The sequence below is a fragment of the Antennarius striatus genome, chromosome 12 (genome assembly GCF_040054535.1).
Source record: "Antennarius striatus isolate MH-2024 chromosome 12, ASM4005453v1, whole genome shotgun sequence".
Taxonomy (NCBI): Eukaryota; Metazoa; Chordata; class Actinopteri; order Lophiiformes; family Antennariidae; genus Antennarius; species Antennarius striatus.
This window is the reverse complement of record NC_090787.1, coordinates 983,846-1,127,621: the sequence shown is the minus strand read 5'-3', so window position 1 is coordinate 1,127,621 and position 143,776 is coordinate 983,846. Positions and strand designations below refer to the sequence as shown.

The 143,776-nt window shown below is 42.0% G+C and overlaps 7 protein-coding genes and 1 pseudogene across 12 annotated transcripts; 5 read left to right on the top strand and 3 right to left on the bottom strand.

Moving 5' to 3' along the window:
• Positions 1-11,907: 11,907 nt before the first annotated feature.
• On the bottom strand, positions 11,908-14,459 carry LOC137605466 (serine/threonine-protein kinase pim-1-like). Its single transcript, XM_068330170.1, has 6 exons — positions 14,231-14,459; positions 13,909-14,003; positions 12,896-13,108; positions 12,610-12,793; positions 12,344-12,496; positions 11,908-12,005 (listed from the first exon to the last, which is right to left on the bottom strand). Exons 1-6 carry the CDS (start codon positions 14,457-14,459, stop codon positions 11,908-11,910), a joined length of 972 nt encoding a protein of 323 aa, XP_068186271.1.
• A 9,543-nt stretch (positions 14,460-24,002) lies between these two features.
• Positions 24,003-54,432, top strand: tfpia (tissue factor pathway inhibitor a). Of its 2 annotated transcripts, none has more exons than XM_068329890.1 (6): positions 24,003-24,188; positions 45,437-45,637; positions 51,167-51,424; positions 51,887-51,952; positions 53,500-53,688; positions 53,792-54,432. In XM_068329890.1, exons 1-6 carry the CDS (start codon positions 24,101-24,103, stop codon positions 53,857-53,859), a joined length of 870 nt encoding a protein of 289 aa, XP_068185991.1. In that variant the 5' UTR covers positions 24,003-24,100; the 3' UTR covers positions 53,860-54,432. The 2 variants fall into 2 exon arrangements, with proteins under 2 accessions (XP_068185991.1, XP_068185990.1); XM_068329889.1 differs by having other exon boundaries at positions 24,004-24,188; positions 45,434-45,637.
• A 1,406-nt stretch (positions 54,433-55,838) lies between these two features.
• LOC137605163 (calcitonin gene-related peptide type 1 receptor) lies at positions 55,839-78,489 on the top strand. 5 transcript variants are annotated; one of them, XR_011037694.1, is made up of 13 exons: positions 69,889-70,549; positions 70,743-70,851; positions 72,022-72,175; positions 72,338-72,448; positions 72,850-72,962; positions 73,433-73,524; positions 73,601-73,974; positions 74,101-74,161; positions 74,468-74,534; positions 75,052-75,270; positions 75,692-75,733; positions 76,152-76,462; positions 76,561-78,489. XR_011037694.1 is itself a non-coding variant. In XM_068329625.1 (13 exons), exons 1-13 carry the CDS (start codon positions 70,410-70,412, stop codon positions 76,371-76,373), a joined length of 1,611 nt encoding a protein of 536 aa, XP_068185726.1. In that variant the 5' UTR covers positions 69,896-70,409; the 3' UTR covers positions 76,374-78,489. The 5 variants fall into 5 exon arrangements, 4 of the variants coding, with proteins under 4 accessions (XP_068185728.1, XP_068185727.1, XP_068185725.1 ...); XM_068329625.1 differs by having other exon boundaries at positions 69,896-70,549; positions 73,601-73,727; positions 73,821-73,974; positions 76,152-78,489; XM_068329627.1 differs by lacking the exon at positions 69,889-70,549 and adding an exon at positions 55,839-56,121 and having other exon boundaries at positions 76,152-78,489.
• Positions 78,490-105,354: 26,865 nt separating this feature from the next.
• LOC137605296 (trace amine-associated receptor 13c-like) lies at positions 105,355-106,753 on the top strand. The gene is made up of 2 exons (XM_068329859.1): positions 105,355-105,527; positions 105,937-106,753. The coding sequence occupies exons 1-2, from the start codon at positions 105,355-105,357 to the stop codon at positions 106,751-106,753; spliced, it is 990 nt and encodes a 329-aa protein (XP_068185960.1).
• Positions 106,754-109,607: 2,854 nt separating this feature from the next.
• On the top strand, positions 109,608-111,003 carry LOC137605465 (trace amine-associated receptor 13c-like). The gene is made up of 2 exons (XM_068330169.1): positions 109,608-109,780; positions 110,187-111,003. Exons 1-2 carry the CDS (start codon positions 109,608-109,610, stop codon positions 111,001-111,003), a joined length of 990 nt encoding a protein of 329 aa, XP_068186270.1.
• A 3,712-nt stretch (positions 111,004-114,715) lies between these two features.
• On the top strand, positions 114,716-116,618 carry LOC137605463 (trace amine-associated receptor 13c-like). The gene is made up of 3 exons (XM_068330167.1): positions 114,716-114,746; positions 115,396-115,618; positions 115,802-116,618. Exons 1-3 carry the CDS (start codon positions 114,716-114,718, stop codon positions 116,616-116,618), a joined length of 1,071 nt encoding a protein of 356 aa, XP_068186268.1.
• An 8,746-nt stretch (positions 116,619-125,364) lies between these two features.
• Positions 125,365-127,521, bottom strand: LOC137605350 (germinal-center associated nuclear protein-like). The gene is made up of 3 exons (XM_068329977.1): positions 126,931-127,521; positions 126,692-126,842; positions 125,365-126,581 (listed from the first exon to the last, which is right to left on the bottom strand). The coding sequence occupies exons 1-3, from the start codon at positions 127,050-127,052 to the stop codon at positions 126,414-126,416; spliced, it is 441 nt and encodes a 146-aa protein (XP_068186078.1). The 5' UTR covers positions 127,053-127,521; the 3' UTR covers positions 125,365-126,413.
• Positions 127,522-128,579: 1,058 nt separating this feature from the next.
• Positions 128,580-136,950, bottom strand: LOC137605159 (protein FAM171B-like; annotated as a pseudogene).
• Positions 136,951-143,776: the final 6,826 nt, after the last annotated feature.

Here is a 143,776-nt window from a genome sequence, read left to right as displayed (position 1 = left end):
ATGCCCTGATATCCTCCATTACCCCCCTGCAGCCCACACGCAGAGCCTACTGTCACCAGCAGTGCCAGGGCATCTGGTGAGATTCAATGCCAGCTCTTGTTTTTTTTTTAGCCCCTCTGCCCTTGCGTATCTCCCCTCGGGCAGCAGGTATGTTGGAGAACAGCTCTAAACACAGTGACTGCATGTGGTGACATCCTCCGGTGCTCCTCTGTGACAGGAGTTGTCCTCAGCTGACGTTGTTGTTGCCCCACCTGGGGCACAGCCTGGTTTCTGCTGATTCCACTGACGGTCTTCTTTTTGTGGAACAGCAAAGACACTTTTTTTTTTTTTACCTCACTCATGATTAGAAAGTCAAAAAAGTTAATTAAGTGAATATGGTTATGTGAAGAAATTATTTGACTGTGTGGCTTCAGAGAACAGAGGTGTGATGACATCATTCATGGACAAATGCGTGAAATTGGTGCATTTTGAAAAGATAAATTTGATTTTTATAATAATCTATTGTGCTGCTACTTAGATATTTAGGGGAGAAGCCGGTGTCAGAATAAGGATTTAGCCTGTGTTGTTGGCATCACGAGAGTCTGGATAGTCTATGTACACACACACACACACACACACACACACACACACACACACACACACACACACACACACACACACACACACACACTGGTGACAAAAACATCAAAGTGAAAACACAGGGAAACAAACACCTACTGGCTGACAGAGATAGCCTCGCTGTGTGTTGGGTCACTAAATAACTGATGAACTGTAAATCTGCCAGGATGGAACTCTTTTGACCAAAATAGACAAAGGGATGTTGGAACAGTTCTGGTAAACGCTTAAGTCTAAACTCAATATTGTGTCGGTTAAATGTGAAGAGGGAAAGTCATTTAAATACGTATTTTAAAGTTTAAAACTTTATTTTAGTGGTTAAAAACAAATACATAACTAGAACCAAGGCAGTTACAGACTGCAACATCCCTCGACACCCCTGGATTAAAAATTTTACCCTGACCTACCTGCACAGGTCAAAGATCAAAGCTAGTGCTCCAATCTACTTTCATAGATCAAAGCAGTAGCTTTGATCCTGAGTGTAAAAAAGTTTAAATTTGACCTCGACCTAGTTTTCTCAAGGTCAAGGTCTCATTTTCATCCCCTTTGCCCCCTGAGTAATGGGCTTTTTGCAAAGATGTTTGGCAGACGTACTAACGGAAGAACGGACACACCAACACTTTGGTGCGGGATGTAAAAACAACTCCTGGCATAAAGGGAATTAAAACTATTTAACTGCATAAAACCGTGAGCTGATGGGTTCAGCTGTTTTCACGCAGTGAACGGAAATCTAAAAGAAAGACTCAGGAGATACAGTCATCTTTCTCCCAGCATCTTCAGCATGGGACATGGTTAAGTTTTAAGACAGTAGCACTACAGCGATGAAACCCTGACATCTTAATGTAAATGACCGTGTGTGTCTGGATGGCTATAATTCAATTCCAAGCCTTGCTAGCTGTTCCCCCCTTATTCTAATCTTTATGTTAAGTGAGGCTGATTGCCTGCCAGTTACCTCTTCATCATTTTCATTTGGTCGATTAGGACGTACGAGTATCACGAGACAGAGGACATGAAGTAATTCGACAGGCCAAATGTTTTTCTCTGAACACAACGGTTGCTGATGAACTTTTCTCTTGTTGACTCTTTCATTAGTTTAAATGTTTAGTCTTCACTTTGATGTCATCACATGTCTGTTCAAGCCAATCAGGTCTGCCTTGGACAGACATGGAGGACCTCCTCTCTGCCAAAGCAGCTGAACGTGACAGGGGTGTACAGGTGCAACCATGACCTTAATATCTGAAAAGGAAGTGGTAGCAGTTAGCAAGAAAAATAAAAGAAAATATCTTAAAATATGGAAAGAGAATCTCCACTGTGGCACCAGAGCTTGATCTGTGTCAATGTGATATTTAAGACCCAGTATTGCCATGTTGTCAACATCACCGATACGTCAGTCTGACGCCTCTAACGTTGTTATTCTTTTCTGGCAACGTGCGTGAGGCTGACCTTTCTCGTGAGAAGTGTGATTGAGCATGCAGACATTTATTTTGACCTTCATCTGCGATCACGTTTATTTCTTCTGAAGGTCATGTTTGGGAGGGAAGGAAGGAGGGAGAGACGGGAGAGAGAGGGAGAGAGAACCAGCTTCACCAATTAAGCTTTAAATCATGCAGCAGGCCTTTGGAATTATAATGAATGAGACTCCATCAAGGAAATAAATGAATAAGATTAATAATCAGCTGCTCTGAACCTTTCAAACACCCTCGTCTGATTGGTCCAGCGTATCAAGCTCAGTTCCAAGGTGAGACACAGACCTGTGTTTCATTTACATGTAGCATCGATTATATTTGAGTTTGCTCTGTACCGCTGCAATGGATCTTTACATTAAGGTGATGGATGATGTGCTTAAGACGTCTTTGCTTCACCGTAGCAACCTCTTCTCTATGTTTATTCTATAGTTCTAGAACATCTGTTCAGATGCTAGTGACCATGTATCATAAAAGGATGACACTGGTGATAATTAGTCATTTTCATCAATAAACACATTTGAGTGGTGAACCAATAATTATTTCCTCAATAAATTCTCTGCTAACAGTAAAAAAAACAACAACAAATTTACTGATTTTCATTCAACTTGATAAAAAAAGATACAAGAGATCAGATCAAGACCATGAAATGTGTTCAAGTTTTTATAGATAAATTATGACACAACTAGAAAACATTCGTGTTAAACTGAAGCTTTTTTTTCTGTGATTGAACACAGGACACCTGAGGACGCACAAAAAGTTAAATCCTAATTTTGTTCGACTTAATTCAAAAAAGCTCTCATAAATCAGTAGACCGTGGAGGCGAACGCCTCTTAACTCTCTTGCTGATTATTTGCGTTATTTTCTCTGCATCCTTTCGTCACCAGTGGAGACAAATCTTCTGTGTGGATTCAAGGTCAGAGTGCTTGACTGCATGCAGTCACTCTGTCAAGTCCTGAGGCGCCTGAGGGAAGCAATTTAGCCTTATAGGGACAGCTTCCAGTTCTCTGCTACGCTCTAAATTAGCTTTGCACTCGAAGGAAGATGAAGGATGACGGAAACGGACACGCAGGTTGGTGCAGAGGAGGGCGAAGCATCTGGAACATGAGCAGGTGTGGGGGGCGGTTCCTGTCCCGTGAGATGGGGTTAAAACCGGCGTGATGTGAGGACTTACCCGGGGTTAAACGCTCAGCAGAGCTTTTAAAGCTCACTGTAGCATGATGGCATGAGGAGCATGGACTTATGAAAAGCACCAACATACTGCAGTAGTCCAACCATCCATCCATCCATCCATCCACCCATCCATCCATCTTCCACCTCATATCCGTAGTCGGGTCACGGGGGCAGCGGCTTCAACAAGTAGCCCCAAACTTCCCTTTCCCCCCACATCCACCGGCTCTGACTGGGGGATCCCAAGGCGTTCCCAGACCTGGTCCTGGGTCTGCCCCGAGGTCTCCTCCCAGCTGGACGTGCCAGAAACACCCCCCTAGAGAGGCGTCCCGGAGGCATCCGCACCATAGTTGTCCAACCGCCAGGCCAAAACATGACAGTGTGCTATGGGATGTCTGCCTGCATTACCAGCTTTCTCTGCCTTCTAGAAGGTGTGTTGGGAATGTAGAAGACTAACAACCGCCTCACATGTGATTTGAAGTGCACCCATCGTTTCCCTTGAAGCTGAATCCTCAGGCTGCCACATAATTCAGACTAATGGACAGGAATAACTGATTGCCACAGTCACGCTTCGGCCCGGAGACGTGATGATGTTCCAGATGATGTCATCGATCGTTGTTTATACCTGAGACTTTTCACTTTGACGGTAATGAGTTCACGAGGTACGATGAAAGTGGGTTTTAAACCAACCATTTCTCCATCCATCCATCCATCCATCCATCCATCCATCCATCCATCCATCCATCCATCCATCCATCCATCCATCCATCCATCCATCCATCCATCCATCCATCCATCCATCCATCCATCCATCCATCCATCCTGGACATCCCATTCCCAAACTACACATGTAATCCCTTCTGGGAGTTGTGGATCTTCTCCAATGGCCTCCTCTGGATGACCTTGAACAACCTAGAGACATCCTAACAGGATGCTGGACCCATCTCAACCACAGCTGTTTCTTCGTCTTCATCTCCTTTGGGCTTTTCCCTTCAGGGTCTCCACAGCCAATCAGAGTCCTCCATCTAACCCTGTCTTCTCATCCTCTTCTCTCACACCAACTACCTTCATGTCCTCTTTCACTACATCCATAAACCTCCTCTTTGGTCTTCCTCTAGGCCTCCTGCCTGGCAGTTCAGAACTCAGCATCCTTCTACCAATATATTCACTATCTCTCCTCTGGACATGTCCAAACCATCTCAGTCTGGCCTCTGACTTCATCTCAACCACAGCTGTTTGGAGGTTTGAATTTTTTTTGGCGCACAGTCGTGAAATATTTTAATGACATCAACTGTCCAGACTCTTCTGGTCTCAGCTCATTAACCTTCAGGTAAAGTAAATAAGAGGTTTTTGCTCTTTGAATGGAATAATTTCTTTCTATTTCCCATATTTACACTTGTATAAATCAGCTTTATAACAGTTTAATATGAAGACTCACAAATTGATGGGCTCACAGCCTGATGGATCGACTATGTTTTTACTCTTCCGGCAGCATACTGACATTTGAACGTGAACTTGCTCAGTCGTTCGAGTGCATATTTTGGCACTGTCAGCGGCAATAATGCTGATGTCACTGTTAGAGTGCTGAGGGGAATTGAGCTCTCAAGCGTTCATAAAATTCCATGGGATGTCAGAGAGATGAAATATTGATATTTTATTGTCAGAGTTGTGAAGCAATCCTTCAGGTCTTACCCCAAAATATGGAAGTCGAAGAGAGATAAGTAAGGATGCTCATGCACAAAATTCACAAGTGCTGATTTTCAGTCATTCAAAGGGACAAGAGTTTATGTTGTGCCCAGATATGATAAGATGAGATAGCAAAGTTCTGCCCTTCAAGACAAGCCCTGGTTTTATTTGAGGATTTAGCTTCATGGAGAACTATTTCAAGAATAAAGATTATTTATTATTATCCCATGCAAAACAGAGATACATGTGCTGTATGGGCATCCTGGTGGCCTGCAGGTGGAACTTATCACATCATCCCTTATCAGTTCCATCTTGTAGGTACGGCCAGTCCATCTGTTATACAGTATACTGAGTTGTGATTTTTTTATTTGTGTGAAATGTATGAGCTACATATTCACACTGCTGTTCTGTTTTAACATTTTAATCTTTGCTGCAGATCTGACTTTGTTTGTACAACTTTATGTTTTTGGCAATCAATGCTTCTGTTGCTGTTTCTGTTCCTTTAATGTATAACCCTGTTCAGAAGTGGTGACCTGTAATCAGAGGAAACACACCAATGATTAACAATGGTGCTTTAGGTGAGCCTGTGAGCGGTGACAGCGAGCCAGCTCCGCAGGACGCCAGACGTCAGATTACTTCATTTGGATTATTGTCAGTTGAAGTTAAAGTCAAATTATCCACTAAACTACCAAGGCGGTAACCTCAAAACAGCTCTACTTTTACAACTATTGCTTCAAGCTGTCATTTATCTCTCCACAGGTGAAAGACTGTCGTTCTGGATAAGAAACAAAACTGACAAGAGGCTGGTGTCATTGCCGGAAGCCGGAATGAGAATGAGGCAGAGCTATGGTGACAGCAGTCAACAAGTGAGATGGTCATACGACCAAACTCACGGCTCTGCCCGCTAGTCACAACACAAACACAAACACCCCAAGTAAGTAAGATCACAGCACTACAACAATAATGATGTAAATATGGCAAATAAATCTGCAAAAGGCACAAATCCCTTTTTTTTATAGTGAAAGTATCTTAAAATGATAAAATGCAATGACTATAGTTCAAAATGTCCCCGTGAAAACGTCTGACTGTACCTGCCACGGTGGTGGCATTCATATGAAAGAGTCTATCCATGCATACGTAACATGTTCCATCCACAGGGGACAGAATGAGTGGAGGGCAGCAGTGTTCATATTGGAAATCGATATGAACGTGCTGATGCATCAGGCTGTAGAAAGCTGCACACATAATGATTCCAACTATGAAGACATACAGTACGTTCTTTTTATTATGGAAGAATATTTCAAACAAAGGCCAGCTGTTGTGTTCGTTTTATAAAGAAATCAGTATTTTATAGATTTTTTTTCTTTTATTTTTGTGTTATATTTACAGTACTTACCTCGCATTTGAAAAAGGTTGACCACTTGGTGGTCATTATTTGCATAGTGACCAGATGCAACCTTTCCTCCATGATGGTTTTGAGCAACTCAGATGTGAGTGCAGCTCTGCCTCGGTTTGAAAGGCCAGCATGAATAGGCTGTAACCCAGGAGATTTGCATAATGGAAAAAAAACCTGCAACAATCACATGTATCACAGGATGCCAGAGCGTATTTGTTATTCAAAGGAAGTGCACTATTGGACACAGATGTTAAAGAGCTTCACATCTGACTGCCAAGCCGACAGTCAGCATGAGAGTAAAAACAAGGAAGGGATCGTATTTTATGTACACAACATATCTGTGTTTTAGAGAAGGACATGATTTTTCTTTCTTAATAATTCAAGGATACAACACGGAACAATGCAGAATCCATTCATGACAAAAGCAAACCCTCCTTTGTAATTCAAATCTCTTTGAATATAAAGATATTTCTGTAAGTACATTTAAATAAATTTTCACTTTGTGGCAAAATAATAAAATGTGCTCCTTTAAATTTTCTAGTGCGTGTTTGACATTCAAAATATATGTATAAATTTTAATTTTTTAAAAACTCTAATTTACATTTCATCTGCATATGAAAAAGTGAGGAAATGAAAGATGCTGTGTTACTTCAATTTAAGAAATCCTTTTAATCAAACGTCAGCACTGCAAGTGCATGAATATATAGACAAGAAAGGACTTCAGCAATTATAATCCATTAATATAGGGCAACTGCCAAGTTTCAGCAAAATTAAACAGAGGACCCAAAAGTAGACTAAAGCCATTTAATCACAGAAAAATACAGCAGCAGCAGCAGGGTCTAAAGGATCAGTGAATCTTGAAAGCACAGGAGCAAAGTCAAAAGTCTATGCAGCTGGGAATAACAATAGCAATGATCAATCCTACAATCCAATTATAAAGGAACAAATACATATCAAAAAGGAAAGACAAATTGAGGAAAAGCAACTGAACAAATAAGCAAAATTTGCCTTGTGTTTCCCAGACAGAGGGTAACACAGAGCAAAATAAATAAGAACTGCATAATGGGGAAAAAATAGCATGGGAATAAAAAAATAAAAATAAAAGGAACAGTGACACAGAATGAAGACATACTGATTATGAAATTAGAGCACCGATCCAAATAGGACCAGGACACGTCAGTGAAGGATTACACATTTTTGAGCATGAAGTGGAATAAATACTCTGGAAGTGAAGATATTTTAATCCACAGCTGGTAGTGCTATTCTTTTAAAGCATTGCAGTGGAGGAGGTGCCTCAAGACAACATCGCTCAAAGATTAAAAGTCAGTTCTTAATCCAATGCTGACCAAAATATGAAATTTTGATTGTGGTATAGAGTCTGTGTCTTCTCATCCATTAATTTGAACAAGTTTGCAGCTTTCAGGTGTGTCCAAACAACAAAATGAAAATTGACAGAAAAGCTGACATTGCACTTTATGGTGGAGGGAGCAGAAATGATGGGATCACACAGATTGTGAACTGTACGTATGGTCGACACATCAGGGTAATAACAGTGGAAAAGTGGAAAACGTGGAAATTAAAGTTGCTATCTGTAAGCTGATGTCCCCACATTTGGTTGCTACTGGCAACAACAAATTTAGGTAATAAAAAGGGTCACAGATTTCTGGCACCAAAAAAATGGATGAATACAAATGCATTGCTCTCTGTGGTTGGGTGTCATGAACATCCATGTAGATGTGCAACTTTTAAGTGATGCTTTGGGCAAGGTCAAATAAATCAGCACAATGACAGGAACTAAACACACACTGGAGACATGCAGGTGTGTGTCGCCAGGAGCTCTTCATGTAATGTGGAGCTGTTACTTCTTGTTCCATTTACACCGCCAGATATTTCTTATTGATTCAACAATGAGGCTTGAGAGGTTTACTACGCTCACACACATTACGTTTCTTGTTACTTCACAATGAAGTCTGCTTGTAGTATTAACAGTTACATGTAAAGCTACTGCAGCAACAGATGTCAACTATATTAGTTCAGGGTTTGGGTTTGGTACATGAAGGGGACATGTGGAGCAAAACCCCTGGCATTACATGAAGTTGGGTTTCTCTCACCTCTTACCCAAGAGAATTCTTCAGTTCTGACCTCAACAACTTTCACTGAGTTAAGTATCTGGAACCCCCCCCCCCCCCCTCACACACACACACACACCAGCTGTTCAGAACTGAAGAAGCTTCTTGGATGTGAGGCAAGATGTTTTCACGCTCTTCCAAGTCCAGTTGACTGTTTTCAATACAGACACTTTATTCTTTTTTCCATCCCCACGCATGTATTTAAGTATGGCAGTACTGTTTATAGCCACTGGACGGAGCTCTCGTCATAGATCTTTTTCTCTGACCTTTGACACTTTGCTTTGTCAAGGTGACGCCCCATTTGATTGGTTTGGTTTAAGGGATAAGTAATCCATCTTGAGCTGAGATTTTCACAAAACATAAATATGTAAGAAATAAAGCAATTATTCTATTCAACAAGTTTTTTTATTTTTTATTAGCCTTTACTGGTTGCCATGGTGAAGAAGGCAGACAGCGATAGGAATTGGATGTGTAATGAACCTCGTTGAGAATAAAATACAGTTTCATAATGATCAGTGGTCTGAAGTTTGTTTTCATAAAATAAAACCTTCAACTTCTTTTCATGAGGAAAAGTAGAACAAGAAGCTCACTGATCACATCTATCTGTCTGTCTGTCTGTCTGTCTGTCTGTCTGTCTGTCTGTCTGTCTGTCTGTCTGTCTGTCTGTCTGTCTGTCTGTCTGTCTGTCTGTCTGTCTGTCTGTCTGTCTGTCTGTCTGTCTGTCTGTCTAACTATCTATCTGGCTGTCTTAACATATGTGAGCCATCTTGGAAATCCTAGCCTTACTGTGACCAGAGTTTTATCGTGTCATTATCCAAATTTTGTTCATATGTTAATCAAATGCATAGTCTCTCGCCACTGATCGTACTGTAATGAAACTCATTACACATCATTATACGTAGATACGTCGGTCATTTTCTCATTGGTCATTTGTATTCAGTCAGATATATCTGGAAAAAACCAGAAAAGGCGTTTGACTCATTTCCTCAGCAATTTCAATAGTTTCATTTCATTCTAATTCATCCCGCGGTCATCTTTTTTATTGCATACTATATCTCCTATGTTAAGTAAGGAAAACATTGTTCTGTGAATTGTATAATATTTTATTACATCTTGTACTGTCTGATACTATAATAAAGTACTAAAACTTCCTGATCCTCACAGAAAACACAGATTTTCTTTATGTTCTTTGTGAAAATTGGAGTATAGATTTGATAATTAGGACTTAAAAGCACAAAATACCTTTTAATATGTGTTTGCTTTGACAAACAAAACTTATGGATTTAAGTTTATGCAATGCACTTGAATGTGCTATGAAAATAATTTCCCTATGTCAATTTATGAAACTCCAGCAAAGACAATAAGGATTACTGAACCTGCATAACTTCCAGTATGCTCAGGTAAAAACACCTCAACAGATAGCATTCCACATGTACATTACAATTTAACTCATTATTATTAAATTATTAAAGTGGATTGATGGTGCGTCTCGCTGTTGGATGGGTGGTAAAATTCTTGCTAAAATGAAACCTTTCTGGACATAAATTTGAGCAAGAAATGCACAAACCAAAGATATAAGACTGGAAAAGTAATTTACGGAAAATTGAGAAACCAACTAGTTCGATGTTGATCCTTGACACTGTGGTGACACAGAAACCACAATGTGCATGTACTGCACAGACACTATTTCAATGACCTTATTTAGTGGCTATCAACCACATTAATTAAACCACTGCCCGCAGACTATCCCAGCCCCTCTAGCATCTTGGCACCGCCACATCAGCACATGCAAAACAACAGCTGAGGGTCAGAGGATGTTAACACAGAGGCACCGGCCCTGGATTAATAATTTGAAAGTCAGGCAAGAGGCCAACCAGAGCAATTTATCTTGCCTAGAATTCAGGTAATCACATGAAATCCCATGGAGAAATTCAGCAAATGCATGAATATTTTAATTAAATCATAGTAAGACATCGTTGGTCCAGCTGATGCCAGCTACTAATCTGCAAGAGTCTTTAATAATGTGATAAATTAAGGAGGCTGTCAATCTCACCTTGCCAAATTGGCATGATTAGCAAAGGTCCAAAGGTTTGGAGGACAACAATTTGTGGGATTTATGGTATATTTAGGGACAGATGTTTATGTAATTTTCCTTATTATGCCCTCAGCTGTGTGAAATCACCTGAAGGAACAATTGTGTTTGCACTGCTTTAGAATGAGTGCTTTGCATCCTCAGAAAGAACGAGTCAGCTTTCACAGAACTCCTGTTGCATTGCCATGTTTCTACAGAAGCCCAGAATGGACAAACCAAACAATAACCCTACAGAGCAGTGGTGTCCAAAATATGACACGTGGCCCAACAAATAACAAAAAGGCACTCAAAGACCACAAAGTCCCGCAAATTTGACCATAGATCAAAGCTGGTGCATAAGTAGATCAAAGCAGTAGCTTTCTATGCTGGCCTAAAATGCTGGCCTACACTGGTGATTGGTTGACAGCTCTGCACCTGTGGAGCCCTGGAGCAGAACCTGACTCTAGGTGATGTCAGTCTGCGTTGACTGGGTGGAAGAGAGAGGTAGGAGCAGATGTACCAGAACGACTGTAATATCAATATTGAAGAACTTTTTATGTACAATACACCAAGTACATTAACTAGTCCATATAAGTTAACAATCATATCAAGGATAGCAACGTGGTACATTACATTACATTACAGTCAACCCTTAACAATGCGGTATGTCTAACTATGATCCATGTAAAGAGAAAGTACAAAGAATAGTAATGTAGAAATCCCGCGACCCACAACGGCGGAAGAAGTTGGTACTGAAGATTAATGAATGAATGATTTTATGGTTTTGTTCTTCAATTGCTGTTTGTTAACATAAATGATTTGTGGATCACCTACGTGTAGTTTTTGTTGTATGCACTGCACCGCATTTTATCCCCCGTCACTAGAGACTGTTGATAGGAATGAGCACACTGTGTGCACATCGATCACTCTTGACCAGAAAGATTGACATTTCAAAGTGATTACTTTGGCTTTTAATTGGAAGTCAATAACAAAAGGAATTCATGAGCACAATGGATGTATAATTAATGCATGATATGGATTATGTTGAATACAACCCCTTCAGTGATACAAGCTCATCAGGTTATATTTATGATTTACAAAAACAATTCTGAAGAAAAAACAGGATGCAACATTTTACAGAAATATATCAGCCATCCATCCATCCATTCTTCCATGCATCCATCTATCATCCATCATGGAATTGATTGACGTTGCATTTTTTGGTACACACAGTATAACAAAATATGTTTGTTGATGTCATAGCATTAATTAATTAATGGTGGGCTTTTGAATGATTTGGAATGATTATTTTTCGACAGCTGATATAGATTGTGGTCAACATGGACATCTTCTGATGCAGCAGGGAAGTCCTGATCTTCATTTCCCACAGATCCAGGGATGCTGCTGCAGGTCTTGTAGGGCGGCACGACTCTCATAACTTGGATTTACGCACTTATTCATGAAATCCTGGCACTCTAAGGTTGAAAAAACAGAAAACATATATGCGGTTAATAGCTGTAGACTTGTAGAATATATTCCCATTGTGACGATAGGAAGCTGAACTGTTGATTCTTTGGTTTGATGAGAGAAGAGCATCCCAAGTCATTATTTCTCTACATCTTGATTGACCAGGCACAGAAGATATAATGAATATTATGAATTTGGAAAAATAAGAGACATTTTTTTTCAAAAGAAAGTAATTGTTTATTAAACTGAAGATTGAAACTTTTGGAGGAAAAAAAAGGTCGGTCTACTTATTTAAATTTCTACCGGGAACATGAGACCATAACACTCAAATTTCATATCGTCTTACCCTGTGTCACATTGTTCAGTTTATTCCTCCTCTTGTGGGGCAGTAAGGAAAAGCTATAGGAGAGTGGCTGTGGTGTCAGGATATCATGAAGGACATTGCCTAACTGAAAGACTGTTTCGAGTTCACCCATCTCGATGTTCATGTGGTGGTAATCTGTAGGAAAACACACAGGGTTTTACAAGCTGCAGAGATGGACAGGTGGACATTGATAGGCAACATTTTTATGAAAGATGTGTGAACAGCAAGTGGTAAAGCTGTTTATTTACCAGTCCTCGCATCGCTAGTAAAATGTGTCTCTTTCAAAAAGCAGCTGCAGCCAAAGTCGATGAGCCTCACATGAGGAACATTGGAACGAAGCTCCACAAGGATGTTCTCAACTTTGATGTCGTTGTGGCAAACTAACATAGATATCATTTCAATGGATGCTGTCACCAACTGCCTCATGATGTTCTGAGAAGATGGATAAAGATAATATTAGAATGGGGAAAGAAAGAAAGAAGTGACAAAAGTGAGGAAGAATGGACATGGAGGATAGTTTCAGTTGAGACTTACTTTAGCTTGATGCTCCGATAGTGGTTTCTTTGCATAGGCCATCAAGGTCTGACAGGGCTCTGGTCTCTCAATGACCAGGATTAGCTGGTCTTCCAGTGTGCACCAGTCAATCAGGGTCACAGCTGTTGATTTACCAATGGATTCTGGTCTGCCTGCCAGTTGCTGCATGATAGCTACCTCCAATGGGATCCTATATTTCTCATTATGTATTATCTAGAGAAGGAAATATACCAGTCTTGTATGAATGTGTGAAGTTCTGGGTAGTCTCAATGAGCTGAACAGTGAAACATTACTAATGCACGCCATCAGATTTCACACATATCGAACTAGCATAAGTTAGCATGCGAAAAACCACGTCACTTAGGAATTTCAGAATGACACAGTGACTAACTGTGGTAAAATGTTCAGGTAATGCCATCCATAGAATGAAGAAAGCCCCGTTATCTCCAACTTAACCAACTGGCATTACATGAAGTTTTTACTGCATGTCAAAGTCAAAGGCAACTGTATTGTCATATACCATATATGCATGACATACAGCAAAGATTACATTATAGTCTTCTCAGACCCACATGTGCTGCTGTTAGCTGTAGCTGCTGCTACACGGGACGCTGAAGACATCTGAAGTTTATAGTACAGACAGAAGTTTTAAATTCAAAGTAAATCAGCAGCAGCAGCTAGCGTTGACATAATTCAGTGAGTTGACCCTTAATAGTATAACAAAAAGTGATTCAAATTACTCACAACATTGTGAAACTCCACATCATAAGCAGGGATGTATTTGATTGCCACCTAAGCAATAAAATGAAGATTGTTAGATGGTAAAAGAGGGATTGGAGTGTGTGTGTGCGTGCGTGTGTGTGTGTGTGTGTGTGTGTGTGTGTGTGTGTGTGTGTGTGTGTGTGTGTGTGTGTGTGTGTGTGTGTGTGTGTGTGTGTGTGTGTGTGTGTGTGTGTGTGTGTGTGTGTGTGTGCGTGCGTGTGGACAAAGTAGGATACAGCACTCATACTCACTGGTAAGTTATCAGATGTGCGATAACCGGCAAAGACAGAGCCAAATGCTCCACTCCCAAGTTCCTGCTGTTGGACATATTTAGTCTCAAAGTCCTCTAAACACAGACAGAGAATTGTACTTAATTAAGGAGAACTTATTAAAGTCGCTCCATGACTGACACGCTGGTTGTTAAATTAAATTCTAACAAAAAGAGAATTTTCACTTTGGAAGCAAAGAAACGGCATTTGACATGACGTGGTTGAGAAAATGTTGTAAATGTGGTTATCTGTGGTGCAAAGCGAGTGCATGGGTTCGAATCCAAAACAAGCACTATCAGCTCACCTATGCTGGATACACATGCTGAGGGATTGATCCAAAAATATCCTGTTTTCCTGTCTGGCTGGTATTCAGGAGGGTTCTTCAAAGCTGGCCTGACTGCATCCCCAGAAACATTTGAAGCTTCACCAGTTGTACCGTTGCTGGGCCTCTGTCTTTTACATGGTGGCTGGATGTCAGCCTCTGTGGGTACCTTTAGATGGTTGGTGATCTTTCTTTTGGACACGGTCACCATCAAAAACTTGGTGGGGGTCTCTACAAATTATACAAATTTACTGACCTTGTTAAACTTGATGTTTAAACATTATTATAATGATTTATTATTTCGTCATTTCACTAGTATGTTTAAATTATAAGAAGGAGTGCTATTTCAAACTCACCTGAATCAAACTCTGAGCAATGTTAATATTTTTTACCCGGTGTTGAAATCGTTCTTTGGATATGGGTCTCAAATTAATGTCGAGACCAGTTGACCAGTTGCAATGAGATTAAAGTACTCATGTCCCTGGATTGTCTTTAAAGTTTCAGACTATCAACAAACAGTAAACTGTGCTTTGAAAATCAAAGCCAAATTTTGCTTTATAACACTCACATTATCAGTGACCGCTTGACAAGACGTAAAATTTTCACGAGATTCATAACTACAATTTAAACAAAAAAAAAAGTGATTTAATTTGAATCTTAATAAAGCTGTTGGCTTCAGTGTCGTTTCTATGGAAAACCTCACAGACTGTATGTACATATATGGATCAAACGAGAGTAGATCAACGGTCAGTATGGGTCCCTATTATTAATATTACATGTCCAAATTATAATTTGGGTCATGCAAACAAACGGAGGGACTAACTGATTATCGTTATTCTGGCTTTGATCTACTCATGTAATTCACATGGGTCCCCACAAGTACACTGGGAGTGACAGACATAACAAAAACTGTTGATCAAAGCACAAGGGGAGTGAAAAAAGGAGTGTAAACTGTATATATATATATATACATACATATTTAGAACCATTTACATTGTTTGTCCTGGTTTTGGATTCACAAAGACAAAGGAGGACAACAAGATGAAAACACATTTAGGGGGTTGGTTCTGCAATGCATGATTTTATTGCATCACTTTAAAAAGCCAATATTATTTGTGCAGTGGAGCAGAATAACATGTAACAGGAAAGCATTGCTGTTTTTGGATGATCAGTAACTTCATTCTGTGATGTGATCATTCCTTTGTGACCTTCTCAGGCACAAGCCTTCTGACTGAAATTCAGGTTGCTTAATGTTCCTTTTCAGGCACCATTCATCAAGTTTGGTATCTTTTAGATACAAGTTTGGAGATTGTATCTGAAGGATTTTGCACTGACAAAGGTGCGAAAAGGGATAAAGTTTTTTTTCAAGCATTTTGTTTCACCGTATATTAAAATTTGACAGAAAATAATATATCTATTCTCAACTGAATGCATTTTCACATCCATCTTTTTATGAGCTCCGTATTAAATATCCAATAAAACTCCAGTATAACGGCGGCATGCATTCAACAGCTGTTGCTGATGACTCTTCAGACAATATAAACGGATCATCTGCAAACATAAAATATGAGAGTTATGTGGTCACTAAAAGCAAAAGCTGTTTTTTTCAGTTATTTAACTGGCAGAATGAGTTACCCAACATAAATATCATTACTGACATGAAAAGAGTCATGTGGCTCCACTGACGTATTAACACATTGTCGTCCTTTCTAACAGAGCATGACTAGCTGGCAATGGGAGGATGGCTCAATGTCCAATGCACAGATTAACAGTGAGGTAGATGCTCAGTAAATACCAGCGGTTCATTCTGTGGAATTCATATGCAACTATATATGTTTTAATGTCCTCCTTATGCATTCACAGCTAGGATTTACCTGAAAAATAAAATAAAAATAACACCTTGGATTAGAAATAGAGTTGGGTGCATGGTCACAGGTGTATCAAATCATAAACTATTAGAAAGATACCAAAAGTAACGGGGTCTTCAGTTTGCAGGGTAGGATGTTGTTCTCCTCGGGGAGCAGCAATGCAGTACTATGAAGAATACAATCATATCACAGGCCCTGTAAGGAATCACCCTGAAATGATGTAGAAACAGGTTTTCAGCAGGCCTATGGTCATCTCCAAGAAGTTCTGTTGGGGGCCTGGGTCAGGGTAAGGGGTCAGCAGCCTTGTTTGGCATGGGCAATTGCTATCCCCCAGAAAAAAACACACCAAACTCTCCTGCAATATATAGTGGATAAATTAGTGTGTAGTAAAGGTCGGAGACAAGTGAATTATATTGTCAAATCTTTATAATACTCACCATATTGCAGTCTGATGCTCAGGTAATACTCACGATATGTCACATATGATCTGGACGGTGCAGAGAATGTTAGTTTATCTACGATGAAGTCTTACATTTTGAAACAGTATAGTCATTCTACATATACCTGTACATTTACGCTGTGAATGTACTTCTTAGTCTCACCATTATGAGAGGGAGCGTTGATGGTAATGTGGGTGTCATCCAACAGCCAATTACATTTGGAAATCCTACAAGAAACTGAAATTAATCTAACTAATCCAAGTCTGAGGTCACAGCACAATGTCATTAAGGGAACATCATTTCAAATTAATTTAACAGGTCTCGACATCATTCGTCTGCAATCCTGTGGAACTTCTGTTTGATGGCCCAAGCTTATAACTAGCTCAGCTTTCGAATAATTTTTTTAAAAGTTATAGTGCTGTGTCATCTGAAAGCTGACTTCATGATCACCTCTATATACCTGATCAGATATTTATGACTTGGGACAGAACAAGGAGTTTAATTGCAGAGCCAAGCCTTGTATTTTGATTTTTGAAGTCTTTTTTTCCCCAGCTTTTTTAGCCCCTTCAGCTCTTTTTTGTGACATTATCCTGCTACGTGGATCCATGTTAATAGCAGTTGATTCATTTTCCTTTTATATTCAACCTGACCTATTCCTGCCGAGGGATTTGTTTTAATGACTGTGATGAATTTCCACTCTGAGTAATGTCTATGTACAACAATGGATGTGTTTGGAATACATGCGTATGAACAAGGATTAATGAGCTTCTTCTGAATTCGACACTCAATACAATTCCCCCAACAGCTGGACTCCAAACTCCTTATGAATGTTTGGTTTAAGGTTGGGATGACCCTCAAGTCGAATACCTCTTTGCAAACTACTTTTCAGTTACACTAACGACATAACAGCTGCATTCATAAGACTCTAATGGCACCGTCCAGATTGATTTTCGATGTCTTTAATTGCATAACTTTGATGCCAAGGGGAAAGAAACTATAATTCAGCTTCGCTTATCCATCAGTGCAATTTAATTTACTATTGCAAATCAATAGCTTTTCCTCTCTGTGTATGTGAATATATATAAAAAATTATCTGCCTCCGAGTGCAAATGATGCATGAGAATGTTGGGATTCAAATAAAACCTTAATTAGCAAGGGCTTGAGATTGCAGTGTGTGCACATATACATGGAGATAACACAAAGTCATGATCTCTGCATCCCTCAGTGTTACACACTTAATTTTGGAGAAGTCTTTTTCAAATAGGCTCTTAAGTCCAAACTTTGTTGACATGCTTTTTTTGCTGTGCCACAATCGAAACAGCTTCTGTGACTTTACTTGCTTGTATTTTATTGTTAGATGTTCATGATTTCAAGATGAATGTACCTACCATGCAGTATGGTGATGGTGAATATTTCACTATTGTACCATAAATCAGACACATTATGGCTATTCCTTATAAATTCACATGGATCTGATGGAGTCAGGGACCAGCTGTTCCAGGCTAGAAGCAGTCATGCAGGACATGATTTAGTTTTAATATCCCAGCAACAGCAACTCACCTGGGGCCTGTTCCAACTTCAGGTGAAATAGGTTTTGTGTTTTGTGTCTCTGTTGACCACCAGTGCCATGTTTCACCACAAATGTACAGTACAAAAAACCAGTCAGCAGTCAAGGCTGCCTTCAGTCACAGAATCAGCTGTTGAGATGTTTGTAAAGCTGTGGAAGGTGATGTGAAATGTTTGGAGCACAACCCTGCAACACTTTGTACAAACAGAGCCGCCAGCTCACTGGCCCCAGAGCACCCACATGATCCTGAGACTAATAATGACGTGCACCAGGTGCTTGTAGAGGCCGGCAGGTGATGTAACTGTGACTCATGCTCTTGCACCTTGATTTATAAGTAACTACTTCTGACGACTCATTGAAACGATCTGGAGGTATATCATAGGGTCAATTTGTCATTGAATCTAAGACATACAAATCCAGAAATATTCATCTTTAAATTTAAATAAAACATAATTATTGACTTTTGTCTTAATTCCTCAACTGTGTCTCCTTTTCTTTTTGATATTAGATGTTTTAGTTGCTTCGCTTCCTTTCATAAAACTGCTTTTGTTTGTACATGTACAAATTAGTACATAAAACTTCAGGATATCTATATTTCAATTGCAGTTATCCCTCACATTGTGTCCAACAGACCTCCAGACTTCATGCCATCATCAGACTAGCTCAAGGACAGTGTGTACAGACTTTTACAGAGTGAGTTTCCATGGCCAAGCAGCAGCATCCACGCACAATGCAAAGCATTGGACACAGTGTTATAAAGCGTGGCACACGGGACAGTGGAGACGTGTTTTCTGGAGCGACAAATCACGCTTCTCTGTCTGACGATCTGATGAACGAGTTTGGGTTTGGACTCTTGCTAAAACAATGTGGACTGTCAGCCCTAAGAATCAGATATGAAAGGGAATTTGATTGGAATCCAATTTGCCTGCAGTCTGAACGCAGCCCTACTGGACTGAGCTACTGCCGTGTAATTTACACCGGTCCCGCTAGTCTAAATAATTGATATATGATCCTGTTATGGTTTCAGATACATTTGTACATTTGTATACTGTACTTCCTCACTAGTTGCTCATATCTATTATTTGAGAGCAGTGACACGAAGCCATCTTTCCATCTCATAGAGTTTAATTATTATTTGCCAGTGGTTGATACTCTCCACAATCCATAAGAGCAATGAGAAAACAGAATTATGTCTAGTAAAAATGATTTTGTCCTTTTTAGGACTTCATCATCCTAAAACCAAACAGAATCCAGACTGGGAATGCCCACCATGAAGGTTGTAGCATCTGCAGTCAATTCAAGCCTCTTCTTTTCACAGCTGCTTTATCCTGCGAGTGCTCGAGATTTTACAATTAACCACCTGTTGGATGGAGCAAAGATTTACAATTTAAATTTTTGTATTAAGAAGCGAGCAAGCATAGAATAGATGGGAAAAACATCACATCTATACTTTTTCAAAAAATATATTTGGGGGCCTAAAAATTCCCAACACATAACTACTTTTCCTGAGAAATAAAGAGCCTACATTTTTCCTTGAAGTGACAGATGGGGCGGTCCTTGAGAACAGACAATGACATAATGGTGTCAGCCATTGTTTCAAGTGAGAAATATTAAGGTCAATATATCGTGGGAGAATTAACACACAGGAAATTCCATCGGTGCCTAGATTCAGATTTATACGTGACTTTTGGTTCTTTCCATGCAGAAGGTGGGGGAACAAAGGCAGTTTCCCTGAATGAAGTGAGTAATAGTGCTGCACTGATTAGTCTCCCAGACAGGCACATTCTTGTCCACTGACATCCCACACGTGCACAAATGTACAGGGAAGTGCACACATGCTGACAGAGTACTATAACTGTGGACTAATTCAGTGTCATTCTCTGCCCCATTTTTTTCAACACAAGAACAAATGCACCACTGTCTCCTGATAAAGTTCAAGTCATTTCTTTCAGGAGCCTTGGATGTGAGTGTTGTTATGGTGCAGAAAGACAATTAACTTGCCTTTTACATCTATTTAATGAATATTTATTGCACTTATTGTCGATCGTTTTAGTTTTTCTCCACCTCATTAACTCTGTCATAACACCTTCTAATACATGCCATATGTCTTTCGTCTAAATAAATAGGTCTGTGATAGCACAGTTTTAATCAAGATATAAAGGTAATCCAAACAAATTCATGAGTCAAGTTCACTTTTTAATGAAATAGCACCAAAAAGAATGGAAATATAATTCTAGGGATTTCTTTCAGGGGAAAGTGCAGGATTTCTCGGTCATTGAAACACATCAGACAGATCCTCTGAGGACCATCAGAGACTTGTTGCTATATTTTAAGCACAGTGATGTCACACATTAATTACATGCACTGGACACTTTCTACCATATCGGTAGAAGATAACAGATTTATTCCACATTCTTAAGCCCTCACCATTATTTGTTTTGTGCACTGGTTGAATGGTCTGCCCCCGTCCACTGGTTCACTTAACCACTCACATATTCTTCTTTATAAGGCTGTTCTTGTCTGCTTCCACCTCACCTCCTTAGTTCCAACACTTGACAACGCATGTTGTGTTTCCTGCCAGGACTTTTTACTTTCGGTCTGCTAGCTCTGCTGTCTGGATTCAGTTGCAAAGTTTCCTGACTCTCAAAGTGCTGGCATCAATAGATGTATTTACAGCTCCATGAAATGATTTGTATGCTGATATGGATGACTTAAACAATATTTATACATATTTTTACTTATTGCTTTTGTCATTTATTCCATTGTAAACTGTTATCTCTGTAGCAATAAAGTCTTTATTACCACAGTGGCCTTTCTTTAAGCTTCTAACTTGGAATAAAGCTGCAAGGAAAAACAATGTCCTGTCCCTTGGACTGGTCAAAAGGTCTTAAACTGTTGAGCAGGTACACTTCAGAAACCCCAATCCCTAACAGTGATGGAGATGTAGTGACTGCTGGTTTTGACAGTGAGGGTTTGGGCCTGCAGAGCCTCCAGGGTCCAGTGATCACTCTTTGCTTGCCTGTTTAGCATACTGTATAATGATAGCTCCAGCATCATTTTCTTTCACTCTTTTTCCTGATAATTGAGCCCTGGATGCAGACGCAGTTGTCCCAAAGGTTGTCAGTCATCTGTAACACAACAGGCTTGAATGTGAGACCGTTCATAAACAGTAAGATTCTATGCAGATCCCCCTTGAATTCATGAAGAAGAACCTTTTAAATCTGATATCCAGTTTTTGGAGTTGAACCAGATTCATAGAAACCACCACCCCAGAAAAAGTTTAACCACCCCTGTCTTGCAATATTAAAGGAAGTGAAAATTAAATCATAGATCTTCCAGTTTATCTGGAATCCAAAAATTTCTGATGAGTAACAAAGAAATCTTTTCATTGACCAATGCTGATGAATCAGCCAATCAATACACCAGTGGACACTGTTGACCATTCGTCATCATTACCTCCTTGGCCAAGGGACTGACGACTAAAGGAAACACCCGTCTGACGTTTACTCAGGGAGGGTCGATGTGATTCAGCTGATTCATACAGTCAATAATGACCACAGACGTTTGTCAATTGTCTTTATGACAGCTGGAGGAATAAAGCTGTAATTTAAAGAAGGCAGCATGTTTCCTCTTTTGCTCCTCACCATCAAACTCCTAAGGTTCCAACAGTGTCTACTGGGAGCTGACCAGTATGACCGTTGTTTTCCACCTCTGGCTGCTCATAAGCTCCATGTGGAGGTTTAGGAGGCTGTCAAGATGGAGCCTCCGTGTCCCTTCAGGGAGAAGAGAGAACAAATGCAAGCTTTCACAGAGCGAACTCTGCCAGCTGTTCTGGGGAATTGGACCGGGACCTCTTGTACTGAAACAGAACTTATCTTGGCAACTGAGGCAGCATCTGGGGACAGAAGAAACGGATGAAGCATGGCCTGAGAATTTGTGCTGTGTTCTGTAATGTTTTCACTTCCATTGAGTAAAAGCCAAAATTTCTTAATCATACCTATAAATACTCATAGTTACCAAATAAAGTGACAGCCTTCATTCCCTGACCAGAACAATGGCTTTGTGCTTTGGAGCTTTCACTGCATCAGTAATCCACTGTGTTGATGAGCAACAATCCTTGACTTGTTGGAAACACAAATTGTGAAAAAGAAACACTATTCGAGGAATAGTGTCATGTTTAGAGAGAAGCCCTTTTTCTCCTGGAGTTAGGGGCACTGTGAATATGAAGCTATTGATAACAACATAACAGCCTACAATAAAGACATTAACCAGGCTCTGTAACAAATCTATAACTAATGTCAACCTGTTTGCATGACGTACGGACGACAACCTTTGGAGCACGAGGTCACATGGAGTCTCCAAGAAGCAAAGCGTATTTGCTTCAAAGTCTTATTTCCATCTCAAGACTGTCCAGTGGAAAATTCATGATCCCCAAATCTTTTGTCTCAGTGGGTTTTACAATCAAGGCAGGTCACACCCATATTTAGACAGTCACAGCCAGAATCGTTGCCTGAAATCTCCAGCCTGTAATCTCCAGACTTGGCTGAAGCAGCCATCTGCATTTATAATGGAATATTACTGTGCATAAATCCAGTGGAGTCAGAAATTCTTTCAAGTTATGAAATGATGGGGTTGGAAAACTTTCATTTTAGTGTATCAGTGCCAGCATGAAGCTCCATTACAGTTTGTGCCACAAACAGAAGGAGCCTGGAGGAGCTGGAAAGGGTTTTAAACCCTCCAAAGAACATAAGTCAGATTTATGAATGTAACCGACAGCTGAGTGGCTTCAGATGAAAATTTATAATCCCTGTTAGATGAACTGCTGCAAATTAAAGACTAGTTGGGGGTTAAAAAGATTTAACGATGGCAATACTTGCTGATAAATTCCTTGGAGAAAGACACAGATGAGAAAAAAATATAACTTCAGCAGAATTATTAAAAATGTGGGGAAAAGAAAAATAATAAAGGTTTCTAACACAAGTCATGTAGAAAATAATTTTCTGTATTTATTTTGAACTAACTTAACATTCTGATGAAAAGATCCAGAAATGTGCATGAATATTACTATTGTGCACATCGACAAAGTCAGTATATATATATATATATATATATATATATATATATATATATATATATGCACACTAGTACATGTATGCAGTACAGCTATATACTTCATTATACAAAAACGTTAACAATGCCGATCAGCTCAGAAAAGAATGTGTGGGAAAAAAGAGGTTTTGTTCCTTCCTGTTTTACTGTTTTTTAATTATTACTGAGAAGAAGGTTGAAAAGGCAGACCTTTAACTAAAACTTGTTTAATTATCTTTATGTTTTGTCATTTTTTTGGCAGTCCTAAGTTTTGATGCAGCAAGCAGAGTACAGTACTGTTCCTCAGATGGGACTGTTCCTTATTTTGTTTTTTGGTTTTCCTTTGCTTTTTTTTAATCTGAAATGAAGTAAAACTCATTTCCAGGTCCTATTTGTCTTTGATACCCAAACTCTTGTCTGCTGACTCTATCCATTCCTGCATATGCTGAATCATCATCATCTTGGAGATGGTATCCTTGATTGTTTTGTAAATTAGATCATGGAGAACATCATCTATAAATTTTCTATAAATGCTGTCTGAGTAGAAAAAAAAAACAAGACATGCTGATGCTGAACCCAGGGACATAAATAACTGACGCATCATATTGTGCCAGGACGTCTCTTTCCATTACTTAAACCCCAGTTCTAATTTTAATCAAAGGAAGTGTCCAATTTTCATTGATAATGCTGATATTCTAAGTTTTCTTCCGCTTGTTCTGACGTGTCCAAGCAGGAAATTACTGGGAATCTCTATTTTTTTCCAATACAGTACAGCCCACAGACTGGCATGGTGTTATCAAACGGAAGTACGCTCCCACACACCCACAGCCCTACAACTTGATGAAGTTTCCCTCCAAACTGAACGCTGTGTGTGGATCAGGTCAGCAGTATGGCTCCAGTCAACAAGTGGTGGATTTTGTGCGTCGTTTCTGTGTCCTGTGTCGTCCGTCTGGGGTCTGGTAGAACAGTCAGGGAAGGTAAGAGAAGGGAAACAACATCTACACGTGTGAAGAGTTCTCCGACAGCGTGTTCCTCCGTCTGGTTCCTGCGCGCTGAACGTGGGGACGTTTCTTCTAACCCCAGACTTGTGCGTAAATTGGAGAGGAGTTCTTTGTCACTCTGAGTCCTTGGTATTGGTGTCATTCTGGGTCTGTGTGAGCCTTACTTGTAGCCTTACGCCGTTAAAGGGTGTTCTTCTGGCCGTATAATCATTGTTTGGTTCTAGTGCGTCTTTCTCGTTTAAAAGGAAATCAACGCAGCGCGTCTGAGCGCCGCCGCAAGTTTTAACGCTCATAAAAGAACACATTGTCAGCCCAAATTCACTGTTTTTGCTCAGTAGTCATGAAAATGTCTGTTGTAACGACTGAAACCGTGATCCGTGTGAACGCCAGTGTGAGCACCACTGGAGGTGTTTCTTTGTGCTGGATGGGTTTTTACATCCGCGTTACTGAGGCGTCAGGAGGGACCAAGTCCCCCCGACCCTCACCTGGAGCCACCGACACCTCCCCCTGTCACGTCCTGGGGTAAGAACGGTGTGAGCATTAGAATAAGGAGGGATCTGGTCCTCCATCTCCCGGGGGGGCAAGTGGAAAAGAATAGATGCTGATGAGCATCTACACCATCTTAACTACCAGTGGCACGTTGTTCTCCTGTTCCTCCTGTAAGGAGGGACAGGAGAACAACTAGTGAACAAGAGCTGGTGAGCAAGCATGACGTCAGAATTAAATAAGAAATCGGCACACTGCGAGAGCATTTAAAAAAACTTCTTTTCTCATGTTTCTGAAAGTATTTTACTTATAAGAGAGAGCAGAAAGTGGTGCATTGTTTCATATCATGCATTAAGGTTGATGTTTGCCTCATGCTTGGTTAAACTTTGGTTGACTTTTGCCCCTGGGGCAAAAAATGAAGTGTGGGCCAATTTTGAATTCTGGTTCTTCTCTGCCTCCATACTTTATGGAGTGTGTTTGTGTGTTGTTGTGTTAAGGTACATATTAAACAAAGTAATGTCACAATGTTTTACCTGCAACCACCGTTGGACATGAATTACTATATAGGTATACAGTATATATATATATATACTTTTTCAGTCTGTTGTGTTCTGTTATACTGTTTAGGCTACACAGCATATGAATGCATGCACTACTGTTTTAAACCACATGGTGTCACTGTGGGAAGTCTGCCTGTAGGGGTTCTATGGGATGACGTGAAGAAGAAGAAAGAAAGTGAGAGTTACGGCATGTGATGATGTGAAGCGATGCTAACAAAGAATTGTCAATTGGAATAGAGTTCATGTTTACAGTGTCTTCATTCTAACCGTCCACCTCTACAAATTGGCGACGAGGTAACCCACTTGCTGCTGCTACACTACTGAGGACTATTTTTTGCGAAGATGGCTGTAAATGTGCCTTGTCCTGCTCCGTTTTTGCCGTGCCCTGGTGCGCCTACGATGCCGTTCAAGACATGGTTGCGGGTGTTTGACAACTACCTGCTGGTCATAAATGCAACAGGTAATGCATGGCCTGCTGCCAGAAAGAGAGCTGTACTACTTCACTGCATTGGAACAGAAGGACAGAGGATATTTCACTCACTGCCAGATACAGGTGATACATATGATTCTGCTGTTGCTGCGTTGAAAGCTCACTTCATACCGATGACTAATGTGGTAGTGGAACGCCACACATTCAGAAAAAGAACACAAGGTCCACATGAGACTGTTTCCCAATATGTGGCTGCTCTCAGAGAGCTTGCTTCTTCATGTGACTTTGGGGATAAGGCTGATGAGATGCTGCGTGATCAGCTTATTCAATATGTCACAAATGCCCATATTAGGGAGAAATTACTGCTGGAGCCTAATCTTACTCTAGACAGAGCTATGACAATTGCTACACAGATTGAATCTGCAGCTGAACAGGCTAAATGCATGGCTGGAGATAAACCTAGCCTACAAGTACAAGCAGTGCAAAAGAAATCATTCCGACCACGGCAGCAGAACAAACCATCCACACATGCACCTTCACCTACTGCTGCTACTGGAAAGTCTTCCCGTGCATGTTTCAGATGTGGATCTGAAAATCACCTGGCAAATGCTCCCTCATGTCCTGCTGCTAAAGCTACATGCAAATCATGCCACAAGAAGGGACATTTCGCCCGAGTTTGCCGCTCTACTTCTACCCATCAAGTGAGGGAAGTGGAGGTACCTGAATTGACTGTCTTGCACATTCAAGAGACTGCCTGTACACCGGATAAAATAAAGTGCAATGTCAAGATCCAACCCTCAGACTCACCAGCCCATGCTATGGACCTGATTGTCGACTCTGCGTCCCCAGTGTCCATACTGCCTCGTAGCGTATTTGATGAACATTTTGGTGAGTCCCAGTTGACCCTTCCTTCTATCCGTTTGGCCACATACACCAAGTCACCCATACCTGTGCTGGGCTGCCTTCCAGCACTGGTGACTAGGGATGATGTTACTGCTGCAGCGACCTTCTTCGTGGTGGAGAAGGGCACGCCACTGCTTGGACTTGATCTGATGGTCGCACTGAACATTCACATTGTGGGGGGTATTGTAGTTCCTCCTCCTCCTGCTAATGCTCCAACTGCTCCTGTGATGCACCTATCTACCTCTTCCCCACTAATTGGCTGTGCTAAAAACTTTGTGCACCGGGTCAAAGTCTCTGCCTCTGTTCCCCCAGTCCGACAAAAGCTACGCCGTTTGCCTCTGTCTGTGAGAGATGCGGTCACAGAAGAGATAAACAAACTCCTTGCTGCTGGTGTGATAGAGAGAATTGATGCTTCACCCTGGGTGTCTCCTATCGTGGTCACACGAAAGAAGAAAGGAGGCATTCGGATGTGTGTGGATCTCCGAGAGCCAAACAAGGCTGTCATTACAGATTGCTTCCCAATTCCACACATCGATGAGCTGTTGTCCACTCTGCGTGGAGCCGCAGTGTTTTCAACTATTGATCTGGTGAGTGCCTACCACCAGGTGCCTCTACATGAGGAAAGTAGGGACCTGACTGCTTTCATTACCCATGATGGACTCTTCCGCTACTGCCGGGTGCCCTATGGTCTCTCCTCTGCACCATCAGCATTCCAAAAGATGATGGCTACCATCCTGAAAGGTCTGCCAGGTGTGCAGAATTATCTGGATGACATAATTATTTACGGAGAAAACAGCTCTGTGCACAATGTTCGTCTGAAGCAAGTCCTTCACCGCCTGCAAGAGGCTGGCCTACGGCTGAATGAAGACAAGTGCTGCTTTAATCAGTCAAGTCTACGCTTCCTGGGCCACGTGGTGTCTGCAGAAGGCATCACTCCTGATAAAGAGCACATTGAAGCTGTTCTGAATGCCCCATCTCCGACAGATGCTGCTACCCTTCGCTCTTTTCTAGGCCTGGTGTCATGGTACTCAAAGTTCATTCCTAACTATGCTACAAAATCTGAACCAATGCGGGCCTGTATCAGGAAAGACACTGACTTTCACTGGACGAGTGAGGCACAGAAAAGCTTTGAGGAAATTAAACTGCTGCTGGTGAACAGTACTGCCCTTGCTCTATTCGACCCTTCCCTGCATACAGTTGTGTCTACTGATGCCTCAGATTACGGATTGGGAGCTGTGTTCACCCAGATTCATCCTGATGGCGTGGAACGTACAGTCGCTTTTGCCTCCCGGGCTCTCACCACAGTGGAACGCAAATACTCCACTGTAGAAAAGGAAGCACTGGGATGTGTTTGGGCAGTGGAAAAGTGGCGCACATACTTGTGGGGCCGAAAATTCACCCTGCGTACTGACCACCAAGCCCTCACAACGCTGCTGACGACTAAGGGCATTGGTCGAGCTGGAATGCGTATTGCGCGTTGGTCTGCCAGGCTCTTGACCTATGATTATCATGTGATCTACCGCCCAGGATCGGACAACTACACTGCTGACTGCCTGTCCCGTCTTCCCCTTCCTGGTGCTACTGATCCTTACCTGGATGCTGAGCCAGAAATGGTTGCCTACATCACTGATGCTCTGACTGCTTTGCCTATTACTGACTTCGAGGCTGCTGCTGCCTCTTGCCCGGAGATTTCTGCACTACGCGATCAGATTGCTCGTGGCTGGCCACACAAGACGAACATGGTGAGTCCACAAGTTGCCCCATACTTCCCCATACGTCATGAACTGTCAGTGGAAGACTCACTGGTGCTTCGGGGAACACGTCTGGTCGTGCCACTCACACTGCGTGCTACACTTGTGGCTCTTGCACATGAGACACATCAAGGAGTGGTGCGAACAAAGCAACGGCTGAGAGAATACTACTGGTGGCCAAAAATGGATGACCTTGTTCACTCTACGATCCAGTCATGTCAGCCATGCCAGTCCCATGACAAGACTGCTATGCCACGCCCTGCTCCACTACAACCAGTTGCATTGCCGGATGGACCATGGCAGAAGCTTGGTATGGACATCGTTGGTCCTTTTGAGACTGCTACATGGGACTGTCGATACGCGATCACTCTGATCGACTACTACAGTAAGTGGCCAGAGGTTGCCTTCACTGCCAACGTTGCTACAAAGGATGTTACAACCTTCCTCTCCTCCGTCTTCAGCAGAAACGGCAACCCATTATCGATTGTGACAGACAATGCGAAGCAGTTTACATCAGCTGACTTTGCTTCTTTCCTAGCTGAACGAAACATTGCGCACCACAGAGTGTCTGTCTACTACCCTGCTGCGAATGGCGCTATAGAGCGTTTCAATCGTGTCCTGAAACAGAGTGTGCAGATGGCTATCACACAGTCTGTACCATGGAAACCTGCCATTACTGCCTTCCTGATGGCCTACCGTGCCACACCGCATGCAGCAACAGGTGTGTCTCCATTTCGACTGCTGCATGGCCGGCGGATGCGTACAAAGTTGACTGTCCTGCCGCCCTCTAATGCCGACCCGGCCTCAGATGAACAGGTGCGGAAAAGAGTCACACTCTATCAACATAAGATGAAGTCTGCTACGGATGGACAACGAGGCGCATGCACTCCGTCTTTTCAAGAAGGGGATAGGGTGCGGGTGAAAACACCATTCCATGTGCCCAAAGCTCACCCTAAGTTTGGAGCTCCTCTGAGAGTTACAAAGAAGGTAGCCCAAAGCACATACTTGCTGGAGGATGGCCGAAGATGGAACGCCTCTCACCTAGCTCCTGATCGCTGTGCAAATGCCAAGACTCAGGACGTTCCTGTTTCAACCGCCAGTGCCTCTCCATCCTTCCCAAGGAAACCAAGAGTTAGAAAGAAGCCTAACTGGATGCAAGAATATGTGATTGATTAGCTATTTCTCCGCTTATAGTAGCTGCCAATTCCTTCTTGCCACTGTTTTGCCAGAATGCAGGTTCTGTTCTTCTTTTATGTTGTCCCAGGAGAAGTTATTTTCTACTAAGAGGGGAAATGTTGTGTTCTGTTATACTGTTTAGGCTACACAGCATATGAATGCATGCACTACTGTTTTAAACCACATGGTGTCACTGTGGGAAGTCTGCCTGTAGGGGTTCTATGGGATGACGTGAAGAAGAAGAAAGAAAGTGAGAGTTACGGCATGTGATGATGTGAAGCGATGCTAACAAAGAATTGTCAATTGGAATAGAGTTCATGTTTACAGTGTCTTCATTCTAACCGTCCACCTCTACACAGTCTGACAATCATGTGCAGGCAAAATGATTGGCTGGATGAGGAAGGTTGATGCTGGTACTACGCTGAGCAACAAACATCCCGCTAACTCGATCTTTCAGGTTGTTCTATTTACCTTGCAAAGTCAATTACGTGGTTATTTCGGTTCGTGAGTCGACTCCCTGAAGGTGATACAGTCGTATCCAAATAACAAGCAAAAGTTCTCACATAGACAAAAATCTGAAGTGTAGGAATGTATGCTTTGTGTCTCAAATGCCCCATTCGCCATCAGCTGACATTTATGGATGGTTAACACATGTAAACACATTTTGGGCAAAGCACATAAGAACAAATAAACATGTTTGAATATTCAAAAGCTACAAGTGAGCCTCCAGACAGCAATGCAGCATTACCATTCACCTATTATCCACAGCATCCATCAGAGAAATGAGAACATGGCTCACTGGTAAACACAGAGAGCCTCTCACATTACAGAACTAAGCTTGCCGATGGAGGACATTAGCTTCTGAGAGGTCCAGCAGCGGGGCCCTTTGAAACTGAACCGGTATCACTGACACCACAGTGTGATTAGCTGCATTAATTGTCTCAGAGGCACAAACATCGCGTCTCATTAATTTATGAAGAAATTTAATTAGAGGCTGACTTGCTGTTTGGAGTGGTCTTTTCATAAAGGATGCTTCAGGCCACAGGCAGAGGAAGCTGTGTTGCATGTGCCATTTTAATTAGTACTAAGAAGCAGACTCAACTTAAGTATTCACCCAAAGTGTCACTTAAAATGTCCATTACAGGAATACACCCAACACTGGGTAGTGTGGACACTTCACTGCCTTTAATTGTCATCAAGTGTACTCTGCAGCTACCATTACGTAAGGCTTTGGGTTTGTCATGAGAACATGGGGCTTTTGTCTCCACATCAATCTCACCTCGAAGCCGTTGTGCTGCTGTGAAAGCAGCAGCTGTGGTGCCAGCACTAGCATGAAAATACAGAATGTATTTATCCTCAAATGCTAATAACTATTGTGTGTCTGGACTTATTGCACATAACCATCCATGCACACTTGGACTTGTCTTTTTATAAGGAAAGGAATTGCAAAACACAATACAAGTCTAAAATGCAGTCAGAAATAATTCTATTTCAGATGTGCATCATCGTCATGTCAATTTACTTGGATTTGCCTGCTCCATTAAATATTGCTCCCTAATTGTCTGACCTGCGATTGTAAATTGTTTTTTATCATCAGTAGTTCATGAGTCGTTCAAAAAAATATGATACCCTCTATGGGCAAATTGACATTTATCACTAGTATAGCATTTTTTACCTTTTACTTTACTTACTTCTATTCTACAATTTATTCACACAGTTGTTTGAATGGTTCTGAGCCTGCGGCTATTGATGCAGGGATCAGACCTTTCCCACGACCTGCCCTCCTAAATTTTATAGTTCTGTACCTACTTCCTTAACGGTGGAGGATTGGATAATGCTTAGAGTAGTAAGAGGAGGTAGGGTGCAACATACAGTCCTTTAGAATTTGCTGATGGACGACAGTCTTTGTTGGCTTCGTTTTAAATGTCTGTGGGGTGCTGATCGAAGGTTTATTGTCCGATAAAAGTGCGGGAATTGCTGTGTTTTTTGAGTAAAGGAAGCAGAAGTTGGGAAAAATGTCTGATTTTTGCAATGCTACTACATCAAATCTTTATTAAAGACCAGAGTTTGGAATTGTATTGAAAGGAGCAAGAAATCTGAAATCCACTGTGATTCATCCAATTTACTTCAATAAAAAAAACAATTAAAAAAAAATTCAAAGCAGCTTTTCAGTGTTTTAGGATCCTGATGATTATATTGCTATAAAATCTTAACATGGGATCTTATTTCAACATGTTAAAACACACTCGATTGGTCCCGGTGTTGGACGTGGCCCAACACTGACATTCCCAGCTTGCTCCCAGCACAGCATCAATGTAGGTTACTGTGAGGATAACACTCGAGGTCGAGCCTCTGGCTGTTTCTCTGTTTTTGTGGTTCAGTCTTAATAATTAACAGTGAGTGCAGAGTGTGAGAGCCTGTATGTTTCCATTCAGCTGATAATTTGTGCACAGACACTGTTGGTGGATGCACGACTGCAGAAGGATGACCCACAGCTGACTGGGATTCATGAACCAGTTGTGCACAATCTGGAATCTAATTGTCATGAAAAACATGTCATCTTGTTGGACCTTAAAGTGGTGAGGCTGAACTAGCGAGACGCTTTTGAGCTGTTGTCGATGCCTCTGCTGCAAAATATGAAATTACACCCTTGGACAAAAAGTGATGCCAGCAATGCTAGTTTGGAGTGCTTTATTGAAAGAGCGATTGTGTGTCAAAGAGAGTTGCCGGGTTACACAGGAAATTTATGAACGTTTCAGCATAATCAATAGATAGTAACATGTGATTTATCATACTTAGAACAGATGTGCAACTGAACTTCGCATTGCTGTTATCCTATTTCCAGAATAAAGGCTGACTACGTTGTACTCGGTGAAGATTTATACCTTGTGTAAGAAAGTGCTTTTCAACTGGAGGTTGACCCAGCAGTGGAGATGACAAATGTATTCAGAGGAGCGTGATATATAGGTTAATCTGCGTGTCAGGTGGACGATCGCCTGCAGAACTGGCTGTATATTTAGAGATAATAGAGGCTACTGTCTCCTGTGTCGCTCCCTGGGCTTGCACCAGGAGCTAGTGTGACCAAGCCACTGTGGCTCAGTGTAAGAGAATTGAGCAAGCCACAAAAAGCCACACTACTGCCGCTGGCGAGGGAAAAGTCGTAAATTTTAGCCTTTTTTCCGTAAAAATAAGAACGCCACTGTGGCTACACAGTCTAAAAATCTTGTAGCCAATCTGGTATTTACTTGGCTAGAGCAAGCCCAGGTTCCTACACCAACTTGAGAAAACGATCTGGTGAGTTTTGCACCCTGAGATTTGATTTAAAATGGTAAATTATACATGACTTCCACAAATACTCTTCATTTTTTGACTTTCTATTTTTCGCAGCTTTCCATCTGTACTGTTGTGAATCTTTGTGACTGTTGGTCCAAAGAAGACTACTGTGATTATTGATAGAAATTGGCCTTTCACTTTATAAAGTCTTAACTAATAACAAAATCTAAATATGAACTGACAAATAATGCAGAAGCATTTGTTGTAACCCTACATGTCACATTGTTCATGCTGAGAAGCATCACCTATGGTAACTACCATCGTGCACCAGCTGTGAATACTGTGGGACAATGTGGTTAAAGGTCTTTACACACTGATGAATTTCTCGAAGCTGCTTTTAAAACACTTAATAATGGCTTTTGCTTTGACTTCCCAGCTCAGTCATGTTCAGTTTCTGTGGCCCTAAACACACACTTTCACTTTCAGTCTTTCAATTTGACTCTGGTTCCTTTTGTTTTGTGTTTGAGTTGGACTTTGGTATAGTGTTGAGGTGTGGAGGATAAGTGGAGTTTAACAGTGTTTTCATCTCATTCTCTCCAACGGTGGTTGCTCAAAATGCAAAAGGTCCTTTTTGCCCCAGGTCAGAAGCACCCAGGTCTTCCACTCCCTTTTGGTACACGTCTAACCCACTAGCAGTGGATTCAGATGAAGAAATATGACGACTCTACGGGATGTGAGAGTTATAAGCAGTCCTCACACAATCTGGTCCTTGGACAGCCTATCTTTGATAGCTGGAGCACCATTGCACCTCTCGGCCCAGAGAAGTCTGCTTTCACAAGCGTTTCAGTGTTGTTTATGTACGATGTAAATGCCTCTTCATCTGTCTGTGTGCTCTGTTACTCAGACCATCTTACGGGGATTATCTAATGATGGTTGTTTGTTGTTTTTGTATTATTTGTTCTTATCTTATCTGAAATGTTTGTCAGAACGTGCAAAGTTCAAGTTCTGTAAAAAACTGAAGGTTTAGGTAAATAAGAATTCACCGAATGATTTGTGATAATTAGGAACGTCAGAAAATCTTTGGTGTCAAAGAGTCTTAGATTGAGACGGAAATACACTATTCTTGTGCAGCATCAAATTATATGGAGTGACTCAAAGAGGTTGAGGTTCAGAAATAATGCAGAGCCTGTGGCTGGAGAATGTGTTTGGATCCGTCATTATCTCTCTTCATCAGGAGAGCTGTATGAGGTTCAGTGCAAGTCCATCAGCACAGCAAGATGAGGCGTGACTCGTCTTCACTACACCATGTTTGTTCACTTTTATTGCATCTATGGGGGGGGGGGGGGTTCAGCTGTGCAGGACTCTATAAGAGAAAAACATGACCAAGACTTACAGAAGGAAGAGGGGAGAAAAATACAAGCATTTAAAATAGCAGGTTAACGCTACCTAAAGCTAAAATGCATCTTTCCATGGACTTTTTGTGTCAATTGCCATAATTTGAGTACAGTAATTACCTTTTTAAGGATGAAAGTTTTCACGCTTTAATAGTAAACATTGAGCGTATTTTTTTACATCTAGTAATCCTTTTTCGAACAGTGATTTCATATTGAACTCCTGAATCACTAAGGCTGCCAATAGAAGAAACCTTCCCTTTGTTCTCATTGGTATTGTTTGATTGATAACCTTACTCACAAAAAAAAGGTAGCACCGTATTGATCCTCGCCTCTAATAACAAGCGCAGCTATGGTCCAATCAGCCGAGGATGACATTTGCACAGATGGAGAATGAGCCACTTGCACTCGCTCGTCTGTCCACCTCATTGATTCGGCCTTGTAATGGCATTTACATCGAAGGAGAGGAGGCCGAGGCTCACAGTCATGACTTCAGCCGGCGGATTTCTTGAGGGTTCATCGAGTGGTTTGTCAAATGATTGTTCCATTTTATGCACAGAATTGAACACGCGTTTATAAAACTAGAGCTTTAGTTTCCTTACAGGTGGTATAAGAAAGCCGTGTGTTTTTCATCCTGATGGAATATTGATTTGGTGTCTTCTTCCTATTTTCTGACACAATATTGCACTTGACAAACTACACGCTCTGAAAATATTGCTCATACCTCACAAACATATCATAAGAGTCTGCAGAGAGGGAAGAAGCTTGAATATTATTCATATCTGCTTCATGAACTCACAGGAGTACCACGGAGATTGCAAGATGGATTTTTATCAAAATATTAACACTAATACTGTACATAAAGCTGAGGAACACAATAGATTTTATATGTATTATTTAAAATATTATAATATTGTGACACTAAACCAGAAATCTAATTGTTTGTAACATGATAATCTACCATTTGTGGAACTCTATATTTACTGTATTCATTCATTTTCTACATCTGCTTGTTCCGCCACTGTGGGTCGCGGGTTGCTGGAGCCTATCCCAACTGACTTGGGGCGTGAGGCAGGGTACACTCCTGGCACAACGCCAGTACACCGTGGAGCCACATGCCTCTACATTAATGTCCTAATAGAAAATTAAAGGGGTATTAGTTTAAACGAAGTAGCTATTACCATTTACATTTGCCTGTTAAAGTCAAGCCACATTGACATGAAGGTAATGTGTTGGCCTCAGGGGGTTGTATGGAATGTCTATAAATTATTGGTATCTGTGTACTTTATTAATGTTATGTCTTTACTTTCTCCCTCCTGCCACTGATCCTTCATCAAAAGTTAGAATCAGGGGGAATGACTGATTTTTGATGGCAAGGCAGTCTGGTCCTTCATGGCAGGTTAGAAGTTCAACAGACTACCAGATGTCAGTTTTTATTCCTGTACACTTTACTTGCCGGCAGTTTCTCGCTTTCTGGTTTTGATGATCAAAAACTAAGCTTCTTACATTTACAAGGAGCTTAGTGTCAATGAAGACTTACATCTTCAAAAATCATTACTAAAAAAACCCAAGCAGCAGCCAGAACATACCCAAAATATTCTCAAGCAAAATATTCTCAAGCAAAATATTCTCAAGCAAATATCACCAAGAAGCCTCTTGTGGAAACATTTCAGAAGGGACTTTGCTGCCAATGTGTTTAAAGTTGTTGGAAATTCTGTCTTTTCTAAAGGGATTGACTCCCATTGTAGCTTCTCTCTCTCTTTCATTCTCTGTTTCTCCAAACTCTCTTTTGTGCCTTATAAAATAGTTCTGCTTTTTGTGAACTAGCATTGTCTCATTCTTCTGTTCTGCATTGGCTGAGAAATCAGTGGCTGCTCACAAATTATTTTCCCGTAGCATGTAGAATTGTCAAAATTGAAATCTGTCACCTCAAGCTGGTTTTTCACTTTAATTTATATTATATAAAGCACATTTCACATGAACTGGTGCCCTTTGACAGTGGGTAGAGCTGTTCCCTCACAGAAGGTTCCTGGTTCGACCACCTGGTTCCACCTGTTCTTCCTGTGTCTGCGTTGGTTCTTTCCGGGTTCTCCTCAACTTTCTCCTACCTTTAAAAACATGAAACTTGCATGAACTGGTCACTCCAAACTGTAAGTGAGAGTAGGAGCGTGAATGGTCGTCTGCCTAACTGTGCGATGTGCTGGCGTCCATAATTTTGGATAAGTGGCTGAAGATGAGACAAATACAATCTTCTCATCTTCAGAAAGATGAATAAATGAATGAATGAACAAAAGATTTAATAAATGAATGAATGAAAGAACTCATGAATGGATGGATGGATGAATAAATGGATAGATGGTTGTTGACCCTTGTATTTAAAGCCCTGATTTTCCCACCTTTAGACTTATTCTAGTGCTGCTCTGAAAGCCTCTGTTTTTTGTCATTGGTTATTATTGCAAGTGATGTGATGAATTATTCCTTGACTGTTTTGTAATTGGGACATTCCCAATTTGGCAGATGGTGCCTTTGTACCATCTTCCCTGCAGGCTCGTACAACTTATAGCAAACTTATGCCCATGTCATTGTTTGCCATATGCTCATTTTGGATAAACAAGTTGAAATCGTCTATCAAATTGAAGAGCCAGACACGACTTGATTTCTTAAAAAGGCATGATTGGTTTAAGGTGTCACTATCCACTGGTTCAGCAAATCTCACTCCCATTGCAAGACAAAACCAGGATGTACACTTTTTTCAATTGATCTTACTGGAAGTGACCGAGACAAACTCTAATCAGCATTGAGTGGAATTGTTCGACTTTGACATTGGCGGGCAGATTTGGCAGAGTCGCCGAACCGAGATGATTTCTGGTTCTCACTGTTGTTTTGTTATTCAGACCAAGTGGGAAACAGGTAGAGGCTCAACTTAGATATCACACAGGAAAGGTAAGGCCTTGCAGAGGGTAGGAATTGATTTTCCACTGCTGAGCTGACATTGGAGTTAATAAAAACTACTGTTCATGTATGCGGCTGTTGGCTAAGGCAAAGAGAGTAGAAGCCATGAAAAGACAGAGAGAAAGTTTGATTCTTTTTATCAGTTCAGAGTCTTTTGTTTGAAAGAACATGCCAGAAAAAAAACCCCTGAAAAGTTGCTGGTGGAAACTGCAAGCTGGGATGAATGTAACACTGGCTTGGCACGGACAAATAGCTTGACAAAAGCTATCGAGTTGAGCGGCAATTAACTCGCTCATTGCATCCCTCCTCCCTCACCACCTGCCATACCAACACAAGGCTCTGATTAAAAATGCATGGAACTCCCAAGCCTTTTAGATAATTAATAAGGTTTCCCTGCAGTGCAACTAGTTAGAGCAAAGGAGAAAGCAATATCCCATAAAACACTGACGGTAATGGCTTGCACCGACAACTTTCTTGTGGTAGCAGGAGAGCAAAGTTTCTGCACTTTGGTGACTCCATTAACAATCAAAGCACCAGTTTTGGGCAGAGTTTGTGTCACGCTCTGTGTGCTGAGATATACAGGACCAGGCCTACTGGCTCACCGCCACCCACCCAGTCCTCAGGGAGCCCCCAATCTGTTTCCGGTACAGTGCCAGCTCCCAAACTTTCAACCGTTTCTCAGAGATTCATGTGATCAGCTGCTGATTGTGCTTTTGGAAGGTGCTTGAAGCTCACTTTGATTCCCCAACAAGGAGCGCCAAAGAAATGTCCTCCCTGAATGTGGTCACCCTTTATAATCTACTTAAAGACCAACATCTATTACCTTAATCAGCTGAATAAGAAATGTCTGCTAAATCAGAATCAAACCTCTTTTATTTTTGAGCTGATCCACCCTTCGTGTTGGTAGCATGGGACTTTAGGTTTAAGTTTCTTCATACTTGTCTAGGTATTGTGAAAGGTGCCTTAGTGAAAACAATAGTTCACAAGAGAAATTCAAAACTGGAAATTTCAGCCAAGAAAGGATCAAACTTGTCAGATCCACCCTTTGCCCCTCTGTGAATTTTTGTTAAATGTAGTTCAGAGTTGTTTTTGCACAGTTGGAGAAAATGTTGAAATATGGTAATTTTTGCCATAATCCTTCCTGCAGTTTTTGTGAAATCATTCCAAACGTTGTGCAAAGCTGAACCACTAGACACGTCAGGGGTTTTTTTTCTGCCTCACAACCTCTAAATGTGTTAAAATGGTGCTAATAAATGGTGATAGTACATGTTTTTTAATCATAGTGCCTTATCAGTACAGCTCTAGATGTCTGTGTCCAAAGTCTAAGCAGGGTGTTGTGTCAATTTCTAGTTTCCACAGTTTACAGTACAGCAATTTCAGCAAGAGGACACGAGCCAGTGTCTTATTGTGCCGGTCACAAGCCTGGATAAATACAGAGGGTTGCATCAGGAAGGGCATCCGAGATAAAACTTTTGCCAAATCAAACATGTGAATTAAACCTATGATTTCCATACCGGATCAGTCGAGGCCCGGATTAACAATGACCGCCATCGGCGCTGTTGACCTAGAGGGCGCCGGTGGAAATTGGATTACTGTTGGTTGAAGAAGGAGAGGAGGAAAGTGTGTTTGTACGAAGAGAGAGAAGAGGAACACCAAGAGTATAGGACTGAGAGTAGGGACGTTGAATGTTGGGACTATGACAGGAAAAGGTAGAGAGTTGGTTGACATGATGCAGAGGAGGAAGATAGACATACTGTGTTTCCAGGAGACCAGGTGGAAAGGTAGCAAGGCTAGAAGTTTAGGAGCAGGGTTCAAGTTGTTCTATCATGGTGTAGATGGGAAGAGAAATGGAGTAGGAGTTATCTTGAAGGAGGAGTTTGTTAGGAATGTCCTGGAGGTAAAAAGAGTGTCAGATAGAGTGATGAGTCTGAAGCTAGAACTAGAAGGTGTGATGTTCAGTGTTGTTAGTGGGTATGCTCCACAGGTAGGATGTGAGCTGGAGGAGAAGGAGAAATTCTGGCTGGACTTTGATGAAGTGATGCAGAGCATGCCTAGAAGTGAGAGAGTTGTCATTGGAGCAGACTTCAATGGACATGTTGGTGCAGGAAACAGGGGTGATGAGGAGGTGATGGGCAGGTTTGGTATCCAGGAGAGGAACGCAGAAGGACAGATGGTAGTTGACTTTGCAAAAAGGAGGGAAATGGCTGTAGTGAATACTTTCTTCCAGAAGAGGCAGGAACATAGGGTGACCTATAAGAGTGGAGGTAGGAGCACACAGGTTGACTACATCTGGTGTAGACGGTGTAACCTGAAGGAGATCAGTGACTGTAAAGTAGTGGTAGGAGAGAGTGTAGCCAAACAGCATAGGATGGTGGTGTGTAGGATGACTCTGGTGGTGAGGAAGATGAAGAGGGCAAAGACAGAGCAGAAGACGAAATGGTGGAAGCTGAAAAAGGAAGTGTGTTGCATGACTTTTAGGAAGGAGTTGAGACAGGCTCTGGGTGGTCAGGAGGTGCTTCCAGATGACTGGACAACTACAGCTAATGTGATCAGGGAGACAGGTAGGAGAGTACTTGGTGTGTCATCTGGAAGGAAAGTAGATAAGGAGACTTGGTGGTGGAATGAGGAGGTACAGGAGTGTATACAGAGAAAGAGGTTAGCTAAGAGGAAGTGGGACACTGAGAGGACTGAGGAGAGTAGACAGGAGTACAGGGAGATGCAGCGTATGGTGAAGGTAGAGGTAGCAAAGGCCAAACAAGAAGCTTATGATGACTTGTATGCTAGGTTGGACAGTAAGTAAACTAGAAGGAAGACCAAAGAGGAGGTTTATGGATGTAGTTAAAGAGGACATGAAGGTAGTTAGTATGCAGAAGACAGGGTTAGATGGAGGCAACTGATTCACTGTGGCGACCCCTAGGGGAAAGCCCAAAGGAGAAGAAGAAGACAGCACAGCAATTTCTTGTTAATCACATGATAAATGTGCTAATCAGGACACAGAACACAATGCACTGTAAAGAAAAAATAGGATGCAAAATTGCACAAAAAAAAATCCATGAAACTGCAAAGCTGCGAAAGGTGAACTGCGTTATTGTGAGGGACCACTGTACTTTACTGGAGATAATGGCGTTCTCTAAAGCTCTACTAGATTGCAGTCACTGTATGACACTTAAATAGTAGATGACTAACTTTACATCATGCTCTCGCTCTGGTCCACCCTATGATTTTCTGTTCACTAGGGAGCAATGGTCACAAGTTGACAACACAGCGCCACCGTATATTTATGTTTCTCCTTCGGTAACCAGTTGTGTGGTTGAACACTGGTGAACTGGTGACCCTTTGGAGTCAATGTCAGCTTATAACGGGTGTTTATTTGTATGATCAGTAGAGAGTAAATCCTATGTGGGACAAGCTTCAGACCCTGTGTAAGCAGACTAAAAATAACTTTAACTTGGAATCACGAAAGCATCACTTGGTTCTAAAATGACTTCTGGAAGTAAGGAGAAAGTTAAATTCTGATGTTGCAACATAGGCAAGAGTAGGCCCACTTAAAATAGGTACCAGTAATTTATTTCTGATTAAACTTTAATGATTGATTACAGATTCTACTTTAATTAGGTAATTTTAATCAGGTAATTTGGTGTTGTACAAGTGTCCGGGGAGGAATGGCAGGAAGTTGAATCACTCCATAAGTTAGTTCAATGTTTTTTAGTGTGAGACAGCAGCTATAAAATTTATACCATGCAGTTGCAGGCCATTGCCAATTTTGACCTTGGATAATATTTACATTATCATTAATACTTAATGTTATTCATATTATTGTTGCTGCTAATTTAAGCATATTTCTTGGAAGAGTGTCAGAAGGGTCCATCTGTGGGTCACTTGTTGGATATTAATATTAGCTTTGTTTTACCTCTGCTTTTTTTCCATCTGAATGAAATGTCTGGCTCTGGTTACTAAACATTCCTTTGAGTTGATTAGCTACCATACAGTGTACAGTGTGTTTATAGAGTATTTTGGATTTGTAATAGCTTCCTGCTGTTGCCAAAAATGACAGTGAGAGTGATTATAACCAGACAGCAAGTTAATCCTTCAATGATGCTCGGTAAAGCGCTGGAAGTGTACATCCTGAATTCAGCTCTCTGCTTTGATATTTATATTCTTTTAAACATTATACAGAACTCAAATACACCCTATAGTTCATAGTTAACCTCATTAGTTTAGTTTGTGTATTTTTGTATTAGACAATGAAGATCCCTTCACTGGTCTGTAATAACTGCAGTTTTGCATTGGAGCTTATCTAAGGAATCATACGATTCAGAATGGTGATAACTACAGTGCTTTCACCCCCTCCACCACATATCATGTACAAGTCTGGACAGACATGAATGTCGACTGCAACCTCAGCGGAGCATTTAGGCATCCAGCCACTGACAGTAAATCTAGCTTCAGTCAAATATTCTCCTGTCTCTGAACAAACATAATGTTTTCTCTGTCTGCTGTTTGTCGGAGCTCACCTCCTTTAAACGCATACAGTGACATACATCACCAAGCTGATGGCTGCTGCTGTGAATATGTTGGAAGACACTTTCTACTTTTTACTCAAACATGAACCAACTGGAAACTGAACTTACTGGTTTTTATTTGTAACGGGTGATTGTTGAAGACACACAGCAGTAGCCAGCCTAGTATTTCTAAAGTTAGAGGTAATCTAAAGGAGCTCTCTTCAGAGTCTTCTATTCAGCATAGTAGAGGAATCCATTTGCTGGCTAAAATCAAATGTATTTCTAAAAATCAAACAGCGAAAGAAGCACAGATTAACAGATAAAAGAAACTTGATCTGTTTTCCTGTACACCCTCGCTACAGGCCTCACCCTCAGCCCTTTGTCCACTGGCCTCAGGGTGTGTTTGCCTTCTAATAATCACTTACACCATTCCTTAAGCAGCAGGCCTATCTGCTCTGACATCACCCATCATCCCTATTTCTTCCTTGTCCCCTCTGACTAATCCTTCCAATCTAAAACACCTTTGTTTCATGGAGCTTATAATCTTTTCAATGACTTCATCGTACAAATTAGTCATTTCTGATTTGCTGGTGACAAACATGTGATTCCAGATGGCAGCAGTAGGTTTACAGCGTCAATTAATTTTGGTCATCTTGCTAAATTTGGCAGAAGAAAAATCAGAATCAGAGAATCAGAGTCTTTATTTGTCATGCTGACACACGTTTTCACATGGGACAGTACAAAATACCTGGAATTGATGCCGTTAAGTACTGATGAAGTACAGTTCGGCTGGGCTGTACTTCACATTTGTTGCCAAGCTGCTGTTCACATTTTTCCTTAAAGCGCTAAAAATGGGCATTACAGTGAAGCCGCTGCAACCCTGTGCGCCGCCATCGTGGAAAATTAAAAAAAAAAAAGAGTAAATCAATGTTCACATGGTAGCATCATGGTAGTGTGTGCAGTAATACAACTATTGATCTTCTTGCCGATGGAAAATGAAATGTACGTATTGCGCACACTCTCAAGCACTCTTCTTTCTCCTTTCAGAAGCCTGAGAGCTGAGATAAGTTTAGAAATGGGCTCTCATGTGAGAAATGTCTTTTGGTCAATGTATTAATGGTGTGGTGGAGGTATTCGCTCCCTGTCAGAGATCTGTTTTATTAATGCTCAAAACATACCAATTTGTACAATAAATCTGTCCAATTTCAGGTTACGTAAATTTTCTCCAAATTCAAGATATAAGAAAAATTTACCTCAGACGACTGCACAAACACAATAACTACCTTTTTTTTTTTTTTACAAGCTTCAACGGGAGGGTCTAATGAGGCCTGCGATTGCAGAAATTATTGACTCCTGAACCAAAACCTAATTTAGAACACATTGAGAATTGATCGGCTGTTGGGAATTTTGTTTAATGACTTCATTAACTCAGAGATTTGTCCAGCCTGGTGGCTTTTTGTTTGAAACCATATTTTTTACTTGTGTCTCATCTTGTTATTGTCCCTTACACTACGCCCTGACCAGACACGTTTAACACGAGATCATAAGAATGATTTCTGCCAAATAGATGAAGACAGTTTATTGGAATTGCATGTCTCTTCATTTGGCACTAAAAACTTTCTGAACATCCATCTTACTCAATAAATGCACTTTTTTTTCAGTGACTGTTTTCTTTCCAACTTTCCTTCTGCACAAGGCAGCAAGGGAAAGGAATTGAGATGGATACGCTTAAGAAAGCGCTGAACTACTTTGTGAAGTCATAAGGACTACTTAGGGCTACTTGGAGCTGTCAAGACGAATGTTAATGTGCTGCTGTTTTTCCTTGCTGCTTTTTTCATCTGTTTCACTTTCTCCTGCGTCATCCTGATGGCGTGTGCTTTGGTGTTTGTCATCAATAATGAGCTGTTGTTTTATTGTTTGCTGCAGCTACAGTTAGTGTTTAAGCCCCTTTGCTAAAACACCTAGAAATGGAGATGCAGAATAATCTCCCAAAATCGCCCAAAACAAGCTGGGACTGGGCCTGACACTGAACCTGCCTCCATCGGGAATTACAGATGTGCTTGGCACGATCCTTTTGTTGAGCAACTCAGATCCTTAACCAATAAGTGAGTGTGTATTTAAATATTGGCTGAACTCAGCCTGTCAACAATGCACGGAAGACTTGCTGCCAATAGAAATAAGATGCATCTAAAACCCGTGTTCCTATTCAGCCCGGTCTCTATTTCAATGAGCTGGAGGTTTTCTTGAGTGGCTGCCAAGATTTGTCCTGATGCATTGTGGGAACATAACTCTATTTATTTATCCTCAGTTCAGCATGGAGGATGCCTGATGACAGATCTTTAGCTTTAGGTAGATTTGTGCATTCCAGGGAAATGTTTGGGGGTTTTTTCTTCTTTTTTAGCTTTCATTGCTTTAATTGCTATTGCATGGAGTTAAGTACGTTTTAAGCCTGATTTGGTAAAGTTTGGTCTTCATGGGTTCCCTCCAGGTTCTCCGGCTTCCTCCCATCTCCACAAACCTGCAGTTTAGGTGAATTGGTCACACCAGATTATCTGTACCAAACTGGGATTGGATCCAGCAGATGTATGACCTGCAAGGCAGATAAGAGGCTGTAGAGGAGGGGATTGTGATCATCTCATCTACGAAAAAATGGACGGACGATCCATTCTGTGCTAATTCTAAAACTGATTTTTATTGATCAGGCTGTAATTACTGTGAAGCTATTAAGTGCTTGTGATTTAATGAAAATGAAACTTTATTATGCCACTTGCTTCAGAAATATAGAGAAGACAAGTAAAGGTTGGCAAACATTTCAATGTAATCACCCTAGGAATAAAGTATTATGAGTTTGTATATTCAGCATCAGCCCTTAGTTTCATATTCTATTTTTAAAATTGGGATTTATTGTGCCTGTGTGTTCTCCGGGGATCTTCAGCAGTTTCCTTCAGTTGTGTCTCTAAATGCCTCTGCCCAGATATTAGATATGACTGAGTGATTGAAAAACACACAGCTTATTGTCTCTGGTCTGTGCCAGAGCCCAAATCAATAAAACATGTTTTCTTTTTGCTTGTTCTTGGGTGGCCAAAGTCTGGCTTAATTACACAGTATATGAAAGAACAACCCGGACCACATCTGTAGTCATCCTCCCCCAAGGAACGATTGATTGTGTTGTAGTTATGGAAGCTGCAGAGCAAACACTCTCGACTTGTCATTATTCCTCTGCACAGTTTGTCGAGTGAGATCCAGCTGTGACGCTGTTTGCATAGCCCAAATGTGGTGGGCTGGGTGTTGCTGTGTGATTCCTCTCATGCTTGGCAACTCCTTCTTTTGTTGATCATTGAGCACAACAAGAGGAATGAAAGTAAAAACCCAACGCAAATACTTGTGACCCTCAGCCCTCCTTCTTTTATGTAAAAACAATAACGCAGGTCCGATGAGGGGGAATCAGATTGGGCGTTTTTGATTGGTGTCCCAATCTGGGTTATAAGGTGGAATTGGAGGGGCCACGGTGGAGGGCAGGTTGCCGTGGTGAGCTGTTGCCCTCGTTACCTCGGCTGGCAGGTGGAGTGTTTGTCAGCTGCTGTGGCCACAGGACGGGACAGGATGCTTCCGATTTTAGATTGTTCTTCGATAGAACCTCAAGGGGAATAGGAATTTAATGTTTCTGAATCTTCCAAAAATATACAAGAATAAATGATAATGTGATTTCAGTCACCATGTATTTGTAGGTAGTAACAAACATTTTCCTCAGTTGAATCATAGGCCCAAATGACGACTTTTTATTCTTGCCTCCCCAGCAGACGGAGCGCAGCCAGAACTCTTCATCTTCAATGAGTTGTGCGCGCTGAAGGACGAGCCAGGGCCTTGCAAAGCCATTAAGGATCGATACTTCTTCAGCGTTGACACTGGACGCTGTGAGCTCTTTGAATATGGAGGCTGTGGCGGGAACGCCAACAATTTTGAGACGTTGGAAGCCTGTGAGGAAATGTGCGTCGTTTCAGGTGAGACAGACACGCAAGAAATTCAGAAAAATAACAGCAACACAGACCCGACATCACTGACACAACAATATTATTTTTCATAACAGCACAAAGGCTAAGGATGCATTATAGCCTTGCATTGTTATGTTGTTGTTGGTGAATGATGCATTTTGTTCCAGGGAGCCCTGTTCCTCATTAGACTCTATTGGCACCTTGGGCATAAAATCCTATTAAAAAGTCATTTTGTTGGTAGGCAGTTAAAATGGGACGTTGCCAACACATTAATTCTCAGCAGATCTCCTGGAGGCATCCAGTAAATGGAAGTTATGGGCACTTCTAAGAAACATGGCCTGCATTGTATTATTATAATAATTAATTTTATTATTATCACAATGACACTGTAAATTGATTAATGGTTTATTACTAGATTTCCATCTTCTCATATCTGTTTCAAAATGAATGGTTTTTTTTTATTTGTTTTTTTTACAATTTCTAGCCATGATGAAGGTTAATGAGAGTAAACCTCCCACCAGATACTGGATGTGAGAGAAAACCTCATTTTGATGATCATCCACGATGAGAGAGGGCAGGATGTTTGGTCAGCTTGAGGAGGTGGATCCGTTGGCTGAACGTGGACAAACACCGACGTTATGTGTCCACAGCTGTGGATCCCGTCCAATGTCAATAATCAATTTCTAAGCACCGCCTTTTTTACTTACTATTGTTTCCTGTATTGAGTTCCAGTGTGAAATGTCATTTATATAATTTATAAAACCATTTAGTTCATGTGACGGTCGACGGTGGTTTGTTGTGTAACTCTGGTCTTTGACTTCAATGAGGAGACGTCCCAGTTTGAGACACTCATTGTAAGGTTACTAGAATGAGAGGCAGGAAGAACAATCAAAGTAGTCATGTGGTAAGAATAGCATCACTTTTGTTCAACTATGGAATTCTCACATTATCAGATGAGTTGTGTGACCAGAGACTCTTGAAAATACGGTGACGTTTACCTGCCGATCAGTGATGACTGATGGTGTTTCAGGAAAATGTGTTGAATGAGCTGAAAGTCAGAGCTGTGGTGTGGTTTCATAACGGACACCATCAGTAGTCTCCTGTCGGTCCTGTCCAGACGGTCGAACCTCATCCTGAAGCAGACTGTCACACTTTTTAGTTTAAACATCTTTTAATGCTGCAGCAGGGTTCCGTTGAAGGCCTGATGCGTCTCATACATAACAACACCTTGTTTACCTGCTTCAGATACAAGAATATGCATTTAGGTTTCTGGGAATAAAAGGAATCTTGGACTCACAACGTGTGCTGTCTTTCCGTGTATTTGCCAGGATTTACTTGCGTCTATAAGACTGTTTTTTATCGCTTCTATGTAGGACGGTCATTCAACGAAGCTTTCATTCAGAGCGACATAAAAACTGTCCCCGGTGGATCCTGAATGAATTTGGAGTAGAGCTCTGGTGATGTTCCCAGGGAAGAGATGAAACTGATGCTAATGAAAAGATCCTCATATTTATAACAAGGAGTTTATTTTCTCCCACAGTATCCTGAGACATTGTGGGTGATGTGCGTGCCAAGATGCCTCCATCTGCTTCTCTTGTGTTCTGGGGTGTGATGTGTTGTACTTGGAGCTTTGGCTTCAACTGTCGTTTATAAATCGTGCATTTTTGAAGCCAATCGGTAAATTGTGAAAAGGGACAGATTGATAAACATGCGGTTATGAGCTGCTTATGAAATATAAAGCATCATGTGAGCTCCGTTGTTCATGAAAATACAGACACACAAGGTCACAATGCTTAGCGATGGAATTTGGACACACAGGAAAAAGACAGAAGGTCAAAGGTCGCTGTGGATGTGTGAGAAGACAGCAGGGAGATGAAAAGAAAAACTAAGTAAATGTTGAAGATGTTCCATGATCTTTGTGCCATTTTTTATTGAATAATCTGTAATCCATAGATGATGTCTGATATTCACCATTCACCTTGATGCACATCTGTTCTTAATGGGGTGCTGGGATACAGGATGCCTGCAGCTTCTGACAAGCAATGAAAGGTGCACTAAGCAAACCTTTGACTCCTGGGAGAGAGAATCTGTTCGGAGGGTGTTGGCTTTGCCTCGTGATCAGAGTGGAGTATGACATATGTGGGGGAAAAACCCCACTCCATGACCACAAAAGGAAACAGGAGAAGTGTACACACAAACCCTGAGTAGAAATAACAAACCTATAAAAGTATTCAGGTGGTATTTTATTCCGCAGTGTGACGAAGTGCTTCCTCCCACTGGCCCAGAATGACCTTCAGCTTCATGCAGACGCAGACAGAAAGGACATGAATTGGTCCTCACATGAACAGATCAGTGCCGCTGATGAACATAACTGAAGCAGTTAACAGTGTGATGAGGACACGGCACTTGTCTACATGTGTGTGGAGAACGCATGTCAACGTGGTGCAGTTCTTCTATCCCCGTCCTTTGTGTGGGAAGTGACTGGAGTGTTGGCCAGAGGAAGTCTGACACATGGACGTTGTCTCTGCTGGCTCGCCTGGAGAAGTAGTCAGACTTCTCTCAATCCACAATCTGAGAAGTGTGAGGAAGTCTCATCGCACCCAGGGAGCAACTTTCATAAAAAATACATCGAACGCCATCTTTAAAGGCGGCGTCCGCTTCTCAGTCCATCCAAGGATGAAAGATGTGGAGAAATAAGTAAAAACAAGTCTTGCTATTTTTTTCTTGTGCTTTCTTTGGGTGACTCCAAGTATAAAGCATTGCTAATATATCATAAAGACTAGTGTGAGGCGCGGCGTACATAAGTCCGTGTGGAGCTGTAAATCACTAACAAAACATACCAAAGCAATCACTGCAAACAAATAAAACCATCATGACCAAACAAAAGATACAACTGGTGATACATGGACGTATCCTTGGTTCCAGGAAGTCCATGCCGTGACTCCTGCCCTCCGTTATCTGGTGTCAAACAAACGAGGAGGTGAAACCAGACGCCTCTGAGGAGGAGTTCATTTAACAGCTGCACACATTTGAAAATGTCAGCTCATTTGTAACTTACATAAAGCACATGTGAAGGGCCAACATCTCCTGTGGCATTCATCACCACATCACCGACATTTTCATTCCCGCATTACAAAAGCTACTGTAATGGTTGACCCACTGAATTATCTCTCTGATCAGTTACCTTCTGTCATCCCTGTGTTCCTTACAAGTGACGACAGCCAGAGAGAATGTTCAGTAAAGGTCACCGACAGCGTGAGGTATGCTCTCCCTCGACGTCTGGGACGGTTTGTTGTCTCATCGCTACACCAGCTGACTTCTGCCTTCATCTGGGGCAGGACTGATTTTCCAGAACTGATGTTTTACTGGAGCTCAGTTCTAACTTCCTCTGGTCCCACGTCCCCCCTTTGGGTTCTCAGAGACACGAACGCTTGTTTCTCTGTGACAGTTGAACTTTCTTTTTTCTCTCTAGCTGTCAGAGAGCATAGATGTTATGAAGTCAGAGTGAGAAAAGCAATAAGTCTCCAAAAAAAAAAAAACCACACAACAACAAATATTCGGATGTGTCTGGAGGGGAATCAGAACCGGACAAATTGTTTGGAAATCTCAGCTAAAACCTTAAATGACAGAATAAGCAAAAGAGGTTAATCGAGTAATAGATTACAGTAATAACCTCTCGCATTCGCGCATCTACACGAGTAAATTCACCTCATTTTTAAGTTAGTCACGTGATATCGTACACGCATTCTATTGGCTGACGGCATCCAGAAGTGCACGACTTCCTGTGAGTCTCGGAACAAAAGTGCTTTAAACAGTCGATAAGAGTGTAGAAAAATTTAATACAGATAGAAGTTTTATAGCATTAAAGGGAGGGTTCATAAATGTTTAAATTACCGTAAATAATAATAAGATAAGATAAATTTGCTATATTGCAGAATTTGTTATGTGCATGTGGTTCCTGGAACGCATTGACCACTAGAAACGAGGGATCACATCTTTTTGTTTGTGTTTGAATTAAGTTCCAACGTGTCCCAATGTTTCCTGATGTTAGATATGTTACACATCACCACATGGGTCGTTTTTTTATTCAGAAATGACAAATATGTTAACATGGTAAGAATAAAAATGAATCAGCATGGATACGACTCATTTGAGCTGGTCTGAAATGTGGATCTTTCCTTTGTAGATGAGTCACAACTCTCTGGAAAGAAAGATTTACTCCCAATTTCCCTGAAAATCACTGATTCATATCATCCATTGAGCGCAGACAGGCGAAGAGTGCTGTAAAGATTATGTGGATATGATTATGTTTGTCTCCATCTATCGGCCGCTGTAATGTCTCCAGTTCTTCTGTCCTCTAATAAAAGAGTCTTGGCTCAGACATCTCACCGGGTCCGACACTCTGAAGTAAGATCAGCATGAAACAAGACTGAAACGTCAAAAAACATGTTTATTATTGTGTTTGTATTTTGCTGAAATGTCAAGCTTTTCTTTGGAGAACAGCCTAAACTTTCTCCAGGAATCACTTTCCAGTTTGGCCACAAATGGGATGATTCTCTCTCCTGAAAAAAGTAGTAAAGAGCCGACCTGTGACTCTCCTCAGAACACAAACCAGCTCCTCCACCTCCACAGCTTCAATGGGCAATTACCTTTCTGAATTATTCATGAGTAGAGCGAGGGCTCGACTGACCTTTGACACGTGCTCCCAAGCGAAAAGCATCCTATAAAATGTATTTAGATGTTACAGATACGACCTCTGAATCACTCTTTTTTTTCTTCTCACCTGTTTGCACACATTGAGTTCAAAAGGCAAAGAAGTGAGACGTCGTCTGATTTTGTATTTTTCAGGTTGCAAATGAGCGTTTTATGTATTAATGGACATAAAGGTTGTACAAATCATTTGTTCTACACTCTGTGGGTTCAGGAAATGAAAACATTTCTTTTACTCTTCGTCATTTGTGACATTTCTTGTTCCTTAAATGTTGGAACATGAGCCCGGTGTTTAGAAGTGGAACGTGGGAGATGCAGGATGGGAAAAAAAAAACAGAGATATGGAAGAGAAGGGAGAAATGGATTCATCCAGGATGGGGGGGGCAGGAGGCAGTTCATTTTTTTCTAGCTCTCCCGCTCTGTCATTACTGTTAGCCTTCTGTTGTTTGACATTTCTTTTTGTTTCGTTCGAGTTTTTTTTACTTTCGATTGTACGAGCTTGACAACATCAACCTTCACCATTTGATTTTCCTTACGTTAGAAAATCAATGTCACTGACACGCACAATTTAAATTCTATCACAGCAAAACCCAAAATCTCAGAGCAGCCAGGGAAATGTTTTCTTCTGCTTTCCTTTTACTCATCGACGTCAGAATCCCCGGAGCGTTAAATCCGGAGCGAATGTGACTGATGACCGAGAAGCAAAGTGAGGATGATGATGGATAATGTGGAGTGTGTTAAAAAGTGTATCGTCTGGATGATGTGGAAACAGATCTTTGTATTCTGTTCTGGATGGTCTTTCATGTCTTCTCCCTCTTTCTTCCCCAGACGAGAAGAATCCGTGTGATTTACCCGAGGCCCCCGGTCCCTGTCGGGGGCTGGTGTCGCGCTATTTCTTTGACAGCAAGAGCCAGCAGTGCAAGTTTTTTTACTATGGCGGCTGCTTCGGCAATGCCAACAATTTCCGAAAGATGGCGGACTGCCAGGCGAGATGTCAGGGCCCAAGAAAACCCGCTCAGACTCCAGATGTCCCCACACAGTCTGCTAGGAAGGCGGTTGCTGTTGCACAGCCCACAGTGGTAACTGGTAAGACCGTCACCACTCTGCTTCACACCTAGTCATCTATTGATCATCACTGTTTTGTTGGAAGACATCAATATAGTCATTACTCACAGCAGCAAGCATTTGTGTTCGAGATCAAGTCCAATAAAATGCAGTTTTGAGGTCTTTTATGCTTCAAGTCCTTCTCCTCCAAAAAAAAATTACTTATTTCTCTTATTATGGAAATAAAATAGGTAAAAACAAAATGTCTGGCATCGACACCTCTCTGTATTCAGTTGAGGAGGCAGTTAGCTTAGCATAAGGACCGACAGGTGAGTGGTGCAGCGGCTCTTTCCTCGACGCTTTCATCACCGTAAGAGGTCAGGAAAGTCGGGGGGAAACACTGAAAACACTGTGAACAGACAGTGTCTCTGAAAAAGAAATCCCACAACGCTGAAAGAACATTTAAAATCACTCATGATGTTATTTTTGTTTTGTGTATTTCAGAGGCAGCTGCTGTAAATGAACGTCAGACACTCACGGCCAGCAGTAACAGTAATGGAGGGAAAAAAGGTAAAAAAAAACAATAGTACAACTTACCGTGAATAGTCCTACGTTTGGACTCAAACAACAGAGCACTGGATGCACGTTACGTTAGGTTAGTTTAAGTTGATGTTGATCAGGCAGAAAAACAAATTGTGACGCATTTATTTTCCTGAAAGTTGGTAAAAAGTTCTCATAAATGTCAGAAACGTTGAAACCAGAAAAGATGTGTTGACGCCGTGGCGTCTGGTATGTGGGGGGGATTAAATATTCTGTGGCGTGATGACATCCATCACTGGGAGTGACGACCCGTCGAGGCTGAACTTTGCTTAAACTCAAGGAAACAAATCCAGTCATTAAACCGATGTGTTCTGCCAATAAGTTTAACAGAAACAAAAGAACGTGTCACCGTGCAGCGAGGCAACAATTTTTGACAGCTTGCAAATTAGATTTTCATTGCAGAAAGCAAAGAGTTGGAACAGTCATCGTCGGCGTCTCCTCTCTGCAGCCCTCCATCAGTTTCCTGTGTTTTAGGAGTGAGGGAGTAAATATCACACTTCTCACGTCTCAGGAGAGGAGAATGCTCTCTCCCAACTCACTTAACCACGTATCATTTTAACAATTCAATTCCGCTCTTGTCAGAAAAGATTGAGGAACTAATCCAGGGCTGACGTCGGGGCTGCTGCCTGCTAATCAATCTTTTTAAAATTTAATTTTTGAGGTTATTTCTCCAGCACAGGGGTAAAATATCTGCCAGTGGGAAACCAAGGGTGGAAGAGAAACTCCTCAGATGAAAGATAAATGATTCAAATCTAATTGAAGACATTGAGGATGATATGTGGTGCTTATTTACGCCAGTGGTAAAAATCAATTGGCAGCATTTGATAAGTTATAGCTTTATTGAACTGGCCCAGTACAGGCCTGGTGGCACAGTGGGTAGCGCTGCTGGGTTTGATTCTGTTCCATGTGGAGTTTGTATGTTCTCCTTGTGTCTGCGTAGGCTCTCTCCGGGTTCTTCGGCATCCTCCCACCTCCAAAAACATGCAAATTATGTGAACTGATCGTTTCTACATTGAGGAAAAGGACGATGAACTGTTGATGCTAGAACTTTTAAAGGAGAGACTGACATCTAGTGGTTCAAAAATGATGCACAGTGGTGACTGGATAGATCTGGGATCAAGGAGCATGAAGTCACAGACAGATCACTTCTACTTCTGGCTGCTAGGAAACACCAAACATTTAATGAACACACCACTATTCATTTATGCTCCGGTTAACGAAGGATTGTTTTCATAAAAAGGACCAAAAACACACCCGTGTGAATCATGTTACTACAGGATTATTCAGTTGTGAAGAGAGCTGGAGAAGCATTATGAGGGTTGTCTTCAGAGTCCAGAGGGAGGAGGACATGACGAGTCTCACTCCTCCATCTCTGGCAGTTTAAACAGGAGAGGTTGCAAAAAGTCAGACAGAAGCATAGCAAGAGAACAGGTGCCGTAGGACCTGGTGTCCTTCACCCCCCATCGTGAAACATCTAGTTGTTGTGACTGCTATTTTTTTTTCCTACTCTTATGCAGAGTTGGAGCGCCCAGACCTGTGCTTCAGCCCTGTGGAGCGGGGGCCGTGTCAGGGCACAAAGAGGAGGTTCGCCTACAACCCAAACACCAAGAGATGCCAGATGTTCCACTACAGCGGCTGCGGAGGAAACGAGAACAACTTCATGTACCGGAAACAATGCGTCAACAAGTGCATCAGAAACAGGCAGGGTACGACTCTTTAAACGTTCCTAAAATTCTTTTTATTTTTTTAATTTGAATTTGGTATTCCTTGATTGCTGAGATGTCATGTGTGTCTCTCTTTCTGCTGCAGCTCATGGGAAGAAGATGATCCGGATAAGGAAGAAAAATATGGAAAACATCCTTGGGCACGCCGCCTGAAGGCGTGGCTCGTGTCAGATGTGTAACCCACCTGTATTTACTGTATGTCCATATGTTATCTGCAGCTTTACTCGTGATGTTGTTCAGACCACTGAAGTTTACCTGATTTAGCTTGTTAGCGACTGACTTCAATTATCTTCATTATTTCAATATATCTCACTGACAACGACCTTTTTGGTTTGTCTTTGTGTAATTGTGTGTTTTCTCTAAACAACACGATCATATCCCTTTATGGGAATCACCAAAACACCAAAACAAATGAATGTTTCTTTATATTTTTGGTATTTTTATTGTATTTACTAGTCTGCTTTCTTTTATTTCTATGATAATTTTGTATTTTTTAAAAAAGTTTTCTCTATACTGTAATGTCCCTATTATACAGATTCAGAAATCACCGTTGCAGTGCTGCAGAGCGTCAAAGGGTGGCAGTGTTGAGTTAGGGAAGTTTTCACACAGGTTGTCGCTGCTCTCTTACTTTTGCACATTATTAGCTTCACTCTAATGTTTTTTTATAACCGTTGTATTATGTTGAGCTGTTAGAGTTTATATAATAAATTTCAACAGTTAACTTTACCTTTCGATTTTTTTTTATTCTATTTTTTGTCTTCCTGTGTATTTATATAAATCTAAAAATTTTGAATCATTTATATGCAAAAGGTTCAAGATTTTTCACAAATCAAACAAAATCAAGAAACATTTGTTGAACGTAAACACATTGAAAACACTCACATGTTAAACCTATCCAAACACAAGGCAATAAAACCCCCCTCATGTACATAGACAATACATTTTATCTAAAGCGTCATCATTTCTAATCCAGTCTATGATGACAGGTTTCTCTGTAACATGAGAAATACTTTGCACACAATAATGTATGAAAAAGAGATGGTAAATAATAATTAGTAATAATAAAAGTAAAAATAATCCTTTAAAGTATATTTAACTTCCTCTGTGGGTTTAGATGGTTTTAGCACATTCTAACCTGTGGCATCAACACATGGTCGATATTTTATTGGATGACTCAGTGTTTTATGAGACTGCTTATTGAAATTTCCATTTCCTTTCTGAAATAAACACATAAATAATTCAGCATTTGTTTTTCAATAAAAAATGGCAAATAATAAAAGCGGAGGAGCACAAAACAGAGCAAAAAGTAGAGACAACGCGCGATTTACACAGAAGGGTTACATAAACCACAAGTCGTGTCTGTTACTGGAGATTCTAGCAGGACTTCCTGTTCATCACCCATTCAGAGTGAATGCTGGTGGTGGTGGTGGTGGTGGTGGTTGTGTTGGTGGTGGTGGTGGTGGTGGTGGTGGTGGTGGTGGTGGTGGTGGTGGTGTTGGTGGTGGTGGTGGTGGTGGTGGTGGTGGTGGTGGTGTTGGTGTTGGTGGTGGTGTTGGTGGTGGTGGTGGTGTTGTTGTTGGTGTTGGTGTTGGTGGTGGTGGTGGTGTTGGTGGTGGTGTTGGTGTTGGTGGTGTTGGTGGTGGTGTTGGTGGTGTTGGTGGTGGTGTTGGTGGTGGTGGTGGTGTTGGTGGTGGTGGTGGTGGTGGTGGTGGTGTTGTTGGTGGTGGTGTTGGTGGTGGTGTTGGTGGTGGTGGTGGTGTTGGTGGTGGTGGTGGTGTTGGTGGTGGTGTTGGTGTTGGTGGTGTTGGTGGTGGTGTTGGTGGTGGTGGTGGTGTTGTTGTTGGTGGTGGTGTTGGTGGTGTTGGTGGTGTTGTTGTTGGTGGTGGTGTTGGTGGTGTTGGTGGTGGTGGTGTTGGTGGTGGTGTTGGTGGTGGTGGTGTTGGTGGTGTTGGTGGTGGTGGTGTTGGTGGTGGTGTTGGTGGTGGTGGTGGTGGTGTTGGTGGTGGTGTTGGTGGTGTTGGTGGTGGTGGTGCTGCGCCGCATTCTTAGGAGCAAGAGCTCCATTTAGAAGTGTGTGTGTTTGTGGTGGGGGGGGGGGGGGGGCGGGGTCAAATCACTATGCACCTCGAATAACCGGCTGCGGCTCCGGATCCTCAGCTGTGTGCCCCGGTGTGATGACGTCACAGGAAGTGGTGGGTTGTCCTCTGGCGTCAGCCGGACCGGCGCTCCGGCTGCGCTCATTGAGAGCCGGTGGTCCGCTGCGTCTGGTCCGCTGCGTCTGGTCCGCTGCGTCTGGTCCGCTGCGCCCGGGACACCAGAGACACTCCGTGCGTCGGGTGGACCGTGTTTCCCGGCTCCTGCCCCCCTCCCTTCCCCTCCTGCGCTGCTGGTGGATTTGACTCTGGTAGGACGGAGGTAGAATTGTTGCCGTGCTCTGTGCTGCTTTTCACGTGTTTCTTTCCTTCTGAGCCGCATGAAGCCGAGTGGAAGGATTCCACGCGTTTCTCTCACTGTCATCGGAGCTGCGTGTGCGTGGATTAGGGAGCGCATTAACGGGGGGGGCTGTGCTCCGTTGTAACACGACCACCGGTGTGAGAGGCACGACGGGCTGCAGATAAGCTGCTTTTTGTGTGTTTTACTCCATCTGGAGCTTGGATGTGATAGAAGATGGTGGTGGTCCCACAGCCCGGGGGTCGTGTCGCGTTTAACTGATGTGTGTGGAAAATATCAGAGGCTAAAGCCCGTGGGCTCACCTGCACCAGCTGTGTAGGACTCATTCTATCCTGTGTAGGACTCATTTTATCCTGTGTAGGACTCGTTTTATCCTGTGTAGGACTCGTTTTATCCTGTGTAGGACTCGTTTTATCCTGTGTAGGACTCATTCTATCCTGTGTAGGACTCGTTTTATCCCGTGTAGGACTCATTTTATCCCGTGTAGGACTCATTTTATCCCGTGTAGGACTCATTTTATCCCGTGTAGGACTCATTTTATCCCGTGTAGGACTCATTTTATCCCGTATAGGACTCATTCTATCCCGTGTAGGACTCATTCTATCCTGTGTAGGACTCATTCTATCCCGTGTAGGACTCATTCTATCCACGCAGCAGCCTCCGTGTCGGTCTGACGGCTCCGCGGACTGGAGGCTGGTGCGTAAAGCGGGTGTAACGTGACATGTTCCCTTCACGCACAACGCGTCACCACTCACACATGAGCGCAGTGGAGGCTCCTAAGGTCTAGGATTCGTGGCTGAACGAGCCGCGGTAGAGGATCGATCGGGTCACGTTAATACTCAGCATTGAACCCCATTAAGGGACGAGCGTCACGCCGCGGCAGCGCGTTCAGCTCTTTGTGAGGAAGGTTTCCATTCATCTGCATGGTTACGTAAGCAACAGATTTGGACATGCTGGAAGTTTGTGGGCTTGGATGGTGAGAAGATGAAGATGGTGATGGTGGTGGTGATGTGTTTGGAGGATACTGTGGTCACCTTTGGCAGCGTAGGTCGCTGAGGAGAGATGAAGTCCTTCACTTCCAAGTGTATGGACTTGATCTGTCCACAACCAAACGCTGTGTTGCACATTTCTGGCGGGTCTAGTAGTGATGTGGTGTTGTCAGAGAGCCTGCCATTAGCCCCACCAATGAGGTTATGCTTTTTGAAGGTTTTCTGGTCTGTTAATTTGCAGAAAAAGGTTATGAACTGACTCAAAGTCATTTTTCAGGAGGTACCGCGTGAGAACAAGGGACAGTCAGGGTTTAAGGGTGATCCGGATCGTCTTCTGGATCCACATCATGTTTCAAAGGTTCCGTGTCACTGTGATGGGGGATAAGTTCAAAGGTCATCCAGAATGTTTGAACTGATCAGACAAATTCACTCCCGTGTGTGGAAAAAAATAATGACAACGTGGATTTAAATTCCATTAGGGATTCAGTTTGGTGTCAGGATTGACAAATCTTTATAAGGTCTGATCTGAATCCTGACAGAAAATCTGTCAGAATTTTTGTTTTTTTCTTGAGTAATCAAACTACCATTGTTACAAATGTCATTCTGGATTACACGGGCAGGTTTTCATTGTCAAGGAGTTACATCATGATGGTCGAACTATCAAGGGAATGTTGCTTTTAGGTGCGATGACATCACTGGAGGGTCGTGGTCTGAGAGTGCTTGGAGTTAACATTACAGTGTATGAACGGTATGTCAATTTAGATTTCGTTGCAGAAAGCAAACTGTCGATCAAGAACCAAACTGTTCTTAACTTTATTAAAAGACGTGATTGAAATTGAAACTAAATGTAGATCACATGTAGATCATTAAAAAATCATGCTCACTGTACATCAAACACATTAATGTAACCAGTCAAAGTTAGGCCTTCAGACACCATCACATCAATAACAAGATAATATAACTTATTAAAGGTATGTTGCAATCAAAAAAAGCTATGAAGGACCATGCTAATTGTGATCATAAGTTCCCACACATGATCACAATTTGCAAGTGTTCATAAATTTCCAGAAAGTGCAGAATCTCTGAGCTCGAGTGAAGCTGTTTTTTATTTCCAGTTTAATTCCCCGTGCATGTCAGCCATCAGGACACTCTGGACCGTAAACCTGTCAAAGCTGCCAGTTGGCGAAGCGGTCAGATGAATCTGGGAAGCCTTTTTTTTTTCTGTTTTCCAATGACCCCGGCTTACGCTTCATGAGCGGATTGTGCAAAGGGAAATGCCACTGCAGCCATCAGATTCGACCCTTAACGACTGAGCTCAGTGTTTACTGCCCAAGTCCAGAAAACAACTATCACATGTGGGTGAGACAAAGACCTCTGCAGCATAACTCCTGGAGCCCTCGCTCTGCCCACGGTATCGTGGATCTGGTCCTAAAGCGGTGGCATTTAGGAGGTTGTGCCAGTGGAATCCCATTAACGCAGCAGCCGATGCGCTCACAGTTCTGTAGCATGTTCAGGCCCGGGTTCAGGATCACGTTGTTTCAGTCAAGCGGGGAAAGACTGATTTCCTTCCGACCTCCTTTAGGGGAGGTTGTGAGATTAAACTGGCTGTGGTGACACTGAGCGCTGGTTTTACTTGAGCTGATCCAGCAGCCTGCTGATAACATCGGAGACGGACTCTGAGTGCAAAGGCGTGCAAAATTCTCCAAGAGTAATGAGTTCTTGTGAGACATCAACCCTCATGGATCATCGAGGCTCACTCCGCTTCTACAGCCTGTTTTATTGATCAACCTCCTATGTTGGCATCCGTTTGCGAACACTGTAAAAACACACGGTCTTTATTAATGCATGTGAACGCCAACGCTGTGTTGCTCCTGCATCTTTTAAATCCAACCAGTTTTTCATCATAGATCAAATCGGCAACCCAAGTGTACGTTTTGTATTTTTCCTGTCTCTGCGCACCCCAGGCCGACCTGATCGTGTTACACAAAAGCACCTTGATGCACACATGTGCTCTGGTTTCAAAGCGCTCCCTTCAAGGTTCTCGGTTCAGTTTCGGGGAAGTGAGACCCTTTGACGTAATAGTCCCACTTCATGCATTATGGAAGGTTATTTATTTTTTCCTGCAGTTTAATTTCGCATGAGGTCAGGGAGCTCTGAGTAGGGGTCATAGGAAAGGATCTCAGTTGCGGCACTCTGTCGATCTCTGCTTGTAAAGAGCTTGTTTCTGCTCTTTAGTCAGTCAAAACCCCACAGCTAGCACTTGGGTTTCTCTTTTTTTTGACAGTGCCCTGGAAGAGTCTAGAAACAAACACGTCAGGTCGGGATTGACCTGTGTTTAACTGGAGAGATCGCACCACAGTCACTGCATCTGCAGGAACACAGCCAGCGAACGTCGTGCTCCGTTTCTGTGAGCGTGTGATCGTCAGCCGCTGGGAGGGTACAGCGTGGGGAGCGTGGGGACTGATTGCAGAGGATGCTGTTGTCTCAGACAGACAAAAGTGTTAACACATTTTGTATGTGCAAGAGAGAGATGTGCTGGCATTATACGCTGCTACATAAATACAGAATTAAAATGTGGTTGGCACTGTTGATTTTGTGGTGAGTGGTCACTTATGAATACATCTGGAAACTCCACAGGCTTCCTGATCCACCAGTGATGGAAAACAGTATCTGGGGAAAATGCATCTCTCTCTCTCTCTCTCTGTTTTTTTGAAAGTGAACCTCAGAATCTTTTGTTTTTTTTATTTAAACTTTGAGATCCCTGTCCGGTTGGCCTCTCGGGTCACCACCCATCACGTTTAGACCTCTCCCACACTCTGGATTGTCTGTTGCTGTGAGCAAATGTCTGTAGTTTATGTGGGATCTCCAATTAGTTAATTTCCTCAACTGTGAAAATGTGGAAATTACTATTGTCAAACCGCAGATGGCCTGAAGCCAGGCCAAAAAACCTCTGCATATTGTTGCAGTTAATTGCTTTCCAAAGTTAACAAACTTTAACTTATAAAAAAACAACAGTATTCCACACACTTATTTAACTTGGCATTATAGTTCGATCTCGGCCAGAGGGTTTCCTGTTCTATGGGTTCAGCCAAACATTCATCACATTCTTCCTGCTAATTCTGAAGCGTGAAACAGATATCTTTTTTGATTTAGGTTTTAGTGATATTGTGTGAATCTACGCACCTTGTGTATTCAATGACCAACACTCAGAGATGCACCTGAACGCATCCTGTGAAAATGGAACCCGCCGATGGCAGCGTTACACTTTAGCACCCATCATTTCTTGCAGTTTGCTCCACACCTTGGATCTGTGCAGCGTTCTCACCCGCGTTAGCCCTCAAATGTTTTTGTCACCGGAGCCCAAGGCATACAAGGAAACCTGAGCCTGAGAGGAATGACGCGAGTAGCGCCCCTGGGGGGTCAATTCTAGGCCCCACAACAAGCACAAGGAGGATATTCCTTGGCTTCCATAAGTACTGTTTTGAAAGTGAAGTTGACTGAGCTCCAGGGTTATTTGTGTGGCAGCAATACTGGTAGGGAACCACTGAAGGAGTCAGATTCTAATAACCGCCAAAAGAGGTGCAAGTAAATCAGACTTATCCAGTAGTGGATGTGGGAAGCTTTGGACATGTGGGTGGAAGGCTCCTGTGAAGACATCAGACGGTAGATGTCATTTCTGTCCAAAAGCTGGTGATTTTTAACAGGTGGCTTTATTTTATTTATTTATTTTATATACTGACTTAATCCCCGAAAGGAAATTAGTGGTACTTCACACGTTTTGTCCGGGGAAAAATCCTCTATCCTTTTTTCTGATTTCTGGCTCTAGACCACACAATAATAATCACATAATGGTTAACATACTCATATAGTTATCATTCATTCCAAACCATCTTTAGTAATAACCAGCATCTGTTTATCAAGCATGTCTTTGTATTGAGATGCAGCTGAACTGAACTGCGGTGAAAGTATCCCATGAGTTAACGCAAGAATTGAAGAGTATCAGACCTGTCTCTGCAGCTACATCACATTTTTTTTGTTTAATTGTTTTTTAGACTATTATCTAAGTGGGTTTGTTGACACACGCACAAGAAGCATCCCCCATAAATAATTTATTAAACTTTCCAAGGTCAAAATGCATCATCACAACCATCTGCTACTTAACATTCCTTGAAATATTCTTCAATTCAAAGGAAATTGCATAGGAGTATTAAGCAATTCAGCGAATATCATAAGATGTATGAGGTATTTATTTTATAAACAAAATATTTGAATGCAAAAGTCATTGGGTATGCGGCTTTCTTCAGATGCACAGGGATAGCAGCTGATGTAACTCTACAGTTCAAGATCATCCCTTTAAAAACAATTTGATTCAGAAGATCCTTGGATTATTATCACCACACCCATAGTCGTCAAATCCAGGACCTGCCTATCTATCTTATGACCACTGTCTTCCTCATTGCTGGTATCTCTTTGATTTTTATCATCCAATCTGTTAAGTCTCCATGTCTTAAGAGTTAACATCTTCCCAATAAATTATTCTTACAATGTTATTTAGTTTCAAGCCAACTTTAAGATTTCCAAGAAAAAGTAACCCGTTGCTCTGAGAAATGATATATTTGTCCTTAAGAATCCAGTGCAAATAGCTCATCTATTTGCTGCTCTGACTTGCTCTTAAGGAAAAGTTTTGACATGTTTTGTGTCCAAGTAACTTTAACATGTGGATGCTGTCAGTACTTGTGGTTAAAGTCTGCTATACAGGATGCAGGTTTGGAAATATTTGGATGGAGAGATTGAACAGAAAATGGGGAAGATCAGTGAGGGGGTCCTTGTCAGTGTTCCAGATCCCAGACGTACTCCTTCCACATCTGTAGGGTCTCCATGGACACTGTGAAGACAAACAGACCAGGAAAAAGAAACTGATAAATGAGCTGAAATATTGTCAATGAAAGCCGCTGATATGAAAACTCATTCCATTCTCTGGGCGTGTGCTAGTGTAATGACACTAAAAGATTCAAGAAACATGAAATAAAAATCTGTGAGAAGCAGCAGCCAGTGAGGAAGCATAAATTTTACACAGAAAAGCAAACACCCCCACTGTGAGTGAGAGCTTGGAGCTATTGTGTGATGCTGTTCGCCCGTCAGAGCCTTTAATGCACTTGAAAAGTAAATTCTAGTGACCTGTAAAAATGGATGATCCATGTAGTGGAAAGAATGACCAGAATTAGCTGCACTCTCCCACCAGACTGTACGCCTCAGGTTAGGCAGCGGGTACATTCTCAGCAGGTTAGGCTATTTAAAGCACAACCCGGACCTATAGTGACTTCAAAACATTTACATTAACTCCAAGGAGCGGAACTAAAACACTGTAGCTGCAGGTGCAACGCACAGAGCAGCGTGGTGTATTTTTAACCAATGTATTTTTATCAGGGTATTTTTTCCTTTGCGTAGACGTTCCTGGAATAGAATCCGTTTCAAACGGTGAGACCACTGGTACTCGCACCCTGCTGTCGACGCCGCTGAAGACCACCACGTTTTTGATCTCAATGGCGCTGTGGGAGAGGGAACAGGAACCTCACCAGCAAAAAAAAAATTCACTTTGCTTTTTATTTTAAAATCTTTTCTTTTTACAATTGGTTTGACATTTTGGTTAAGACACAAGAGCGGTGCCACACTCACTTCTGTATTGGAACTGTGTCCTTAGGGTCTTAGCACAGCATTAATACTGGAATAAGGAATAACAGCTGAGGTGCAGTCACATCAGCCTAACAGCACTCATTGACATGTTGCATCTTATTTAACATGTGTGAAACATTAGCACATGTCAAGCTGTCATTTTTTAAAAACATTTTTAAGGATTAATCAATTACACATAATCAGGTAATTAGTTTCCTATAAAGATGCTGGGAGGTGGGTGTTGTTACCTTTGACAGGAGTGTGATGAAGGGGCCCTAAATTCAGACTTTTATCACATCCTGCTTCAAAGCAGTGAGGTATTATAATTGTCAGTGTTGGTGTGTTCGTCCGTTAGTTCGTCCACCAAATATCTTCACAACCGATAGAAAGATGAAACAAAAAGCACATGACTCCGGCAGCAAAGGGGATGAAAATGAGATGATGACCTTGAGAAAACTAGGTCCAAGTCAAATTTCAACTTTTGCATAGTACTCAGGATAATATAGAAAGACGAGGGAGAAGGCCAGTGTGAGTAAGACCATAGATCAAAGCTACTGCTTTGATCTACCTACACTGTATACACTAGCTTTGATCTATGGTCAAAGGTAGTGCATAGCTTTGGCCTACCCTGAAAGGTCAAAGCTATGCACTTGCCAGGTACTACTGTCAGGGTACCCTGACCTAAACCTTCGTGGGATGTTGCAGTCTGACTCCCTTGGTTCTTGTTTCTTTTATTTCCATGCAGGTTTCTCATGCAATAAATGTTCATAAGGACCGTTACTTTATATACACTGGACAAATGTACAAAAGTACTACGATATTGACAATAACCAGAGTATTATTTACTAGATATCTCTGTAAATCAACCCCACTGGCCTAAGAATCTGTGAGGAATCGGATGCTTTCTGTGATGGTGATGAACAGTCATGAGGTCATAACTTCTATGGAACAAACATGAGGCGACCGTCGTCACAGCAGGTGTTACTTTAATTGTGGAGGACAAAGTCACATGATGTGATGATGTAATAACAGTATGTCTCCAGTAGTGCTTTGTGTGTGAGCACTGCTCTGATAAAGGCTGCAGGGCTTGGCTGTTTTTCAGAGGGTTTCCCCCCACTGGTCCACAAATTATATTTTTGTGACTCATTACCCACTGCAGGGATCGGACACTGAACACTTGGCATCAGTGGGAATTTGTTAACTTCACAAGGCGCTTAAATGAAATTGGAGGACCTTTTAAAGGTTACTTGACATTCAGCGCAGTATGATTCCCCCGTGTTGGCAGTTAACGTGCAGTTTCATTATCTTTTTTGCTCATCTTATTTCCTCTAATAAGATGGTGAAACCACATCCATGAAGGTTATTATTTGTGATTTTACAGCAGTAGTTTATATATAGCACTTTTCCATTGTGACAGCTGTTCAGCTATTCTGATAGAGTTCACTTTTAATGACGATTTATTTTTAACAAAACTCTGAAAAAAACTTAGCCATGGAAAGTACAGCCTATTACAGTAGCTTAAAAAATTAGAAGAGGACAGACAAATGTTGAGCAAGACGACATTGTGTTGTGAACCCAATCAATTTGTCGCTTCAGCATTTCTATTTGAGGTGTGATTGAAAACAAAGTTGGAGGTGATTACTGTCGGTCTCCAGGGATGTGGCTCACATTTATCAAGTGAAAGATGGCCGCCAGAGGATTATCGTGTAAGTTTGCAGCTCAGTTTGACAAAACAGTGTGTTGTCTTTTTTTCCAGGATAGTGTGTTGTTCTTCCATCATTGTTTCTACTAGCAGCAGGTAGCAGCTTTCACCCAATCATCTCACTCCTGTATGGTACCTGTTTATCGTCAAACAGCAGACGAACGGTCCAGTTACACGACAACCAATTTAACCAAAAACAGAGACCTCTTTTTACTTCATTTATTTGTTTTGGAAAATATTGAGAACACCACCCTGATATTGTTGTACACACAGGTAAAACCCAAAGTTGCTAAAAAATATGATATTGCAGTAACAAAACAGGAAAGCATCTTAATAAAGGTAAGGACTTTGCTGCCAATGATCCACAGGGAGATGTTTAGCAGCTCTCTTGGTGCTTAAATGGATCAAAGCCACAACACCTATTTCTAAATTAACATTTTTTGATTTTTGCAAGAAATAATAAGTTTCAAAGACTCACATTACATGCTTTTATTGTGATTTATTATCTCTACAATTAGGTGTGTACATATGTAAAAATATCTGATTTCTCACCAACATGATGAGTAGTTTTGACACGGTCAAACATCAACAGAGAACCATCATGTTACCGTGATGTTGTGTGGCTTACCAATCCAGACAACACTGCTTTTATACATCTGTCAATATGGCAGGACGTTGTGTCAGAACCCCTGAATTGTGTATCTGCGGTGCATTACCTGCACGTAGTAACTGGATCATGTTTGATTAACCCTAAGGCAGGATGCTTACATCAGTGAGTGGTTCAAAAAGGACGACAACTCCCTCCGAATCATTTCATGCTCTTCCACAAACCCATCCCCCACACACTCACTATCTGCCTCGCAATGAAAAGACCACACTATGTTCTGAGCCAGCCCTGAAGGTTTACGTTAGAGGAAGATCATGTATGTTTCGAGGTCCTCAAGAAACTGACCTACGTCATCTGTCCTTTTAACTCCACGACCTGGATAGGGGTTTGATTGACAATATTTTCCACCAGCATCAGCCTCTGCTTCCACATTGACCCGTGAGTGACACAAGAACGCAGCCTTTTCCTCCATTTCAGCACCCCTGCTGGATCCATGCGGTCGCCTGGAGAGCGTTGCCTGGGCGTGAATGCGGTGACATGAATACTTCGGCATGTGCGTTGTCTGCTCTGCAACCACTGGAACACAACGTCTCTCTCTCTCTCTCTCTCTTTCCATGTCAATGCAAAGAATATCGCGTGCATCGTCCAGGGCGGGTGGACTCGGAGTTGAGGAGGTCTTCTCATGCAACAAAGATGACTCCTCCCTCACATCTGGGCGGAATTGTTATTGTTTGCTCTGACATCTGGTGGTGCCCTTGGCAAGATTTTCAGGAAGCTTTTTCCCATGTCCCGGGCTCACATCATTGGCTGAGATATTAACGTCTTCATTTGCACAGTTTCTGAGTCACATGGGAAAGATTATCTCAATGTACAGCTGATCCCATGGGAAAAGTCCACCAGCTGTATTTGGTCTCATGGACTCTGAGATAAATCACCCATGTTGCACCTCAGTTTCTTATTTTTGTCTTTGATTCACATGTCTAGCATCACTTTTAAAGCAACAAGATGTAGGAGGTCCCTCTTTTTTCAGACTGTTTTCTCTCATCTTGCCTCTAAAATGACCATTCTTCTCTTGCTATACATGCCAGTACTTCTTTTGAGCCACATTTCTTTTTTGAAGAAAGGAAATAATGAGAAGCAGGTAGGGCTTTTTTTTTTTCTTTTTTCCGGACATTAGAAGGTAAAACTAGAGTAATTTATCTAGACACAGGATGTTGTCCCGCTCATTAAAAGCTGAGTCCTTCAAGCGCAGCTGAGGAGGACTCGGCCCTGAGGCACGTGTTGCACGTGCTGAATGAAAAGCGAAACTGGGCTTAACGGTATCAGTCAACACGTCGTGATACAGAGAGTGGTGAGAAAGAGTGGACTGGTGCCAGCGTCACGTCTGAGCTCATTCTTACATCCAGAAGATAGTTGGTGATATGTTTTGATAATAAGAATAAATCATCGTGAATCAAAGACGACGCTAGCCCACCTTGCATGCTTACAGGACTGTTGCGTGTGCATGTTCGAAACATATATGCTGTGTGTGCGTGTGTGTGTGTGAACATAGTCTGTGGAAAAAAATTATTTCCCCAAGGGGATGATTTAAGTATGTTTCTTCTCCTGTCCTCCTTTCCCTCTTTCTATTTTCCTTTCTTCTTCTTCTTGTCTCTCATATGCTTTTGCATTTATTGATGATTGAGATCCATATGGCTTGTTTTTGTGGGAGCTGCATTTAATGCACATAATAAATCCTGATAATCTGTGGTTTGATTGAGGCTGTAGTTGGGGTCTCTTGAAACACTGCTGCCTTCCTTTCTATTGTGAAGCTGGCTTTTAAAATATAAACACTATATTTACATGCTTATATAAATCAAACATTGCTTGAAATATCATCCTGAATCAAAGCTTCTTTTCACTCCCACTGTTTATCAAAATGATATACTGCAGGAATAAACCCAGAGGCACACACACACACACACACACACACACACACACTATTTCCTGATGTAGGTGTTTTTCTTCTTAAAACAGCATCAAGCTAACATTCTTGTGCAACATATTTTCATTTTTGTATCTTCACCAACGCTAACTGATGCAACAGGATGTCTTCTAAACTGGGTAGCTGGACAACAAATACTAATTGCATTTTAAAAGCCATACATTACTCCATTACACAACACAGTCTTCCTGAAGGAAACAATCCAGGAAGCTACTTGTTAAGACCCATTTATACTCCATTTACTTATGAATATTGATTTCAAGTCCTCTATCCGTCAGTGTTTCTATGCGTATATAATATTCATTCATCCGTGGCGGTAACTGTACTGTCAAAAAGTTTAACGACAAGGAAAATGGTGGTGGAAGGATTGTGATAATGTACTCCAACACAGTGAAACCAGTGGTATAATTTCATTAGTTACATGAAATATGAGGACTGAAAGATTTGTCACCTTTTCTTTGTATCTGTGAGGACGTATACAAAAACATTTGAAATTAAGGTAGAATTAGGAAGGATGGTTCTATTCATATACAGATAACAACAGTTATTTCCTTTCATTTAACCTTAGAATGCTGCTGAAAGTATTCTCCTGTCACATCTTCAGTCATTCATTCTGCTGTATAGTTAAGTCATTTTCTTCTGTATAAAAGAGCAGTAAATACGTTCGAGGCTCTCCAACTTATTGTAACGATCATCTGAACTTTGTGAATGGGACTCCAAACGTCCCATGAGAGCAGACGGATGTTTACAACACAACAACTCTGTGGGAACAGTGGGAGTTGAGCACAGGCCAAGCTTTGGCACTGGGTGAGAAGACAGCAGCTGTTACACATGGGCTGTTGTTCCAGGTATCCTCCAGCCTGGCAGATGTAATCGGTGATGTCAGCTCTTGTGCAAAGTGTACATGACTAACCACTTGTGTGAAACCCTCTGAGGACCACCCACACTGTTTTGTGGTCAAGGTGAAGTTGACCTAAACAGATCAATAATCAAGTGTTGTGCTTCTACTGGTGTTGCTCTATTCGCTTTGAGCTGAAATTAGCACATCGAGTTTGGGTCGGGGTGTCCCAGTGGTTCCTGAATCAGAACTAAATGTTACCTGTGAACAAAATGAAACAGTCATTACAAGTGAAAGCAAATATATTCAGCATGACAGAGGTTGGTTATGGATACAGAACTGAAACTGCGTTATATGTTTTATTCAGTGTCATTTGGTTTGAACAATTATTTGAAGTGTCTTTGCGAAGAGATTTCAAAAGGCCAAATATCTCAACAATACCTCTAACAGTGAGCAATCTCTATTGTTCAATCGGCTCATTGTACCAACATCATTGTTCAAAAAGAGCAACCATGACGAAGTTCTTTTCTTGTGGCCAGTTCTCATCTCACGCTGCAACATGTGTCATGTGTTTGTTCACTATCAGATCTGATTATTTAGTTTTTGTCGTAAACATGGTGTTTATGACAAAGGTGGATAAAACATCTTGCTCAAACTTACCCTTTTAGGAGGACTTTCATCAGTGCCATCTTTAACATTGATGAAACAATGCCGTAAACAAGCTATTGTCAACGTAAATGAGCTGAGGGGGAAATCTCAGTGAGCTCTGAACCACATTAAAGCAGCTATTGGGAAACAATAAACCTTTGTAATGTCTGTTTTGAGTTGCTGTCTGATCAGACATGTCCTCTGTTTTGGTCTGTATGAAGTCTTTGCTGAGAAACGGCGATGTAACCTGCCAAAGCAGAGCGCCGTGTGTGTACGCATCTGTCAACACGTGCGTTCTCGTGTGTTTGCGTGAGTGCAGCAAGCCACTGATCTTTTCCTGGCTGTTTCCAATTTGCACATCATCGTAATGTTTTACAATCCCAGTTTCAGTAAGCCCCGCCTCCTCACCTCCTTTCCCTGGTGTAATGCAAAATCAACTGTGAGCAGACTGGAGGAGGCACTGGGCCAGTTCCTCTGGCGATCGAACTATCGAAGAGCTTTTCTTGATCAAATCTCTCGGTGATGTACTCGCTGATTCCCCCCGCTTTATTCCATTTTACGCCTTTTGAAAATGTTCTGTTATGGAAACTGCTGCTTCCTGGAAACAGGAAAGTTTACTTTGGAATGCAATTTCAGGTGTCGCAAGGATCCATATGTGTTTTTTAAAAACATTTACTGCAAGTGTCGAGTTAATTGATGTCTGTTGGCTCTGGATAGACAATGACTCAGTTAAATCAAAGGATTCTGTTAGTTGCGACACCAACACAGACTGCAAGCGTTGGGTAATGACTTTTGTCATTGATGTAACCAGGCAGGGTTGAAAAGTACAGAAACACAGTTTGTAGATTGCCTGCATCAGTCAAGAGCACTAAAGCCCACATATTCCTGATTGCAGTCCATTTGGATGCTGAAAATCAGTTAAAACACACCAGGCATGGGCTTGACATCTTCCTCTTATCTGGAATCAAATTACAATGGCAGCAGGCTAAGCTGGATATTCCAGATGCCCCTCTTCATTGGCCAGTTCTGCCAGGTCTTGACAAATTCCCAGTCCAAATAAGTTGTGTAATCCCTCCAACAAACTTTGGGTTTATCCCAATGTTTCCATTCAATTGGACAAACCCAGAAATCTCCCAAACACAGAAAGGAAACGTAATACAGTAATCAAATGCCCAAAGCACAACAGTTAGTTTTGTTTGATGTAAAGGAGCTGCAGGTTTACCCCAAGTTAAGACCTGCTATCTATACCGCAAAAGGCTCATTAATACAATATAAATAGTCCTATTCCAACTCTGCTTACATCAGTAGCCTTGTGGTTCCATGCATCTTTTGCTTTGGCATCAGTAAATCCGCAAGGACAGTGAAGAGTTAAATGTTACGACTGTAGAAGAAAATGGAAACGGTCAGAAAAGGTTATGATAATTGTAAATCAACAAAAGAAGGGGTGAAGATGAACTACATAAGTGGTCTGTGGGAGTCGTGTAAACTGGAACTTGACAATCAAGAGAGATAGGAGATGTTCAGTCTCTTAAAACCTGTAAACATCCATTTGATGACAATAAATCCTGGAACATCAGATAATACCAGAGTCATTAGATAGAAAAACACAAGTGCTGGCCTTAAGCAAACCAGAAGTTGTATGTAAATGGCACACCAAGAGCAACTGGAGCGCTAACAACCCAGCAGCTCTTTGATAGTCAAACACCAGCTCCAGCAGGCAACCCTAAACTATCTGAAGCTCCCCGTGCATTAGTAAAACACTGTTTTGCAATGGTTTGTACAACCTGAGGGATGTTTTTTCCATTTGAATTATGTCTCATCTGCTATTCACTCACAGTGACATGAAATCCCAGCAGCCCACAGCTTTGCCACAAACAACTTTCTGGGATTCTGCTTTGAAGAGACAACAGAATTTACCTTCTAGAATGGAAATGTGTGACACACCCACGAGGTGATTTCAAACTACCGTTACGTTTGGGAGGATTTGTTGATATAGTGCAAATTAAAAGTGGCCCACAAAACGCAGCAGCAAGGAGGGGCATGGGATTTAAGGCTCAGCTGGGCTTACATAACTAACATCAAAACATCAGTTTTCTTTGGTCTTTTTGACAGGGCTTGACTTTTCCAACTGTTCTCCATTCCAGATCTGCAGCTGGTAAGTCATCAACCAGCTTTGACATGCCCAAGAGGAGGATGGAGAGCATCGGACGGAATGGGGCGGTGGCGCTCATACTGCTGTGTAATCTACAAGAGGTGGGAGTACCTACTACCTACCTACACCTAATTGTGCTAATGATATATTTCAGTAGTGTGCTACAATTATAATCTTTTACATGCGCTGATATTGTTGGACTTGGACGGTCTCTGATCACAGTTGGACATCTGTGTCACACTGTATTTACATTATATAATGCCATACAGTATTGCATCTAGTAAAGAGTTGACTGTCTGTGTTGGTTTTAACTTCATTTGACCTTTTGTGAAGTAACATATATATAAATTTATATTAGATATATTATTTCGATGGATAAAACGTTGCTCCCTGTGGATCTACTGAGAACTAAATAAGCTGCACATGTGCTTGGCTCTATTTCTGCCTAGATGTCAACTTCTCCATGGAGACCATTTGATTGAGTGGGAGCTGGTGTATGTTGTGCACTTTCCCGGTATAAGTAGTTTATAATGACTGTCTTACTTTAATATGTCCCGACGGAATTCACAGCCAGACACGTTTCTGGACACAACAGGCGCGGCGCCATGATTTAATGTCTGGGTGGGCCAAAATAAATTTGGCAGGGTGCTTGTGATTACAGAAGTAAATGCTGTTGGTCCTCCGTTGAATGTTTGTACCTTGTCTTGCTAAAACAGTGACAAATATGAGGATTAGACCCATTCATGCAGTTGGTTGTAACATTTTTAAAATATATATCTAATTTCAACATTTTTTTTTGCCTGTAACGAGTAACACACTGGGATATTGGCTAAATTATGTGAAATTAATGTTCAGTTTTTGCTGTGCATCATGGAGACCAACACATTCATTCAGAACGATGATATTTTAATTGTTAGTTTGAGACTATTTTATTACCTCATTCCAACACAATCACTGTTTCAAGGTGATATAGAGATAGTCTTTTTTTTACATGCGTCTTTTGTATTCATTGGTATGAATTTGGACACATTTTCAGAGTGTTTACGGTAAGGAATGAAAAGGAGCAAGTACCACTGGGAAACAAGTGCAGGCAGTGTAGCTACAATGGTTAACAGTTGTATCAAAATCATGACTGAGGAATTATGTAGGCATTGACGGACCATTTACCGACAGAGGTGTCATTTTTTGTGTGTGAAGCATTAATGGTCCCTAAACCCTCCCGCCACACCTCAGCTGAAAAATGAAGGTACATTTTTCCTCTTTCCTTGCAGGTTTTTGTGAAGGCAAGCCTGGAGGTCAATGAAACCCAGCAGCAGCATCCAAACAATGTCTACCATGACATGGGACTCACCAGGAACAAGATAGTCACGGCCCAGTTTGAGTGCTACCAGAAGATTATGAAGGACAACACAGAGAGCAGAGAAGGTCTCTTACAAAGTCTTGTTGCAATGACATGACACGACTTAGTTGTTGTAACCCCTCTGAGCTAATTAGACAATGCACCGCAACGTATTTCAGACAAGTTTGTGTCATTTTTCATGAAATGTCTCAAAGCTGAAGCTCATGATATGTTTGTCTGTGATTTAGAGCCTGTGTGTAATCGCACTTGGGATGGTTGGCTGTGTTGGGATGACACCAGGTCAGGGGTCATCTCGGAGCAGCACTGTCCCGACTACTTCCAGGATTTCGACCCTTCAGGTAGGAGTTCTACATCTTTGGTTTTTTGCTAACTTCAGCTTGCTGACATCTGACCTACCCCTCCACCAGATTTAGTGGAAATCTCGCGCTGACGAACCAAAAAACGTGGACATACACTTCATTTAAAGCCTCGTGGCGTAGAGTTCTTTCTATTTTAAGGGATTTTTTGTGAATGCATGTCTGCAATCATGTATACTGTGCATGAATATGTAAATAGAAATTAGCTTTTATTGCCGTGAGACAAACATGACAGTATGACCAGACCTATGATTGGATTCAGTGGATCTCCTTACTGTTTGTGAGTGCTTTTATGTCTATTAATGTCCATTTCCAGAAAGAATTTGTAAAATTTAGCCCCTTTGATTGAAACACTCTGTAAAATACCTTATTTTTACCTGCAGAAATGGTGACAAAGATTTGCACCGACAGCGGTCACTGGTTTCTTCATCCTGAGAGCAACCGGACCTGGACTAACTACACCCGCTGCAACGAACACACCAATGAAGGCAGAGTGGTGAGTTATTTTTATGAAATGACATTTAACTGATCAAACAACAATCATTTCACAATCATTGTGTTATGAACAAAGACAAATGAGATATGATAAAACATGACTGACATTACATTTATAAATGAAACTGTGACAGAAGGCTGGGTTAACCCCACCACAACAGACTGAATAATACCCGCAGGTATGATTCAATCAAATTATACTTCACAATCAGGTTTATCAGTAAAGAACTGCTTTTTCTTTTCGCTCATCATCATCATCATGTCACTAGCATAGAGAGTGAATGACATTTTGTCATTTAAATATTGTTTCATCGTGTTGTTCTGAATAATACCCTCTTCACCAGCTTTTTTATATCTACTTTTATTTTATTTCCATCTATGATAGTCTCAATGTTTAATTTGTAATAGCTTGAAGACAGTTTAACTGGATTATCCTAATTTCATGACACATTTGTGTTTCTTTTTTTCCAGACCGCAATGAATCTTTTCTATCTCGCTCTCATCGGACACGGACTGTCACTGACCTCCCTCTTCGTCTCCCTGGGAATTTTCTTCCACTTTAAGTGAGTTTGCTGAGGTTTAAAGGCAGAGAATGGAATAACATCACCTTCATTTGACGTCACCTTGCTTCTCTTGCAGGAGTTTAAGTTGCCAAAGGATCACCCTCCACAAAAACCTCTTCTTCTCTTTCGTTCTCAACTCTGTGATCACAATCATTTGGTTGACGGCAGTGGCAAACAACCAGGAGCTGGTGCAGAGGAATCCGGTGAGTTTGGTCATTTATCCTGTTGTTGTTGTTTTGTTTAGGGTTAGGGTTAGGGTTAGCAAAGGTGTCAAATGTTGTGTTTGTGTTCCTCAGACGAGCTGTAAAGTGTCCCAGTTCATTCATCTGTATCTATTTGGATGCAACTACTTTTGGATGCTGTGTGAAGGAATCTACCTGCACACTCTCATAGTGGTGGCTGTGTTTGCAGAGAAGCAGCACCTGATGTGGTATTACCTCCTGGGCTGGGGTAGGTCACATGACCGTTACGCTTTTGCAATTTTTTCTGTAGGTTTTTTTGTTTTTTTTAACTCTAATGGAAAATTAAGAACAGGAAAATGTAACAGAACTTAACGTTTTTTGTGCTTCTTTGCAGGCTTTCCTCTCATTCCCGCCTCCATACACGCCATAGCTCGAAGCTACTACTACAACGACAAGTACGATTTTCAGTCTACCCATCCTGATGACTTTGTTTTAATTATCTTGTAATGTCAGCTTTACATTGATAACAATGGAGGTGATTGAGGTGAATAATCCCAATAAAAAAAGGTTAAAATTATATATGAAGTGCTTTTTTCATGTGAAATAAAACCTCGTGAGTTAACGTCTTTTATTTATTTTGCAAAGACTATTTCCAGCCCTCGCTAACAGCTTCTGTTATCAATCCCTCTCTGTTAATTCATCATAAAGCTCATCCATCATCATTGGTTGGCTGACATTTATACCGTCTTGTCTTCTTTTAGCTGCTGGATTAGCTCCAAAACTTCGCTGCTGTACATCATTCATGGACCCATCTGTGCTGCTCTTTTGGTGAGAATGAATCACTGTGATGTCTGTTTACTGAACTCATTTGTTCCACATCAAGTCCAAGTGTCTTCGCTGCACATCTGTGAATGATGGTTTTTAATGTGAGTAGGATACCTGAAAGCAGGACCCAGTTTCATTGCATAATTAAGTGGGTTTATCTTGTGAAATCGATGCTTCTGCCTTTCTGATTAACCCCCCCCCACTGGTCTCCAGATGCATGTTGAATTCTAGGAATTCACCTAATTAGCATAGCCAGGCACGCTTCAGGGAAAACCGGTCCCATTAAGACCATCGCAGGATAAATATTCAGCATTCAGGGAACCTTTAACAAAGAAATGTTCGGGTTTCTTTCGCAAACATTTTTTAAATGGATTTATTTTAGTTTAAACCAAATGGGAGTGTTTAGGAATAAAAAAAAATTGTGGTAAGGTACTGCTCGCTGGTCCATATTTTCAGCTGACGTGACTAAGAGCCAGAAAACAGTGCTGATGTAATGTCCTTTCCACTTCTATCCCCTTAGGTCAATCTGTTCTTTCTCCTAAATATTGTGCGAGTTCTCATCACCAAGCTGAAGGTGACCCATCAGGCAGAGTCCAGTCTGTACATGAAAGCCGTGAGGGCCACTCTCATCCTCGTGCCCCTTCTGGGAATTCAGTATGTGCTGCTCCCCTATAAGCCCGAGGGCAGGGTGTCTTCTGAAATATACGACTACATCATGCACATACTGATGCATTACCAGGTGAGACGGTCAGTTTGGTGCCGATTGTTCCTGAATTCCTCCAACATTTCCATTAAAAACATGCAGAAACAGAGGATGAATCCTTCACGTGCTCTCCGTGTGACATGTATATCATTAATCACCTCTCCTGATGACATGTTAGTGGCTCCCCCCTCAGATTTATTCTCCTCGTCTCAAAAGCCGTTTCCCATCAGACCAGCTCTGTTTATGCTGCAGCACTGCAAAGAGCAGCAGGAAGGAAGGCACGCATTAGCTTAAAAGGGCTGAAATCAGTTGGACGTTAATGAGGTGTTATCTGATCATCCGGAGCCGGCATGGGCAGCTTTTTTATGGGGTGGGGGGGTTCTTGAGCAACACAACATGTCAGACAGGCCTGTCTATTGATAATCTCTCATTTATTTATTTATTTTTTGACTTTCAGGGTCTGCTGGTGGCCACCATCTTCTGCTTTTTCAATGGAGAAGTAAGATGCTCTTTTTTACACCTGCACACACTCTCATGCACACTTCCCATTGGTGATCAGGCGTGACCCTGTGAACAGGGTGTCAACTACAGCAGTAGTCCCCAACCCCCGGGTCGTGACCCGGTACTGGGCGGCACAGAGCGTTTGAATTTTTCTTTTCTTTTTTTTTTTTTATAGATTATCAGTCTATAGATGTTTTATTTTGAAAGGTGACTCCTGTGTGGACTGACACACAGAGGAATGCATGCGCCTGTGCCGCTTGACAGGTCTCGGTCACGTGACTGGTTCCCAACCTGTCTGCATGCAAATAAAACTGACAAGACAACAATGCTGATTTCTTTTTTCAGCCAACTGTAAAGCATGTGCAAATGTCAAACTCAAAGCATAAGCCCTGCATAAAATAGTATGTTTGTTTTAGGTCCAGGCTGTTCTGAGGAGACACTGGAACCAGTATAATGTCCAGTTTGGCAGCAGCGTAGGAAACCACTCAGACGCCATGCGTTCGGCCTCCTACACCGCGTCCTCCATCACCGAGGTGCAGGGCTGCTACAGCATCGACGGCCACACGGAACACATGAACGGCAGAGGCTTCCACGATGCGGACGCCGCTATGCTGAAGTCGGACAGCCCCTTCGCCTGACAACATACCCCCCGAGCCCTTCTTGCTCCACCCACCTTAAAGACATCAGCATGTTTGGAGCTCCATGGCGCCATGGGAACCAATCAGCAGTGAGTGAATAGATTTACACCCAGGCTCCGTCCCGCCTGAAGTATATTGTCACGTCTTTCACACAGACAGACCCTTTAACAGAACTGTATGGTTACAGCTGTCCCTGCGTTACGTCTACAGTCAGCAGCTGAACCGCTCCACTTGGACAAAAATGCATCTTCATAATCACCACAAAGCTGTTGATACTTATGCCTGACCAAAATGTTTTTAAATGGATGAATATTGGCTGCTTGGACGTCATTTTCCGGGGTCACGTTGTGCACAAACACGCTTTGGTTACATTACACTGTAGATTCTTTTGACATGGTTAGTGCCAAACCAAGACAATCATGCCTGCCTCGTTCATTGTTTATATCAATCTGTATATTCATCACAGTATCAGAACGACGCTGAAGGCTTAACTGGTTCATAATATTTTAAAGCCGTTTTATATCTTTCACATGTTAACCTTAATTTATCTGGACATATTCTTGTTTATTGAAAAGTGCTATCGGTATTTATTAAAGTTGACATGCCACATATATTTTTTTCGATCAATTAAATATCAAAATGACTCAATGCCAGTTTGTCATTAACTTTTATTTTACTTTCATTTTATTGTGAACTTGTGTCGACTCACTGATTTGTTCTATTAGCTTTCTGCCTTCATTTTCAGAAATCAGGCCAACGTTTGAGCTGGCTGAAGTGACCCTTACTGACATGTGCAGCCTGGTTACACAGTATTCTCACATGCGCTAATCACACTTGAATGTAACTACAATCTGAAGACCATTCCCTTCAGCTCGATCGGAGCAAAGCGACGTACGAATTGGCTTTTCCAGATGTTTGTTAAAATGTTATGTACTCGTTGTTAACAGAAAATGAGACGCAGTCCAGGAAGGCCAGTTTGAGCTATTCATGGAGATCTAAACAGAAGAGTTTGGATGATATAAGTCAATATTAACAATATCGACATGCCTTGAAAAGAGTGCATATTTCAGTCCATATTTGTCGCCTGTCATTGTAAAAATTAGAGCAACCCATCGCCACTGTGTGAAAAAAAATTCAAACCAGTCATGTAACAATTGATCATGTCAGAAATCAATAAGTCTTTAATCAATTGTGAGGTTTGGATGTGAAGTTAATGCTACTTGAGTTAATTGTGGCAATACTTGAGTCTGATTTTTTTTTTTTAAGGTTAAATTAGACTTTTTTTTTCATGCAGCACTAACCCCCCCCCCTATTCAGAGCTGATGACATAATCAGGTTTTACATGAAGCTGTGCAAAAAAACCAAAACAGTTCGATCACTTTTCAACTCACACTCCACGAGGCTGGTATCGTAAGCCACTGTCAGCTGGTGTAAATACTTTTTAAATTAGGATTGTGTGAGTGTGTGTGTGTATATGGTTTATATAGCCTATGTACAGTATTTATGAGTGGGGGTTATTCAGCCATGAAGCAGCCATCTCATGTGAGAGTCTGGAATGTTCTTCTCCAGTGGTTTTAAATGGGAGGACTGGGAAAAGGACTGGGCATTCCAGCTGAGGGCTTGTAACGAGTTGCTGTATCCATTGGCGTGTTTTGGTTTTTTATTTTATTTTTTGCTGGACAGACTTTTGACGATGTGTTACAGGTACACGATCCAAAACGTGCACGCTTTTTCAACAAAATGTCGATGCAGTTATGTTTTTATGTTAACGTTACTCATCGGTCTTTAATGCAGCTGTGACCATGTGAAGCACTCGCTTCTGCTCACGAGCAAAGTGACGTTTCTGTGCTGCCGGCTGCCGTTGTCTGGGGTAAATGGTGAATTCCAACAGATGGACATATTCACTCTATCCTCTAGCAATGGCTGTCACACTTTCATGTCGGATCTGCAGGACAGTTTCAATTATGAGATGTATAACAACACAATGAAGTCTTTAAAAACCAAATGATGTACTGTGTACTAATGCATCATTATCAGTGAACAACTCCTTTAACTCTTATGTACCGTTTAAGTTGTGTATGTATGTGTTCATATGGCTCTAAAGAGATTGTACAGTTCCAACACATGTTTTCTTCTCTTTTTTTTTGATGGCGTATAAATATGTACACACACACACACACACACACACACACACACACACACACACACACACACACACACACACCAGTTGAAGGTTTTGACACAGTTTGTCATGTTCTGGCTGGTGGTTGTGTTAGCAGGCTGGAACTCAACTCCATTCATTTAGTTTGGTAGGCAGGGATAATAAATCGCCCTCGACATGCGAGCACACAAGGAAAAGACATTTAGCAGACAAATATGTAATGTGACTACACAATGAGTTTCTACTGGACCAGTTTGAACATAATGTCAGTGATCAGCGCTGCTGGCCTGACACCCCTGTTGCTCTGAGGTTGGGTGTTGCAATGGGAAACATCTGCTGCACTGGCACGGAGTCCCCCCACAGTAACTGTCAGAAGGAACACGCTGTATTTGAATGTCCTTCAGGGTCCCAGTCCCGCTTTTTGTGAGCCTGAATCATTAATAAATATCTGAATGATCCAGCCCACTTCACCATGAGGAGAAACAACCGGCGCGGCAGCCTAGTAGAACCGAAACATCTAAATGTCACTAGAATTAAGATATTCATCCCTCATGGAAATATTTGGATCCAGTGACCTTCACGATGAATCAGTCAATGAAGCATTTGACAAGGTTGAGGTGAAAATAATTGAAGGCCATGGGTTTTCTTTAAGTCCCTTGGACGCTGCAGACCCAACTGAATTCATCCTCCGACCACATCTAAATTTTAGAAGTATAAATCATTTATAAAGAACTTCAAATGATCTTGGTCCTGATGGAATGTTTATTCATTATTTATGAATTTATAAGAATTATTGATACAGACCTGCTAGATTATGCATTAAGAAGAGATTTTATCTCTATTTGATACTAACATTCTATTCCCAGACTCCAGAGTCCCTGCTCAGGCCTAGGTGCACACTCACAAAGAGATACTTATGATTGATGATGATTGATGAAGACGGGGGCAGGAGAGCTTCTAATGCCGTGTCTCCTCAACAATATGTTCCTACTGTTGTTTCACAAGCTGCTCCAGAATGAGGTCAACAGTTCACCCGTGACACGTTAACCGTAGTCTGCAGAACAACACATTTCCACCACCGCCTCCCCCCGTATACCATTTTATCCAATTATAACTGCCTGTACCAGTGGATTACCACCGCTCCACTGCCTCCAACCAGCCAGAGCTGACGTGGAATTTCAAGAGCTGCATTCATCTTTCACTGATATTTCTGCTCACATGATTAGCTAAAAAAAAACTATACATTTGTCTTATAAAGAGACATGTTTTGTTGTCTTTCCTCTGCTGCTGAGAGCTGATCTCCTTTAACGTGACCAGGAATACTGAGGCTGCATCCCATTGGCTGGCGAGGCTGCTTCAGGGCGCTGTCGCCTGCACTCAGCCTCAGAGGTGAGGTCACAAAGAGCAGCGGGAGACATCTGCATCGCTCCCTCCTTTCTTCTGTACAGGACTGAGATGCTCCGTCTAGTATTCTGAATTTATTATTAACCTTTTTTTTTTTTTTATTTGACTGTGACTCTCGTAGTCCATCATAAAAATGACATTCCAGTGTTACTGGATTACAGTATTAATGGATGAGCTTCCTATTGAGAACAACACACACACACACACACACACACAGATGTACAGTACAATGGTAACAACAGTTAAAGCCTGACCAGTCACTGCATCACACCAAAGAACCTCCACAGGATGAGAAGGCGCCAGTCTTTGTGCTTGTCGCTCTCTAATCACCCCCATCCGGCGCCCCTCTATGACAGCAGAGGAAATGGGGACAAGGGGAGGTCTTCAGCTCGGAGCAAATATTTAGCTTGTCCTGCACTGATAGATGCTGGTGTGTGTGTGTGTGTGTGTGTGTGTGTGTGTGTGTGTAGAACAGCCACCACACTGGAAAAAATGTTTACCTTTGAAGAATCTCGGAAATTGCTGTCAACATGTCAGACAAGGGGGGGTTTAAAGAATGTAGCCCCGAGCTTTAGGTAGACCTGGAGAGATAACCGAGGCTAACGGTGGACCTGGTGTTGGAGCTTCTTATTTCTGTCATAGCTTTGGTCTCACATCTGTGCTAATGTTTAAATAGGTCGCCCTTTGGCGCTGTGTGTGTGTGGGGGTGGGGTGGGGTGGTGGGGGGGCTCAGTCCTGATGTCTATAACAACATATTAATAGAAATGAACTCTAATTCTCTGGTCGTCTCCTGGAAAGGTAGACCTGTGACATTAGAACTGATTTAGTTAATTTCATGACTTTTCCAGCTGTAAAACATCACGTGTGTGATAACCAGTTGTCAGCGTGTGTGTGTGTGTGTGTGTGTGTGTGTGTGTGTGTGTGTGTGTGTGTGTTATTGAAAGAACAGGCTATTTTAGTCGTTACGTGGTGGTTGTGACGTAACAGGAAAGACAGGAGCCTGACTCTTTGACCTGTTTCCCGGTGCTCATTCTCTGCTTCATTTCTCGACGAAGCTTCTCTTTATACCCAGAGCGGGGGCCTCCTGAGGAACACTGTCCTCCTGAGGGACACTGTCCTCCTGAGGGACACTGTGAGGGTTAAGTGTACTCAGTCTTATTGAATTACCTTCACGATGGACAGGTTCTTGACTTTTATGAGAGTACAGAAACCATTAAAGTTGAATAGTTGTGTCCAGCTATGTAAGGCACTTGGTGACTATTTGACATGCTAATTTGAAATGTGTCTGCATTCCCACTGAGTCCAAGAGGAGCAGAAGAGGAGAAAGAGGAACAAATAGAATCTATTTCTGGGATTCCGGACTGTCGTGTGGAGGATACTGCTGTTCTGACTTACTGCCTGTTGATATTTTGTATTCCTACAGAAGTCTCAGTGATTTTCTGGTCAATACAATCAACCAGAAGCACAAACACAATCTTCATCTTTATATACATGCTTGTGCATCAGTTTTTTTCACTCTACAGACAAAACATTTTGCAGTCGTGTGCAAACAACCCGAACCGTAAGACTGCAGAGCCGTTGTGTTCTGCTTCAGTATTAAATGTTGGTCTGAACAACATTGGAAAGTTGAGTAAATTGTGTGTGGATAAGTGGGTTCAGGGGAAGAAACCCCCCTGCTGTGGTCACGGTGGCGTGTTCCTGGCAGCTGGCAACTTCATTGCTCAAGCTGTGGAGCTGTGCTATGTCTTTCTATATCCAGCTTCCGGGAAGCAGCTCATGTAAATGAGCCAGAAAGCTGTTTGGCAGCTGACGTTGGGGCGTGTGATGACAGGTGTATCCTGACAGTGGCAGGGACACTGCAGAAAGTGAGAATGGAAAGATAAGCTGTGACCAAGCATTTTGTGTATGTGCAATGAGAGCTCTGTATGTGTGTGTGTGTGTGTGTGTGTGTGTGTGTGTGTGTGTGTGTGTGTGTGTGTGTGTGTGTGTGTGTGCGCCATCATGTATAAATGTTGCATTTTAAATGTTGCTTTGTGTGTGCATGGTGTGAAACCTGCGTATGGTCCACGTCTATGCAGCTAAACATCCCAAATGGGAGGAAATTCCACCTAATATTTTGTCTTTTGATAGTCATATTAAATTTTGCAATGTGCATGATGTGCAGTTGTGGTCAAGGCAACGAAACATACACTCTCTTGTGTGTTGGAATGATCAAGCTTCACTCTGCCCTTGGATTTGGCTCCAGGAGTTTAGGGATTTAAGGCCTTGCTAAATCTGTAACCAGGAAACCAGAAGAGATCAGCACTTCAACTGACACCACAGACTGGGCACCGAGGCGCCAGTCTGACAGGAACAAAATCAGATGTAAGTAACTTTGTGGAAAAAAATGACTTTTGCAATAACAACCTGAGATGTTAAGATGGTGGTATTCACCAGGTGGTCAATGCTGTTTCTCCAAAATAAATTAGCATCACCAAAAAAATCAGCATTAAAATCAAGGTGTTATCAGAGGAACACTGAGGATACCATTCACCTCCATTGAGGACCAACTGTCTTCCAGATTCTCAATGATCCATCTAAATCTGCTCCAAGATCAATGCAACGGGTACTCCAGTGTCTTCATCAACTGATCGTCACTCTTTGCAGTACCTTTTTCGTGCTCACATACACGTTACTTTGATTAAATGCGTGTTCAGCACTTGGTTCCCACACTACACGAGGCCAAAACAAAGTTTCCTTGAGAGAACGCTGTCATTCAGCAAGCTGAGCTGGAATGTCGGGCAATTAACACAAAGTCCTTAAGTGGAGAAAAGGGGGAGAGGTCGCATGTTTGTGGAGCCGAATACTCAGGATGTCTGCTAATGAGACAGACTGCGGAGTGCACACTGCTAATGCTAAAGGGAAATGACCCAGGTTGCCCACGACTACTGAGTTGACCATAAGCACTCAAGCGTCTTCCTGCAATTGTGAGGAACCACTGCCATGAAGTGAAGTGTGTATCCTCTGTTAAGATGGGCATAAGTGGTAATTAGAGGGTATTCAAAACATAAAACCTATCGGTATCTATTTTCTTGAAAGAGCGATGCAAAGACATAGAACAGTGGAGTATGTTAAATAAAGGTTAAATAAAATAAATAAATAAATGTTATTTCAATCCCGTAACCTGCCGTTGGTTGTTGTGTGGCAGACGTTACTATTTGTTTGCGTCCCTCTGCTTTGTCTCTGCAGGCCTACGGACCAATCAACAGCTTGATCAGAGGCGTGAACACCAAACAGACCCATCGGTCTAAAACCAAGTTGATGCAAAGGCTTATATACAAAGGTTCAGAAAAGCAATATATGATCAGATCCTGTGGTTTTTGGTCTTTGGATGGATGCGTTCCGCGTTCATGTCTCACCTGACAATTAATATTTTCCACAAAGGCTCCATAGCGCGGCTCGAAAACAACCAAAGGATGGGTGTGGATTGTGAATAGAAGAAGCTCAACCAGTGGGCTCAGACTCCTTAAACAGTCCATTTACAACGTGGTCTAAGAGTCTAATGGTGATGTTTGCACATCATACAATTTGATTTTAGTTTTTACAGCCCCAATAAATTAAAAGTCTTCAAAGGGAAGATCATGACAATTCTGAAAAAATTACATGTGGACGTTGTGTTTTGTGTTTCTTCTCGTCTTGTTTGCTGTCTGGAAACCGTTTTTCAGAAAATAAGTCTCATTATTGTAGATTATGATCACATGACTCCAGCACTGAAATTCAAGCAGAGAAACAAAGAGAAGGAGAAATTCCCAGTGTTACTATGGCTGCTTCTGGTCATAAAACATTACGAAAACAATAGAAACAAATCTCAAGTAATAAATGTGTTTACTCCAGCAGAGCTGATGGTTTACCATCTATACAAACCAGCTGAGGGACCTACAACCCCCTTTTTATTCCTTTTCAGGTCCCAAACCAAACAAAGATGTTTTGTTCCTGCACATCCCTGATAAGAAATGTCTGTAAACAGAGGAGGGGCTGTTTACAAAGTTCCTGTCCCTCTTTGGCCCATTGCTCATAATTAAATACAATTAAGGAAATGACATTGAATTAATGTTGATGTTAGGAAACGGGAAGAACACCAGGATTTGAATGAAGAGGACAGACTGACCGTTCCTCATCCTTTTATTTGTCAGACAAGAATCAGGTTTAGCTTCGGGTCCAAATTATTCTGCTATGACGCATAAAAAATGAGCAGCTTATGGGGGGGGGACTGAGCCACTGCCGCCCCAACATTTTTTGTCGCCCCTAAATTCTGGACATAAATCAGAAATAGAGGAAAGCCTGTGAGGTAGTTCAGAAACACACACACACACACACACACGCAAAGCGCATCCTGGTCTTGAGTCGTCCTCAAACACACCATCTCAAGTCTTCTTAAGCTGCAACACTTTCCCGTCCCTCCCCCTGCCTGTCAGCGCCGCTGCACCCTCCTCCCCAGCCTCCACCTGTGGGCTGACTTTAAAGGCTCTCTGCTCCTCAGCATCTCCACACAAACACGTCTACCAGGAGTGTTGAAGTCAGACCCCCGACGCCAAATTCAATCTGTAATAATACACATTTTCAAACGTGGGGTTTTCCACTGAAATGAGTATTTACTGTAGTGTCTGCAGAAAATGAATTCCACATCTGAGTACTTGTCACGTCAGTTTCATTACAGCCGCATAAATGACTCATCATAACAATGACTAACATGACCTGTGAGCCCACTTAAAGTGACAGTCAACTCACAGAAAATAGAACTGGCTCTCATGCTGTTGTATGATGGAAAAAGAAACCCACAATTTCAAGCACTCCACAGGCTTTGATGGGTTTCAGGAATAGTGCGGCCGCCTCCACACTGTGCTCGTGCACAAAACACAAAGTCAGGTCCTTAATTGATTCTAGTGTTTGTGTCAGTGGATGTGCATTGTCAAGTTTGCATTGGGAATTCAGACTCTCATTGTTGAGTTTCTGAAACGACAGCCGTAATATTTAAACAGGAAGAGTAGTTCAACTGTTTTGAGGCCTGTCTGTGCCGACTATTGACTACCCAATTGATCACTAGTTTAGTTTTTTGTCTACATTTACTATGGATCGTTCAGGATGTCATGTTAGGCATTGTTCTCCTCCACACGGTCAAAAGGTCACGCACTCAGCCCAACTTCATAGTGGAAAATAATTCGGAGCGATGCAGACGACCTCCTGAAAAATCCCGAGCTTCATCGGAAGCTGTCGGAAAATATTTTTTGAAAGTTAAAGGTTGATATGTTGGTCATGGAGGGGTTCCTCCACCTTGTCAAGTTTATCTTTGTTTTGTTTTTAGAGTTACAGCTTAAATGTCTCATGATACCTGTTGTGATTGTAAAAATGTCCATACAGGTGCACTGTGGATGATTTGTGCACATGTGGATTTGGATGACACGCGTGTGCACTATCTGCCAAACGTGTGTGGGGTGGGACTTAGGAGGAGCGGGTAAACGGTTGGTCAGCAAAAACAGTATAAAGACAGATCATTTGATATTTTCAGAATAGAACAAACTAAACAAACATGACCTCTCAGACTTCTGTGTGCACTACATAGGAGGCTGTCGTCCTGATAAGGGTCTGTCTTCACTTATTTTCAAAATCAAACTGAAATTACCTTTCTTGACAACACTTTTGATTGGATAATTGAATGGTTCGACAGTCTGAACACCTGATAGTCCAGTTCAAACCCCATCTGCTGCAATCAGTGCTGATTATTTAGTAAGCCAGCTTTCCTCCTGCATGATAACATCTTCTGTCAACATCACAACACCTTTGTCTGCTTAGCTATCTGCTGGTCACTTGATGCAGGAGAGAGAAAACGTAAATACTCACATTATATATACATAGTGTGTGTGTGTGTGTGTGTGTGTGTGTGTGTGTGTGTGTGTGTGTGTGTGTGTGTGTGTGTGTGTGTGTGTGTGTGTGTGTGTGTGTGTGTGTGTGTGTGTGTCCTCCTTGTGAACTAAATAACTGCAGAGTAACAGAATGGGTGAGCCTGAAATGGAAGTAAATGCAGTGAGGAGAAAAGAGGCTCTTGAACGATGAAAACCCTTGGCTGTGAAATGAAGGTGTGGTGCGTGAAGATGAGGATTGTTTGTCCTCCAGGCCTTTGGTATAGTGGCCAGGAAGGATGAGGTGGAGCTAAGAAAAACTAAGAGACACTGAGACTTGAAAACAAGGACATCATGCTGAGGTCACATCTGTGCTGGGACCAAAACCTCTTTTAAACCAGTTTACTCCATCAGGCGACATGTCTCATAGGGTGATTACGAGATACTGGTGGTAGAAAACCATGCAACATGCTCTCCAAGTCCTCTTGTGAATCTTTAAACTGTAAAGCACTTACTGCACTGTCCAAAAAATGTGTTTCAGTCATTTTCTGTTCCACACAGGTCCCCTCTCACACTCAGCTCAACAAAATGCTCGGATATCTTCCATTCAGTCGGACTCCAGGACGTTTTGCCGTATTTATCTCAGAGATTAACCGCAACCCAAAGTGCTTGTCAAGTGTTAGTGGAGTGTCCTGTGAAGCAAAATACAGCAAGCCAACCCAACCTCTTAAACAAACTCATGGTGACTGTTGAGAGGGAATGGGAGTTTGCAGTGGTGCTAAAGGGAATTAACAGCCTGAGTGGTGTGCCTGCATGGGGAAAGCCTGTGGAAACTTCCTACATGTGTTGGAAAAAGATCTTAATTCGGATGTGAAACAAACTGGGCAAGCACTCCTCTCTCCTTTTCATAGAACATTGACCTCCTCTGTGTTTCCCTGAACTTGTGGTTTGTTTGAGGACAACGGGAGTTTACAGTCTGTTAGGTGGAAGGTGTATCCTTGCTTATATAAGTTTTTTTTTTTCCTGTGAATTAAAAATGTGGGTCAAAGTATTTTCTGAGTAAAGCCCAGAGGTGACAGCGCAGCTGTGAGATAAATCCCTCAGAGGCGTTCAGACACTGGTGATGATGGTGGTGGTGGCTGATGACTCTACTGGGCCAGATGAGATGGCATTAGTGAATATGCAGAGGCTGGGTAGTAATGGGTAGGGGTGATGGGTAGTAATTTATGCTTTTTTAACCAAGTTTTGCTTCATCTGTTCATTTCAAGGGCAGGTCTTCACATTTATATAACATAAATGTTACTTTTATTTTTCTACTTAAGGTACCTTGTCTATAAACTCTTACAGGTAAGGCATAAGCATATTAAATTATCCACTGCGTAAAGATATTAAAACTGATGTTGGATGCAAACCCCTACATGAGTGATCACTGTTTTCTTTTCCATTGTTATTTTTTGGGTGCAGCTATTGCATGATGACGAGAAATGAAGGAAACATATTGCTCAGAACAGAGTAAACAGAGCTGTTCTCACCATGAAAATGGTTGCATGGAAAGCTGAGTATGAACATTTACATTCGAATAGGGGAGGAAGTCAGCTGATGCAGCAAAAATGTCTGCGCTTAGGGAGGAGATTGAGGTGGACGGGTCAAATAAACACAGGACTTTCACTCGGGAGACCACCGTCTGTGTCCTGTGTGAGATCAGGAGTCAACAGAGTCATTTTACATTACATGACATTACATACACAGCATCACTTTAACTACATGTATTTGAACACAGACTGTGATCTTTTCCTGAACACAATCTAGAGGTTTTGTTGCTGAAACCTAATTTATTTAGGTAAATGTACTGATTTGAAGATTACGGATAGGAAAGATTTAATTCAATTAATGTAAATTAATAAGATGTGCACAAATGCCAGAAACATGAATCTAATTATATGCAACACTGAAATGCAGAAAATCTTTCTGGAAGTGACGGCATGCTTGTCTCTGGTCATTTTTCTTTTGCAGGAATTCTCTCTTGATTAGATGAGAAGCGACTTCCTGTGAGAGCGTGTTGCATAATGTGTTCCTGTGTGTCCGGCCCGTCTCTGACCTGCTCTGAGCTCAGTGTCCTTTTTGTTTGCGTTCACTGGACACAATTACGCACCTTCCTCTTAAGAAGTGACGAGTCTGAAATCCCGTTTTATTTCTACAATCCTGAGAGCGATAGAGAAATTTGAAGGGGTAGTGGCTTCATCTAATTGCACTGCCCCCTCTCCCCATATGTCTGTCTTCACAGCAGCTATTAGGAAACTAAATGTAATCAATGTTTGAATTTCCTTTCTATCGCTCCCACCAATGTTCACTTAGTGTCAGTATTTCCTTAATGAAAACCGATGCCTTTAGTTTCAGAAGCTCCAGATTTGTGTCGTGTCTCCAGGGTAATAAAGAAGAGTTTGACTCCGTTTGCACAACGCGGGGCGTTTTCTCATCCTCTCATCTGTCTCTCATGTACATCTCATGCAATGCTTCTTGGCTTCAACTGAACAGCATCATGCTTCATTATTCCTCACTGCCATCCACTCTGAGGCCGTCGCGTCATTTGTTTGTAGTACTACGTCTGATATTTAGAGCCTCGCGTAGCCAAAGGCACACGGCAAGTTTACACGATAAAAGAATGTAGGAAAAACAAAGCAAAAGGATGCATTTTAATCAAATATTATTTGGGTCATCAACATTTAAGCCATTTTCCACTCTGTGCCATGCAGTAATCACAGACAGAAAAAGTACAGTGGTGATTATGTATTTGGTTTGATGTAAATTGGGTCATTAAAGGGTGCATAAGGAGGCTGTATGCACGCACCCTCCACTTGGGTTTGTCCACAACAAAGAATAAACAGAAATATTATTCATCTGTTATCTCTGTGCTGTCAGTGTACACTTATGTTAACAAGCAAAATCAGCCTCTTATATCTGTTGTTAAGTCTTTCGGTGTGAGACGTATGATCTCACGCTGAGCTGACACTTCCCAAGCAAACATCAAATTGAAAATGTTCATGAAAACAGCCGGATGGAAATGTGCGTCTTTCCAAAGTCTGCACAGCTCTTCTGGTTGTTGCAAAATCTTGCAGAATTGATTCAAGGTGACTGAGCCTTCACAGCTGTCAATACACTCACATGCAACATTGCAAAGGTAGTTTTATTCTCATCTGACTGGCAATACGACTCTTTGATTATCCAACTTAGAATTATTAGTTTTATAGTTTTATATAAGGTATTCTTCTTCAGCATTCAGTTTAGAAGCTTAATAACATTTCCAAAGGAGATGCATCACCTCAGCACTCAATTTCACAGAAATCCGTCAGTGTTTTATGTCCCTGATTTTGCCTCCTCATCCACATCCACAGTAGAATTAACTGGAGTCTTGCTTGTCTTACACCCAGCCGTCACACCAAGAATCATAAGGATCCATAAATCTGTTTTACTCTTATCCTGCTGTAATCTTTTTAGTGTCCACTCTCCTCCTGCTCATTACTTGTAAGTCTTGAGTCATTCTTTTCTCTGTTTTTGAGATTACTGTCCTATTGTTGAGCTGTGACCTGCGACCAACGAGTTGAGTGCTCTCCAGATGGAACACCTGACTCACATTAATATTGATGCAGTGACATTACGTTACTCTTGCAACTTTGCTTTCTTCATACATCATACTTAATGTGGGTCAGACATTGTTTTGACACTATTTACATTAGACTGAATTGCCAGTGATATAAATAATAAATGACATTTATATTTATGCGTCACCAGGGTTCCATTAGTCCGTCTACTTTTTAGCCAACTTTGATATTGTGTTCTGATTAATGTTTTCAAAAATAGGCAATGATTTTCCCAGAGGAAGATCGTTCCAAAGTTGGAGGAAGTATCTCAGAGGAAATCAGCCTCTCGCTGTGTAAATGTGGCGCTGCCCAGTTGTTAATATCTGCAATACTTTACAAAAGAAGCTTCCTGAGATAAATGCTGCACACCAGGTGCATCCACTCCTGCTCAAAACACAGATGTCAACTGGAATGTTTTGGAACAGAGAAGTCCTAAAATATATATCAGTCCTGAAGTGGAAAAAAAAAGACTAAAAACAGACAATGAGAAGGTTGTCAGGAACACGTTTTTTTCTGCGCTGTAGTTGCAGCAAATTACTTTCTTCATTTTTAGAAATTCCTTCTATAAATGGAACAGGTATAGAAATGAGTCTCTTGCTAAGTCAGACTGCAGGAGACTCTTTTTGGTGTGACGTGTCAGATCCGGTCATAGCTGGATTCAAAAAGTGACGCTAAAAACAAGGAAAACAACAACACTAATCCGCGCCTTAAACCAAAGCTGCACACATTCTTTTTGCAAACCAAGAGGTTGAGTTACAGTCTGTTAACTTAAATATGCGACGCCGGAATTTTAAATATAAACTGAACAGTGCTCATAAACCTCCACCAAGACAGCTGAGGTCTCCAACTATGTTATTTACCTTAAAAGCAACGATCCTACCATAGTTTGTCTATGGTAATGTGACTCCTGGACCATGAAAACCCATCTTTGAATCTGGATCACATTTATATCAAAATAATTGAACAGTTAGTGAAGAAACCCAGTTGTCTGTCGTGTTGTTGCTGATGTAATCATGTAAAGTTTGTCCAAGAACTGAAGCCAAGACTTATAAATGACCAGGTTTGACCCTAACCAGGAGAAAAATAAGGGGAACCTGTGGAGTAAATGTAGTTGTGAAGTGAGCGAGTCGATCGGAGAGAAACTTTGGGTGTGCCTGTTTTTAAAATGGGAAATGGGGTTGGACCGCTGAAGACCCACACTTTAGAGAACACAGGAAAATGCTCATGCAGTTTTTTGCACTTGAAAGACTCATCACCAGACTGAGCTCCAGCATATCTTCCTCTTTCAACATGAGTAGACACGATTGCGTTGATAATATGCTGTATGTAGCTAACGACATTAGCTGGGAGACAGAAGGAAAAGGAAGGGAAGGAATCAATAGAGGAATGAGGCCATGGTGCCAACTGTCTGCTGGCTGTCTTGGGAATGTTCTGTCTAATAGACAATGACAACACATCCTAATTCTCTAAAATTATTGCCAGTAAATAAAATAGCTTTATCCACCTTAAATCAAGTTGACTCAAGGACCTCCCTGACGAAACAACAGCGTAGTCTTACTTGCGGGGATATGTCTGGGTCAGGGGTAGCGACTTCCTGGAGCTAGTCTCACATACAGTGAAAGTCTTATTTATACACCAGGAAAACAAGGAACTCAAGGTTGCTTTTCCAGTGTGTCAGAGGCTGAGGTACAGTCACTGGGATTATCAGAAGTCTGGATCACGCTGGACTATGACTCCAGTCAAATGTTAATTAAAGAATTATTCCATCACATTAATTAAAAAGGATGACACTCATCGCTCTGCTAATCTGGAGCAATCCAAGTTTTCTTGGGACATGACCCACCCTTCCACAAAGTTTTGTGGTTTATATCATGAAGGGGGAAAAAAATGCCTCATTTCACAATGTTAAGTAAAGCTCTTGGATTCATGCTTCATCTGAATCTGCACCAAGATGATCTCCTCCCAGCCTGGGGCCTCATTCTTCCACCACGTTTTTGTAGAAAGGCAACCAATACATTTTGTGTGATCCTGTTAGAGTCAGAGGAACTACTAATGAAAACATAGGATCCTCCACGGAGGGATCGTTGTTCATATTAATCGGTTTGCAGAACTTAATCTTATCGACCGCCCCTTCCATTATGTGATCGTCTTCCGTCTGGCGGCCTATCCTCCGCTCAATTTCAGTGTTAATGCATAAACAGCATTACAATGACACAACCTAATTTAACTGTACAAGGAAATCATGATTTAGGAGTCTAATTAATTCCGTGACCGAACTCATAACTCAGTTTACTCAAATATCAAATCAAGTTTCCTCATTGAAAAGAATTGAAATGTCATAAATAAATGTTCCAGCACCCCCCAAACCACCACAATCTTTTTGTTACCTGTTTTCTTTTTTATAAAGTGCATTTATCATGCAAATTACACAACATTGAGCTGACAGAAGATGCCGGTGAAAGAAGAGGGTGGAGGAGTTAGAAGGAGTTTGTTTCTTTGCTTTTTTGTTTACTTTCATTTATCACAAAATCTATTGCTTATTGCTCCACCAAACCTAGTCGCTACGCTCTGAATCTTATACTTTATCACTGAACTACATTGATACTGTTTTTTTTAAATGTAGTAATCTTGATTCAAAAAAATGTTCATGTTTGAAGGTGCAGTTCCAAAGGATGTGCTGCCTTCACACAGACACGGACTCACTGTATCCCCCTATTCCCAGTCTTTGTGGTAAGCTAAGTTAATGTTCTACTGGCTTCATCCTGACCTTACCACACACAACAGAAGGCCTACTCTTTAAATATCTTCTTGCATAACTTTCTGTACAACCAGCTGAAATTCTAAATGAACGCTTACATCTCTTGGGTGGTTTCCATTTAAAAAGGACAACTGCACTGCCTCCAGTGTCTCAGGGGTTTAATCTTTTACCAGAGAATTTGCTCTTCATCACCATCTGGGAAGGCAGGCCTTCAAAATCAAGCTCCATGAAATTATATCCAGATGTTGTCCCAGAAGATTCCCACAGTAGGGGGAAAATCTCTAAAACCATATTGGGACATGATTTTACGTATCCTTATGCTGCTTTGAAAAAGATGGATTTGCATGTGTTTCCTATGAGAGACACATCAGTTAATTTCTGATGTAGTACACTATAATAACTGGAATATTACTCTTAGGTCATGAGTGCTGAAATTGGCAGGTTTTAGACACAATTGTCCTCAAATGTTTTCTAAAAATGAAGAACGAATTACAAAATGAATGTAATTGTCAGCACCTGAAAGCCTTGACAGCCGAAAGCAGAGTTTGGGGTCACAAGGAGAAGTTAGTGACCCCTTCGCATGTGTTGGTTGAACTATTGTCATGGCTCTTCCTGTGAGGCCTTTGGGTTGGGGAGGGAGCAGATTAATGCTGCATGGTGCGTATGGTCTGTTGAGAAGGAAAGATGTACAGAATTTCATTTTGTGGAAGAAATGTAAGAGAAATAAGTGAAATTAAGTGTTTGGGTTTTTTTTACCTTGTTCTTGATTAGTGGTGAATTTATTATGACTTTCTAGTGCATGAAAGCTTTTTAATTGCACTGTTTATTTCAATTTTAACCTTCTGTCCAGGTCTGCAATATTATTTTTTAACATGATTTTTTTTATAGAAGTCAGTGAGAATTTGAAGTGATGAGGCTTTCCTGCACGATCTTCATTTTATCCAAGTCCAAGAGAGATTTCCTCGACCCACAGCAGACATCTTCTGATCTATAGATCGCTGCCATCATTAGGATAACAAGCTTCTTCTTAAGAGCAGCTGCTGGAAAACATCACAGCAAATCAATAAACGTTATAGCCTCAAGGAAATATTAGGTTTACATGAAGCCTTCACTGCATAAAAGAGTCTGTGGTAAAATGTACGATTGATGATGTATACTGAGCTACGGCCTTCAAAGTCATTACAGCAGAATTCAAAGAAACCCTCTGGTGGTGTGCTGAGGACGGAACGCACAAAACACAAGGGCGCTAATGTAAAGCTGGAGATTAGCTCGTGTTCAGATTGCTGTTTGGAGTAAACTGAATTATTCAGCTGTATGGAGCTGAAGCTCGCTCTGAAATGAGGAACAACTTACAGTCGGTTGAAATGTTTAATTTGATGTGAGTGATTCTCTGGGTTTATGAGCGCAAAAATAAGAGCCAGTGTGATGCTTTGGAGACTCAAAGAATTTCCTGCAGCTCTTCTGAAATGTGATGCTGCCTCTTTTTTTATTTCTTTTTTTTTTTTTTGTGGTATTTTTGTGTCACTGCAGAGTCAAACCTTGTTTAGCGGTGGAGTCGGACCCGTGGGGTTCACTTTCTCTTTGATTACGTACTGATGTTGACGCCGTCAGGCAGGTTACTGTGAGGATTACCGGCTTGACTGGCAGTAACGCCACAGTGGAATTTCACGGCGGTGAACTTCTAATGAAGATCAGCAGCGTGCTCGGCGTGATGATGATGTTTATGAATTTTCTTTAGCAGCGGCGGCGATAATCGGCGTACAGAGCTCCTCCCTGTTATCTTTAGAGACGGACTGGAGATGGAAAAGTCAACTGGACTTGAAGCTCCCCACAGAGTGGAACATACAGGAAGTTAATGCTGTGATTAAGAGGGGAGTACAACTGACAGTACGACCAATTACACAGTACTGCTGACCTTTTCACACTACTGTGGTTTTCCTGCTTTGCTTTAAAGTTTTTAAAGATGAACACAATGACCAAAATTAGATCCACCACGGAGGGTAATGTCACAAAATTCCATATTGAACCAACTTGTCCACGTCATTGTAGATCTTCTTCTTCTTCTCCTTTCAGCTTTTCCCTTCAGGGTCTCCACAGCCAGTCAGTGTCCTCCATCTAACCCTGTCTTCTGCATCCTCTTCTCTCACACCAACTACCTTCATGTCCTAGCATCAAATCTGCATCTGTATATTGATGAATATTTTATTCAGTAATGTAAACACTGTTCAAGGTGTTTGTGTTACCGCGGTAATGCAGGGAGGAAGTGATAACTGCTGCATCCTTTGAAGGACGCCGTCTACCAAGGATAAAGTGGCTGTAGTGAAAGCAGATATAGTCGTAGTAAAAGCTGATGTGTAGCACAAAAGCTGGCTGTAGTAAAACCTGTAATGATAGTAGTAGTAATGGTAGTGGTGTTAGTGACGTATGAACCAGTTAAACCTGCTCTAGAAGCGGAAGCAGTGACGCCCGTCAGTCCTCGGCTGCTGAAGGGCGTCCGCAAAGCAAGGACACACCGTCTGTGGAACGAGGATTCTAAACATCCTGACACACAATGAGACTTTGGATGGAGTAGGTGTTGAAGGATGGTTGGAGTAGACCCTTCATGGCCTGGTAAAAAAAAAAAAACCCAAAATGTCCACATTTGTTGGCTGCATTTGAAGAACACTTTAATGCAATGTGCCTTGTGCCACAGCTGTGACGTCTTTAAATGAAGCCTCTTGAGTTCCTGAGTGGTTGTGGATGTGAACATCATGAGTATGAGGAATACGACCGTTTTAATGTTAGTGAGTGTGTGTGGAGCTGGGATGGGGTGTTTAAGTACTGCAGCAGTAGAAAGGAAACTGGCTTCGGAAGAGAGAAGAAGGCGCACACCTCGGTGTTTGTTCATGCTGAGGCTGTCTTTGGTTTGCTTTCACCCCTCTTCCCTTTAGGACACCCCTCTTTCAACAATAAATGTAGTCTCACCCCCAGCGGCCTCGGCTGGACAGTTTCAAGGCTGTGCTGTGAGGGGGAAGCTGGCAGGACTGAATGAAATCACCAGGATCCTGACCTGATTTATTATCACTGGCTGACATTAGAGTTACATAAGAACAAGCATTCCTACATTGAGCCTCAGTGATGATACCGGACAGGAGAGGGGAGTCAGATTGTGAAATTAGCAGTGTATCCATGACAAGAACACAACCCTCCTCCTGTCTTTGGGGAACTAAAGGTTTGGAAATGTGTTTTTAACTCTCGACATTCAGCCCTTGACAGGTGCCCTCGAGTGTGTCGTTGTCTTTGAGACTGTCGTTTCCAAATGAGGTTGATTCCTGTCAAGAAACGACAGGAGATGCACAAGAACCTGAGAAGGCCCCCCCCTGCAGTAAATACCACGAGCTAACTGTAAGTCCTTTGTTTACTTGGGATAAACATGTGTTTACTTGTGGCTAATTTTCTGGAAAGTTAAATCAGCTTATGCTGCCTGGAATTTAGGAACGCATAAAAGCACCATCATTTACTGATATGGTGAAGTGATTATCTGTCCTTGTTGCTGATGCTGGTTTGTTTTAGAACATTTGATTTCAAAATCTTCCTGTCAATGTGGATCCAACATCGCTGTCCTCTGCCCCTCTTTGATAAGTTCAGTCCTAAAATAATAACTCAAGTCGGCCTCACGCTGTCTTGTCTGTCAATACTCAGAATCAGAGCTAAGCTAAAGTTACAAATATCCTCTCAACCTTTTTAGATTCAGCAACACACGGAATAGAAATAAAAAAATTTGATCTTTTTTTTTTAAATTAACCCCAAAATGTTTTTATTTAAGCTGAAAAAAAAATCAACTTCAACCAACTCCTCAATCAGTCTCCAGCTTTTAGAGCTAATGTCCAGATTTCATATCAGACAGACACTGGTAGAGCGATTTAAAGTTTTATAGGCATTTTCTTTTCCTGGTTTTCCCACTGATGTCCTCCAGCTGCTGTGCCTGAACTCCAGCACTTATAGATTTATTGCCTGTCGCTGAAATGATCACTAAATGTACTGTGCTAATGCACATAGCCTATGAGACAAAGGAGGCCAGTTTGACCTGAGGAAATCCAGCACTGAGGTGGTTTACAACCAGCGATGGGTGTTAGATGTCATCCGATGCCGTGTCCGGCCCATCTTCCTGCATGATGTGCAGAATAATGGGCGTTCCCCACATGCAGGTAATACCAGTCTATTTCTGTGACATCAATGTACCTGCAGATTATTTTAACACAGACCTGGAAAAATGAAAAGCATACCAGGCACAAGCTCTATTGTATACACTCAGCTCTGCTTTCTTGTCTCCTATAGTCCATCTCAGTGCAAAAGGGTAAAGCAAAGATCTGGCCATGCTTCTATAGATAGCCATTATCATCCAGCCGCATCTTCCTGACCTCTCATTGCAACCCCTGATACTATTATCTGGCTCAATTAAAGTGACATTTGCAACTCAGCCCCGGTCTCATATGATCCCATTTAAACCGTAGCCCAATTTACACACAATCATCTGTGTGCAGCCACCAATCCACAATCTGGCCTTATCGCTGTGGCTGGGAGGGATGATTTATTTTCAAAGCCAAATGCAGCCTGTCTGTTTCATGCTTAGCCAATAAAGCGGGGCTGGCTTGCCCTAAAAGCATCATTTAATATTCCGACAATTTTATTTAAACTTTTCTCATTAGTGATACATCATCTACTTCCATCATTAAATGAGAACCAGACGTGTTAAAGAGTTCACAACCAGGAGACAAGCACCCTTCGTACAATCAAAACCTGAGCTCTCCTCTTCTGACCCTTATCTCTCTCCATACAGGTGTCACACAGCAAACATGGCAGCTCAAACAAATCATCCCAGCATGGAACACACTTCCCATTATTTGTACAGCTGAGGTCTGGCCGGCTTGTTTGAAGGGCATTGACGATGCACAGATGAAGGACCTTAGCGACCATGGGAGCATGGGAAATTCAGGGAACATAAACATGTGTGTCCCGGTTTCACAGTGTTTCATATGTGAAGTAACGTTTCTCGTGGCTCCAAACTGACTCTTGACATATCAAAAGTATTTTTCATTTTGAATCAAGCAAGGAACTTGAACATGTTCCTCTTAAACAGCCACATCAGCTCTGAAAAGGAAGATGAAAAACATATTTATACCAGGAGAGAATAGTGAAAGCGCCATGAATTGTCATTGTGTGGCCACTAGAGGGCAGTGGCAAGAAGCTATAGACAACATAGGAACAGCTGAGAAATTAATGCTCATGAAAAGTTGTTTGTTGCTGCATAATTGGAAATCATGCACATATGAGCATTTATCCAGAATTGTGCTGCTCATGTTTTAGCTGCGTATCTGTATTATATTAACATCGGAGTGGAGGACCCAAATGCAGACACAGAGCAAATACGAACGTGGATTCCACAAAAGATTTTTTGGATAAACTTGTAAGAAAAAATTTTAATTAAACTTGATTGTACATTCAAGAATCTTGCTACAAATTGTTGTCTAGACCAAAGAACAGATATAAATCCAGAAGGTAAAAAATGTAGTCCTTCTGGGAGATCCCAGGACACATGTAATCCTCCAGTGAGGGACAGCGTTGATCAGGGACAGGTAAAACTGCAGTCATCAGGAAAAATCACAAAGGTGTGAAGGGAACAAAAACAGGAAATGTGAAGGAAAATCATAACATACAAAAGAGAGAACTGAATTAAAACGGTAACACGAGGGTTCTTGCTGCTGAAAAACAAGCACATGTGGAGCGATGTTGTCGTCATCAAAGCCAGTCTCAATTCACAGAAAGTCTGTCGTGCATTTGTAACATGACGGACCTCAGACGGAGGACAGCCAGAAACCTCAGCAAGGAGTTCTTGTGACATTCACTGAACCCACAGCAGCAGGAGAAACAGCTGCTCTGCATTTATTCCTAAAGCCAAACAGATAGCCAAACACGTCCCCGTTAAACATCATAGGCTACATCAGCATTCTATCAACATTTGTTCTCAATTCAGTTCATTGTGAAAAAAAAGACAGGAACTGAAGCAGCCGGTCTGACACCGTTCATCAGTTTCTTGATTTATGAAGTCGCCATTGGAGACCATCTTTGATCTGCTTTGAACAGTTCATTTCCTATTAAGATCAGAGTTCCTTTGTCTTTTAAATTTCACACATGGAAGTGCGTGTTTAAGGTGAAGGTGAGGTTTATTGGATGGTCAGTGAGCTCATAACTTTAATTTCCTTTGGCAACAAAAGGATAAAATCAGTTTCTAACAGAGAAGATCCTGGACTCCAGCATCCTGGCAACTAATCAAACTGGAGCAATGAGATTTGGAGCGTACGCTGACAGTCCACAGGTTCGATTAAAGGATTCAGCTTTGAGAACAGAAGGTTCTGATGTGTCAAAAGTGAAGGAAAAATTTACCTATTCTCTTGCTTTAGTTTTGCAAATACAGATGAAGTGGATCCTGAGCCATTATAAGCCCCAGGGGGATGAAGACCTGCTGGGTTAGCCTTCTACTCTAAGTGCAAACCCATGTCTGTTCTAGATGTGTGGACTGACAACCTGCATGTTCTGCAGTCCCGTACGTGTGTGTGGCGGAAATGAAATGAAGGAAGTCGGGTGGCATTTGAGATTCCAACAGCCTGTCAGGGTATCCATGCCAACCCCTTCTTCACTACAAATGGGGGGGGGTATGTTTAGAAAGCTTGCCAGTGCATTAGTGGCATTTGAAAAATGTCGCCCATGTTAGGATGGCAGTAAAAGAACAATAGAATGTACTAATATGTTCTGACTGGTGCCACCAGGACACTAGACTGGGTCAGCAGTACATTGCAGCGCCCCGAGGCTTCATTAATGGGTGGAATGACAGACTAATATAACTTTAACTGCCATCAAGGGTTTGCTGGGGAAAATGATATGCTCCATCCGTCACCATGAAATTGTAATGTGAAATGAAAGACTGTAATTCAGCACATCACCACAGGAGTGACAGTAATGGTGTGAATAAAGGGGGGAGCCTGGGGGATGAAGGGGTGGATCCAGGATCTTTTTTTTGTTGTATTCTATTACATTGTGAGAAATGGCTTACGTTACCATTTTGATCTCTTTCTGTTGTTAGAGTTCGATGAACCTGGATGAAGGGTTTGTAGCGATGAAGAATTAACTTTTGAAGTGGGTATGGATAAAAGGTTAGTTTTCATAATTACTTTTGCTTTATTAAACATTGCATAACTATTGCTTTTTGGCATTTACAATGGATATATAGTAAGTGCTGAATTTGAAAGAAGTGAGCAGACCGGATTCCCTGCAGCTTTTTTTCTCCAATTCTGCTTGATGCAAGCAGCTTCACGTGGTGGCCAAGAGCCACATTTTTTAATGTGTTCCTGCAAAGAGGCATATTATACGCATGGACACACATGAAGTCCCCCAATCACTCGCTCTCACACACGCACAGACCTCAGCTCAGCCAGATTGTCTCACATCAACACAGTAATGGCAAAAAAATCGACTCCTATAGCACTGAGACCACAGGCCGATCATTTCCAACAATGAGTATTGTGTGTAATGTCTCACAAACTAAAATCAGTTCAATGAAGTCTACAAACAAAGGTATAATAACTTACAGTAGTCTTTCTGATGATCTTTGTAAAGCAACTGGTCGTGTTGTAAAGAACTGGAACTTTGAAAGAAGTTAAATTTATGACGTGTTAGGTATTAAGCCAATATCTACTACAACTGCTAGTGGAATAGCTTTACATAACAGTGATTATATATATACGGTCATAAGGACAGCCTTATGAATATAATCACTGAACAAAAGCTAAAAAATGAGAAGGAACAGTAAGTTCAGTCAGATGGGTGAGAACCAAAGCAGAGTTTAGTTAAGAACCTCAAGTATTCTAACAAAACCGATTAGATTATTATTACCAGGGCTTTGAACCGGTTCATGGAACGAAAACGAAACCGAAAACTTTATATTTTCAATGTTCCAGAAAAGAATCAGAACAGAAAATAATTGTAAACCGGTTAATACCGTTTTTTTTTTTGTTCTTGAAAAAAATTATTTGAACTGATGTTTCACTTCCTGTCATTCACTGTGTAGCCTCAGTGGCGTTCTTATTTTTACGGAAAAAAGGCTAAAACTTACAACTTTTTTGCTTGCTAGCGGCGCTCGCTATTTCCCCTAGCCAGCTATTTCCGCATGCCCACGGAATTTAGCCGAAGCATGCCGACGGAAATAGCCGAAGTGACCCGAACGCTCCCGATCATTAAATATGCACTCGGGTCATGACCTCCTCTCGTCCAATGAAAAACCAAAATATTGTTTTTTACAAGCTGAACCTGCGAATTGGTGTAAGACAAGGAGAGGACCATCGATCAAAAGAATCCAGTGTTTTCTAGTAGAGTTTGTACGGAAGCGTAGAGCTGCCAGACCAAGAAAATAAAAACCGGACGTATCACGTTATTTCATGATACGACTTTTTCACGTTATAACGTGAAAGTATCACATAATTTCGTGATAAGACGAGAACGTGAAAAGAGAAGTGGTTTCATTTACTGTCTGCTGGCCTTTACATGATGCCATTAAATTATATTTCATGCTTGGCTTGAGACATGGTGAGATTTTGCAGTTATTGGGCTCCGTGGATGAGATTTATATAAGCATGCGTACCCTAAGAAGAAATTTGAAAAACATGGGGCTATACTGGAGGAAAAACGAGTCGGACCCTCTTGAGGGTCGTTCCTCATTGATGAGCTGGAGGGACACGGCCGGCTGCATGGATACAAGCTCCATCATGTCAACTGTATCCAAGCTGGATAGGTTATCACCCAAAGTACAGTGAGGCATTTGTTAAAGTTTCTCGACCCCCGTGGTGTTGAACAGAGACGGAGAAATCGCCCAACGTGGCGCATGTACTTTAACCCAGGGTTAACATCACGAAATAACGTGATACTATCATGAAATAACGTGGAAAAAGTCCTCCCGGTTTTTATTTTCTTGGTCTGGCAGCTCTACGCTGCCGTAAGTTTGTGTTAAAGTCCTCATTAATAAACAAATGGTGAATGCTGAGAGGGGGGGGGAGTGGAGACAGACCGATCAGAAGGTCAATGAAAGATATTATCAATACTTGTTTGTAGTCTTAGACTTTTGTTCCCTCTGACCAGCAGGAATAACCAGCGATGATGTAAATGTGTTTTCACCTCGCTTGATGTTTTTTATGCCTTTTTAAATTGAAATGAAAAATCCTGTTATTGAATTAAAAAAAAACCCCAAAAACTGTCATACCAATGGTGTTGGTGGTGGTCAAAGTTAAAATGTCTTCTAGTCTCAGTAAAACTACCAGTAAACACTGAGTAATATTTAGTCTGACTGTATCTTCAGAGTGTCCCAGTAGGAGGCATAAGCCTGAACCACATGATATAACTCATAAAGCAGAGGTGTAGTGCTGTGGTGCTGTTTACTGGAGGGTGGGGATACATCTATAATTATAGTCTCTACAATATAAACTAATTGTTTTGATTGCCAATTTAAAAGTCGTTAAGTTACCGCGGTGCACTGGCGTCGTGCCCGGGGTGTCCCCCGCCTCACGCCCTGAGACTACCGGGATAGGAACCGGCTCCCAACCTGCGTAAGAGGATTAAGCGGGTTAAGAAAATGAATGAATGAATGAATGAATGAATGGATGAATAAGTTTCCGTGTTTTGAGCCCCATTCAGCTCCTTGTTGAAGAGGCTCCGTCTAAATAACGGAGTTTCTTTCTCTACTTTTACACACGGCCCACATTATTGGTTCATGGTTGTTAACGGAACAAACAGCTGACTGGTTGGACTGTGTTGTACTACGTGTTTAAATTTAAGAAACACACCGACATTATTTTTTAAATGTTTCTATGTCTTTATTTAGTGATAAATGTGTAGTAAATCCCTGAAGTACGTAGTGACGTAATACGTCCTCTGATTGGTCCATCGCTGCCGGCGTACGTAGTGACGTAATACGTCCTCTGTCGTTGGACAATGGATTCACACCGATGTGTGGATTCAAGGATTTAGAACACATTTATCAAAAAATAAAGAAATAAAAACAGATTTAAAAAATAATGTCGGTGTATTTTTAAATAGTACAACACAGTCCAACCAGTCAGCTGTTTGTTCTGTCAGGTAAACGGACTTTTATCCTGAAGTCCACCCACAGCAGTTGTGTGTTCAAAACCGGAAGGAAGAACAAGAAACAAACCGTCTCGTTCATCAAATGTGTATTTTTACCCTAATACAATCTTTCTAAGCAGATCTGGGTTCTCTGTCCCTAACACAAAACCTGGTGTTGTCTGAACCGTGACAAGGGGCAGAACAACACATTCCAGAGAACCTCAGATATTTATTATGCCCGTCTCTAGGCTCCACCTTAAGGATGAGCCGCTATACATTAACACATATGCATCGTGACGTTCTCTGGATGGCTGTTTTTCCTTATTTGGTTCTCCAGTGTCAGTAACCAGTACCAGTCTCCAGTACCAGTCTCCAGTACCAGTCTCCAGTACCAGTCTCCAGTACCAGTCTCCCCTACCAGTCTCCAGTACCAGTCTCCAGTACCAGTCTCCAGTACCAGTCTCCAGTACCAGTCTCCAGTACCAGTCACCAGTACCAGTCTCCAGTACCTGTCTCCAGTACCAGTCTCCAGTACCAGTCTCCCGTACCAGTCTCCAGTACCAGTCTCCCGTACCAGTCTCCCGTACCAGTCTCCCGTACCAGTCTCCCGTACCAGTCACCAGTACCAGTCTCCAGTACCAGTCTCCAGTACCAGTCTCCAGTACCAGTCACCAGTACCAGTCTCCAGTACCTGTCTCCAGTACCAGTCTCCAGTACCAGTCTCCCGTACCAGTCTCCAGTACCAGTCTCCAGTACCAGTCTCCAGTACCAGTCTCCAGTACCAGTCACCAGTACCAGTCTCCCGTACCAGTCACCAGTACCAGTCTCCAGTACCAGTCTCCAGTACCAGTCTCACATACCAGTCACCAGTACCAGTCTCACATACCAGTCTCCCGTACCAGTCTCCCGTACCAGTCTCCCGTACCAGTCACCAGTACCAGTCTCCAGTACCAGTCTCCCGTACCTGTCTCCCGTACCAGTCTCCAGTACCAGTCTCCCGTACCTGTCTCCAGTACCAGTCTCCAGTACCAGTCTCCCGTACCAGTCTCCAGTACCAGTCTCCAGTACCAGTCTCCCGTACCAGTCTCCAGTACCAGTCTCCAGTACCAGTCTCCAGTACCAGTCTCCAGTACCAGTCTCCCGTACCAGTCTCCAGTACCAGTCTCCAGTACCAGTCTCCCGTACCAGTCTCCAGTACCAGTCTCCAGTACCAGTCTCCAGTACCAGTCACCAGTACCAGTCTCCAGTACCTGTCTCCAGTACCAGTCTCCAGTACCAGTCTCCCGTACCAGTTTCCCGTACCAGTCTCCCGTACCAGTCACCAGTACCAGTCTCCAGTACCAGTCTCACATACCAGTCACCAGTACCAGTCTCACATACCAGTCTCCCGTACCAGTCTCCCGTACCAGTCTCCCGTACCAGTCACCAGTACCAGTCTCCAGTACCAGTCTCCCGTACCAGTCTCCAGTACCAGTCTCCAGTACCAGTCTCCAGTACCAGTCTCCAGTACCAGTCTCCAGTACCAGTCTCCAGTACCAGTCTCCCGTACCAGTCTCCAGTACCAGTCTCCAGTACCAGTCTCCAGTACCAGTCACCAGTACCAGTCTCCAGTACCAGTCTCCAGTACCAGTCTCCAGGGTCTCCACCGACACCAAAGAGCCAGACAAATGACACAGTCGGCGTCCGCCGCTAAACGGTGGACGCCCATTACACAACGTATTTAGTTATATCATTATTAGATGAAATACTAAGTAAATACAAAACCTGAGAATATATTTGATATTTTCCTTCACTTCCGTTAACAACTATGTACCGAACAATAATGTGCGCCGTGTGTAAAAGTAGAGAGAGTATAACTTTATTTATCTCTTAACTTCTCCGTCGCACACTGGATAGTAAGCACACAAAACACAGAAAAAGCACACAGACAGCACCGGTACATAGAAAATAGCTCATGGAGTACAGAAATAACCTCCATTATTTAGACTGAACCTCTTTATACAAGGAGCTGAATGGTGCGCAAAATACGGTAACTTTAGGACTTTTAAATTAGCAACTAAAGTAATTAGTTTATATACTAAAAACTATAATTATAGATATATCCCTACCCTACAGTAAACAGAACCACAGCACTACACCTCTGCTTTATGACAGTTATATCATGTAGTTCAGGCTTATGCCTCCTACTTAGACACTACATGACATAAGAACAGAATAACTCCCACCATGTCATTTATTGCTGAACAACAGATCTTCATAGTTCTTCTCCCATAGCTCAGTATTACTACAAAGCGCTGGCAGTACGGGAACACACTGCTCTGAAAATGACTGCAGCCAAAGAGTTCATGTCTAAATCATACATGTTCAGATTGACACGCTGAGTGTTCACCTGTAATGATTAATGGTGACTGGGAGACCTCCCTTTTCTTAACTGCTGCTGATAGCCGCTACTTCTCTCTGCTCTCATCCCGCGTCCAGTGAATGACAGGAAGTGAAACATCAGGTCAAATATTTTTTTTCAAGAACGAAAAAACCCCCGGTATTAACCAGTTTACAATTATTTTCTGTTCCGATTCTGTTCCGAAACATTAAAAATATAAAGTTTTTGTTTTCGTTTCTGCCGGTTCAAAGCCCTGGATATAACTGAACATTTATATTTTATTATGGCCAGTCACACCTGTGCAATAATCATACTGTCTAATCAGAAAAAACATATGTGTTGTGTTTATATTTTTCTTCAGTGTATGTTTTATTTTCTTGTCTAACACATCAAATCCACATTTCATGAATGTTTGTCTTTCATTAACTTTACAACGATGGGAATTGCATCATCATCATCACCATCATCACCATCATGGTCTAGTTCATTGCATCACACAATAAAAAACATGGTTGTATAAAAACAGGAGGAGCTCGATAATAAAATCTTGGGAAGGACACCATTAGTCAAAAAGTTGAGAGCTCACGAGCCTCTCATCCTTTTTGATCTCTGATCATGACAGTCATTGAAGAAGCTGAACTCTGCTTTCCACAACTGCTCAACACCTCCTGTAGAAAGCCAGTGCAGAATCATAGAGACAATGTTTTACTTCACATCCTATTGTCGTGTATCTCTGTGCTGACTGTGGCTCTCAACTTGCTGGTCATCATCTCTGTCTCCCACTTCAGGTAGAACTCATGAAAATAATTACTGGTGTCTATTTTATTCATATGGTAAGAATTGAATTTCGACAATATATTAATACTTTGGGGTACAGCATGAAGATCAATTTGTTTTGAACACTTCATCTACTATATAGTATTATCTGTCTGCTTTACGAGTCCAGTAATGACTCTGGTACTGATATTGTACTTATATGATTGTTGGACTTTATTTTTATCTTTCTCTGTCAGACACACAGTTAATCAAAATATATCCAGGATTTAATGAACTATTTCCTGTTTTACATATTATTACGCTCAGTTATAATACGTATTATTAAGTATTATAACTAGGCACATTTTATGCATCTGTACATCTAAGAATATATTATGTGTTATCAAATTGTGCTGTTGTGATGATATCGTTTTTCTCCAGGCAGCTCCACACACCAACCAACCTCCTTCTCCTCTCACTGGCTGTTTCAGATTTCTTTGTTGGACTTCTGATGATGCCTTTTAAAATCCTCCAGACAGGGGGCTGCTGGTTATTGGGCACTGTGATATGTGGAATGTCTTGCTACTGTTCTTTTATCCTTACATATTCCACAGTAGGAAACATGGTGCTCATATCAGTTGACCGATATGTGGCCATTTGTGACCCTTTGTGTTACTCCAGAAAAGTCACTGTAAAAAGAGTTCAACTCTGTATTGGTCTGTGTTGGGCCTGTTCTGTGTTCTATAGTGGTGTGATACTGATGGACTTCCTAAAACATCCAAATAGGCATAATTCCTGCTATGGCGAGTGTGTTGTTATAATTTCCTTTATAAGTGGAGCTGTCGATGTCCTGGTGACCTTTGTTGGCCCCATTACTGTAATAATAGTTTTGTACATGAGAGTTTTTGTGGTGGCTGTGTCTCAGGCCCGAGCCATGAGGTCTCATGTTACCTCTGTTACACAACAGCGTTCAGTTTGTGTCACTAAGAAGTCTGAGAGAAAAGCAGCCAGAACTCTTGGTATTGTTGTGCTTGTATTTCTGATATGTTTTTGTCCATACTTCTATCCATCTTTTGCAGGCCAAGACATGTCAACTAGTTTGGATTTCTCAATTTTTGCTGTCTGGCTACTTTATTGTAACTCCTGTTTAAATCCAGTGGTCTATGCTTTATTCTATCCCTGGTTTAGGAGATCTATGAAACTCATTGCTACGCTTCAGATCGTGCAACCTGACTCTTGCAATGCCAACATATTGTAGAGATGCCCATAGACGTGTATCTAGTATGACTGTGATAAACTGATGTCCAGATACAAAATAATGTGCTCTTCATTAAGTTGTATATATTATGTAACTTCTGTCAAGCATAAAAACAGCAGTTCTTGATGTATTTTTAATTATAATGGCAGAAAGACAATCAACAGCAGCTTCATGATTTCTAGTTAATTCTTGTGTCTGTAATGTCAGTTACACATTTCAAAATGTTTGGACAGATGGAAATGTCCTAATAATTTGAGTGAAAGTCTCGTCTCAGACATTGACGACCTGGACAATTACTCACATTCGCAGAGAAGGGTTAGGTCTTAAAGTAAATCAGGAGATCAGAGGCTACAGAGACAGCTAACGACTGGACCTCAAACTCTGATTGTGGGTGACTCTGCCATAAAAGATGTGACAAGCATTTACAGCAAAAACACCAAAGTGCTGTGTTTTTCCAACGATATGGTCTCTGAATGGATGACAGGATCCTGAGTATCATTGCAGCAAATCCAACTGTGGAAAATGTCAACCTGCACACAGGGGCAAGTGATATCATGAAGCGACAGTCTGAATTACTCAAACAGGACTTTAGCAATCTGCTATACAGTTAGCTCACTGAATGCTGAAGTTTTTATCAGTGGGCCGCTACCATCGGTCAGAAGAGTAGTTGAAAGATTCAGCCGGTTGATCGCACTGAAACCATGGCTTTCAACTGCATGTGCTTTTCATTCAGTACATTTCATTGACAATTTTAACTTTTTCTGGGACCGCAGACGTCTTTTCAAGGGAGATGGATTTTCCCTAAACAAGTCAGGAGTGAAGCTTTTCACCTCCAAACCTTCTTTTGTTCCTGTGCCAACACTGATCCCGCTGCCATGGCCATGTTACCAGGGAAACCCAATCAGAAGGATGAGATACCACAACATGCAAAGGCGATAACACTCCGTCCGCCTGACACATCTAACTCCGAAAGACATCAGAGCAAACATGAGGAGAAACCACTCCCACCATCTGACACTGCCAATGAGGATTCACTCCATCCAACCCCACCCAGTTCACCATCTATCCTGTCCCCGTCCTCCCCACTGCTGGAGTTTACTGACCAGCAGTGGGGAGGAGCTTCTCCTGATGACCTTGTACATGCTTTCAGTTCAATGCGTTTTGGCTGTTATGGATTCTATCGGCCCAATTAAGACCAAAGTTTTGTCAGTCAGGAAAAAGTCACCCTGGAGAAATGTGGTTGAAGATGGATGAATGGATGGAAGGATGGATGGATGGATGGTATCAATGTCTGTCTGTCCATTTTTCCATCCGCCCATCTGGTTGTGATTCACCTGTTGTGAGAAACATTAACGTTTATCTAATCTACTTCAATCTTGGCATGGAGCAAGGAGAGCATCTTGATTGTGGGTCACCTTCTCAGTTGGACCTGGGATATGACATGACTCACGTGTGTTGAGGCACACTGAGAATGAACAATTTACTACTTGTTTAAAAACTGAAAACGGAAACATGAACATCATCATGCCAAGTCCTGTGTCTTAACCTTAGTCTAAGTTTATCCCTGTCTTGAGACCTGGTTGAGCCCAGTGGTCTGACTCTAGAACTGCCCATGATGAGATCATCGTCAGTAGGCAGGTTCATTGGATCACATGATGAAGATATCGTGTTGGGAAGAGGCTTGCATTGACAAAGTTACCTGCTGTCTACATCAACAGCATCCACCCCATTGACAATAATATTGACATTATCTCTCCCATCTCATCTCATCTGTTTAATTCTAATTTGCACTAGCTTTCTCTTACAATTCCAGTGCTACAAAAATGATGAGTGTGATGAAATAGTAAAATAACAAATTTTTTACATGTGTTTTGTGAAAAATTTTGCAGGTCCGCCAGAGGTAGGTACACAGAAAAACTCACACAATAAATAAGACAGAAAACTGCTATGATGCAATAATAAATGAATGGTTTATTTCCCGCAGAGCATAGAGCAAACAAACAACAAATAATGAGCAGCAAACAGTAGATAATATACAACTATGATGCTAGAATAAACTGGCAGCTACATCCTCCACAAAGAACCACTGGAGTAAGCTCGTAGTTTAAGTCCCCACAGAGCATAGTAAAGTACTTTGAGTCCCAGGACCCCCTGTGATGCTAGAACAAAATTGTCGTTCATTCCCTCCACTGAGCGTGGGACAGTACCCACAAATTCTTTGGTTGAGCTGAAGCATTCCAAATGTGTGTCAGTGCTCAACTGTGCTGGGCGTTCGTACGCAACCCGCAGCTGACTCCAACATGGCGCCGGAAACCCTCTACTTTTATATGTCTGAATAAACAATGCACCACACTGTCTGGGAAAGACGGGGTTTCTCAGGCAGGGTGGGGAAGCCCTCGCTACACCTGGGAAGGCAGTGTAGGAGGCATTCACATTCCCTGAGAAAAACATCCTTATCAGGCGACTTTGCAGACTGGAATGGACCAAAACAACTTAACTGAGCAGAGTTGCCTGAGAACAGGCCTCTCTATTCTCTTCAAATCCACACAGGTGAAATTCCCATTACAACATGCCAGTATGTTGTTGGCACAATTCTCTTCCTTGCAAATTTTGAGCCTTCCTTGCACATTCGGCACAACAAACAAATTCTGCACAAACGCTTGATCTCCATCATGGGGTTGAGCCCCCCTCCAATGGGCTGTCCCTAGAACCACCCCGATTACATCATCATTAGGAGGCAGGTACATTGAATCACATGACGCAGATGTTTTGGGAGGAGAGGAAAAGGTAGATAGTTGAGCTATATGACAGGCAGAAGCCTCAGAGCTTCTCATCTCATTTCCTCTCTCTGATGATGGTAGTCGTTAAAGAATTTGAACTCTGCTTTCCCCAACTGCTCAACATCTCCTGTAGAAAGCCAATGCAGAATCTTGCTAAAGATATTTTTCTTCACGTCCTGCTGTCTTGTATCTCTGTGCTGACTGTGATTCTCAACCTGCTGGTCATCATTTCTATCTCCCACTTCAAGTATAACTCATCAGAACAATACTTTTTAGGGCACTTTACTTACAGTTCCTCATTTTGCAGGAAAGATTTTTGGACGATATGGATATTTTTTAATTGACGGATTTTTTTTAAAAAAAAAGAAGCTTTTTGAACAGTACAAATTAACTGCAAACTGTGTAATATATTTTCTAAGAACTGCTAGCTTTCCCAATTCTCAGTTAATCTACTACTAATCATAAGTCTGTGAATGTAGATACATGAATGTTGAAGTCCAGGTTTCATTGTCTCAAATCCTCTGATGAATACAGACTTGCTTTTTTGATTCTGTGCCTTTTTGTAGCTTTACATTCTGGATCGTACTGCTTTAAATGAGAATATATTCGGTGATTTCCACTTCTGCTATGACGATCATATCCTTTTTCTCCAGGCAGCTCCACACACCAACCAATCTCCTCCTCCTCTCCCTGGCTGTCTCAGATTTCCTTGTTGGAATCCTGGTGATGCCTATTCAAATCTTCCACAGAAGGAGCTGCTGGTTTTCAGGGAACATGCTATGTGGACTGTATGGCTATAGTTCTTTTTTCCTTACATCTGCCTCAGTAGGAAACATGGTGCTCATATCAGTTGACCGATATGTGGCCATTTGTGACCCTTTGTGTTACTCCAGAAAAGTCACTTTAAAAAGAGTTCAACTCTGTGTTGGTCTGTGTTGGGCCTGTTCTGTGTTCTATAATGGTGTGATACTGATGGACTTCATGAAAAATCCAGACAGATATAATTCCTGTTATGGGGACTGTGTAGTTTTGATTACCTCCATAAAGGGAGCTGTTGATATCCTGGTGACCTTTGTTGGCCCCGTTACTGTAATTATAGTTTTGTATATGAGAGTTTTTGTGGTGGCTGTGTCTCAGGCCCGAGCCATGAGGTCTCATGTTACCGCTATTACAAAAGGGAGTTCAGTTTGTGTCACTAAGAAGTCTGAGAGAAAAGCAGCCAGAACTCTTGGTATTGTTGTGCTTGTATTTCTGATGTGTTTTTGTCCATATTATTATCCATCTTTTGCTGGCGAAGACAATTCAGCCAGTTTAGAGTTTTCAGTCTTTGCTCTCTGGTTACTTTTTTGTAACTCCTGTTTAAATCCAGTGGTCTATGCTTTATTCTATCCCTGGTTTAGGAGATCTATGAAACTCATTGTTACACTTCAGATCGTGAAACTTAACTCTTGCAATGTCAACATATTGTAGAGATGTCTGTAGACATGTATCTAGTATGACTGTGATAAACTGATGTTCATGGAAAAAAAGAATATTTATCTTTTCTTGCTCTATTGCAGCTATGCACAGTAGGAAGATGATAAATGGCTGATTTATGATGGATGATAAATAAATAAAGCTATTCAGCCAAAAAATCTATAATTTGTCTACCTTGAGGAGTTGCAAGTGGTTCTGGCTGTGCTTCAATTGAAGGTAACCGATTGTTCTGCTAACTTTTATATTTTATGGACCAGGAAGAACTGTTCCATTTAGGCAGGCGGTTTTAGAAGGAACGAAGTAGGCTGCAACGTATAAAGTTAAAGTGTAAAGATTTCAATTTAGAATACAGGCACACTGTTACGTTTGTGATCTGAAGGTAGTTTCATAGTCATTTTATAAAACCAAACTTAGACGCACTGCTCCTAAACAGTTAAAGATGCTTTTTTTAAAAATATTTATTTATTTACTTTTTTGGACATACTAATATAAGAGACTTCACACAGAGGGCTGCTGGTTTTTAGGAAATCTGTTATGTGGATTCATTGTTTCAATTCTTACATCAGCCTAAGTAGGAAACATAATGCTCATATCAGTTGACCAATATGCGGCTTTTTGTGACCCTTTGTTTTACTCCAGCAAAGTCACTCAAAGTCACAGCGTTCAGTTTGTGTCACTAAGAAGTCTGAGAGAAAAGCAGCCAGAACTCTTGGTATTGTTGTGCTTGTATTTCTGATATGTTTTTGTCTGTATTATTGTCCATCTTTTGCGGGCCAAGACAATTCATCTAGTGCTGACTTTTCAGTGTTTGTTTTGTTTTTTTCTTGCCACTTTATGTAACTCTTGTTTAAATCCAGTGGTTTATGCTTTTTTCTATCACTGGTTTAGGAGATCAATAAAAGTCATTGTTGCACTTAAGATGCTGAGGTTCTCTCTGGGAGTGACCAGGATGGATAGGATCAGGAATGAGTATATCAGAAGGACAGCACATGTTAGAGGTTTTGGAGATAAAGTCAGAGAGGCCAGACTGAGATGGTTTGGACATGTCCAGAGGAGAGATAGTGAATATATTGGTAGAAGGATGCTGAGTTTTGAACTGCCAGGCAGGAGGCCTAGAGGAAGACCAAAGAGGAGGTTTATGGATGTAATGAGGGAAGACATGAAGGTAGTTGGTGTGAGAGAAGAGGATTCAAAGGACAGGGTTAGATGGAGGAAATTGATTCGCTGTGGCGACCCCTGGAGGGAAAAGCCGAAAGGAAAAGAAGAAGAAGTTGCACTTAAGTTCCTGCTGACTCTTGTTATACAAGCATATTGTAGAAATATCAGCAGGCATGTATGTGGTATGACTGTGATAAAATGATGTCCAGGTACAAAAGAATGTCCTCTTTATTATGTTGTATGCATTATGTAACTCCTGTCTGGCATTTAAACGGAAGGTTGTTTCTGATATATCTTCAACGGAGAATTGTAGAAAGACAGCAACATCACAATTTTTGTTAATTCATGTTTCTGTAATGTCACTTACACATTTCAAAGGTTGATATGGAGGGAATGACCAAAAAATTTGTGTAACTGTCCCAAGTCACTTTTTCAGCATTCTACAGATTAACATAACAGATGTAAGAATCACAATTGGGTATGAAAGGATCATTTTCTATAGGTTCAGGGGGAAAATTAGATGTTCAAATGTAGGCCTACCAATAAAGTTATAATGCAACACTGTGCAATGAATGTAGAATTATCAAATTTATCATCATGCATGGGAAGCAATGACTTATACAGCCGCTGAAGTCGCTGCTAAAAAATGGCAACAGATAAATGATAAACATTATATGATAATTCTACATTGTTTTAGACTTTTAAGGATTGACAAGCAATAAACATTTGTGATTTTATAGCAGCCATTTTGGGCAGATATTGAAACATGCATTAATGCATTGAGTTGCATCACTTTTAGTAATGTGATGTAATAAAAATTTATGTTTCCTACATAATGATTGCATAATGTTTTGATGGAAGTGTGTGCATCAGGGTTGCCATGTGACAACATGAAAACGTGTGAAAACCAGGTTTTCACTTCAGGTTGGAGTCTTGTTCTGTCCAGGTTCTCCGATTTACTCCAACCTCCAAAAACATGCAGCTTGGGTGAAATGATCATTCCAAATTGCATGTACACTGTAGGTGCAATTGTATGCGTAAGTGACTGCTTGTCATTGCACTGGCGTTACGCTCAGAATGTCCCATCGCCTCTGGCGACCCCTGTGAAATGCAAAAGCGGAAGAAGCAGACAAGACGACGAATGACTGACCGAAATATCCCTGTTTGTGACTATCAAAAGCCAAATTTAGTCAGAGAGAGGACAGAGCAGGGCTCTGTCTGACACGCTGAGTCTAAGGATGAAACATAGAACCATTACTGCAGTTGTGGACTCATTTGCGTCTTTAGTCTTTGTGTTTCTGCAGTCAACAGAAACATTAGCACCCCACCTGACACTCTCTCTGTACCAAACAAAACAAAACACAGGCAAGTGCATATGATATTCATTAGGCAACCAATTAGACACTCTCCTGCACCAACACACCCACACATACATGCCACACCCACTACCCCGAGTGAAAAGACAGGAAGTGAATCCTTGCTTCTACAATCCCCCTGTCCAGCCATTTATTTTCTCGTGTTTACCCAGATCTTATCAGAAGCACAGCAGTCTCCAGAGAGTAGCTGAAACTTACTTTTCCTTACAACCTCCTCCAGCTCTTCCAGAAATACGGGAGGTGTTCCCAAGCTAGTTGAGAGATGTAATCCTTCCAGCATGTCTTCTGCCTTAGGCCTGGAAAACCTTCACCTGGAGATGGGAACATCCTAACCAAAATGCTCCAATAGGCTCAGCCGACTCCTGGTAATGCCAACTCAGATTTTTCTGACAAAGTGCTACTGGTGGTGGGGGAGTGTGTTCTGTGCAATGTATACCTATCTCTCCTTTATCCTTACATCTTCCTCAGTAGGAAATATGGTGCTCATATCAGTTGAGTGATATGTGGCCATTTGTGACCCTTTGTGTTACTCCAGAAAAGCCACTTTAAGAAGAGTTCAACTCTGTGTTGGGCCTGTTCTGTGTTCTATAATGGTGTGATACTGATGGACTTCCAGAAACATCTAGATAGGTATCATTTGCGCTATGGAGTGTTTATGGTGGCTGTGTCTCAGGCCTGAGGCATGAGGTCTCGTGTTACCTGTGTTACACAACAGAGTTTGTGTCTGAGAAAAGCAGCCAGAACTCTTGGTATTGTTGTGCTTTCATTATAATAATCTATCTTTTGCAGGCCAAGGCAATTCCTCCAGTTAAGAGTTTTCCGTTTTTGCTGTCTGGCCAATTTTTTTGTCTCCTGTTTCAATCCAATGTTTTTTATTGATTCACATTATTACTGGTTAAAGATATCAATGAAACTCATTGATACATTTCAGATCCTGCAACCTTACCTGGACAAATTCCTAACGTAGACATGGATATATTGGTAGAAGGATGCTGAGTTTTGCCGTAGACCTGGAGTTCTTTTCCTTGGAGACGTGTGGGTGGCATCCTAACCAAAATGCTCAAATAGGCTCAGCTCATTCCTCTCAATATTTTAAGTATTTATTAATGCTTTTAATCGATTTTTAAGGATTGATATGGAGTAACAATGACTGTATTCTGGCCGCCTCCTAAATGGCTGAGGTCCTCACCCTTACCACTAAGGGTGAATCCAGAAACATGTTAGAAGAAGTCTATTTCAGCTACTTGATTCCATCAGCCCAAAGCGAAAGACCATTGAAGAGGGTAGGAATAAAGGCTGACAAGTGAATCAAGAGCTTTGTCTTGTGAGTCAGCTCCCTCTTCACCACGACAGCCGGTACAAGGCCTGCATCACTGTAGATGTTTCTCAATCTAGTCTCATCAACTTCTTTTTGCTGTAATCAGCAAACAACTACAATTCATTCACCGGTTTAGTAGATGTGCATCAAAATACAAATTGGCATTTCCTGATGCCATTCGTTGAGCCTAAGGCTATAGCTGAATGTTAATCTAGGGGATGTCTCCACTGTGGGATGTTTGGTAAAGACAGGAGCACAAGAAGTGAAATCTTAACAGCTTCCTGTTTCTTGGAGAAAAATTCAAAAGCAATGAATGGTCATCATGTCTATCTCCCCCTTCAGGCATAAACCGATTAGAAAAACTTAACATCAAGCTTCTATTGATAGATCTGAAATTGTACGAGTTGAGTCTACATGTTTCAACTAAAGGAAACATGATTACATCACCGGGAGGCTTTGTGTCACATCATAAACAAATTGTTGGAGGAAAAGAGGAGGAGCTAGATAATATAGTCTTATGAAGGACGGCTTCAGTCAGAGAACAAGAGCTCCTGAGCTACTCATCTACTTCCCTCTCTATGATCATGGCAATCATTGAAGAGGTTCAGGTTTGCTTTCCAATGCTGCCCAACACCTCCTGTAGGAAACCATTGCAGAATCGTGCTGAGACCATTTTCAATTACATCCTGCTCTCTTGTATCTCTGTGCTGACTGTGATTCTCAACCTGCTGGTCATCATGTCTATCTCCCATTTCAGGCATAAATTCATAAGAAAAACTTAACATCTAGCTAATAATGCAGGAAATGTTTTATGGTATATTTTAATCTTGAGACAAAACAGGATTAGATATTTGTATAGTATTGGTAGTATACTCTTACAAATGACGATATATAAACTGATTTTCACCAGTGCTATAATGACATTATTCTGTTTCTCTAGGCAGCTGCACACATCAACCAACTTCCTCCTTCTCTCGCTGGCAATCTCAGATTTCTTCGTTGGACTCTTTGTGATGCCAATTCAGATTTTACAGACAGGGGGCTGCTGGTTTGGGGGGAATTTCTTATGTGCACTCTATAATTATCTCGCTTTTATCCTTACATCTGCTTCAGTAGGAAACATGGTGCTCATATCAGTTGACCGTTATGTGGCCATTTGTGACCCTTTGTGTTACTCCAGAAAAGTCACTGTAAGAAGAGTTCAACTCTGTGTTGGTCTGTGTTGGGCCTGTTCTGTGTTCTATAGTGGTGTGATAATGATGGACTTTTTGAAACAGCCAGATAGATATAATTCCTGTTATGGAGAGTGTATTTTTGTAGTTGACTTTATAACTGGAGCTGTTGATATCCTGGTGACCTTTATCGGCCCCGTTACTGTAATTATAGTTTTGTACATGAGAGTTTTTGTGGTGGCTGTGTCTCAGGCCCGAGCCATGAGGTCTCATGTTACCTCTGTTACAAAACGGAGTTCAGTTTGTGTCACTAAGAAGTCTGAGAGAAAAGCAGCCAGAACTCTTGGTATTGTTGTGCTTGTATTTCTGATATGCTTCTGTCCAAATTATTATCCATCTTTTACGGGCGAAGACAATTTATCCAGTGATGAATTTTCAGTCTTTGCTCTCTGGTTACTTTATTGTAACTCCTGTTTCAATCCAGTGGTCTATGCTTTATTCTATCCCTGGTTTAGGAGATCTATGAAACTCATTGTTTCTTTTCAAATCTTGCAGCCTAATTCCTGTGACATCTGCATTCTGTAGAGATGTTTGCAGTGTCGACTAAAATGATATTCAGGAACAAAAGACAAAAAATATGAAAAGAGCAACGAGTCTGTTTTTTATTGAACTGTGTTTCAGAATAGAACTTATATCAGGCCAATATGGAGCATTCATTGTATACTTATTCCATCATGTTTTCACATACAGTTTTTATACTGTATGTTTGTTTTCAGCATTCTTCCTTTAGCTGGAAAGAAAAAAGAAAATAAATGATCAAGACCTTGAGTTGATAGGTGTTATTTCCAGGCATAGTTTCCATGGTGTTTTTGTGTGTGTGTGTGTGTGTGTGTGTGTGTGTGTGTGTGTGTGTGTGTGTGTGTGTGTGTGTGTGTGTGTGTGTGTGTGTGTGTGTGTGTGATTATTTATATATAATATATATATAATAAAATATTAGTATATATTATATATATATAAAATATTACTGTGTGTATATATATATATATATATATATATATATATTTGTGTGTATATATATATATATATATATATTAGTATATGTGTGTATATATATATATGTGTGTATATATGAAAAACCAACATGTTCAGTCACCGTGGTAATTTTAAATGCATCCATGGGTGGTTTAGGTGAATAACATGTTTCTAGTACTAGAATCAGAGATAAGCTTTAGAAAAATAACAAACCCAGATTAAGCCAGCAGTAGTAGTTAATACTGGTTTATGCTTGATTTATGAGAGTCAGGCATCATTTATTTATTTATTTCATTTCATTTATTTTATTTTTAAAATAAATAAAATGGGGCGGAGTTTGCTGCATGCGACCAATCGCTAGGGGTGGGCGGATCAATCCAAATATCGATATTATTGATACTAAGCAAGTACCTGGATCGGATCGATACTATTGTCCTGTGATCGATACTTCGCTCCTCCACCAATTTCCTCAAAGCGCCGCTTCTCTGTGCAAACAGCGCTCTCCCCTCTCTCTCTCGCCCAGCGCCCCCTGCTACTCTCTGAGTCTCTGCCTGAGTGACTCTGGCACACCTGTAGCCCCTCCCCCTACCTGGCCACTGGCCTTCTGCATCCTCCGCACAGAGACAATGGACTCTGGCAGAAGCTTTTCAGCCAAAAAAATCAACAATACCCACGTAATCTGTTTTTCACAATGTAATCGGGTATCAATTTTAGGAGATTGGTTCAATGGTTATATGTTCACCAAGTTGAAAAAAATCTTGTTTACGAAGGGCTACAGCTATCCATTACCCAAAGAATCGATTAATCTATTGATTAATTCTATTACTAAAGTAATCAGATAAAAATACAAGGTTCACAATATGTTATTGATATTCTTATTTATGTGACTGCTTTCCTATTTGGTCTGAATTGTAATGACATAAATAAGAGTTATCTAGTGAATGAGACGAAACACCATTTTCATTAGTGTAATAATACCCCAAAAATGAGTCTCTCATAATCTCTAACTTACTGTGAACCATGTACATTAAAGTGCTAAAGAAACTTTAATTCCCGAAGTAACATTACGTTACATTGCTGCTTTTTTTTTGGTTTGACTCCCTTGACTTTTGTTGAAACAGTTGTTGTAGTAGAAGTATTTTATTTTTTTATACTGTTAAAGTTTGCATTGTAGTTATTTATTAAAACATTAAACATTTTTATTGCCTAAAATATTTGTGCTGTGTTTATCACAATTTTAATAACCTAACTCGGGGGGGGGGGTCAAAAAGTATCGGTATCGTATCGGTATCGTGTACTACCCTGTATTTACTTGGTATCTGATCAATACCAAAATTCCCAGTATCGCCCACCCCTACTGTGCACCAAGATCCACAGGGTTCTCATAAAACGGACAGGCCATTTTCAAGAAAACTGATTGGTCAGTAGGTCTGAGATCTTATCCTGAACTTATTCTGTTCCAGAGCAGGTTAGGTGTTCAGCATAGGTTACCACGACAACGTAGCCCGATAGAAAGTAAGCCACCTTTATGGTACCAAAAAGCCAGGGTTAAACCTGAAGTTATCTCGCTAAGCTGTAATCCAGCTTTATGGTACAGGCCTCTGGAAAGGGGTGATTGGGATGAACAGCCTCCCTGATCTGAACACCAATGGTGTGCTGTTATTAGACTTTTGTGCTAGTCAGTTTGTCCATAACGAACACCTTGTTCAACCACAGGGATGTCCATAAGTGCACATGGCACCAGGACAGCCCAGGCCCAGAGTTTGATGATCGACTTCGTTGTCGTATCATCAGACCTCCGGCCATGTTGGACACTCTGGTGAAGAGAGGGGCAGAGCTATCAACCGATCACCACCTGGTGGTGAGCTGGATCCCCTGGCAGAGCAGGGGGCCCGACAGACTTGGCAGGCCCAAACATGTCTTGAGAGTCTGTTGGCAACATCTGGCAGAAGCCTCTGTCAGTGAGGTGTTCAACTCCCACCTCCGGGAGAGCTTATCTTAGGCACCTCAGAAGGGGCACAGCCAACACTGTTTACAGTAGAGGCAGAGAGCTGCTGACCTCGACTGAGGATATTGTCGGGCGGTGGAAAGAATACTTTGGAATCTCCTCAATTCCGCTACCATGTGTTACATAGAGGAAGCAGAGGCTGAGGTCTCAGAGGTGGACTCGTCCATCACCCAAGCTGGAGTCACTGGGGTAGTTGCCAAACTCCTTGGTGGTAAAGCACCAGGGGTGGATGAGATTCACCCCGATTACCTCAAGTCTCTGGATGTGCAGGGACTCTCATGGTTGACATGTTTCTGTAACATCACATGGCAGTTGGGGACAGTACCTTTGGATTGACAGACCAGTGCAGTGGTCCCTCTTTTCAAAAAGGGGAACAGGAAGGTGTATTCCATTTACAAGGGATCACACTCCTCAGCCTCATGGGGAAAGTCTATTCCAGGGTTCTGGAGAGGAGGATTAGACCGAGAGTCGAAACGCAGATTCAGGAGGAACAAAGCGGTTATTGTCCTGGTCGCCGAACCTTCAGCGTGCACTGGGACGGTTTGCAAATGAGTGTGACGCCAGTGGGATGAGGATTAGCACCTCTAAATCCGAGGCCATGGTTCTCGACCGGAAAAGGGTGGTGTGCCCTCTTCATGTCGGTGGAGAGTCTTTGCCCCAAGTTGAGGAGTTTTAGTATCTTGGGGTCTTGTTCACGAGTGAGGGAAGGATGGAACGTGAGATTGACAGGTGTATCGGTGCAGCTTCTGCAGTGATGCGGTCGCTGTATAGGTCTGTCGTGGTGAAGAAGGAGCTGAGTCGCAAGACGAAGCGCTCGATTTGCCGGTCAATCGACGTTCTTGCTCTCACCTATTGCCACGAGCTTTGGGTCATGACCGAAAGGACATATCCCGGATATAAGCAGCTGAAATGAGTTTCTGCTGTAGAGTGGCTGGGCGCACCCTTAGAGATAGAGTGAGGAGCTCATCATCGGGGAGGAGCTCACAGTGGAGCCACTGCTCATCCACCTTGAGCGGAGCCAGTTAAGGTGGCTCGGGCATTTGTTCTGGATGCCTCCTGTTCCAGGCATGTCCTGCCGGTAGGAGACCTCAGGGAAGACCTAGGATCATGCTAGAGGGACTATGGCTCAGCTGGCCTAAGAACGCCTTGGGCTCCCCCCGGAGGAGCTGGAGGAGGTGTCTGGGGAGAGGGATGTATGAGCATCCCTCCTGGGACTGATGCCCCCGCGACCCGGCCCCGAATAAGTGGTTGAAGATGGATGGATGGATAGATGGACAAATATCTGACCTTCATCTAAGGATTGAACCCCTTCTCCTAATGGTCTGATCCTAGAGGCATCACTGATTGCATCATCATTAGGAGGTAGGTATATTGCATCACATGACACAGGGATTGTCCTCGATGGTTCAGCTTTATGACAGTCGGCTTCAGTCTGACATCTCAGAGCTCATGCTTCTCATCTCTTTTCTTCTCTCTGATCATGACAGTCATTGAAGAATTTGAACTCTGCTTTCCACAACTGCTCAACACCTCCTGCAGAAAGCCAGTGCAGAATCATCTTGAGATCATTTTCCTTTACAGCCTGCTACCTTGTATCTCTGTGCTGACTATTATTCTCAACCTGCTGGTCATCATCTCTATCTCCCACTTCAAGTACAAACGCACAAGAGTAACAAACTGTTAATAAATAGTTTGTATATCGAGCTTTTAATTATATGAGAAAGAATGTATAGACAATCAGTTTACTGTTATATTAACGTGCTTTAAGAAGATATTTGGTTTTGATCCATTGCTTAGTATTGAACATAATTGTGTAGCACTACTATTTTGACATGAAAGACATAATAGAATATGATTACATAGGATCTAAATCTTTAATGACAACTTTCTGGCATTAATAAAATTATTGCGTATTCTATTCAAAAACATTTTTTTATATATTTTTATATTAGATCATTATGTATGACAATGGATGAACTGATTGCTACTTGCGCTATCATGATGATATCCTTTTTCTCTAGGCAACTCCACACACCAACCAATCTCCTCCTCCTCTCCCTGGCTGTCTCAGATTTCCTTGTTGGACTCCTGTTGATGCCGATTCAAATTCTCCAGACAGGGGGCTGCTGGTTTTTTGGGACTGTGATGTGTGTAATGTTATATTACTCCTCTTTCATCCTTACCTCTGCATCAGTAGGAAACATGGTGCTAATATCAGTTGACTGATATGTGGCCATTTGTGACCCTTTGTGTTACTCCAGAAAAGTCACTGTAAAAAGAGTTCAACTCTGTGTTGGTCTGTGTTGGGCCTGTTCTGTGTTCTATAATGGTGTGATACTGATGGACTTCCTAAATAATCCAGATAGGTATAATTCCTGTTATGGAGAGTGTGTTGTTGTAATTACCTTCATAACTGGAGCTGTTGATATCCTGGTGACCTTTGTTGGCCCCGTTACTGTAATTATAGTTTTGTACATGAGAGTTTTTGTGGTGGCTGTGTCTCAGGCCCGAGTATAAATCCAGTGGTTTATGCTTTTTTCTATCCCTGGTTTAGGGGATCAATAAAACTCATTGTTACCCTTAAGATCCTCCAACCGAACTCCTGTGATGCCAGCATACCATAGGCATTCAAATATCACAGGGATTTTAAAAACATGTTTATTTTCAAATGTACAAGACTAGTGCAAAACAACCCATCCGGTTTACAAGATATTGACATTTATTCACTGCAAGTTGCATTAATATTCTTGATTAATAAAGTACTATATTATTGATTTAATATGAGTAACAAAACAAAATGGGTAAAATTATGAGAATAATGTAGATTAGAGGCTAAACTTTAGGTAGTATAGCTTTCACAACTTCACTGCTTTACATTTTGTAATGAATGAACCCTGGATGAAATATGCAAGTTCAATGAAAGTGACAGAACGTTGTCAAACATTTAAGTTAATGGTTAAACTTTAAATAACAATGAACAATTTGACAGTAATTTTGACTCTGGACACTCTTCAAACAGTGCGTGAGTTGTTTATGGCTACATTAAATGAGGGTGCTGAACTTCTGCAGGAACATGGACAGGCTATCGACCATCCTGTCAGCTACTTCTTGAGAAAATTCAATTCAAAATTTTCAAAAATTCAAAAATTCAATTCTACATCTGCTAAACTACAGCACCATCGAGAAGGAAGCTCTAGCCCTCTTACTTTACGTTAGAGCATTTTGAAGTTTACCTAGGCTCCGGTCCAAGTGTTCACAGACCATGACCCCTTGGTGTTTCTGTCACATATGCGTAAACTCTAACCATTGGCTCATGCGCTGGTCTCTTCTTTTGCAGGATTTTAATGTGCAGATCTCCCATTAGAAGGGTACAGATACCGTCATTGTTGAAGCTCTTTCAAGGTGATCTTTTGTTCAGTAGAAATTAAACGTTATAGGGGAATGTTTAAATCTTGGGTATGGGGGTGTGACGACTGGTGTCTTGTGTGTTGGGTTTGTTCCCTTTCTCCCTGTTTTCTGGATGCTCATTGTGGTATGCAGATTAGCCTGTGCCATCGCCCGACGGTGATTGGGGGAATGCACCTGTTCCGTCTCCTGATTGGCTGCGCCAAGGCCGTTCGGGGGCAGCAGGGCATCGGGTAGCGGATCCTCATCCTCTCCATCTTCCAACCAGCCACATATCGTTTTTTATGACCTGCTTAAGGAAATATTTTAATTCGTTTCGTTCATCTTAACAAGTTTGCCTTCTGTCATTTATAGTTCTTCACTTTGACCACAAGAGGGCATCAAACATTTACTGTCAAGAGATTTCTGAATATTTTATCAGCAATGGAGATTAACGTGTCTTACTATTTTAATTGTATACAATCGGAAAAACTGCTTAAAATGCTAACTAGCAGTAGTCCCCCTTTTCCCTTCTCTTTACAGTTTCCTAAAGGTGGAGTAAATGATTGCTCGTCTGGGTTCGGACACGAAGACTGAGGAAAACTAAAACATGTAATACGGCCATTGACCACAGGAGGGCAGCGTCACCCATACGTGTTCGTGTCCGGTGGTCGCTCAAAGTAAAATCATCAGACGAATAGGAAATATATTTGGTTCAATTTCACGAGAAAAGTAGTTTTTCATTTTTTTACATCATTTTTGAACGATTGTTACCATCCAAATAAAGACATGTAGGAAGTTTTAAGTGAGGAGATTCATAAAGTGTCAAAATCTGTTAGATTGTTGTATAAAAGTGTTGAAGTTGTGGGTTAAATCTACTGGCTGAAATCAATAAGAGGGTTTGAAATTTTTCACAAAAAAAACAAGAGAAGTTAGTACGGTCAAATAATGAAGGTTGTGAAAATAAGGTTTTGTAGTCTAAATGCCAGGAGATCCTGGGTTCAAATCCCACTGAGGGCCTCTCTGGTGGGCTCACTGTTTTTCTCCCACCTCTAAAAACATGCACTACAGCTGTGCTAAATTGATCAGAGGTATGAAGACGGGTAGTGATGTCTGAATGGCGCCCCATGGGGCTTCGAACCGTTTGCGACAATTGTGCAGAAACATGTAATTCCAGTACTCCGCGCCCCACAGCAGCACCGGCTTCATTCTCACGTCTGCATGAGTAACGCCTCATCATTGGTGACGTGTGTTACTGTACGTCAGGTGGAGGGAACACGGCAAACACTTCACCTGTAAATTAAAAATGTCGTGTGTGTGTGTGTGTGGTTTATGACAGTGTATAAAATTAAAAATTAAATCATTATTTTCCTACTGTGTGAGCCACAGAGTTTGAAAATAAGTTTCTCAGAAAACTTGAAATTCTCAAACACACACTTTGTATGTGTGGAGTCCGTTAGCTCAGCCTGGTAAGGCGCTGAGCAGGTGTACAGACATTATAGGTTCAAATCCCACTCCTCCTGTCCTTTTTCAGGCTGTTTCCTGAATGACGAAGACAAATACGCGCGTAGAAAAGGTGTGAGTGTGAACGGATCGGTAGTGTGGTGGGTTAGTTCAGTGGTCCCGAAGCCCCGGGACGCGGACCGGCACCTGTCCGTGGATCAATTCGTTATTAATACAATTATTTCGATTACTGACATGGTGATTATCAATTTAAGAAAAATAAGGTTGTTTATTGTCTGCATTTTACATAAAAACACTGCGGATGATTTATTATTAGACTACAGCCGTCCTGGCGTCTTTAACGATTATCGAGCAAATGAAGACCGTCAGTGAAAATATTGTTTAAGATGAAAAAAAAGAGAGATAGAGAGAGGACGAGAATGAACAGGAGAGAGAGAGATAGAGAGAGGACGAGAATGAACAGGAGAGAGAGAGATAGAGAGAGGACGAGAATGAACAGGAGAGAGAGAGATAGAGAGAGGATGAGAATGAACAGGAGAGAGAGAGATAGAGAGAGGATGAGAATGAACAGGAGAGAGAGAGATAGAGAGAGGACGAGAATGAACAGGAGAGAGAGAGAGGTCGAGCAAGGACGACCGGGAGCGAGAGAGCATGAGAATGAACTGGAGAGAGAGAAAGAACGGAACAAACAGGAGGGAGAGAGAGCGCCAGAGAAAAAGCGAGAGAGCATGAAAACGAACGAGAGAGAGAGAGATAGAGAGAGATAGAGAGAACGAAGGAGAGAGAGAGATAGAGAGATAGAGAGAACGAAGGAGAGAGAGAGATAGAGAGAGATAGAGAGAACGAAGGAGAGAGAGAACGAGAAAACAACTCGTCTGTTCTTGTTGACATCCTAATCAACTTATATGAAATATTTTGCCGGTTTTCTGTTGACTATATAGAAACTACTTTTAAATGACGTCACCGATGTGTAATTAATCAGTTTTATTACATTAGAAGCTGAATCGTGGAGTTCCTTCTGACGTTCTCCCGTGTGGCCAGCAGGTGGCAGCAGCATCACATCCCAGATCACACTTGGAGCTCCTCGTTTTTTGTTTTTTTTTATTTTTAATTTTATATACTGTTATAATCCCCGAAGGGAAATTAAGAATGCACACTCTAGTTTTTTATCATCTCGTTCCTGTTTTATATGATGGAGTCACTTCACACCAGCTTTATATTTATTTACAAGTCACATTATCGGTCTTCATATAGAAGAATAATGAAAACAAGGCTTTCATATTTATAAACTTTATTTAATTCATCTGAAATTTGGATTTCTTCAGGATTAAATAACATTCCAGCTGCATGGAGGCCCCCTCGCCAAACGTCATCAGTCACGTGGTTTGTCCATGTCTGAAGCAGGGTCCGGAGCAGTGGTTCACATGGGAACGCCCTACCTGTTAACTGTTCGCTACCCGTTAGCTACCTGTTAGCCACTTTTTCTCCACGTTTAATCTTCCGCCGTGTTTTTCCAGGTATTTCCTGGTTTCCGGCCTCCAGGACACTTCCGGTCCATTTCCTCCGGTTCACTAAACTCCAACCTGCGCTGGAGCCGGAAATCCACCTGCTTTATTTTCCGGTGACGTCATCCAGCGGAACGACCGTCATCACGGCTTGTTTCAGCGGGGCCAAACTTGGTGAAACACCGAGTCACCTCTCGGCTCGGCTAAACTCGGGAGTTTTCGTTCCTGGAATGACGTCATCATTATGCGTACATGACAGAGTCGGGCTGTCTGTCAGCTGGCCTGGGAACGCGTCGGGACCCCTCCGGAGGAGCTGGAGGTGTCTGGGGAGAGGGAAGTGTGTGTTTTCTGGATGGTTTGCCCACATCGTACGATCGTAAAACAGGATACATACGTTAAATATCGGTGTGCAGAACACTGTTTTCAAGATACACTTGAACAAAGAAAAAAGATCACATAGCATTTTGTGAATGTTTTACATACACTGTTTTACATACACCATACACTGTCACTTCTTTTTTTGCCTGGAGGGGGCTCTCGTTGGCCTGCCTGTTTAATTACAGGGGAAACCCTGACACACATCATGAAACCAAGTTTACTTGGAAAATAAAAGTTTTATTTTATTCAACACCGCCATTGATAAGTCATTCTATGGATGGTAGCCGGATTGACTATTCCAGCCTGGTAAATAAATGAGAAGCACACTTTTAGAATCACAATCTCCAGCTTTGTACAAAGCAATAAACACAAAAGGACATTTGATCTATAATGTAAACTCAACTGTACAAAAAAAACCTAAAGATAAAATCTTAATTTTGTTTATCTATGGTGAGACACACACAGCAGCAAATGCATCCCACCACAATGGACTAAAAGACATAAAAGAAGGAATCTCCTACGCCATGATTCATGCACAACGGCTTCTTTATCTCAGTTCTTAAACATCTCCAAAGATGAAGAACTTGCAAGATTTCTTTTTTCAGTTCATCAGTCATTGACAATGGACAGCAGATTACTAAGCTTCAGTGCGCAGGCCATTTCTTCCTCTCGGCTGGCCCAGATCTGTTGCTCCAGTTCCCTCGCTTGCCTCGCAATAGAAACAGGCCTGGTTTTAAGCCAGTTTGCTTTGTCTGACGGATCATCAGAGTCCAACTCCTGTTACAACAGAAATGCACTCATTTATGAGTCCGCCTTAGCTTTAATATATAAAGCTCTGTAGGTTACGCTGAATCTGCCACCTTCACTATCAGTGAGACATGTCATACCTGTGTGCCAGCAGCATCTCGAGGTCCAGCTGTGTGGGGATGTGTTATGGTTGTGGGCATGGACAGCAGGGTGGAGGATGGTATAAACAGCGCTGTGGACAAGTGTTCCACAGGTTCACCATCCACCCAACACTGAAACTGCTCAAAGAACCTGTAAAAAGTTGACACATAAATTGTTTTGAAAAAAAAAAGAAAAAAAAAAGCTGTGGTCAAATTCTATTTTAAAGTCTTAGCTGTACCTTTTGTTTTCAGCTTTCTCCTCCTCTAAGCTTTGGATGACTTTGTTGACCAGCAGCTCTTGAGCTGTGGGGGAGTGTGTGATGTCCAGCAGGGCTGTTGGAGCCTCAGGAGGCCCAACCATACTGTTGAACAACCTCTGTCTGACGGACAGGGGGGCAGGTGTGGCACACGATGCCGGAACTGTTTGAAAACGCAACTTCTTTTGTTGCGTTGACGCCTTCCGTCCACACGACAACGCAGATATCTGGAAGGAAAACGCACCTTGTTGTGATGGCTGGGTCTGGGGGCTGTAGACGCTGGACCCGCAACCTGCTGTTATCCGGGGGGCGTGTCCCCGGGGCCACCACCTCTGACGTCATGCATGTGCCCCGTGTCTGCAGGTACACACGGAGCTAAAACCGGCTATTCTCTCATGTAGATGTTACCCCGGTCCAATGATGACCACCTTATTGCAGGCTCCAGTGACGTCATGGACACCCACACTGTACAGGTACTCCTCCGGACCTTCTGTTCGTGACCGAACCGCTCAACAGCTCCGACATCAAAACCTCCTCGTTCCGCTCCGAAGAAATGTTCAGGGGGCCTCAAATAACAGCTCCACGTCGAAGATGCGTTGATAAACATGCTTTGCACTTCAATATTTGTTAGTCTGTTCCTTTTATTTTATGTGTAATAAAGTTTATTCATTCATTCATTCATTCATTCATTCATTCATTGACGTTCCTCACCAAAGACACCAGTTCCGGGTCGGACCGGGACGCGCTGCCTGCTGGAGGGAGAACTGTGATGGAGGTCGTCCTCCAGGAGGATCGTCCCGGTCCTCTCCCCCGTCCTTCTCGGGGTTCTGCTCACACCCGTGTTGATCACCCCACTGATGCACACACGTGTGGACGGGTCCTGACACGACGTTCACACCGACCGGCCTTCATCTGATCGATCATCGTGAATGACGTCAGGACGGCTGTAGTCTAATAATCAATCATCCGCAGTGGTTGGATGTAAAATGCGGACGTCAACAGACAAGAAACTTTTTTTTAATACATTGATAATCAATATCTCTGTAAACGAAATTATTGTAAGAAATAATTATAATAAAAACTCCATTCAAGTAAATAAAGCGGAAATAACGTAAATTACTCTTTGTTTCGGTGCGGCCCGGTACCAAATGACCCGCGGACAAAGACCGGTCAATGTATGCACTGATCCGTTCACTGATCGATTCAACAATCGATTCACTGAATTATTCACCGATTGATTCACCGATTGATTCACCGATTGATTCACCGATTGATTGACGGATCGATGGTCGTGTCTGTCGCAGCCTGACTGCCGCTGGGGCCAGACGGCCCCTCAGCCGACAGCCACCCCCTCAGTTGAGTTGAACTCGACTTCCATCTGTAGAAGCTTTGCTCAGCGACATCCCTTCACGGTGGTTCACCAGACAGGGCTGTAAAATAATCTGTGAGATCTCAACGCGGCTAAACAAATAAAACAGTCCACAATAAAAACCATCTTTTTCCTGACATTCCAGGGATGACGCCTGCTTTTCAGAACATTTCATCCAGGAAATAAAACCAACCGGAGTTCTGTTGTAGCATTTGTAGAACGATCACATTTTATTTGGGTATCTGATGACTTCTTACCTCACTGTTTCAGCTGTTGCTGGAAAAGTTTTTTAAAAAAAGATAATAATTCATACACTTTAAGTTCATGTTTAAAACTTGAACTGATTCTTCTATTTTTGGTAAATACTGAGAATGCGCATCACAATTGTATTAAAATATTATTAAGAATAATTCACTGCATAACAAAATACAGAACACAGATAAAATAGAAAATGTCCAGTCATGGTAAAACAACCCTGCACTTTGATACCCCACTCCCCCCATGCTGAGGCAACAGATGAAACGTCTTTGTCCACAAAACATTTGAAAGTAAGGATTCTGCCCTTTGAGTGGCTCCAGTGTCCTAATGGATAAGGCACTGGCCTCCTCAACCAGGGATTGTGGGTTCAAGTCCCATCTGGGGTGTTGGCTTTTGTGTAAATGTGCTGAATGGGGCCCCAGTGAGCAGTAACCTCCACTTCCGGAGGTTATGACTGTTCGTTAGTGCTAAATACTTATTAATGTCTATGTGAGTGAATTAGTGTTCTGGTTTAAAGTTGTGTGCCTACAGAGGCTTACACTTTTCTTTTTTTACCTGTACAGCAGTTCCAGTACAGACCAAGTGCAATCAACGGACATGAATGATATCAGCAGTACAACAATGAAGCAAGGCGGCACGGTGGCGCAGTGGTTAGCGCTGCCGCCTCACAACACTGCGGACCCGGGTTCGAGTCCCGCTCTGTGCGGAGTTCGCGTGCTCTCCCCGTGTCTGCGTGGGTTCTCTCCGGGTTCTCCGGCTTCCTCCCACCTCCAAAAGCATGCGCTTCAGGTTGATTGGCCGGTCCCAAATTGACCGTAGGAGTGTGTGTGAATGACTGTTTGTTTCTGTGTGGCTCCGCGGTGCACTGGCGTCGTGCCCGGAGTGTCCCCCGCCTCACGCCCTGAGACTGCCGGGATAGGCGCCGGCTCCCCCGCGACCTGCGTTTGCGGATTGAGCGGGTTAGAAAATGAATGAATGAATGAACAATGAAGCAACACTTGTGAGACCATCTTGTCACTGACGGAGCTGACAGCACAGACTCTCCTGATTTTCATCGTGGACCTGCTTTTTTAGCGCCGGACGTGTTTTTGACAAACGTAGCGTTGCGCTCCAGCGTCACAGTCCTCCTCCCAGACATGTGGTTCAGTTCTCATGTCCACTCCTGAGTCTAAACTGGTGTCTCGTCTCTCAGCCGGTCTCCGTCTCCTCTGCTGCTCCGACACGGCGTAATGGATCTCAGCTGCAGGTTTGCCCTCCAGTGATACAAACCAGGCCCGAGGAGGCTGAAGGGGGGGGATTTCAGAAAGTTCCTTCAACGCATGCAAAGAGTGTCTCTTCCCCCCAATTTTATTTAAAGTTCCTGGGACTGACACCGACTCCTGGAGGCTGAAGTGAGCCCTGGGTGTGTTGGTGGAGGTTCTCTCCTTAGGTGCCTCCGCAGCTTCTGGCTGCGTCTCAGTTTCTGTAGCCTGGTTCTGGGTGAGGGAGGGGGTCTGGATGATGCTGTCTTTACTCAGTGGTCCAGCGGGAGCACAGCTTGTGGACCCCGCTCGGGGAAGATTAGCCGATTTACTCCTCTTGAGCTGCTCTGGTTGCTCCTCCAAATGGAAGAACGCCGGAGCTTGAAGAATGGCAACAGGTTGGTTGTAGAGAAAGAAACTCTCCATCGGAGAGCATGGACCTGTGATCTGATCTGTGGTTTTATGCAAACCACTAAGATCATTCAGGCCGGCGTACAGCTCCAGTTCATTACACGCCATCTCAACAGTCACAGCGCCGGGGTTCACAATGATGCTTCCATTGTGTGCAGAAATAAAAGCGGCGTCGTGCTGATTGTCCCATCTTTCTGTGACTGATCTTTGGGGTCCATCCTGTGGGTGAAAGGAGTCACCCGAAGAGGCTTCCAAGGCTTCATCGACACGCGTGGAGGTGCTTTGGTCTTTTCTCATCACCGGTTGGATCCTCATCTTAGCCTCACTGAGCCATTGTCTGCAGACATGATGGAACACTCACTTCAGAACAATGCGACATCAAAATCAGCCCCTCATTCATTCATGGGTGGAAAAACTCAACCCACACGAAATCATCTGACAAATCAGTGGAAAAGACAACATACTGAAAAGAGGTACGCTGGAAAATAAGTAGCTATTTTCTAGAGCTCTCAAATCACTCCTGACAATTGGATTTGAGGCTTCAGCTGAAGCCTCGTGGCTCTGAGGAAGTGACAGCAATGAGGAAGTCATGGAGCCGTAATGGAGAAAATATGATGCATGCTAGATTTACAGACAGGAAGCAGGATTAGACTTCACTTTTCTCCTCAACCATTTCACTGACGATGAATCAAATAAGAACTAGCAGCTTAAGTATAGTTGTCACCCTGAAACAGACGTTATGGGATTGCAGCGTAATGCGGAGGATTCCATTACCTGTGATAAAGAAATATCCCAACCAGAAGACAGGTGACAATAACAAGCATTCCAACGAGGATCACCATCAGGAAAGAGGAATGGTGATCGATGAGGTCGAACGGGACGCTGAACCTGAAGAAACCTACATGAAAGAAATAAATACCAACAACCGATCATTCTGATTGGTCCTGCATTTGTTTTTGTGCTACTTTGACATGTGACATGTTTCAGGTAAACACTCACCTCTGGTGGAGGACAGAGGCGCGGCCATCCAGTAACCGAGGTGAGGAGCGCTGAAACTCCACACGAGGTCACCTTCCAACGGCGCCACCCTCCCCAGTCCTTTCCTCATCCATCCACCTAAAAGGGGGGGAGAAACAAACGCTTTAAAATAATTTTTCAGTAACGTTTGTGTAAATCACAAATAATAAATTAATACATTATTAATTCTAAGGTGACACACAGAGAATGAGTGAAAACATTTGGAACATTTAGCACATTTTCGTAATTCTCCAACCTCAAATTCATTTTTGAATCCTTCCTTTAATGGTCTCTGTCTGTCATTTGACTTACAACTCATCTCTCATTTTTCAGCTACATTTCTAAATAGAATACTAAAATTGTCCTCTCTTTTGTTTCTGAACTCCACGTTAAGGGCATCCAGGATCCCACTCACCGGTGGTCCGGTTAAAGAACCAAGCTGGTACGACATCTGAAGCCTGAAGTCCGGAGCTGTGGGGAACGCTGAGGCGGATCTGTATGGGCCCCGACACCTTTATCTCCAAGTCTCCTGAGAAGAGCTGAACGCTGACGGCCGCCACTGGGCTCAACTCCACACTGACGTGCCCTTGGAAAGGAGGAGGTAAATGCTGAGAGAGTGTTTGTGCTCTAAGACTAGTTATATACACATTTCACTGGGTAAAACTGTCTTCAAATAAATGTTTAAAACATTTTTTTCTGCTGGTTTCATGTCAGTGGTCAACAGACTGTAGTTCAACAAGTAACCACTAGATGGCAGTGTCGAGAAATAAATATATCCTTTTTCTTTCTTTTACTTACTGTATAATGCAAATTTCAGACTACAGATACAAATATCTGTCATGTTGGGTTTCAGTTGTCTGTGAAACAAACTGCTAACAAATGTAATTAAAACTATCAACATTTAAATCAGCGCTCCAGCAACACAACTCTACCTGATCGACTGTTAATGATGCCAAAAGTGTTCAGAAAGCCGTCCTCTGATGGCGGCTTTGGAATGGTCAGGAAGGCCTTAACGGAGGAGACGTTAGCACCATCTGACAGGTTTAGGAGGTACTTGGGGAACTGCACAGCAGGCCGTGAGGATGGATCTAGAAATAAAAGACAACATGGTATGTATGTATGTATGTATGTATGTATGTATGTATGTATGTATGTATGTATGTATGTATGTATGTATGTATGTATGTATGTATGTATAATGTTTCTTTAGATGCTGGTCTTGCTCTAGCCATTCGCCACTTCGCCATTGGCAAAGTAGATTCCAGATTGGCTACAAGGTTTGAAGGCTGTGTAGCCTCAGTGGCGTTCTTATTTTTACAGAAAAAAGGCTAAAACTTACAACTTTTTCGCTCGCTAGCTCCGCTCGCTATTTCCCCTAGCGAGCGGAGCTAGCGCTGCTACTTCCGCTAGCCTGCGGCGCTAGCGCTGCTACTTCCACTAGCCTGCGGCGCTAGCGCCGCTACTTCCGCTAGTGAACGGCTCTAGTGAAAATAGCGCCGCTATTTCCGAATGCCGACGGAATTTAGCCGAAGCATGCCGACAGAAATAGCCGAAGTGACCCGAACGCTCCCGATCATTACATATGCACTGGGGTCATGACCTCCTCTCGTCCAATGAAAAACAAAAATATTGTTTTTTTCCAAGCTGAACCCGTGAATTGGTGTAAGACAAGGAGAGGACCATCGATCAAAAGAATCCAGTGTTTTCTAGTAGAGTTTGTGTTAAAGTCCTCATTAATAAACAAATGGTGAATGCTGGGGGGGGGGGGTGGAGACAGACCGATCAGAAGGTCAATGAAAGATATTATCAATACTTGTTAGTAGTCTTAGACTTTTGTTCCCTCTGACCAGCAGGAATAACCAGCGATGATGTAAATGTGTTTTCACCTCGCTTGATGTTTTATATGTCTTTTTAAATTGAAATGAAAAATCCTGTTGTTGAATTAAATTAAATTAAATTAAATAAACCATGACATACCAATGGTGTTGGTGGTGGTCAGAGTTAAAATGTCTTCTAGTCTCAGTAAACTACCAGTAAACACTGAGTAATATTTAGTCTGACTGTATCTTCAGAGTGAATGAAGTTTTCAATGGTTGAATCTCACATTCATTCCTGCATAAAGTAGGACAGAAATAAAGAGAGTTCAGCTTCAGCTGCTGGCTTTAGTGGGTTTTTGGAGGGAAACTGAACACAAGATTTTGCCCTCAGAATGCAGGACACCATTTTCTCAAAAATTTCACAGGGGAGCCCCCCCCCCCCCCGCGAGCGTTGGTCGTCCACGCGCTGCGCCACTGTCTTGGACACAGAATGTGGCTTATTGTGGCTTGCTCAATTCTTTTACACTGAGCCACAGTGGGTTAGTCACACTAGCTCCTGGTTCAAGCCCAGAGATGGATGTGTGCAGTACAGTCACTGAGACAACGACAATGAAATAAGACAGAGAAATTCAAACATTCATATGAAGCTGTTAGTATTTTACCAGAGGATTTTCCAGTGATGAGGACAGAATCCTCAAAGAACCAGATGTTCCCTTGATTCAAAGCCAACAGAGACACGGTCACAGATGTAAATACTGCAATGATGACAAGAGAGGAAGACATCATGCCAGATAAACATGAGTACTGTTTTTACTGTAATTGAATTCAGACACATGCGTGGAAAGGATTGTAGATTCTCCTTCATTAAGTCTTACTCGGCCTTCGGTCGGGTTTGCAGGGCAGCAGGGTGCTGACGTAGCCGTCCCTGCCGGCCACGATCGTGATCGGAATCCCTGTGTGGTACAGAACACGAAATAAAACCCCGCCATCCTCCGCAGTAACAGCCGTGCTGGTCAAGGTGTAGTTGGTGTAGACCTCCACCACTGCCTGGCTCAGGCCTCCACGACTCAGGACATCGTTGACCCGAACCTCCAAGCTGAATGCAGAACCTGGAGGAAAAAAATTATAATGTTATTGTTAAGTCAACGAAACAGGATCAGTCCAGCCAGGTTCATAAGAGTTAAGAATCATTATCTATGATCAAAATTTTAAAAAATTCTCATTTTTGTGCTTGAAACAGCACAAAAATGACGCCTTTTGGACTGACTTGTGTCTGAAAATACCTGGTATGTAAAGCTATTAAAAGATTCTGCTGTTTTGCATAAAGAACAACCAGACGTTTTCACGTCTTTGCAGCAAAGAGCTTCGGGCCAAGTTCCAATTAACCTGGACGCGACCTTATTGACAACACAACACCAAAACCAATTTGCGCTAAAGGAAATCAATCACTTAATCCCTTAAAGGTGGAAATGGTAAAAGTGGCAATTTAGTTCATCAAACGTTGACTCAAAACAGCTTTGTGCTAAAGAAGTGCGGCACTGACCAGCCTCACATTCTTACCAATCCAGGCACCGAAACACGGAATCGAGTGTAAGTACATTAAAAAGCAATGCCACACTCAGGCCTCGTTTCTGGCAGCGCAGCTCCATCCCATCGACCCGTAGACGTGATAATAAAAACGTTGAAGCCTACGAGGGGTCATCGGGGTTCACTGCTGTCAATGTTGCACAGAATAGAGATTTTCACCACTGAATGAGTTTAGTATGATTAAAGACAGCTGGAAAAGACCATCTGCGAAACCAACGTTGTCCAGTGCCAAAGCTAGTCCCCCCACCTGCTGCCCTGCTGGAAACATTCTCCTGAACTATGGTGGGATAGTGAGCTTTGGGAGACACTTGTTCATCTTCAACCCTCCACAGTCAGTTTCTACGAGCTACAAGTGCATTAAAAAGTTGTTGTTGGACTTTTTCCACAGTCAGCTAATGGAGCTTTGTGACAGAGTGTCAGCATCACATTTGCTTTTTGCTCGTAATCCTGCCAGAGCATTGCTGGAAAGCTTCTGCTTTACACGACCGGCTTTCGCAATATTTCACAAACGTCAGAATCGGATGATCTATTTTCACTGCCCCCCGCCCCCTCCTCGACAATCCCATTTGATCAGAAGCAGGATCTCCTGGAAGGGCCCCCCCGTTTCCACCTGCAGAGACAGACGAGAGGATGGAGGACAAGATGTTTTGGACGAGCAGCCGAGGGTTCTGGAGGGCCTGGTGGGGGCGGGGGGGCACTGCATCTGAAGTCTGAAGTCGAGGTGCCAGATTGCTATAATCTCCCCATTTGGTGAACTGAAACCTGCCACAGGGGTTTATGGAGTGGATTAACTGGGCCGTCTGAGACCACTGAGGCAGAGGAGAGTTACTCCACGTCATGTGCGTGATGAAGACTGAATGCTGTCCTAGTCCCGCCTCGGGCTCCACAGACGTCTTATTCTGAAGGCAGGTTGGAAACCAATCATCTGAGTCAACAATGTTTGTTTTTTAGTAATTCTGACATCACACAAATCACTCTTTATCATTGTGAGCCTCATGCCCACAGCCCACGGGAGTGTTTTAATGCTACACACTTAACAAATTAAATGAGGACATATTACAATAAAATATGACCGTTTTTTTTGTCATTTCTCTTTAGATCCACAGGGAGGAACACAAACTGGTCAACAGATGGTCCTACAGGGACTTATCTGTGGTGCCCACCCAGCAGCCCCCTCTTCACAATGTTTGTGTACTGGAATTAGGCCATACCATCAACTGATGGAGGGAACCACTTTAAATACGTGGGCCAAACTGGCTTCCAGTCAGCAAAATCCAACTGGAGGGAGGTGGAACTCGGGCACTGTTGTGCGATAAACACGTCCTCTTTTTAGTGAACAAGGAATGACAACTCAGATGTTAATGTCACCATCTGTTCAAAGAGAGGAAATGTTAAGTCGTTTTCCCTTTTTCTCTAGTTAGAGTAAAAAGAGGAGCGGAGGTGGAGGAGGAGGGTTGGCAGGATGGCACCACACTTGGGTAGGCTTCCAACTAACAGGCCAGAGGATCACGTGACGATGGCAACGCACTCCCACGGCAGCGTGAATTAGTCACGACACAGTTGAAACAGCGAGCAGGGCCACAAATCCGTCTTTACGCGCAGCTCAGCTCTAAACAAGGATGCGGAGCGCCTGCATCTCTGCGTGGGAGGATGGAGGGGGGGGGCACATGATTAAAAACAGGAGGGAGGACAGAAGCCGAAGGAGGTCAGGAGAAGAATGAGCCTCCTGTATGATCATAACCAGTGACGTGGAGGAGCCCTCTGAGCGATCAACGCGCCTGTTGTTGTTGCGCGCAAAATGAAATTGCGTTCTTGTTGTCGGCGATGTAATAAAAAGGGGGTTGATGGATAAGAGGTGACCGCGTTCAGCTCCACGGGGCATTTTATAGGTGGGAAAAAATCTTCCAACAGATGGCCTACAGCTCCTCAGTGAGGGCGTCTGCACTGTTAGAATAACACAACGAAAATAAAATACGACTTCCAGCCATTATGCAACAGGCCGGACGCTTTCTTTAAACGTGAATATGAATCATCGGGTGTTATAATAAACTCCAAACACACCTGACGCGGGCTGGAGAGCCTCTTCTGTCACGTGATCCCGGTGTGAAAAGTTTCCGTCGTTAACATGCAGCGGGTGTCGCGTCGGAGTCAACTCTCCCGCAGCTTCCCCAGTCCCGCATGAAATCAGCGCAAACATGACGCACACGAATGAGCGCATGTCTTCAGGAGTGGACGACCGGCGGCGTCACAAAACCCGTTTTCATCCGCACTGAAGTTCAACACGATCAGACCGCAGATCTGTTCCCACCGTCACCGTTCTCCTGTCAATGGCCCGAAACTCCTCCCCTTTAACCCCCCTCATCCATCCATCTATCTATCTATCTATCTATCTATCTATCTATCTATCTATCTATCTATCTATCTATCTATCTATCTATCTATCTATCTATCTATCTATCTATCTATCTATCTATCTATCTATCTACATGTATTCTACACGTTTCTGTCAACTCATAATATTTATATTAAATTGATGAAATATGTTAAAAATGATTATAATAATATTTTCACCTCACTATCCTCTTTTGTTCTTACAACACGGTTAATTTCAACGAGGACAGAACGTGTAAACCAGGGTGATTGTGAACACATTACAATACGCACGTTCGGAACGCTTAGAACTCCCAACACTTGCATTAATCGGATTCTGCCACTAGATGGCGACAATGTAATGTTACTACAGTCTGCCAGGAACCACCCATTTCCTCCAATAGCAGATGATCTCTGATCGATATCACCAAGACGGTCATTAGTATTTGTTAGTTTTTCATGTAGATGGCGTTATGCTTCTGTCACTGACTCAATCCATACAACCTGCAGTCTGCAGCGCTTCAGAACAACGGGGACTGAACTGTGCAGGAAAGTTTTTCCCCAGCTGGGACGTTTTTCTTCTCAAAAACTGACACACTTGTCCTCCTGTTTTGTTGTTTTCTCTGTGTGTTTTGGAAAACGCAGATTAATCCTGAACGGTGTGAACTGTGGATCTCTGCTGATCTCTACCAGATGACCTGCTCCACCCGTTTTAACTGTGCTTGACTTTTTTTTTTTTTTTGACCTTAGACAACTAGAAGGAGCTCTAAAATAAACATGACTATTTTTAAATCCATAGCAATTACTGGGGGTTGAACGTCATCACTCCATCGACGTTAACGCATAATGAGCTGCAGATTTTCGTGGAGGTAATTTGACAGGAATGACACGACGGCTCTGACTCACATCATTTTCACAGCCATCATCCCACTCAGTGACCCCTTGTGCCAATGCACTCCTGGTGTCTCTCCACTCATTTGATCATATTTTGCTTTGATTGATCACCTATGTGATGTGTAAAGGCAGCGTACACACTCGTCTCACATAATTCAACCCCTCATGCAGTATAGAGCCTATATGTCAGAAAATAAAATGTTTGATCCAAAAGAGCTTCCTTGACTTTTTTGTACAGCTGTTAGGTGACGCATGTTTCTTGGATCTATATTTATACTCAAGCGTTCGTATTTTAATCCCACTTTTAATGTATTTGATTGCAGGCATGTCTTTATATCCATCACACACTAATATACACACTTTTACAGTTTCTATAAGAATTTATATTAACTTACCGTGCCTGAGAGTTTCAGGTCTTCTTCTTTGGGTCTCCATGTGGTTAGATGGGAGGAGCTGGAGTTTGTCGGTGCTGGAATTAGTTTTACTGCAGCTAAATAGGTTGAAATCCCAGTAGTTCAACTTTCACAAGCATTAAATCTGAAATTTTACACCTTTTTCCTCCTTACCTGCCACTCCTCTTCATTTTGTTGAAGTCTCAAGAAAACCTGCCCTGCTTCACTTTACGTCCTTCATGTTGAACCTGAAACTTGGCTCGCTCAGTGAGCCAAGTTTCAGGTTCAAACTCGGCTCACTGAGCGGATCTTCTCCTTCTAGCTTCTTCACCATCATAGCTCTTCGGTGACAGGGCCCTCAGAGGGGAAGTAAGCTGACACATTTGTCCTCCCAGCACTTTTCCCCTCTGACAAAGTATGAATCGGAGTCTAAACACACGAGCAGGAGGATGGATGGATGGCAGCCTGATTCCCCGGGATCAATTTGGCACAAATTAGATACAGTAATGGTTCATTTCTCCACATAAATAGTCGCGTCTTCTGGGACTATTTTGGAAATCTGTTCGCTTTCACCCTCAAAATCTATTCTGGCTCTCTGTTTAATCCTTGGCTGCTTTCTTCTATTAATCTTATTGGAGCACAGAAAAACTTTTTATTTGTTTTCCTACACAAAGCTGCCTGCTTTATTAGTTTCTCTTAATAAATCAAAGTCATCTTTCTGTTCTTCTGTTTTCTTTTACCGATTCTGTTTTTCTTCAATATGAGACATATTTGGTGAAGGCAGACAGGTATTCTCTCACTGCTGTTTGCTCCTTGGGAATTCTATTTATTTCTTCATTTATTTTTCATATCGCTTTTTCTGCTTTCGGGGTCACGGGGGTTGCTGGAGCCTAACCCAGCAAATTTATGGGAATGAGGTGGGGGAGACGCTCCGAACACGTTGGCAGTGCATTACAGAAGATTTATGCAAATGGGTTTGAGACTGGTTTGTCTCAAAATGTTAAGTGCCACTTCTGTTATGATTTGGTGGTATATAAATATAATTTGATTTCATTTTCTGCTCATAGAACTTATAAGGTCAGCATCTGTTTTAAAGACGTCTCTCTCTCTAAAAAGACTTGAATGCTTATAAAAGTCAACATGGATTTAACTTCAGTTAATGATAGTTAATATCATTAGTCATATTTTGTATATAACCTAAGCCTGGCAGTGATAAGAGGTTATAAAAATATATGTGATGGTAAACGTAAAGCATTAAAAGTTACAGTTTAGCCCCATGGTCTGTTTTACCCATTGTTTCATTTAAGGTGAAGTCAATATCACTTTCTTTTAAATCAATGCACAACCTTAAAATGATTTTAACCATCATGACTCATTCACCAATAATTGGTCTGCGCCTGATTGGGAACCGGGGCAGTCTGTCAGGTGACATCGGCAGCAGGTGCAACAGATTAAAGGAAAGGCTTTGCAGCTGCGCTCTCTTTCAAAATACCCCAGATGGACTAGAGGCTACAAACTGACATGAGGGTATAAGACAAGAAACATGACAAAGTGGCAGACAATGTCACCGAGTGGATAAGCCCTTGCCCGGAGAGACAAGTGCATGACTTTCCATTAATCTTGAAATATCGGCAATGCGTTTTGGGACGCGCTGGCATGACGTGGAATATCATCGTAAGATAATGAAGTCTTTGGGAAAAATTCAGGAAGCCATGAGGACAGTGATTCATTTGAAGGAAACAGTGAAGGACAAATAGAGTTGAAATGAAAATAAATAAAAGAAAATAAAGAAAAACAGATTGAAAGCTGGGATCTGTTGCTTTCAGGCTTTGCTAATAAAACGGGTCTCGGTTGCCAGGTCTTTGTCCCGAAGTGATATAGGGATAATGACAACGACCAATACTTGATGACCCCCTGGGAACATAAGTAAATATTGGACATATGATGTCAAATCCCCCAAATGTTGTGACACCCAAATTTCCAAAAATTCCCAATGTCCATAAAACACACACAATGCTGGCTGCTGTTGTCACCGTAAAACATGAATTTGGTCTTGGGACCACTGATGCTCAGAAATCTGCCAAAACTGGCACAATCACCTCACACACAAACACACCACAGAGGTAGAAGTCTGCTGGGTAATTAACACAGATCTAGACACAAGAAGGAAAATGGAGTATGACACACACAAAAAAGAACAAGGCAAGAAAAAAGCAAATTGAATATTGTGGAGCTTTTTACACCACATTTCCAGGTCTGAAGACGGTAATTAGGTGGACTCTCTGAGGATAGTGCTTTCACAGAGACGCTAATAGAGCTGTCGACTCTTGTTCTATTTTTCTTGCATCAATAGCGCGTTGAATTTACTATTTATAATTGATCATCACAGAAATCCAATTTTTTTTCAGGGGCGTTGAAAGTCTGTCCAACTCATCTGTTTCCCAACGCCGTGTGATGATGGCCTACAGAAGTGTCTGCTAGCTGCCATTAATTCAAAATTCCATACCCAGACAGTAGACGAGCGCGAAGGGAGGTTTTTCCCAGCACTGTAATTAGACTACCAAGGAAGGGGTGTGAATGATGTGAAAAAAATGAGCTGCTGTTTCCTGTTCCGCAAGACAAAAGCAATACATGAATTTTAAGCCTGTCTCAAGTGGACGTGAGGGGAGTCGGAGAGGTGGGACAGGGAGTGATGCCTCTGCCTTCTCCTCTTTTATCTATGGATCAATTACAGTTTATTGATCTATTTAATAGAGAGACCCTTGTACCCTGATTAGATTCTACTGCATAGGTGATCCAAGGACTTTGTTTGAATACATTTAAATCCCAGACCCTGGGTGTATTGATATAAGTACATGCAGTGTAAGAACCGAACCAGATGATTGGACGGCTCCACACCGCAGAAGATTGAGAATTCAGAGCACTAACTTCATTACAAGTACCATCATCCCTTCTTTATTATCATGAGCCTTTCGCTGCAGCCTTCCAGACATGAATGCATACCCAGAAGACCTTTTGGTGATTAGGCTGCTTTATTGATTGTTTGTTGACTGACTTCTTCTTTTGATCCCAAAAGAGTTTTTTTTTTTTTTGCAAAATCTTTTACACAATGCACTTGTCTTCTGAAAGGAACTGGATTCAGAGATTTGGAAAAAAACCCCATTGAGGATCGGAAGAACATTAACTGATGCTATTTATTTTTGTTTTTTCAAATGCAAATGCTTGACACCCACTGACACGAGTTAATACCGATCTCCTGCCTGGCAACTTAAATAAGAGGCATTTGGAGCTGATGAGTGGTCTGAACGATTGATAGGGTTCGTGTGGAGAGCATGATGACGCCACACACTTCTATGGAGCAGCAGCTAACACTCAGGCCTGGTTTCCCGGGAGCAGCATGCAGAATCTCATCCAATTGCATTATCAAAGACAGCTGCCTCATTTCCATAAAGTGTTCCAGAAGAAGTCAGAAGGCCTGTTTCTCCACAGTTTTTTGCCTAATTAATGTAAATGATCAATTTAGGAAAGTAAAGAAGTGCCATTATCCAAACATTTTTTTTCCAGTTACAGAGGCTTGCATATTCAAAAGCTTTACACTAAACACAGCTGTCTTGTTTCGATGACCACGTTTGGTATGCTCATCAAAACAATACATTTGACAAAGTTTTCAAGCATTAAAACAATTCTGGCAATCATAAGTGCATCCATCTGTTTTCCGGGACAACCGTAACCATCTTGTCTACAGCTACTTCTGCTCTGCAGGAGCCTACCCCAACTGACTCTGGGCGAAGGGCAGGGGACACTCTGTACGTGTCGCCAAAGTGTCTCTGCATCATATGTCAGTATGATAAAATCAATGGAAGAGGATCAATAAAAGTTATTACAGAACAAGCCGCCATGGATCCCACATGGACTGGAAAAGCTCTGCGGCGGGTGAGCATCTTCAGCTGGTAGTGAGCATCGCTGTTATTGGAGAGGTGACATGTTCAGAGCTGAAAGACAGCGGCACCCCAGCAGTGACCTGCTCACCCTGCCGCCGTCTGGTGAAAGACACAGGAGCTCTCCGCCGCCACACCATCAGACTGTAGAGTAGCTGCTTTTTTCTGGCTGCCAGGCTTTTGAGCTCATCCTTCAGTCCACCTTGGGAAGGTTTTATTTTTGTGACATGTTCATTTATTCATTACGTTATGTAGTTATGTAGCTGTTGCTCTCCGTCTGTAGTAAAGGGACCCACAGCTGGTGTTTCATCCTGCAGTGTTGAGTTGTACTTGACATGATATCAGCGTAGATTTGGTGACACTTCATCCGTGATCAGATCTGGAGTTGTCGGGTGTTTTTGAGATTCTCATTTTTAGTTCAGAGGATATTATTTTAACATTGTATAGCATCACTAAGAATGAATGCTTTAGTTTATTGTTCAAGAAAGATTTTTTTTAAATTTATGACAAAGAATGAAATCCTTCTAATGAGGAAGGTTTGCTGGTCCTGCTGATAGTGAAAAGTAAAGACTGATATTTCTTTTGAATCTTTCAGCGTCTTTTTGTGTGCATGAGCGCCGCTGCCTCTGTCGAACCCTGTTACATAAATCCATTAGCAGCACCCCTTAGCACATGAGCTCACATAAACCAAATGTATACCGCCTGAGACCAAGTGAATAGTGAAGGGCAAAAATCTACGCTTGTCTCTATTTTACTCCCCTTGTAATCTCAAAAATGAACAAACTGAATTTGTTTTAAGACGATAATTGGTTGTTTGTATGTAGACTGAGCAGGTCACGAGTTGAGGCAGGAAGAAAATGGCAGTCTGTAAAGTTTAATATTGGAGATTGAAGTGTCGTGTTGTAATAACCTCATTCCATGAGGTTAGGGTTAGAGGTACTTTTGATTTAGGGTTAGGGTTAGGGTTAAGGTTGCATTAGGGAGGGGTTTACATTAGGGTTAAACTGGGGTCAGTATTAGAGTTGACTTCGCATTTGGGTTAGGTTCAGGGTTTGGGTTAGGGTTAAGGTTATGGTTAAGATTAGGATTGAATTAGGGTGAGGGTAGAGTTAGGTCCAGGGTTTGGGTTGGGATTGAGATAGGGTTAGAGTTAGGGTTAGGAATCGGGTTAGAGTTGACTATTTCTAGGATTAAGGTTGATCTAGGGTTAGGGTTAGAGTAAGGGTCAAGACTGAACTAGAGTTAGGGTTAGGGTTGAGTTTGGGTTAAGGTTGATTTATGGTTAGGGACAGGGTTGGGACAATTTAGGGTAAGGGTTAGACTAAATGTTGAGTTAGGGTTAGGTTTAGGGTTGAGTTAAGGTTAGGCACCCACCCTGCTTTTAATGTAACTCCAATAGAATAGAGGGTGATCTGATCAAATGCACAAAACACCAGTTTTAGAGAGGTGGATATTATCTTCTGTTATTAATATTCTGCATGGAGGCAAGAGACTGTTGCATCTATGGAGACCTCATAGACCTCCATTTATCATC

What these genes read in the sequence shown, in the direction of transcription:
- LOC137605163 (XM_068329624.1), top strand. Translation starts at nt 70,410, where the DNA reads ATGTCTCATCTGCTATTCACTCACAGTGACATGAAATCCCAGCAGCCC. An exon ending in TGCTGTGTAATCTACAAGAG is followed by an intron (nt 70,852 to 72,021) that starts GTGGGAGTACCT and finishes CTTTCCTTGCAG; the next exon opens with GTTTTTGTGAAGGCAAGCCT. An exon ending in ACACCAATGAAGGCAGAGTG is followed by an intron (nt 72,963 to 73,432) that starts GTGAGTTATTTT and finishes CTTTTTTTCCAG; the next exon opens with ACCGCAATGAATCTTTTCTA.
- LOC137605296 (XM_068329859.1), top strand. Translation starts at nt 105,355, where the DNA reads ATGACAGTCATTGAAGAAGCTGAACTCTGCTTTCCACAACTGCTCAAC. An exon ending in ATCTCTGTCTCCCACTTCAG is followed by an intron (nt 105,528 to 105,936) that starts GTAGAACTCATG and finishes GTTTTTCTCCAG; the next exon opens with GCAGCTCCACACACCAACCA.
- LOC137605466 (XM_068330170.1), bottom strand. Translation starts at nt 14,459, where the DNA reads ATGGTGACCGTGTCCAAAAGAAAGATCACCAACCATCTAAAGGTACCC. An exon ending in AGCATGTGTATCCAGCATAG is followed by an intron (nt 14,004 to 14,230) that starts GTGAGCTGATAG and finishes GTCTGTGTTTAG; the next exon opens with AGGACTTTGAGACTAAATAT. An exon ending in ACTGAACAATGTGACACAGG is followed by an intron (nt 12,006 to 12,343) that starts GTAAGACGATAT and finishes TTTCAACCTTAG; the next exon opens with AGTGCCAGGATTTCATGAAT.
- tfpia (XM_068329889.1), top strand. Translation starts at nt 24,101, where the DNA reads ATGGCTCCAGTCAACAAGTGGTGGATTTTGTGCGTCGTTTCTGTGTCC. An exon ending in TGGTAGAACAGTCAGGGAAG is followed by an intron (nt 24,189 to 45,433) that starts GTAAGAGAAGGG and finishes TTGCCTCCCCAG; the next exon opens with CAGACGGAGCGCAGCCAGAA. An exon ending in GTGCATCAGAAACAGGCAGG is followed by an intron (nt 53,689 to 53,791) that starts GTACGACTCTTT and finishes TTTCTGCTGCAG; the next exon opens with CTCATGGGAAGAAGATGATC.
- LOC137605465 (XM_068330169.1), top strand. Translation starts at nt 109,608, where the DNA reads ATGGTAGTCGTTAAAGAATTTGAACTCTGCTTTCCCCAACTGCTCAAC. An exon ending in ATTTCTATCTCCCACTTCAA is followed by an intron (nt 109,781 to 110,186) that starts GTATAACTCATC and finishes CTTTTTCTCCAG; the next exon opens with GCAGCTCCACACACCAACCA.
- LOC137605463 (XM_068330167.1), top strand. Translation starts at nt 114,716, where the DNA reads ATGGCTGAGGTCCTCACCCTTACCACTAAGG. An exon ending in CCTCACCCTTACCACTAAGG is followed by an intron (nt 114,747 to 115,395) that starts GTGAATCCAGAA and finishes GGACGGCTTCAG; the next exon opens with TCAGAGAACAAGAGCTCCTG. An exon ending in ATGTCTATCTCCCATTTCAG is followed by an intron (nt 115,619 to 115,801) that starts GCATAAATTCAT and finishes CTGTTTCTCTAG; the next exon opens with GCAGCTGCACACATCAACCA.
- LOC137605350 (XM_068329977.1), bottom strand. Translation starts at nt 127,052, where the DNA reads ATGGTTGGGCCTCCTGAGGCTCCAACAGCCCTGCTGGACATCACACAC. An exon ending in GAGAAAGCTGAAAACAAAAG is followed by an intron (nt 126,843 to 126,930) that starts GTACAGCTAAGA and finishes AACTTTTTACAG; the next exon opens with GTTCTTTGAGCAGTTTCAGT. An exon ending in GAGATGCTGCTGGCACACAG is followed by an intron (nt 126,582 to 126,691) that starts GTATGACATGTC and finishes CTGTTGTAACAG; the next exon opens with GAGTTGGACTCTGATGATCC.